Source organism: Myzus persicae, unplaced genomic scaffold (assembly GCF_001856785.1).
Source record: "Myzus persicae strain clone G006 unplaced genomic scaffold, MPER_G0061.0, whole genome shotgun sequence".
NCBI classification, from domain to species: Eukaryota; Metazoa; Arthropoda; class Insecta; order Hemiptera; family Aphididae; genus Myzus; species Myzus persicae.
The window spans coordinates 6471-120788 of NW_019103936.1; the positions used below are offsets into that span (position 1 = coordinate 6471).

General features: G+C 30.2%; 5 protein-coding genes across 10 annotated transcripts; 1 reads left to right on the forward strand and 4 right to left on the reverse strand.

The window, feature by feature from the left end:
• Positions 1 to 3073: 3073 nt before the first annotated feature.
• On the reverse strand, positions 3074 to 3838 carry LOC111036636 (cytochrome b-c1 complex subunit 6, mitochondrial-like). Its single transcript, XM_022318739.1, has 3 exons — positions 3702 to 3838; positions 3458 to 3563; positions 3074 to 3397 (listed from the first exon to the last, which is right to left on the reverse strand). The coding sequence occupies exons 2-3, from the start codon at positions 3560 to 3562 to the stop codon at positions 3224 to 3226; spliced, it is 279 nt and encodes a 92-aa protein (XP_022174431.1). The 5' UTR covers position 3563; positions 3702 to 3838; the 3' UTR covers positions 3074 to 3223.
• A 411-nt stretch (positions 3839 to 4249) lies between these two features.
• On the forward strand, positions 4250 to 9224 carry LOC111036635 (synaptic vesicle 2-related protein). Its single transcript, XM_022318738.1, has 12 exons — positions 4250 to 4373; positions 4524 to 4708; positions 4964 to 5035; positions 5419 to 5543; positions 5635 to 5698; positions 6009 to 6134; positions 6636 to 6847; positions 6914 to 7113; positions 7178 to 7289; positions 7364 to 7448; positions 7512 to 7601; positions 7692 to 9224. Exons 1-12 carry the CDS (start codon positions 4250 to 4252, stop codon positions 7827 to 7829), a joined length of 1533 nt encoding a protein of 510 aa, XP_022174430.1. The 3' UTR covers positions 7830 to 9224.
• Positions 8933 to 19007, reverse strand: LOC111036634 (transmembrane protein 131). 2 transcript variants are annotated; one of them, XM_022318737.1, is made up of 26 exons: positions 18759 to 19007; positions 18144 to 18214; positions 18042 to 18076; positions 17292 to 17387; positions 16909 to 17020; positions 16697 to 16819; positions 16447 to 16610; positions 16195 to 16372; positions 16004 to 16109; positions 15642 to 15910; positions 15361 to 15534; positions 15036 to 15275; positions 14760 to 14954; positions 14440 to 14659; positions 14219 to 14365; positions 13774 to 14023; positions 13496 to 13708; positions 13260 to 13402; positions 13031 to 13197; positions 12563 to 12975; positions 12326 to 12488; positions 12124 to 12272; positions 10285 to 11690; positions 9548 to 9643; positions 9307 to 9483; positions 8933 to 9224 (listed from the first exon to the last, which is right to left on the reverse strand). In XM_022318737.1, exons 1-25 carry the CDS (start codon positions 18889 to 18891, stop codon positions 9311 to 9313), a joined length of 5436 nt encoding a protein of 1811 aa, XP_022174429.1. In that variant the 5' UTR covers positions 18892 to 19007; the 3' UTR covers positions 8933 to 9224; positions 9307 to 9310. The 2 variants fall into 2 exon arrangements, with proteins under 2 accessions (XP_022174429.1, XP_022174427.1); XM_022318735.1 differs by having other exon boundaries at positions 9548 to 9655.
• Positions 19008 to 28155: 9148 nt separating this feature from the next.
• On the reverse strand, positions 28156 to 55593 carry LOC111036628. Its single transcript, XM_022318728.1, is given in 26 exon segments — positions 28156 to 28211; positions 28339 to 28450; positions 28511 to 28648; positions 28718 to 28838; positions 29164 to 29537; positions 29715 to 29941; positions 30024 to 30280; positions 30366 to 30562; positions 31374 to 31694; positions 31811 to 32358; positions 32436 to 33015; positions 33097 to 33246; positions 33552 to 33706; positions 40802 to 40937; positions 41007 to 41179; positions 41254 to 41644; positions 41721 to 41806; positions 42951 to 43040; positions 46414 to 46524; positions 46594 to 46962; positions 47031 to 49391; positions 49394 to 52011; positions 52131 to 52198; positions 52445 to 52523; positions 54069 to 54219; positions 54302 to 55593. Coding segments are annotated over 25 exon segments (9879 nt in total). The 5' UTR covers positions 54372 to 55593; the 3' UTR covers positions 28156 to 28211; positions 28339 to 28342.
• Positions 55594 to 74948: 19355 nt separating this feature from the next.
• Positions 74949 to 90188, reverse strand: LOC111036627 (tetratricopeptide repeat protein 28). 5 transcript variants are annotated; one of them, XM_022318724.1, is made up of 30 exons: positions 89966 to 90188; positions 88143 to 88213; positions 87663 to 88053; positions 87350 to 87591; positions 87067 to 87271; positions 86628 to 86836; positions 86367 to 86552; positions 86062 to 86301; positions 85713 to 85991; positions 85427 to 85655; positions 85133 to 85365; positions 84886 to 85069; positions 84709 to 84815; positions 83748 to 84641; positions 83316 to 83547; positions 83152 to 83260; positions 82938 to 83081; positions 82717 to 82871; positions 82457 to 82646; positions 82032 to 82209; positions 81856 to 81963; positions 81528 to 81788; positions 81249 to 81458; positions 81099 to 81176; positions 80487 to 80640; positions 78784 to 78984; positions 78605 to 78712; positions 78289 to 78515; positions 77961 to 78186; positions 75220 to 76025 (listed from the first exon to the last, which is right to left on the reverse strand). In XM_022318724.1, the coding sequence occupies exons 2-30, from the start codon at positions 88164 to 88166 to the stop codon at positions 75220 to 75222; spliced, it is 6810 nt and encodes a 2269-aa protein (XP_022174416.1). In that variant the 5' UTR covers positions 88167 to 88213; positions 89966 to 90188. The 5 variants fall into 5 exon arrangements, with proteins under 5 accessions (XP_022174419.1, XP_022174416.1, XP_022174418.1 ...); XM_022318726.1 differs by having other exon boundaries at positions 89960 to 90188; XM_022318725.1 differs by having other exon boundaries at positions 89949 to 90188.
• Between the last annotated feature and the right edge of the window lie 24130 nt (positions 90189 to 114318).

The following is a 114318-nucleotide window of genomic DNA, read 5'->3' on the forward strand; positions in this document are numbered from 1 at the left end:
ATGAGTGGCGGCGACAGGGTAATGTCTTAACACCATAGCATTGATATGGAAAAGGTCTTAGCCAAATAGTTGGAAGACGCTTATAGAAACAGGGCAACGCGATCGACACAGCGACCAGCGACAGTCACAAACACGCGGTCGGCCGCATGAACATTGAACACATAAAACGTATATAATAATAAGACGTGAGCTTCGGCACAAAAACCACAAAATAGTTTAAATGTACAACAGTACCCAAAGGGTTCGTAATTCGGTGTACTCACACAATCATAAATTACACGATGTCGGCGGACATGGTTAGCGCGACTCGAATAGGTCGCATGGACGCCGGACGCATGACGGATAGCAATAACGGCACGTTACTCGACACTCGCAGTCGCAGAATCATAAGGTGTCTGGTGTGCAATGCGGATAAGGTCGGCGTCAACGTAAAAGGCGTTTGTAACGATATCGTTACGTACGGGATTTCTTTCAACCGTACGAGCTTTCAGAACTGAACAACCCTCCGGTTACTACTATAAAGCACACACTCCACAGGGTAAAAAGTAACGACAACGATTCTTACGCGTTGTTGGAGATTTGACAATGAGACAACTGTTGTATTTTTCACGACAACTCTACATTTGACAATAAAATCGACAGATCGCGCAAGACGCAACAACAGACAACGGTGAACGAGAGGAACAAACGCTGAAGTCGTCAAGTCGATACCCGACGCTCGAGGTACAGTCGTACAGACTACAGACGCGGCCACGCGGGTAGCGGCGACCAAATACGAAGTCTGGCTCCACTAGTCGCGCTACGATCTGTTGAGTTGTGCTGGGCGCAGGGCGCGGGGCGTGCCACCGGTTTGAAATATAACTTTTGTGAACTTTGAGAACAGGTAAGATGTGCTGAAGGTTTCTACCCTAGATTTTAATTTGTTGAAAGCTTAAATTCCTTAACATAGGCGGAGATGGGGGGGGGCTTACGGGGACTTAGCCCCCCAAAATAAATAATTTGAAGTTAAAGCCCCCCTAAATATTTAAGAAACAATATATACTCTTATACAGATTACAGAATGTTTTAGGGATAATTTATTATTATTAATATTAAATAAATACCTAGACTGTAAAAAATAAGAATTTTACATCAAATTTATATGTAAATTTGTTTTTGTTTAGATCCAAAAACTATATTTAATAATTAATAAGGACTAGTATTTCTTACTGTTGTTATTTCACGAGAAACGATAATAACTAGGCTGATGCCTGATATCATAGTGAGCTATTCCGGCTATTATATACATTGAAACAGATAAAACTAAATCGTTACTAAATGACACTATTTTAAATATATTTGAAAAAAAGTGTAATAGGTTAATACAATTAAGTTAAAAATGGCAATTGTATTTTATTCATTTTTCCTTTTTTTGTGACTTGTGAGTATTCTAATTAGTAGGTATAATAATGAGAATTTTTAATTATTTTAATGAGTTATTAAATATAAAAAAAAGTGTTGGGGGTGTGGGGGCAAAGCACCCACGGGTTTGTTTGCTACCAACTATTTTAGCCCCCTTCAATATTTCTAAGGATCTCCGCCTATGTTCCTTAAACTTCTTCAAAGAATATTTTACAAGATTAATTGCTGGACCTAGCTTGCAAAGGTTAGCAGAATTAGCAAATGCCTATTTAAAACAATCTAATAGTTTAAGAACTTGTTGCTTTTTCCAAAATATTCAAAAATGTAGTTGGAAATATTTGTAATAAAACAGCAAATAGGAATTTATTACTATAGGATTGATGTATATATATTGAATCATAATATGAACTTCATTAAAAAAATCTACCTTGACAAATGACAATATTTATCTGAATGATGACATAAATTTATGTTTACATAATGTAATGTAAGTAATGTAAATAGACATTTTTGGTAGTAATTATATTTATAAAACTGGATAGCTAAGTATTTTATATTATAAGAATCTATAGGCAAATTAATTTTTTTTAATTCTTCTGTATCTGAAGAACTTCTAGTTTTATCAAGATTATATAATATATATATTATATCACTCAAGAATGAAAAAAAACATAATTACACATGTATCCGAAGAAACCCTTACCCAGACTGAAATCAAACCTGATATTTAGATGATCAATGTTATAAAATTCAAAATACAGACAGCAAGTAAAGTAACATTGTATATTGCCTATTGTATTAAAATTTATATTCTTGTACTTAAGTATTTTACATTTCTCACAGTTATAATCATTTTTTTTTTATTTTTTTTGGAAAAAAGTATTAACTATTCAAAACAACAAGATTTGGAATGAAGTGTCATCTGTGTTGAGTCTAAAACTTGTTTTTGTAATTTATCTATCGTTTTAGATTAATATTTTTAAATCATTTTCATCATAAAAATTGTGTAAAAGAAGTATTTTATTCTTCATTCTAACAATTCTTTCTCCCATAAATTGGTCAAATTAGTTGTAAAGAATTTTTTTTATTTATTTAAGGTCTATAATTTTGGGATAAAGGAAAAGAATAAAAAAAATCTAAGTTCTAAATAAGAAGTAATAACAAATGTTTGAAAGATGAAAACATAATTGTTGTAATATATAATATGTAACTTAAAATTGTCACAAATTTGAGATATGCTAATGTGGTTTTTTAAGGAATTTTTTGAAATAATAATAATTTTTTTAAGGAAGGATGTATAACATGGAATTTAAAGGTCATCCCCAGAGACAAAAAAGTACCCATTTTAGACGGATAAAAGTACAAAATTAAATTGATGTTTTTTTTCAATTAATTAATTTAAGAAACAACATTTCAATAAAAACAAAAAAAAATCTTAGTTAAATAAATTTGTGTAACTGTCAAAATGAATATCTGTTATTATTTAATTTAATAGTTGATGGTGTAACCCATTTTTGATCATAATTCATAAAATTAGTACAATCTCTACAATGTCATAAAAATATATTTTTAATATATTAGGTGTTGACAGTTAAGATAAGGAAGACATATGATGAGTGACATTATTTCCAACCATTACCCATTTTTTCAATGTGTATCAGTAAAATAAAACTAGTTTGAATCAACTCAAATTTTATTGGAAAATCGAAAAAACAATAAATAATGGTAGTATCATATTTTTGTTTACAGAATGGATTATACCACACATAAAATACCTAAGGCTAAATGGCTGTCAAACTGCAACACCATATTCATACATTATTCACTTGAGATGATCAAACAGGTCTTTTGCAACACATTTATCAACGACTTCTAGAAAATCCCATAATTCTTCAACGCAGGTTTCGGCAGTTGCTTTTTTAGAATTTACCCGTGTGTTACACTGTTGCAGCTTGGCAAACCGTTCTTGCGCTTCTTTTTGTTCTTCGCACTTAGCCTAAAAATGCATAGAACATTGACATTACTGTCATCGGAGTGTAATATCACTAAAACTTACCCTCAAAACCTTGGCTGGATCAACCAGTTCTTCTTCGGCTCTGACTATGCCGAAAGGAGACTGCACAAGCTTGGAGAGCGTTTCTCTTATACTGGCGAACATCATTCTGTAACAAATAAAGTGTCTGTTGTCAACGACAGTGGTTCCTCGAGTTGACCTTTAAGTACGAAGTCCCTTCACAACGGAAAGGCATCAGTCACGTGTATCGTTAAACGGAAAACCGGTTTAAAAGAAAAGTACTCACTTATTTCTGCTAATTCTTGCGCGGAAAGGATATTATAAGAAGTAGGTAGGTATTTAAGTAATCGCGTAAGAACGAGGTCGGAAAAATAAATGCTCCGCGGAGTCGATCTTTCGGCTTTGAAAAGAAATCTCTGCAATCAATTTTTTAAACAGCTGAGGCCGCCCGTATTATCGGGCCCGCCGGACTCGTGGAGGAATAAACGTCAATATCATTGGCTCACTGCCCGAGCCCATAGAAGAAAATCGTAATAAACATGATAAATTTGCCGCACCGATAACAATGTTGACACGGTAACGAATGATAAGAAATAATAGCCTGACGCCGAAACGCCGTCATCATAATTCATAATATGAATATTGAATATCCCCGATCCCATATTATTCCAAAATTCGAAACAATTAATTACGAATTCGAACCATTTAAATAACATTACTGACATCTATTCTTGAGTCTTCATCCCAGTGTTTGTTTCCAATTTCCCACTAGTCGTCGACTTTCCGTAGCTGCGCGATGTGACATTGTCTTCGGTTTGAATTCTCGACGAAACTATGGAGTCCTGCACGTCGGGTTACCAAAACCTAAATGAATCTGACCGCAGGATCAGCAATGCCTTCACTGCTAAGAAACAGGCACAAGACTTCGAAATGAGCAACGTGACTGTCGTGCCCGATGGTAAGTACAGTGTTGACGGTCTTTGCATGAACCAATAAAGTCACCCGCCAACAAAACCTGAAAATACCGTTTGGTTGTGCCTACCAGTGGATTGGGTGAAACCTGTGGCTTCCATACAGTTTTTACGTTTTTGTACTTTGCTCTTGACAGAAACGTACACAGTTGCTCAAGCTGTAGACGCTTTTGGATTTGGCAGATTTCAAGTGAAGTTGTCGCTGTTCACCGGACTTTGTTGGATGGCTGATAGCATGGAAACAACTATTTTGAGTATTTTGTCACCCACTTTGCAATATGAATGGCAGATAACACTTTTTCAACAAGCTCTAGCAACAACAGTGAGTGTTCAATTAATTTTTTACTTAAGATTTTTATGAGTTAAGTTACATACTTACAGTAGAACCTTGATGAACTTTCGTACTCAGTTAACCATCAGGATCCCAACTTGCTTTTCAACAATTGCGGATTACTCACACATTGTAGTAACATTTTGTGTTCCGGGAAATCCTGGCCATGTATTATAATTTATAATGTACATTCTTTTTATTCTGTTTTTATACTTAAATTATTTGTTCCCCTTCAATTGTTTTTAGGTTGTTTTTATGGGCATGATGTTGAGCTTACCATTTTGGGGATCATTCAGCGACAAGTTTGGCCGAAAAACGGTATGCCTGTTGATTACTCTACAAAATCAAAGAAGGATTAAATGACGATTTGGTAGTATATTTAGCTGAACCATTTACACTAAAAACGTGTCGGTTTTTCTACTTGAATCTATTCAATAACGATTAATGATTATTTAATACTTTGTTATGAGTTCTCCTTGGTCCTCATACGAGTATTTAATTCATACTGTTATTGTAATGAGATGAACAAAATAAAGATAAAGTGATAAATTTGTGTAAAAATTAAATTTAAACCTAAATTAAAAATACTACAAATGTCACTTAGTCCCTTTTGATTCACAATCAAAAATAAATAAACAACATTTATTGTTCATTCCATATTAATTCTTTTGAAACTTGTAATCATTTTCTATATTTTACAGGCTTTGACTCTATGTTCAGTGTTATTGTTTTATTTTGGCATTCTTAGCTCAATGTCACCAAATTATACGTGGTTGTTGGTTTTACGAGGATTAGTTGGATTTGCTATTGGTTGTTCTCCACAGTCGTATGTTAAAATATTATACTCCTTAACAATTACTGTTTCATTTAGTATTATCTTGACATATTTTGTTTGTGATGTATTGTGTATTTGCTAGTGTTACGTTATATGCAGAATTTTTACCTTGTAAACAACGAGCCAAATGTGTAGTGCTACTCGATGTAAGTTTGGGCATTAGAAATATATTGAAATAGATAATAATATGTTAGTAGTCATAACATATTATGATTATATGAATAATAAATAGAGGCGATACGAGACAACATATTTTTATGACATTTATTATATTTATAATAAAATTCATAATTTTATTTTATATTATTTTCATATTTGCTACACATTATTTATGCTATTGATATTAATTTAATTATGTATTCTCAACAACTATAATAAAAATGTATCTCAAATCGCCTCATAAAAATTATAAATACCTGATAAATAATTAATAATTTTGTTTCAATTTTTATTTAGTGTTTTTGGGCACTCGGAGCATGCTTCGAAGTTCTTTTAGCCCTAATAGTGATGCCCACATTAGGCTGGAAATGGCTTTTAGTACTGTCCACAGCACCATTGCTTGGTTTCGCATGTGTGTGTCCGGTAATGAAACACCTCATAAACGCTTTTTGCATGTTATATATCATAGATTATATCACACAGATCTAACATACATTATAATATACAATATTCAATTTAAATTGGTTATATCTTTATGATAAAGATAATGTATTCAAATTTAAGTTTAAAAAATATGAGTAACTAATACCATATTAAATATTATGCTATTTTATTACTACATCATATACCATAATGACATTTTTAAACAGTATCAGAGTGAAATAGTTTTAGATTTTTAATAATGATGTTGCACGTGTGCTTAACTGTGCACAAACAAAACAAAAAAATACCCCATTCTATTGATGGTAATTTTTATTATTTGTAATGGCTAAGCTGAAACCTTTAGCTCTTAGTTCTAATTGCAATGACAAATATTCCATATTACTTTTCCTAGGTTAGAACATATTATTTTATTTTATGTATTAAACAATAATTATGTTAGTCAATAATTATCAAACACATATTTGTCCTTACAATTTTTAGTGGTTACCAGAATCAGCCAAGTATTTAGTGACCAATGGTCAAACAGACAAGGCGATTGACACATTAAAAAAAGTTGCACACGATAATGGAAAACCAATGCTCTTAGGTAGATTGGTCGTTGATGATGTAGTTCTAGAAGAAAAACATGGTCGTTTTTCTGATCTTTTGCTGCCACAACTCAGAGTCTCATCTATTTTACTCTGGTTCATTTGGTGATTCATTCAAACAAAACACAAATTTACTAATTTTATTTTAATACTTAAACATATTAACTATAGGTTGGTGTGTGCATTTTGCTACTATGGAATTGTGTTGATGTCTACTGGCCTGTTTGAGAGCAGTAACAATATTAGGACATGTTCATCAAATTTGGACAGTGGCATTTTCAAGACTGTGCAGTCTTGTACTGCCGAATCTCATTATTTGACAACTCGGGACTACATTGATCTTCTGTGGACAACACTTGCAGAATTCCCTGGTAATAACAGTAGTCTTAATAGTATGTGAACTTTCATTTTAAACAAAAACATACATTTTGTCAGGGATATTTGCCACCATTTTTGTGATTGATAGATTTGGCCGAAAGATAACATTGGTTTTTCAATTCACATTATTTGCTATTACTCTATTTTTACTACTTCAGTATGCAAAAAAGTAAGAATTCAATTTTGAAATTGTATTTGTGAAGCATTTATATTTTGTTTTACTTTAATTTGGATTTGTTTTAGTCGTGTATTGTTAACAATCACATTGTTTTTGGCAAGAGGTATCATTGCAGGAGTGTTTCAGGCTGTATATGTTTATACTCCAGAGGTGATTTACAGCAATTATGATATATTTCCATTTTATTGTTTTTTTTTTGCATGATTGTTATAGGTTTATCCAACGCCTTTAAGATCCATAGGAGTCGGAACTTGCAGTGCTATGGCCCGCCTAGGTGCTATGGTTACGCCATATGTTGCACAGGTAAGTCTGATAGCCAGAATACAATAAATTTAATCAGATTTTCAAGTACACCATCAAATAGAAAATAATTAATAATTTTTTATATTGTAGGTATTGCTCAAGTCATCATTTAATACTTCAATAATCATTTACATTACAGCAGCTCTAATGGCCGCTTTAGCAAGTTCATTATTGCCAATAGAAACTAAAGGAAGGGATATGAAAGAAGAATATGTGGAAAAAGATTAGTTTTTTAAAATTGTAATTATTTAATATGTATTATTTCTTTTATCAGAAGTGTAGTTTACCATTCACCTAGGGATTTTAATTATTATTACAACTTAAGTTTTGATATTCTTCATTGTAAGTAGTTGTGGTTTTAGTAACACTTACACAATTAGTACATTGATATAAAAGTGTTAGAAATGTTTTATTTCCACAAATACTTGTATTTATACTGTTAAAAAAAATAACTCAAATTATAGAATATTGTTTATTATAACTATATAGAAGCAAGTATCTATGGATTCAAACCATTTTAACTCCATCTTATAAACATACTAAATGTAGCAGTTATATTATATTCCAAAAAAAGTTTGAAATAGCCTGGAACGTGTTTCGTATTGATTTTTTCCAAACTTATTTGGAAAATAGTATACAATTTAGTTATCAAAAGGACTTTGGAACCCTGTAAAATATGACTATTTAAATTGCTGTATTCGTCTATACTCAATTCACGTTTAAAAGGTTCCTTGGCTACAGACTACAAATAGGTGTTCTCTGACTGCCATCCGATGGAAAATGGTTCCTTTTTAATATGAAAGGAGTATATTTTGATCATATACTTGTGACTATGATGTTCCACAATATTACTCATTGACTTCCTACCTGAAAAATAATATTGTCCCAAGGACCTCAATTTGTGCCAACCCTCAGTATTTATTAAATAATAACACAATTATTTGATGTAAGTTAAAAAAAATCCTTGTGGTTAAAAATATGTTAACTGTGAATTCTCAGCCCTAGCATGAAATTCGGATTGAGCCATAATTTTTTACTTGAATTACACAAATTCAAAACTGGAAGTGGCTTGGTAAACTACACTTGATCCATATTTTAGTTTATTAAATTGTTAATACTACTATGATTTTTTTGGTTTGTTAGGAAAATGTGTTAAATTAATATTGACTTAATAAGAAATTAGTTATACTTACTTGTATAAAAACAGAACCAAGTGTTCTATAGGCTCATATCTATTTATTGTTGATTGTAAGTATATTTTTTTACTGCCACAGTACTTTTATGGATGTTTATGTATTTAATAATGACAAAAAATAAATAAACGTATTTCGTATTTTCAAAATGTCTTGTGTCTTTATTTTACTGAATTAAGACAGATATTAAAAGAAGGGGGAAAATCAACAACAAAGAAGAAACAAAACATCGAGATACCTAAAAAATCGTGCTCATTAGTTAGACTCGAAAGATCAAAAATGTTCACAAACATAATATGTCTATCAAAAACAAGTCCATTATTGCCTATAAACAAAAGAAACTTACAATTGTCCAAAAGAAAGTCTACATTTTAAGGTCTTCAAAAAGGACTTGCATAACTACATGGGCAGTAGCCTTCAGTATATGTATCTAAAACAAAAATAAATGTTAATTTAAAACAACATTTAACAATTTAAACATTATAGTCGCAATAATATTATTTGATACTCACGAGATTATTTCTGTAGACTAGAATTATTTGTAGATTGCCCATACACTGGCCCCCAAATATACGAAGTCCATAAATTGTATCCAGGGTCATTGCTTGAAAATGGTATGATGTCAGTAGAACTGTCGTAGTTTGATGTACTTGTAGCCGCCATAGTATCAATTATTGAAAGATTTGATTCTAAGAAAATTAACATAAGCCATAGTAACATTAAATGTTTTTAAATAATTTAAAAAAAACAAACCTGACTCTTTTTTTAAAGTTTCGAGTAAAACTAAATCGGAATCTGACTTGGTTACTTTTTCCTCATTTTTACGATCTCTTCCTGAACCCACAGGTCCTAAAATGAAAACTAATACCATACAAATTAAAAAAAAGAAAACATTTGTATTAAAGTAAAAAACAATTTAATTTCTATACTTCCAGATTTTAATTTAAAATTAATGTAATAAATGTTAAAATTTAAGTTTCTTAAGATCCTAAATAAATATGATGTTTTATACATTTATGAACTTTTCAGTTATCATACTCTAGACCAATAATTGGCTTGCATGCAGAATGTGTTTTAATTCCGTTTTTGGGCTAAGTATTTACTTCAGTTTTATATTTCTTATCAGGGTAAATATAGGTATATGGTTATTATAATTTATAATAAATAAATAACATTTTTTTTAAATTATGAAGTAATTTAAAAAAATTATAGGTCAGAGGGCTAGTAATATTTGTTTAATATCAAATTATTAAACACAATTTAATTTCATATCATTTTTTTTGTGGTGGAATACTTATATTTTAAATGAATAAAATGTACAGAAAAAATAAATAGTCAACTAGTTTTTAAAAACTATTAATGTTATTTGCTTTTTTTATTATTATTAACACTAGCTTTAATGTCCAAATAAATATTGAATACTAATTCAATAATTTTGCATAGTACTACGATATTTAATACAAATATTTAATAATCAAATAAAATATTACCATGCTTATTAGTTATTGTTGGTGAAAGATCAACATGTTTTTCATCAGAGCCTCTTTTCAATACAGTAATTTTTCTTTTGACCTCTAGCTGTTGATCTGTCTGGGGCTTATAGAGTGGTACAAAATCTTTTTTTTCTTTGTCTGTAATGGCGGGCACAATACCTTCATTCACATTATGTTTCATTACTTCTGGAGAATTACATCTTTCCAATGTTTGAACTTTTGGTTTTATCAATTCTGAAGGTGTGAATTTTTCCATGGTCTGAACTTTTGGTTTCATTGATTCTGGTGAATTAAACATTTCTGCAGTTTGTACCTTTATTTTAGTGGCTTCTGGCGAAGTGCACCTCTCTGCAGATTGAATTTTTGGTCTTATCACTTCTGATGGATTTAAGTTTTCAACACTTTGACCCTTTGGTTTGGTTACTTCTAATGAATTGCAAGTTTCCACAGTTTGAACTTTTGGTTTTATAACTTCTGGCGAACTGAACTTTTCTGATGATTGTACCTTTGATTTCATAATCTCTGGTAAATTGAATTTTTCCATAGCCTGAACATTTGGTTTTACTTCTGTCCCGTTGAATCTTTCTACAGTTTGAACTTTTGGTTTTGTAACTTCTGATGAAATAAATCTTTCGACCGTTTGAACTTTTGGTTTCACTATATCTGGCATATTTAATCTTTCCGTACATTGAACCTTTGGTTTAACAACTATAGGTGGTGCTATCAATGGTGAAACTGGTGATGCTACTGGTGGAGTAGGAGGAGGTAATGAAGCCTTTCTCTCCGTCTTATTTTTCTTCTTCATACACTTATATTCTGCCAAAAGTCCATCATCATCAATAATTGATTTCTTCGATATTGCTGACCGCATTGTTGCTGGTTCTTTATCAATTTTATTCTGAACGCCTTGTATTGGTTTGGATTTTGAAGTATTAAACTTTTCGATTAAACGTTCTGGCTGTACGATTGTCACAATTGGCTGTTTAGGAAGAACAATTTGGTATGGTGCAACAGAAGCAATAGGCTTCTTAACGACTTCAAGTGATGGGGAATTCAACACTGCTATTTGAGATTCTGGGCTATTAATCGGCTTTATTACTGGAAGACTTATAGTAGAAACTTTTTTATTGCTTTTCACAGTTTTTACAATTTTAAGATCTGGTTTAGTTTCTACTGGGACTTTTGGTTCTGGACTTGGACTAATTTTCTCTGTCACTGGAAGTTCCTCATAATATTTGGCTGCATTAAGGGCTTTCTTGTGCTTTCTCCAACTGTCAACTGGTTTTAATCCATACTGTTTTTTTAATAATTTTTCAGCACGTCTACGATTTTCCATTTCAAACTTTCCCTCTTCAGCTTTAGAATTCTTGTTTAGTTGAGAATCTATTACAAGCCCAGGAGATCTATTATGAAATCAATAAGAAATCAAAATTATGGAATGATTTAAAATTGATTTGCCATTAAACAGAGTTATTTCAATTTTTATAATATTGCATAGTTTTCTAAGATTGTTTGATTCTAACTTATCCATTATAAAAATTAATGATTTTACTATAGTATTATTAACAGTTACAAAATTTTATTTTTATATGAGTTAAATTTGCTATGTCAATTTCTTAAAAATCAATCTGACACATTTTCTTTTTTATTAGATAGGTATCTAGTTTTTATAATGAAATAAATAGTTTTATATAATATTTTGAGTTAATAATTTCAATTTAATGCATAAGTTTGGTAAAATGAAAATTATGAAAACTGATGGACGTGTAAAAATAATTAATATGAATGATTTTTCTATAAAAAATACAAAATAGAAGAGTAACATAAAAACCATACCTATTTCTTGCAATTTGCCATGAAGACACATTGTACTTTTGACTAGAATCAGTTTCTGAGATCACTGTTTGGCTTAAATAACGTCTCTTTGTTTTTTCTTTCGGATGATTATCAAGTAAATGAGATCTACTACGATCTTTTTCAGATTTCTAAAAAGTTTAATTAATATAATAAAGTCAAAATAAGAATGGAAAAAAATTACTTGTTCTGGTTCTGGTTCTGTATTGCGCAGCATAAAACTCCAAATGGGTGTAGAGTCTGAAGGCTTAACATAACTGTTTTCACTCTGTGATATACCCAAAGACGTAGGATCGGGTATAACCTCATTACGCTTTTCATCATTGCCTTCTTTATGCTTGGAATTCCTGTTGATTTGTTAATGCAATATTACTACCAGTCACACTGCCTAAAGTATAATGAAGTATTTGGTATCACATACTTGAATTCACTTTTCTTAGCATTTCCTGATTGTGCTAGAACAGACTGAAATGATCGTTTTCCATGAGCTCCAACACAAGGAGGACCAAGGTTTTTTGATAAAAAATCCTTATCAATGGTATGTACAGCAGCAATTGATACAATCCAAGCAACTACCATGAGTATTCCAGCAGCCAAGAGCATAATTTGACCTATTGAAGACTCCCACTCTGGTCGAATCCAACTATCACCTCGACGGAACTCTTGCCATGTATATTTTTCTTGGCATAATTCCCATTCTGGAGGTACAATACCCCACAGCTGATAGATGAAAATACGACTGGTGGTTTCTGATCCAATTGTTTCTTCAGTATTTATTTCTAACTGACGAATAACAGATCTTAACGTGAAATCAGCAGTAAACTCAACTGATACCTAAAAAAAATGTTCCATTACTTCTATTATTACATTAAAATATAAGCAAATATACCTCTCTGGATTGATTAGGTAAGAGAGAAAATTTTCTGCAATCTAAAATTCTAAAGCCATAGCCACTGCAAAGTACACTGTTTATAGTCATAGATGTAATCCTAACTGTATGTTTGCCAGGATTCTTTATTAAAAATATTCTGGTCTCCGACGGCAATAAAGTTTTATCTGAAATATATTTTAAACTTTGATACTTTGTGGGAATAACTTATAAGTTTTAAATCACTCACTTTTACTACACATAAGATCAATCATAGGACTAGATTCTAAATCAAAAATTAATGGAGGCAGTTTTCTTTTAGAACCAAATGATAATACAGGATAGGCTCCCATTCCTTTTAGTAATATACTTTCTAGAATAGATACGTCATTTCTGAAAACCAAATATTCAATTCCAAATAATATTCATAAATTGCACAAAAAAAAAAAATAAGATTAATTTTGAGGTTAAGCAGAAGTAAATTACCTGATAAAGAGTATTGATGTACTGACACCCGGTTTTTTTGGCTGAAATCTTACTAACACTTCAAGTTCCTTTTGGGGGGGCAAAACGAATATCATGGTTTTCTTATGAGGAACGTAGACAGAGTTCTTGACATTTAACACTTTCCTTCGATAAGGACTAGAATTATTCAATACTAATTCCCAATCATCTCTTGATATTAACAAAGAATTAACCCTAAATAAAATTCAAAAATATTACTTAATTATTTGAAGATTTTATTGATTGGAGCTTATTCATACTCGTGTTCAAATAGATCTATGAACTCTGTGATATTACACCAGTATGGATGGGGATACATAGCCAAATGCAACGTTATATTTTGTGTATGAAATGTATTTTTCACCAGGATCTTTTGATAATACGGTTTTCCTTTCACCTCCATGGTTGGCAATTCGAATGTAGTTTGCTGTCGATTTTCACCAGGTTCTTGTATAAACTTTGGCCATTTTAAATGAAGATGCACACTAAACTGACAAGTTTCAGCACCACCTGAATGAAATAATCACAATTTATTCAACTATAAAATAATTTTAAACAAAATTAAGATATTTGTTGACTAGTATAAAATGTAGCCCAACTAGCCTTAAATGCTCCCCCCCCCCCCAAAAAAAAAAAAAAACTAACTAATAGCTTTCTTCATCTATTTAAGTTTAAAAAATAATAATTTATCTTTAAAATACAAACCAGTCTCTAATGTAAACTGATGTCTTAGAGTGCGATTGTCTTCTTCGGCATAATATTTCCCCATTCGACGATAAAACCAAGAAAAATCCATATAGCTTGTCTCAGAAGAATTTGTTAAATGAAAACTTGACAACCACATTGCTCTTTCTACATGTATCAATAGATATATACATTTTATGGTAGAAAAAGGTTTTAATTTTTATTCCAAATATACCACGTACCAGCTTTACTGAACAAACCTATCCAACCCGAAGAGTTTTTATGATGGGCAGGAATCCATTCTATATGTCCAACTAAGGATACCATTTGAGGCTGAATAAGAGATGGTCTTGTGGGAACAAATCGGACATTTTCACTAACAAATTCACTCGTCACAGACGTTAGTGCTAATGTTCTGTCCAACCAAGACATAACATTTACTTCAGCAGTGCATACAGCGCCCTAAAAATTAAAAATATTTCATTAAATTCAAGATTGATAAATATTATAGGTATTATTAGAAAAGTGAAATTATTGCATAAATTGATAACTACACACTTACTGGGTGACAGTTTTCAAATGCTAATGGTTCAGCTATTACTTGTAAATTCTTATCAAACACAGATACTTTCAATGGTATACTGTAATGCTGATGTTGAGTTTGAATCCATATTTTAACGGTTAAATTTTGATCAGGATTTGGTGTAGACACCAACAATTGGAATATAGCGTAGTGTTTAACTGGTAAAGCCACAGGCTATTAAAACAATATAAAAATACATTCTTAAGCATAATACTATGATAACATCATTAAAATAAATATAAAGGAAATACTTACAGCTGGTATTTGATCATCACGTATCATTGGCCGAGACCAACTGTCTGCACTATTGCGACGCATCGAAGAGTTAAATTTTCCTATTTCCACTAAGTTTAATGAGACGTGTGGAGTGTATGTTGTACCCCAATCTTTAACCATTATAGCAACAGGATTTTCGTTAGCAACTACAATATAAGTATGACGGGGTGAACTAATTCTTATTGGTGGTAACGTGATGATATTGGTAGCTGGTAAAACCTAAATTATAAATCCAGAATATCGATATTAACACATCTATTATAAATTTATAAAATTAGTGTCTTGTACACAAGTTTTTGCATACCTGTGAGAGTTGTCCATCATACACCATTAATGGAATTGTAAAATCTGAAGCATTGGTTTTAAATTCTAAGTATGATATAATATCCATTTTGGAATTATTTGGGTTAACATATCCAACACGAAATAATGTTTTATTTTGACCTGGTTTTAAAACTACAGGGTTAAAATCTCTTATCTAAAAAACAAAACAAAAAACATAAAATGTATAGTCTTAAATTATGTAATTAAAATTGTTGAGATAATTCTAATAAAAATAAAATGATAATTGACTAATATATTTACCTTAAAATACTGTGTGGCATTTTTTGGAATCCCTATTTGAGAAATAGCAACTGGAGTGGATGAAAAATTATTCAGCAATGAGAAAGTTTTAATAATACTCGTTGAACGAATTGCTTTTGACATCACAAAATGCAATGATTGTTCTTCATACACCAAATCACCTTCCAGTGTTCTTCCATGGTATGGTATATTTAACTCATTACCTTTGTTACTCTTCACAGTTAACTGTCCATAATGAGTTTCACCATATGAATAACCAACATAATCCCCTAAAAAAAAATGATAAAACAGTTCCAATCAATACATTAGTAAATTATGAAGGACAGTCAATAATGGTGGTTAACATAATTCACAGCCCTTACAGTGATAACTAATATGAGCAACTTGGCCTGCTGTACATGACTGTGGAGGTACTTCTACTTCATGAGGAAAATCCACAGTCACAAAGTGAGAATCAGATGTTACATTCTTAAAAGAAATATTATAAAAAAAAGATGATTGATGTACATGTCTTGAAAATATGTTGTACTGTTGTCTATCTTCTATAACATACCTGAACAATAATACTAGATTTTGCTGAGTTACACAAGTTTAGTGCTTTTGATGTAACTAAACCATTTCTACTGGCAACACCAAAATCGATGATGTGTTCAGAACTATAAAGACCTGGCTTTGATACCATCACAATGTTTATAGGTACATTTATGTATTCGTGATTACTCAAAAACAGCCTGTTTGCAATAAAAAAACACAAGCTTCAAGTATATATTTGTTTATAAAAACAATTACAACAATTAGTACAAACCCTATTTTTGTGGAGTGGTTTTTCTTAGACCGTTCTGCAAATGTAAATCTAATCAATGGTTTTGTTTGGTATGGCATGATATCCCAAACATTTCTTTGGTCTTCCATTTGGCCAGATGGTAGACTTAAGTGAAATCCAGGTCCGCCACCAAATACTTTTACAACCTAAAATTATGATTTGCAACAAACTCATTAATATGAATCAATTAACCTATCAAATTAATTATTTTGATGTTAGATGTCAAACAAACTTGTAAAACTTCTGAGTATGGGTTAAATATTGAGATCGCTGCTGAAAATGTTGCTCTCAGTGGTAACACGAGATTATTTAAATAAGGAACCTTGTAAAAGTCTAAACGATTTCTATGTTTTTCCTAAGAATATTAAATAATTTAGTTAGTAAGCAAATTATGTAAGAATTATATGCTAAAACAATTCTTGATTTTATAATTTTTTTCATTACCGGTGCAGTGTTAAGGAAATCTTCAAAAATTGTTACATCTAAGCGCTGACCCACAATTGAACTTTTATTATTCTGTGGATTTTTAGGAGCAAAATAATACATTTCATCTGGGCTATAACAAAATCAAATCAAACTATCTTCAACTAAATATATAACAAACATCACTATTCACTAATATCTTTTTTAACTATTACTCAAATATTAATTTTAATGTATGATTTCATATCATATAAAATTGGTCTTTTGGAAATAAAAATATTTGAGATTATTCAACTATTAAATAGTAATAAAAACCCATAATTAATCAATTCTACAATTTTACTTGGTTTAGTTGTATGTTATGAAGTTAAATTTATCTTTAATTTTAATATAAAAGAATTTACCCAATAGCTGTATCCGGTTGAAGTTCATCAAGTCCAGGTGGATGAGGACCTGTGTTGATGTTTATGAGTATCATATCAGGATCTTTAGCCTCATTTCTAAAAATAATAAAATATTTTTTGTCAATAATAATGTGTATATGTTGTATACCTTACTGGACCAAAAATCATATGCAGATGCATATAGGTATATAAATATATTAGTATACTAATGAAGAGATATTTTATTATCCAGTAATCAATCAATATGAAAATATTTTATCCTTTTTTCTTTTATACCTATATACTTCATTAAAACACCTGTTTTTGTTGAAATAATTTCATAATAATCAAAATTAACTTCATGTGCAATTTTAGTTAAACTTAAAATTATAATATTAATCTTAATACATAAATAGTAACTGATTGCCACATGTAATCTAGATACATACTTTAACTAAATAACTTAGTTATTATAAATTAGTAAAAACAAATTTGTTTAGTTGCTTTAATTTATAAACTATAGATTTATGGATTGATAAACACATTACCATGCAAACAAATATTTATAATCCCTTGATTAAATCACATTTAATTAATTCATCCAAACACTATGCAACTTCCCAAAAATATAGGTCAATTGAATGAAAAATTTAAAAAAAATACTTTGACATATTTGTCAATACATTACAAAGATACATATCTACAATTTTGTTTCCATACAAACATAACAATTTAAAAGAAGAATATGAAATTCATTAAATATTTACTTACTGAGGAGGATTTGATCGATCATGAGATACTTGTTCCTGAAAGATTTTAATAAATGTTTTAGTAAATACTGCTATTTAAAATTTTGTTATACAATAGACTTACTTTATTTGAATGCTGAGAAATATCTTCAACAACATAAGATCCATATGGAGCATTCTGAGGTTGAATATAAACTATAATATAACAAAATTAGTAATTACCAAATCAAGATTTAAAACCTAAATAATTTTTTAATATTTTTTTGCTTATTGTAGATGCCTACTTATAAGTTATAACCAACTGATGTAAAGTACCTGATTGGATGAGTTACAATTGTATTGTCATTTTAAATTAATTTATAATCAATGTAGGAAATGTTAGAATATATTTTTAATTTAAATACCTAAATATGTTCTATTTTTATTGCAGGAATAAGTTTATATTACTCATTCCTATTAATTATTATGTATATAATTATGAAGTTAACTATCAATCAAATTATCAATGCACCAGAATGAAATAACACGAAGCAATCGAAATGGAATCCGAATAGATAACCATTGAAATTGGAACAGTTAACAGTTGCAAACACAGACCAGTGTGCCCAAAAGGGTTCTTGTGCTGTGGTTGAGTAAGTAGGTAGATAGTATGCAAATATAAACACTAGGTAGGTGGGTAGGTAGGTATCTACAATATATTGGACATACAGATAAGTAAGAAGTATCAGAGAGGACTTACCAGAATCATGGTGATACGAAACCGAAGGCGACTGACAGGATGACAGAGGCAGTTGGACTGCGATACTTATGCATACTGCTAAAACGGTGAGGACGAGGCGAACACAGGGCGTTAATAATAATACGGAGATCATGGTTTACGGTGTGTAAAAATGAGAGTTTTAAATTATAATAATAATAGTAATAATAAAAATAAGAGGTACAAACAGTAATAGCAGTAATCGTAAAAAAAATTAACAATGTAATAATAATAGTAATAATAATAATAACGGTGACGATATTGTAACAATAATGATTACGATTTAAACAGAGGCGGATAGCGCGATAGAAGAGAAAAATATATTATAAAACGACGGAACTCAGCGGCGGCTGTGGCGACGACGGCGGCGGCAACGGCGGCGGCGCACACACACCACTTGTCTCCTCTATTGTGTAAATTACGGCACGTTACAATGTATAGCACATTCTGTACCTGCGACGGCGGCGGAGTCTTTCTGGTTTCTGCGCGCGCGACGTGACAGACAAACGCACACTCGGAGGGTGATACAAGTACGCGATCTTTGTTGCGGGGGTTGGGGTGCGTGCGATGATGATACACGATGATGCACAGAGTAGAGGTCGCACGTAGGCACCTCTGTTCGTATTGTTATAATTTTTCCCGGCGATTATGGCGATGTGGACAAGTAGACAGGAGGAGTTGGTGGCGGTGGTGGGAAGAGGGTCGGTTTCGGGAGTATTATAATAATTCTCTTGACTTTCTTCCGCTCGACTCTGCGCCGACGACGATGAAGAAAATATCGTACGAAATTTCTCCGGGCCGCGAGAAAAGCGTCGACCACAGCAGGATGATGTTTTTTGGAAATGTTATCGACGTTATCGTATCGTGTAGTATAATTTTTTTTTGTTTCTATTCCGTCCGTTTAGAGATAAGTTAGATGTAAGAAAGGAACATAAATTTTTATGCTCGTCCGTCTCCCCCGTCGTTTTCGTTTTTCGTCCCCGGAACGCGACGACGACGACGACCGCGGCGACGAACACGACGAGCCAACAGCAGCAACACACGGCGCGCCGCCAGCAGGACCACAGCTGGGATGTTTGCAGAAATTATTGATCTGATCGGGCGAGCGCGTGTGTGTACGACTCGTGTCAGTGCGCGTGCGCGGCGCGTCGTCGTCGTACCGTCCCACCTCCCACCACCCGCTGAGCGAGTGTGAAGTGTAACGATAACGGCGGCGCTTAAACGCCAAGCGGTCCGTCGACCGTCCACCACCGTCGCCGACTCGTCGGGAAATGAAATTGGCGGGCGCTGCCCGTGGCCCGTCAGGCACTCAGGCGTCAAGCATTCGCGTCGCCATGGTTGTTCGCGGTAAATGATCGGCACTCGGGTAAATAGTACATACCAGCACCGGTACGTCTCTCTGCCAGTTCTCTCAGCTCGTGTCTCCAAAGTCCGCTCTGATCAGCTGACAACTGGTGCTCAGTATCCGCGCGCTTTTTGCCGTGGTATGGATATCGTCACATCTTTACGTCTCTCGCACCGACCGTTTACCGTAAATCGTTTGTTTATATCGTTTGTTGTGTTCGTGATACTACAACAGCCGTAGACAAATAGGCATTATTATTATTATTGAAAAGAATGCTGTAGGCTATAAATTATAATAATTTTAGAAACCATGAGAGTTAAATATATTATAGGTTGTAATGAATGTTTATCGCAGTGTTTCACTATTTCTTTTCACACTTTATTCACAGAAATATTTTATAAGGGCATTTTGTGGAGTAACCGTTAAAAAAATATTAAACAGTTATGTTCAAAAAATGTTTACATATAGGTATATGTATGGTTCATTATCAGCATATAATATGTATAATGTATATGTTATTTCTCAACATAATCACCATTCACCGTTCACTTGAACGCATTATTCATGAATCATGAGTCATGACTTGAGCTTATTACCAACTTCCCTACCAACTTCATAGAAGCTTGCTGTCAGCTGCTTTTTCAGGTATTGGGTGATTTTGTTCTTCAGTTTTTCATCTGTCTCCATCCTTTTTATTTTCTTATGCTTATTTTAAGACAAGTATTAGTTGGGCAAGGTCTAGGCTGTAAGGAGTAAAGAAGATCGCAACCAAATGATCCAAGAAGGTTTTTACATCAAGTGCAACATTGTCAGGAGGAGACATGCTCTTTTCGTCTTCGATTTTGGATGGCCCTATGAAGGTTTGAAGATTTTCCAATGCCTCAAAATCATGGGCGCCGCGAAGGGGGTGCAAGGGGGTGAACTTGCACTCCCCTGGTTTTTCAAAAAAGAAAAAATTTAAAAAATTGAATGGCATTGAAACTGTATATTTTGCATAATTATCTACATTATTTCTATTATTTATTATTATACTTATTTTACATAATTGTCTATAAATATTATTTATATTATGTATTATGTAATACTTATTTTTTAAATAATAAAGGTAAACGCCTAGGTTTTTTCCAAATTCTTCAATTGAATTTCGGATTTTCTAATCGTTGCCACTAGCCCGAGTTACATTGTAGCCGTTGAAAAAAAAACTATAGTAACTTTGTATCGTTATACAATTTGAAAAAAATTGTACGTATTCAACTATTATTATTATTACCAATTATTAGTATTGTTATTTGTTATTATTATTATTATTATTATTATTATTATTATTATTATTATTATAGTATTATACTATTAAGTATACACTATACAAGCATTATTAAGAAATCAACATGTACTTGCACGATGTACCCCCCTGATAAAATTCCTGGAGGAACCTATGCTCACAATAAAAGACTGTATTGATGGTTGACTCAAAAACGAATCGAAGATGATTTATGCGGTTTCTAGATTCTGAGTGGAGCGAGCGATGAATATGTATTGGATTTACAATGATGTGATTTTTTTGTGTGTGTTTGTCTGCTGTCATCACCTTTTGAGACAGTAAAAATGCGTTGATTTTCTTCAACATCATCTTTTTTGACAGGAAAGTAAATGTAGTTGGTACCTCAGGGTGTTTAAAGACCCAAAAGATAAACGTCGGAAACAGCGAACAAAAAAATAAGGAAAAACAGAAAGTTTTAGGTACTCAAAATTGGTTTCTAAAAAATCGATTTTAATTTTTTGTGTAACTCCAAAAAAAATTACAGTAGATACGTGCAATTTTCATTAAATGTTTGGAATTGTATTTTCTATACACCTTACAATTTTCAAAATATTTTGACTCGTATTGAACTATTTATAGACATCAGATGAAATGTTCACTCATTATTGGTTATTTTTCAAATTAATGTCGATAAAAATTTTTTAAATACTTTGAAATTTGATACAAAGTTCCTCGCAAGTTTTTGTAAGTGGAAATAAAAAAAAAGTTGAGCTTAATTGGCCATAATTTTTTATGAGCGTTTGAATTTTAAATGTTGACAAAACTCATCAAAATTACGAAAATTGGCTACCTAATTCATAGAAAATGTTCTTTTTACATCTGAAGTTCAAAAATCTAATACAAAGTTCCTCTTAAGTTTTTCTAAATTTACCCAATAATAAAAGTTTAAAAATAAATTTTTTACGAGCGTTTGAAGTTAGGCATTGGATATTCACCCGTAATAATTAACAAGGCCTCATACAACGATATTCTTATTTTGTTGCTATTCAAAAAATAATAATGGAATTAAGGTACTTGAAATTTTCATCAAATGTTTATTTTATCATTTCCTTTACAATAATATCATAAAAACAAGTATCCCTTTAAATAGTTATAACTGTTACCAATCTAAGAAATATATAAAAACAGTTGTTTTTTACAGACATTTGAAGTTCAAATTTGAACGATATTACATGTTAAAACCAAGAATAACAATTTTAGTTATTTTGTTATAATTTAAAAATATTATTCGTGGTTACTGAGACCTTTAGTGTACATTATTATATTCATATATTGTATACAGTACCTTTAAACATAATGACATTTTCAAATGCAATTTTTTTGGCAAAAATGAATTTAACCTTTTATTGCTGTAGTACTAATGCCTAATAGACAATATAGTAAATTAAATTACTTTAACTGAATTTAAGTATTTAACCACAATAATAACATACAATTTACTTAGATAGAAATATTATAGGCTAACAGACGACAGACTGTCTTCGCTGAGAACCATTTTTCGTATACGATGGTGAATGAATATTGCGAATTCAAATTTAACACATCCGTTACGGTGACTCCCTAATCATAACTAAGTTTTAAGTAAAATTTAAAACTCACTTCCAAATTTTAGGTTTTATAAATTTATTTTTATTTGTTGCTTTGAAATGTATATTCAATTAACACATTTACCTGGAATATTTAAGTTATTTGAAAAGGGATTATACTTATTTATTATTTATTTAATATTTGTATGCATATAATTGCAGTTTTTTTTATTTTATTTTAGTTTTCAATGACTGCTTTTATTTTCACAATTAAAGATGATTCTAAATTCTAATCGAATACAAAAACAATATATTTATAAAGTACATAAAAATAAAAGTAAGTTCAGCTAAAGTAAAAAAAGTACTAAAAATAAGATAAGAAAATCTATAAATAAAAAAGAGATTTTTACCTACTCGATAAAAAATGTAGGAAAAAATCTAGTTTAGCTCTAATTTTTCAATTTTTTTCTTCGGAAACCTCTGTATTTTAACGGGCTTAGAAAGATGGTGCAAAAATTAATAGGCGGAAACCATTAGTTTTTAAGTTATAGGATTACGAAGTTCACAATTTTCAGTGTTTTTTTGCATGTGTATGCATCTATTTTACCGTGCTTATAACGAATTTTTCAATTATTTATTTTGAAAACTTTGAAAATCAACGTTTTAAAGACGATAGTCCGAAAATAAATTATTGAAAATCAATAGTTCTTAGGATTAGATCACTGGGTAAATACAATTTCACTATTAATATATAATATTTAAATATAATATTGTATAGTGGTTTCTTACGTCTAACGGCTTCGGTCGCCTAACTTGAGGTTTTCTGGACCTCGAGTTAGATAGGGGCTCGTCCCCTGAACCCCCGGGGCTAAAATAGCCAACCTGCAGGGGGAGTAGGTGTGAGTTCGACACCTCCGGAGTCGTGAGTGGAGGAGGAAGAGCATACCTGCTCTTCGGGCAGACGGATAATCTAACACGTAAACTTAACCTTGTTCATTTAAGTAACACAAGTATAGAGTGGCTTATGGGACCACCTTCTGCCTGCCAGCTCCGGTCGCCAGCCTCTAGATCCGGTAGATCCTTCGCGCCATAGTATAAAAAAAAAGAAGTATGATTAACACGAATACCGTAGCGTATACGTGGGGCTGAAAAAGAGACCTAAGAATAAATGTTTATGTGTGACGACGCTTTGTGTTTATTGTTGGTTGTCTATAAAAATTATACATTGCCCCTTATAAAAATATGCAGTCTTATCATTGAGCATTGACTTCGTTTTCCTTAAATTATGCTGCACTCGACATTAAAGTAGTATAAACGCGTAGGTAACATCTCAAACTTTGGAAGACTACGCGTATAACTTCCAAAGTAATGGTTTCCGCCAATTAATTTTTGAGCCATAGTTCTCAACTCGTTGTAATTTACATAGGTTTCCGAAAAAAAATTGAAAAATTGAAGTGGGCCCTAAACTAAATTTATAAAAAAATATACTATTATACTATATTACATATTTATATATAAAGCACAAAACAGGGTAGCGGAACTATGTTTATTCCATCTTTAAAATGTCTGCAAGTGGGTAGGTACTGCAGTGCCCCAGTGCGTACTTCCTTCCCTTCCCAGATTACGTCCGTGTCAACTATTGAATATAATATAAAAAAAGCTATGTCAATAAAAGTATTAATCTCATGACTCATTTTAACGTAAAATTGTATATAAAGCCATCTAAACTCTTCTAGTCTTCTCTGTTTTTCCACCACTTTATAGAGAAACATCCAGAATTCTGAAAACCACGTGTTTTTATCTTTTTAAATACAATCTTTGAATTAATTAACTTTTAATACTCTTTTAAACCGTTATCGTCACTGTTTTTTTGTATTGTTACCTACCACTGGCAATGACCGGACTTCAGGTCATGACCCACCTCCAACCCCTACAGGGCTACAGGTTACGATGTCCACCTGGCACCAGTGGCACCAATGCAGCAACTGTTTACCTACCAACCAACTAACAGTTTCCCAGAATACCGCTCTTATTTAATATGTAATAAAATACGTGTGTTAAAAAAAAACTAATAAACGTATTATTATAATGATAAGGTTTGATTTTGCTAATATTATGTCATCACCTACTTTTATATTATTTTCAGTTATGAAAGTTTGAAATGTATCAGAGCAATCATAATTTTTTTTTCAATTTTTTTTTTTGCAATAAAATTAACTTTTCACAAAACCTTTAATTTTGACATGAACCGCAAATATATCAGCACCATGTGAATATAATCTTAGTTGGGAGGCCTTCAAAACATTAAATGTCAAACAATTGAACATCAAAATATTGAACGATAAAATCTTGAACATAAATTCATGTCAACATCTTAAACATTCAAAAACTTGATCACCAAAATCTTGAACAAATAAATAGTTTCCGTCAAAACTTTGAACTTTTTATTTTGTTATTATTAAGATTATCGGCGAGGTTAGGTTAGGTTTGGTGAATAAATTATTTCCCCCCCCTCCCTCCTAGATTTTTATCCAGTTAAGCCGCCGTGCATAATTGTACTAAAAAACAATCTTATGATTATTTTGATTTTAAGGGGCAAAAATGGGCAATAAGGGGTGCATCGTTAATGTATTCAGTACTAGCCGACCCGTTGCGTCTTTGCCTAGATTGGCTGTTTATTTTGCCTTAGGACGATGATATGTATAATTTTTTTATTCAAATATTAACGTTTAAAGTGATCGGCAAGTAATATAAAAACGGTCGATAAAAACATATTGAAATGTTTCTAGCGGTTTCTAATGATAAATATATTTTTATTAAAAATGAATACATATACAAAAGAAATGCTTATTAATCTGTTGTTGAGTCTATATTATTATTAAGATAAGTGATCGGTGTTTTCCATACAACTCTTATAATATTAAAACTATTAGATTAATTTGTAGGTTATAATTTCGGCGAGTATTTATTTACGATGCGTAAGCCATTGTAACTGTAGTAACTAGTAACTGATTGCTACTATAACTGTATAAAATTAAATTGTGGATAATAGACCACTCGTAGGAGTATTTGGACATTTAGTATAACTTTATACTTATTTTTTATTAACAAACGTGGTAATAAAACCTTCAGCAGACTGTCAAGTGTATCAGTAAAACATTTCGGCTAAATAGGTTCAGTGTTTTCTCCGTTAGCGCGTTCGTAGAAAACCCCCTACAACTTTATATAGTAGTAGAGATAATTTAACTTCATTAAAAATATAAAAATGATTATATCCTCAAATAATAGTATATTGCTTAATATACTGGGATTTGGTAGTTGTATATTATTTAAAAATAGAATAATAGGTACACATGAGTTGTAAACAGTGATATTGTCGAGTGACACATATTAATTTTAATTGTGCAATTTAAGTTACTAAATGGTTCAACAAACTGAAAAAATATCTCGATATAGGAGATTAACGTCATTAATATATATGTATTTATAGTTTATACCAAAAATAGTTTTAGTTTTTGAAGTTGGTTCCTGCATTTTTCGTTCGCATATTCAATACCCAAGAATTATTTCAGGAAATACAAGTCACAATTGTTACGGTTATAGCAGAAAATTGGAGTTCGATATTGCTGAGACATCGTATAATTTGAATGGCGACAACTTTTCAACAAGACCTATGTAAATATCTCACCATTCATTCTATACTTCTATGGTGGTTATTGTGAAATGGCTGATGTAGGTAAGATTTCCTTCTTAGTTCTGTATTTCAAGTTTCTTAAAATAATAATCTCAATGCGAAATTACCAACAGGTGTGTTCCCAGTAAAATTATTGTGCCTAGCTGTAACTATTCAAAGACTAGCAAGTGACCTGTCTTTTGCTCAAAAAAATTAGACTACTGAATGGTGGTACTGTCATACTGAAAGCGTATTTTGAGCAAAAGATCATCTTTTCATGTTTTAACAGCACAGCGCAGACAAAGCAGTCTTTCCTATTGCCGAAGTCCCTAGAGCATCTTAAAATGTATAGGGGCACAATGCACAATAATCCAAGAGTTCGAATTAACATTTGTATTCATCCATGGTAAAGTAAAATACTCTCTGGCCTGACATATGATCCTAATATATTTGGATATCTTATAAACATTAGATAGGTATTATGAGTGAAAATGTCGATTTTGCTAGATCTGAAATGGAAAGGCAAGACATCTGGCATAATATACTATAAATTCTGGTAAATCACAGATCACAATTTTTGCAACGTCAGCACAGTATAATATATACTTATTGGTGATCACCCAGAGCATGTTCACTTAATGAATCACATTAGACGATAACAGACTCATATTATAAATGGTAATCAATTCATATTAAATTATTATTAAATATTAATAGTTAAGATTCGTCAAGACATCACACCCACATGTATTATCTCCGTCTTACATATGAAACAACAAATGTAGGTTCACCAGTTTCAATAGTGCTGTTAGTTTTGATACTAGAGTGAATTTACCTATTATAAAATTTAAAGGTAAGATTATTATCGAGGGCCCATCGAAGACTTTTACTGATATTATTATTTTTAAGTAAGTTATGACTTTATTTAAACTCAGTTTACATTTAAAAATAATCATAACTTGTTATATAGATCTATAATATTGTATTTAAACAATTTAAAATTGTACAAAAATTTTAAGCTAAAGGTAAAAAAAAATGAAGACAAATTATTAAAAATAATAGAAAATAAATACTTTTTATTCTATACAAAAAATATTAAAATAGTAGTAAACCTATCTTTCAATTGTAAACATAAAATATTGTATAGGTACTATAATGAACCTGATAAAATAAAAAAGGTTCAAGTATTATGCTTTTACTCAATACTCTACATACAAATAATATTAATATATATACAAAATATACTGAAAACTTAAGTTAAAACTAGTCACTTATCATAATAATAAATATTATCTAATACTACAAAATAAACGAATAAACCCTTTCATACAATAAATACATGGGTGTAATAATCAAAAATGATTAATGTAACAGTCTTCCATAAATATATTTATACATTATCATATTATTATAATTTTGAGATATTAACACATATTAAATATAAACATAAACATTAATATTGAAATAATAATTTCTAAAATAATCTCCATATCGGAATGATAGTAATTTTTTTATTTAATTAATTAACAGCCAATTTGTCAGTCTTAGATACATAACAATTATGTATTGCCTGTAAAAAAACCATTTAAAATCAATATTATTAAACTAAAGTTTTAGTATTTTAAGATTATGTAATACAGTTACTACATTAAAAAATTAGCATTTAGCAAAAAAAAGGTAAATAATATAAGTTATACCAAATTATTCACTATCGGAGTCATCTACCAGATTAATGATATCGTCATTTGATACAGGATCAGGGGTAGGTTGAGAGACTAATACTTTTTTCACACGTGCAATATTTTTTTTCTAAAAAAAAATATATATTAATTACTTCAAAAATATTGAACAAATATTTTTAATACATACTTTAGTTGGAGAATAAGCTGTCCTTTTATTATTAACAATTACAGTTTTACTTGACTCAACACTTTTTACATGTTTTGCTTTACTATTTTCATTTAATTCAGCTAATAACATATGTTGATGTTCAACAACTCGATCGACCTAAACAAATAAATATAAATAAGGGTTTAATAATACTCAAATAAAAGTACAAAAGCAAATATTGTTTACCCATTTCAATTTTTCAGCATCTTCAATTTTTTCATATTTGCTTCCAATTCCATGTTTTTTAACATGCCATGCCATTTTCTTAGGAGAATCGGATATTTCAAAACATATCAAGCATTTCCATCTACAGAACACAAAATTTTTAATAAAATTATATACCAGAGGCGGCGAACCTTTTTGGAGTCAAGTGCTAAAACTTAAAATCCAGTATTTTGAAATATGCTCGAGTGCCAAAAAAAAATGAATTTTACTAGGTAAGATGAAAATAAAAAGCATGCAATAATTACACATATTTTATTAGGTACACATTTATTTGTAAACTTTCATTTCATAAATTAATGTGATGCGTGCCACTGAAATTTGGTCAACGTGCCACTTCTGGCACGCGTGCCATAGGTTTGCCACCCCTGTTATATACTAAAAAAAAATTAAGAAAAAAGAATTCTTACGTTTTATAGTTGACCTCTTTGTATAAGTGTTCACGGAAAAGTTCTATATTGATAGTTTCAAATACATGGCACTTAGGGCAAACAAAGTGACCATTTGAAGATATTGCTCCTAATTTATCATTCTTATTGAAAACGTCTATTAACGTTTTCTGTTTATGAGATTGAATTGGAGAGCTTTTAGTTGTTGATTTTGGACTTTTTGACACACCACGAGATTTATTGTATGTTTTCAATGGTGTTGATTCAATAGGAATTCCTCGGCAAGTAGGAGGCACGAGTGTAGGTTCAATACTTTCTAAAGCTTGCTGTTCCAGCATATTTTCAGTACCACCTAAATGATTGGACTGTTTGGGCAACACTTCTTTATCAGTAATCTAAACACACAATACACATAACTTTAGAAATTTAACTGTACATTATAGATTGAAATGTATTATAAGTTTAAATCGAGGAATCCCTTAAATTTAGGTACACCTTGAATTTAAAAATATCTGATCTAGTTGATTTCAAGCATTATGTACTAAAAAAAACAATCAAAAATCTACACTAACCTTTTCAAACACTCTTAAGCACTTAACTGCTACCGACGGATGTTGCAACTTATAATGTTCTTCAAATATATTAGGGTTATCATCCTTGTGTTCAAATTGACACATAGGACATTTAAACATATTTGATACTTTATGAGCCATAAAAATATGTGATGTTATCTCATTTTCTGTATATCTTAAGCCAGTAGAACATATATTGCATATCCATTGAGACACATTAGATGGAGCTGTAATGTAAAATCAAATAATTGATAAATTGATTTTTTTTCTGAATTAATAAGTTAATTTCAAATAAGTTATAATAGTTACCTTTGCTTCTACCTCTGTCAATAGTATCATCTTCCAACATTGTTTGTCTGATTACAATAATATTGGATTGTACTGAACTAGTTATTTCTGATAGATGGGTATTTCTCATGTGTGTTCTCATTTCAACTCGATTAAAGTCAATATAATCACAGTATTGGCAGCGATATAAATTTTCACCATGATGCATTAAATGAAATTCTATTTGATTTCGTTCGACAATTTTAGATATAATGCAGGTAGGTAAACAATGTGGACATCTATGAAAATAAATTGATGTACAATAAACAGTTACTTTTATCAAAAAAAAATCATAATTTCAAAAAAATTTTATAATTAACTCACATGTAACACTGATAGGTAGGATGAAGGATTGATATATGAGTCTTTAGCATATCGTCCGTCATACCTGTGTAAGTACAAAGAGGTATTGAACATTTATACCGCACATTTTTTGAAATGAACTGTGGAAATATAGAGATATTTAAATTGCCATCTGGGGCTACTTCAACAATTTTCTTATCAAGTTCATCTCTTTTCATCTGTAAAATAATATAATTAAATATTGTTTGCTTATTAAAAATGTAGGTAAATCACAATCCATGTAAAAATGTTAATTCTTATTTTAAATTCTGAGAAGGAAATTTTAGTTAAATGTAACATAGTTTGAGATAATACAAAGAGGAAGTGTCCAAAATGTACAATATATTATTTCTTATACATTGGAAGTTTAATTTAGTTTTTAGTATTAGTAACTACTACCTAGTAAACATCACTGAAACAAAAAAATAAATAGATTATTTAAATCAAATTACACTCTTATTTCATACATTTTTAAGTTCTATCAAGATTTAAGAATTTAAAATTCATTTAAAACCATTCTCAACCAAATATCTATCAATCAACCACTAGGAAATTATTAAAACACTATTAATTCAGCTTAAAACTTTAGACATGTATAAATTAAATTTTTTTAAACTCTAGTCCAGACGAGAACCACATTTTGGGGTCAACTTGTAAGCGGGATGTGGCATTATTATACAGTAAATACAGAAGGTTGATTTGGTTGGGATCACAAACGGGTGATAACTAACAGCCACCCAGGTGACTGACAAAAATTAAGCACTGCTGAGTACAGTACTGAACTAAATAGAATATAGAATATAATAGAATATACTTATCATTAAAATCAGTTTAACAATAATTTAAATATTGTAATTCTATAATTCACGATTAACAGGTATTATTTTTTAAGTTTAAATCAATATTTCATTAATTAGAACAACCAACTATAAACAAGAAAAATATGCACAAAAAAAATCAACTATACAAATAATAATGAAAAACGCTCACCTTTTCAGTATTCATAGCATCAAATGAACTCGCAGAGAGATTGATCATCTTATCAAACATAAGTTCAGACTTGCCAATAGAAGGTACAGGATTAACAATTTCCTTGGTAGTATTATCTTGTCCTTTTGTATGTCCATTCAAATGTATAATAAGATTGGACCTCACTTTTGTATTGTACGCACATAATAAACAACTAATCGGATCTGAGAATATATGAGACTTTGGAATACTGTCCATAGTATCAGGAGAAAAAAACAAATTTTTTGATTTGTTTTTAACAATGGGTTTTGCCTTTAGTGATCCTTTCTGGTTGCCAAAATTCTAATACATAAGAAACATAAAAAAACATACAGACAAAATCCTAAAAAGCTTAGTATTGGTAATTGATTAATTTTAAAAACTAAGCAATTAAGCAGTAAAATAAAATAATAACTCACAGTAGAACGTTTTCTTTTCAAGGTTGTATTTTGTTGAGGCATTAATGAATTGACAGAGTTATTCATATAATTTGGTTGTTCTTGCGTTATCTTATATACATTGTCTCCACAATCCACATCTTGCTCAGCATTATGAACTGCCTTCATATGAGAAATAATAATTTTACGAGTTTTGCCCTTAAATGAACACTTGTTACAAGTTAACATATTTATTTTTAGTTTCTTCTTCTGAACTGTCTTATCTTCAAATACAATAAAATCATCTTTATTAAAATCGGATAAATTAGGACGCTGAGGTACAAAATCTATATGTATAACTTTGTGACTATTTCTCATATGATGTGTAATAGCTCGATGGGATGGTAGTTTTAAATTGCATAAGTAACACTTAAAACGATCAGGTCCATGAAGTTTGATATGTTCAGTCATGTTTAATGCAGTTTTGAATACTTTAACACAATACGGACATTGCTGACCAGCCACACTATCCCAAAAGGGACATACGTTTAAGTGGGCAAAATACTTATCCCCATCTGAGAAAACTTCTTCTACAAGACAAACATTTTAAGTAAGTAACAAAATTATTTTTCATTAACAATTAAAAATAATTTGACTGAATACTTACCACATTCATTACAAACAAACAATTTATCCAATTCAATAACTGGAAATGCCAATCGTTTGGCCTTCTTTGATCCATTAATTGATTCTTCGACCTCTAAACATATTCTTTTTGTAGGACCCTCATTAAGTTCTTTCTCGGACAAATCAACGTCGTCTTCATCATCAATAACAATAATATCATTATTTGATGACACATTAGGCTCTTTTTCCTTGTTATTAGATTCAGACCAAATGCGATTTATTTTAAGTGTTTCATGCATATCATTTTGGTTCACATCATCAATCATAATAAATTCATTATCAATAGCTAACGGCATCGAAGTACTACTTTCTGCCATTTGCGCACTATCAGGAACTGTAATAACTATTGTATCTGATGGTTGAGATCCTTCATCAATGCGAGCAGACTTCATAGCTACTGATAGAACATCAGGACACTCAATAGATCTTTTTTTAGACCGCTGTGGCACAACTTCAGGTACAGAGATTGTTTCTGCAGGTAAATTTACTGTCTCTACTATCCCATTGTCAATAACTTTTTTCAATCTTAAAATTTTTAAATTTCTAATATTTTTAGATTCCTGTAATAGTAAGCATTTAAATGATTAAAGACATTTCACTGATGTTATTATTTATTCATTATTTTGATTAAATATTCGTACACAATTATCAGATACCGTAGAACGCTCCAAGCATAAAGGCTCATATTCAAAATGTTCAAACGCTAAATGCTTTATCATTGAATCAATAATTTCACTACCAAACAAGCAGAAAATACATTGATATTTGTTTAAGTTATGAAGCTTAAAATGCTGTAAAAAAAAAGAATTAATTATCGAACATTTTATTTTCATTGTGAAGTATAATTTTTATTATTCTATCTCATAATTACATGATTTACAAATTATTTTGATCTCATAAGTTAGTATTATGCATATGTGTACAACTGATGAAAAGTAAAAACCTCACAATTAAAATCTGAAGGTGAAAACTGTAAAACCTGATAAACTTTAACAAATAACTAAACGATGGGAAATAATTTTAAAATAAGCCATGTAAATATTGATAGTTAAGAGATTGAAGATTTCATTCTTTGTCAAATCTGACATATGCTTACTGTAATCATTAAACTTGGATGGAGTGCAAAAAATCCTTCACCGCCGTCATCTTTAGTAGCACAAATGTAACAACAGAATTTATCACACTGTTGATGCTCTTGATTCAAATGCTCTACAAACTCGTTATGCAGATAGCAAGAAAAACCACAGCAACCTTAACAAATCCGAATTAAAACAAAGTTTGTTAATGAAGATGTTAAGAACTAAAAATGAACTATTTCTATATTTGTTGTTATCAAAAATAAAATAAGTATTAATGTTCACTCATCGACAACAAAACGAGTATACGATATCATTGAAGTTTAGCGGCCATACATGGATAATGTATATTATAATATGTTATTATCCATGCGGCCACATTATGCCTAGTGCCTACAGGCTACAAGGGTAATGTTTACAAAATAAACAATATTTATTATAACTGATAACAGATTTAATTCTAAGTTTTCCATCTGAGTACACTGGACCACAGACTAGAGCACCCGGTAGGCGTTTGCATGATGTAATTATTATCACCAGTGTAGTAGATAAAGCAAATTTCATATTATGACCATACTGTGTAAGATATTTTTATCTACCCAAGTGCAAAAAAATGGTACAACTTATTTTGACAGTATGGTATCGCAAATTATTTTATATTGATAACATTCTATTCCACTTACACCAGTGTAGCGTAGTTACCAAGTAGTAAGTGAACCCTGGGGTGTGGTGTCAGCTTATATCATACACAAATTAACTTTAATAAACTTTAATATTAGAAATATTGTTACATCTGTGACCGCGTATACCGCAAATTAATTTAACAATTGGAAAATGCTACTTAATATAAATTATGATATTATATTATAGATAACCGGACCAGTCGCACCACTATAGATAAATAATGGCCCAAGTGCGTTACGAATAACCGGAAAAACGATCTTTGTTAAACCAACGTCAAATAAATATGTTCTTATCAAAATATACAAAAACGTACTCCAGCTAGCGCTTCCAGCGGAAATTGTGGTGTACATACCATAAACCTATAAAGAAATGGACTGATAACAGAGTGGTCCCGGGCCAACATTGTCAGAAAAATAAAGCATTAAACATAAGTACCATATTATTACCATGTATACACATATAGTGAGAGAGCAACAAAGATAATAACATTTTTTTTAAAAAGATGGCATACACCTTAGTAGTTATATCACATTACATTACACAGGTATTAACTATGCCTTTCTAACAATGTCGGCTCTTGGATTTTTTTCCGCGGTTCAACTACCAAATTATTTTAGGAGAGCAAGTGCTCCCCTGCTATATGAATTTGTCTATGGGTATGTACCATGGACTTAATTAATACATGGATTACACGTCCCCCATACCCTGGCTACTATAGGTTTCCAACAGGGTTGGACTAGCCCATCGGGGACCGGGAATTTTCCAGGTGGGCCGCAGCAATAAGGAAATCTTACCACTGCAGCTAAATCGGACAGCGAGTCTGAGGTGATGAATGATCTTAATAAAAGAACCGGCAAAAAAATAGAATTTCCCGATACACATTTTGGGGCTAGTCCATCCCTAGTTCCAAGTGCCAACATTGTTAGAAAGACATAGTCAATAACTGTGTAATAAAATGGGACCTAACTACCTAAGGCGTGAATCGCAGAAAAAGCCTACGAAAATAAGCCCAGAAAAAACCCAACCGAAAAAAATCTACCGAAAAAATGTAAATACTAATACAAACACATTATACATAATATATTGTGTTATACGTTATAATGTATACTTAAAAAATTGTTTTATAAATTGAGTCATTATTTAGTTAATAATATATAGAACCTACAGTCAAACAAAAAACAACAGTCTTAGCATTGATTATAAATAAATATATTATTATTTATAACAATGGTCTTATTGGCATATACTATACTTAAACAAAACTTACACAACTATAATAATAATAATAATAACAATAATACAAGTCAATACAAAACAGGTGGTAGTACGTATAGTATTAGTTCGTTGCTCAAGTTTAATACAAAGGGAATGGATACGCACAACCTACAATTTTTTTTTGTATTAATTTTAGTAAAATCGGCTTCTAGACCATTAGTTTTAATAATTTTACATTTATGATTATTATCTGTTACCATCTACTATTACTTATGCTTTAATTAAGTTTATCACCGGAGAAGGTTTTAAGCCTATCTCAACCCATATGGCAGCAAAACGGTAGATCACACATGCATTTTTTACAGGTCACAAAAAAAACCATACTCTTTATATTTATTTAAAGATGATAACATATAACCATTGATTATAAATACTAGTATTTATAATCAATGATATTACATTACCTACAATTATATTATAAAATATTATAATTAGTATAAATATAACCATTCACATTTTTGTTTTAAACGAATATTTGGCAAGGACAACGTCGAGCAGAACAGGTAGTATACTATACCTAAGACTCATATATTTTAATTAGACACATTAAATTAGTATGAAGTTTTTCCTACACTTAAAACAAAATAAAAAAAAGCTGGTAAGTCGGTAAAGTTCTGTTGTACAGTAGGTTACAAGTCCTTTATCTTGGGAAACCACACCACCGCAGTGGCGATAAATTGAGTTCAGACTTATTTTATCGCCACCGCAGTCAGGGCCGTATTAGCCAATAGGCACTATAGGCACTGTGCCTAGGGCCTACGAACATTTTAGGGCCTACGAAAATGAAAACCTTGACGGAAAAAAAGCTTATTTAAAATTAGACGAAAGATTTAATTTTTTAACTAACGAGAGTTTAAAAGATGAAGAAATAAAAATAAAGGCAAATAATTTAGTTGAAGCCTATAAAACCGATTTAGAATCTTCATTTGTTAATGAGTTTTTGATTTTTAAGAGCTTTCGAGAAACTGGGATGTCTGTTAATGAAATGCTAATTAAACAAATAAATAAAAAAATGGTAACAAGTTTTCCAAATGTAAACATTGCTTTTAGAATATATTTATCAATTTTTGGAACTTCGTGCGAAGGTGAAAGATCATTTTCAATTCTAAAGAGGGTTAAGAACTATCAGCGGTCAACTATTAGACAAGATAAATTATCATCATTATCGATACTTGCAATTGAACACGAATTAATCCAAGACATCGATACCGAAAAAGTTATAGAATCATTTGCAAACAAAAAATATCGTGAAAAAACATTTGTAACTATAAATTTATATTAAGAGATATTCTACATAATACTGTTATTTTTAATTTGTTACAATAAATTATCTTTTGTTTTATATTTAAATACAAAGAACAAAATGAAAAATGGTATAAAATAAGTTGTTTTGTATGGTTCCTGCAGTTTCATTTTAAATAATATATTTTGAGTAAAATAAAATGTATTTTTAGATGTGTTAAAATTGTCATTAGATAAAGTTATGATTATAAAGATTATATTTGATTTTCAGGTTGTAAATATTTTTGATTTTAAAGGCTTAAAACACTGCGAAAAACACTACCTCTCCCAAAAATTAGGTTTCTTAATCATTTAAATACTGAACACTACAGAACCGTATTAGTACATGATGGGTAATAAAGAACTGTGCCTAGGGCCTACGATAGTGTTAATCCGGGTCTGACCGCAGTGTGTGGGGAGGAGGACCTTAAATAACTACTTATTCTGAAAACTTCATCATGTACGAACAAAAACAGTACAGGCAGTAATATCAAAAAAATTCCAAATCCCTAAAATTGTTTTTTGAATAACCACAAAACTAAAATCTTAAATTTCCATTTAAATATCTAATTTCATCAAAATATGTCTATAAATATCTAAAAAAAAAATGTTGTACCTTTTTTTCGATAATTTTAAAATACTGTAAGATCAACTCATGACAAACCTTGCATTACATTCCCAAACGTCAGTTACTAGAATTGACTATTATACAAACGATTAATCAAAAAATAATAAATACATTTTAGTGATTTCGACGAAATTTGTTAAAAATTGAAATTTTCGTGCTATATATAATTTACGCATCTAAGTATAATCTTATAATTAAATATTTATTTGCTTTGAACAAATTTAAAAATAAATGTATATTAAACGATATAGATTCGTTGAATATAAAGCGCGGCGCAGGTGCTTGATGTTCAAAGTACATCCGGTATTGCCAATACCAATATGAGTAATGCGTATTATTTATTAATTCATATTTTTACTTTTTAGTAAACGTTACATTAATCATTTTACAATTTAAATAGAATTAAAAAAATATTAACGCAAATATAGTTGCATCCCACAGATAACCACGAAAAAAGTATAATTCTAATTACAACCCAGGTTTTGGTACGTTATTTCAGCCTTTTTTACAGTACCTATACTAACTTCAAATTGTGGCTCGATTTAAGTTAACTATTTTAAAATTTGTCTATTAAATATCTATTAGTAGATTATAGGTTCATACATATAATATTATAGTTTCGGTATAGGGTTAATAGCAACAATCGGTAATCATAATTCATAATATTACAGAGTCTACAACAATTTTACTGTTCATCATTTCATTACATTCAAAACACTCCTATCATATTGTATTATAGATTACTGTTAAGAGGACGTGATACCTGCATGTTTTGTCTCAATCTTACAAGTGCGTAACATGGCAAATTTTACGCTCAGCAGAACACGTGTAGCTCCGTTAGTTTAAAAATTAGTGCGAATTGACCTCTTATAAAATCTAAAGGTAAGATTATTATCTAGGGCCTAGGCAAACCTCGTAGGTTTTTTATTATATTTTAATTTTAACGCGAGTTATGAGTATTTTAAAATTGTAAATTTGTATACATCTTAAAATACATATAACTCGCGTTAAAATAAAAATATAATAAAAAGCCTATGAGGTTGCCTAGATAATAATCTTACCTTTAGATTTTATAAGAGGTCAATTCACTTCAATTTTTAAATTAACGGAGCTACACGTGTTCTGCTGAGTGAACAATTTGCTATGTTACGCACTTGTAAGACGGAGACAACACATGCGGGTATCACGTCCTCTTAGGAGGATAAACACCTGTACATACACAATTTTACATTCACAATAATACATTTTACTAAGTAAATTCTAAAAATAAAGTGAAATGACTTTTCATAAAATTTAAAGGTAAGATTATTACCTAGGGCATGCATCTCATAGGATTTTATATTTTAATTATAAAACTGTTATGAACTATATTTACTTTATTTATATATGTATATATATTACGCATATGTGTTTACAACATTAATATTTTCTCTATTGTGGTATACGTATACGTATGAATTAAATTAATGCACATAACATTACATCCACGACGCGGTTATAAAACCAACGAATAACGATCGATCAACAGTCTCTTTACTTACGAGTATATTATAGAAGGTAAATAAAAGTTAGGGGGAAATTACAGCGATAATAGTTATTAGTTGATTAGACTATTAGAGTATTAAAGTTTGTGAGACAATATTATTATAGTATACTTAACTAAGTGTCTAGAAGTAAGCCAGTAGTCTTCGACACCAAGCGGCACGTTATTCCGTATTTGTTGTGTAATATTGTATAATATAAGAAACTATGAAATATATCAATACTTTTTTCAGTAGTTTATATTAATAACTAAATGAAGTTGGATAATAATAATCTAACAAAAATATAATCAATTATATTCGGAATTATTTAGAGAAGTTAATCAAATGCCGCCATTGAATAAATACTAATATTTCAGGTAAAAATGTATATAAATAATCAATAGTTACAAAGTCAAGTCTCCACGTAAATTTTATTCTTGGTTCCTACGTAAGCGTATAGCCGATTGCGCTACTCGGTCTTATTCCCTCCTCTTACGTGATCGGGTAAATCGACCGAGTCATGCACTCGAGCTGTTGGTGCCCCGAAGTGGCAGTTAATAGGGACAAGCATCGGCTGTACTCTTCAGCAATGTTCAATCCAGGCATACTTCAGGGCGGGCATTGCCACTTCCGAAATTCCCCCCCCCCCACGAAGACAAATACAACTTCTAACAAATTGTACAATACTTGTGACGATAACCTCACCTAATAGTGTTCTGTAAAATATGATTTATTTTTTATCAGTTATCGCGACTACTCAGCGAGATGTATTGAATGGTGATTATTATTAGCATTGGTGTGGGGATTTCTTTTAGATAAGTAACATGAGTAACATTGACGCTTTTTTTCAAGAGCATGGTGTTTTACCTATAAGACGACTATATGGGTGTGATCACGAAGCTTAACTGTACTCGGAAAACAAATATTTTGATTTTTGGAAAAGTAATATTAAATTGTGCCCTAAGAAAGTAAACATGGGAGTCGGTAATAGTGTTGGCAGTCACATTTCACTTTACACATTGTCGGGCTGAAGAAATGACTTCTTTAAAATGATGTCAAACACAGTTAAATATGTGTGCCGATACTACTGTATACTGGAATGATTCCATGCGAGAAACATGTGTTTCAAGCCTGAAAAGTCGTAACGTAAAAATTGGTGGTCCTGGAAAAATAGCAGTAATTGACGTGTCTTTTTACAAGACGTAAAAATAATGCTAGTAATTACACCTCAACAATGGATTTTGGGAGACATTTTTCGGGAAACGATGGAATGTTTTTTAGTCGAAGTTAAAGATCGGTCTGCTTCTACACTTATACAAGCAATAAAAGATAATGTGTAATTATAAACCATAGCACAACTATTTATTCTGATTGTTGGCGTGGTTATAAAATAGATGAACTACAGAACGCTGGATTTCAGGCATTTAACCGTTAACCATACTTACAATTTTGTCCATCTTCAAACTGGTGCTCACACACAGAATGTCAAAGGGTTAAAATTAAAATTATAAGATATTAATTTTAATCAATTAGCCTAGTTGTTCGTACATGCATGTAGTTTCGTAACATAAATGCCAAAAGAAACATAACATTTTTTTTTTCACAAAATAAAAAACTTCAGAGCCTCAAAATTCTTATTATGACACAGACTTAAATGAATAGCCAACGCCTATCTTTACAAACAAAGGTAATGAAAAAAGATTTTATAATAAAAATCATTTTTAGAACAAGTAATAAAAGAGATGGATCGTCGATTTAATGATACTGCAATTACTCTCTTAGAAGGGCTGCTACTTCTTTGTGTACTGGAGAGCTACATTTCAAAATATGACTTCCACTAATAACTAACTAAAAATTGAAAATAGAAAAAAAAACTTACCAACGTTGCATTTATAAGGCAATACAAACTCTTTAAAGTCTACCACCAATAACATTTCTTTTGGGTATTTACATGCACCATCATCATATTCAAGTTTTATTATACAATGTTTGGATATGTTGGTATGAACTACAGACTGAAAATATACAAATATTTTTATACACAGGAATTATTAATTCTAAAATTATAGATAAAATAATATTACCTGATGAACCAAAACATGAGAGGCAGTATAAGCGCGATAAAAACAATGAGGGCAAAAATATTCACAAAATGAGTATTTTTCAGCAATGTGATCAGCCAAAGATTCTTCATTGTCAAATGCTTTAAAGCAATAGGCACACATTTTAAACTGTTCAACATTGTACATTTGGTTTTCTGTAACACACACAGATTAATAAGAAAAAATAATATTACTTTGTTCGAATAAAAATAGAAATAAAACTTTTTACTTTTTTTTTTTTCTGCATTTGAAAAATGTAATTTCATATGTAATTTAAATAAATCTTTAGAGTTGAAAATTTTTGTGCAGGATCTGTCCATACATTTAAAAAGACCCAATAGTCTTGGTAGAGCAGACATTTCATTCAAAGCTATTCGTGTTTTCATCACATTCATCGGCAAATCTCGTACTTTTCTAATATAATCTTTTGTATATGCTGTGTCTATTAAGCAAATTGTACCACCTACGGGCACACCATTATTAACAATTTGTTGACCTTCTTCAAGAAATATTTCGGAATTCGGAAGAACAACTTCACAATTTGTTTTTGCTTTCATCCACATATTAAGATCATTGTTATCAGAAGCACTTGAGTTTATATTAGAAGTCTTTACTTTTCCCTAAACATGATGAGTAAAATCAAACATTAGGTCTACAAAAATGTATATTTCTTATTTTAATAAAAAAATTATGTACCTTTTTTAAACTCTTAATATCCGAAATTCGTGAACTCAATAATGGAAACCTTTCATCATTAGAACCATGATTAATGTTTGGATTCACTATAATATCATACATACAAAAAATAAAACAGCATTAATAAATAATTTTCTGTTAGACTATTGTACTTAAATAATAACTGATGTGCAGCGTCTAGTTTAATTGTGGCAGCAACTTGTAACATAATATTAAAAATAAAATAAATTTTTGTTTTTAGGAATTATAGGACAATCAAGAATTTATTATTGTTTGGAATTTTATTAAAACTTAAAACTTATACAAAATATCTGCTATTTAACTTACTACTTCTATTTATTTTTAGATAATTTCGAAATATATTTTTTTTAGTTCCATTTACTTACAGAACTAAGTCTGACATAAATATAATTTATTTTAGGTAAGGTAGTTTTAAATAACTAATAAAAAAGGCAATTTGTAGCTGAAGGCTGAGGATTATTTTTTATTTATAAATACTTGATTAAAAAAGTTTATGTACTGTTCTTATCTTTATACAAAAAACCTTAAAATAATGTAAGTCTTAATCAGCTCAATGGTATTTTGCCACATTATACTCAATCAAATTAATTTGTCAGACAGCCAATACTATAGTACTCATTATAAAATAAGTCGTAAAATGGCATAACTGTTAGAGCAGTTGCGTTTCTTATGGCTTCACCACATAAGAAATTATCTCATTTCATATGATTTGGGCGAAAAAAAAATCAAATGTTCTAAAAAATCTCTAAAAACTCTATAGATATGCAATTACAGCGACTTCAAAATTATAGGCAAGTGAATAATTTCTTTAGCGGCCATGTCCGTCAAAGTGTTAAGAGTATACTTAGCAGCAATAAAGTTTTGATCGGTAAAGCAAGTTGGGCAACACTTGTTAGTACGCTTACTGTGATAATATTACACACATGCGCACATTTTGGGTCAACAAGTAAGATCCTTAAATCAAATAGAGTAAAGAATGCCAAAAACTCAAAACCCTCATTTCTCCCAGAATTTAAGAACCCGATCTATAATCAGAACACTTTTAAAATTTTTTAATTATGGTTTGTATCAAGAATTTAAATTGGAAATAGACATTAAAACAACTAAGATTCATACTAAAATTAATTTAAAATCCTATCTAGTTTTTATTAAGTATAATAGTTAATAATATGTTTTATAAATAAATAATATAATGTAAGTATTTATTACCGTTTTTCATTATGGAATTGTTATCATCATTTACTGATTTATTAACAGCCACATCACAAATATTGGTAATACTTGAACTGCTAGATTTACCTGTAAAAAAACCAAAACATAGATACATAAATATTATTTATTTATTAAAAAACACTTTTAATTATACATATTTCTTCAAATAATGTTATAAAAATATGGAGTAAGCTTTCCATCAGTGAATTTACAAGTATAGTATGAGGTCTATCACAAATAAAAATATTTAAAAAAAAATAAATATCATAACTAGTAAAATAAATTACTTATTGGTTATAACTTGTAAATTCTAATGTATATCAATTGTCTCTAATATGTGGAATATTGTTAAATAAAAATATTTTGCCAACATATTGAATGTATGCCAGCCAGTGTATAACGTCGCGACACAATAAGTAATGCACTGACTACTGAGCGTCTGAGTAAATAATTTTAAGAAATGATGAAGCATTACTATCAAAAGTCATAAAGTATAAGGCCATAAAGATAAAGTCCAGTGTCGGCCATGGCCACCCCATTTTTTGGAAGTAGACCACATACTATATGACAACCAAAACATAAAAGCATTAGATAAATATAATGCATGCTAGGTAATTATTAATATAATAATAAAAAAAGTATAATACAAACAACATACAATCATATAATAGATGTTTTAGTTTTATCAATTGGTCAAAATGCAAATGCTAATAAGTGAGAATATATGATGTAATACAAGTTTTACAAAAGGTTAACATTGTACCATACCACATCTGTGGTGTTTGTCAAAGGAATGCAAATCTATAACAATATGGGTCTTGTTAAATGTATAAAAAACAAAACCATGGTTAGATATTATTCAAATAAATAGAATTTTAGTTAGTTCTTCTATATCTATGTAAGCAACAACACTTGTTAACATTCTTATTTTATAAATAATTTTTTATAAAAGGTGAATATTATGTTTCCAATTTCTATATATTTTAGAAATAAATTAGTTGATTATCTACACAACTTATTTAGCTATATATTATTGGTATTTTTTTTTTTTATTTGTACAAATTATATTGTTTATTTAGAAATTATTTACATTGAAAATATAATAACGGTGATTAAAAAATGTATAAATAATCAGAAAAAAAAAGGACAGTCTGTCAGCGTAATATTATATAATAGTATTTATAAACACAGAAAAAAAAATAAAATTGTTATTTTCTGTTTAAATATTTAATTTTGTCCAAATTTGAAATCAAACATCTATAAAAATGACAGTTTACATAATTTTTGGATTTTTTGTGTACTGTATAAAATACAAACATTATTTTTATAGAATTTTTTTATGAATTTCCAACTCAAACAATTTGAGAATTTTTGTAATTTTCACTAGTTTGGTAAAAATTCTTACTTAAGATGCTTTTAACCAAATTTTGCGAAAATTGGATGAGACAAGATAAAAACGTACAAAAATCCTGGCCATTTATTTTCATTTCCTTTCAACGATAAGAACATTATTTAATACAATTTTTAAAAAAACCTATGGAGGGATCTGACCCCCATTTCTCCCTTATATATGCCTTTGCATTTAAGAGGTCAAATCTAATTAAAATTCCTAGTAGTTTTCAAAAGTTCTTGGAAAACATAAAAATGAGAAATTTTACCCAAAATCTCTTTTGTTTTGTGCTGTTACTCAAAAACAAATAGATACTTGATATTTTTTGCAAATATTTCTATTAGAATTTTCAAAATATTTGAAGTTTTTGACCATCAAATAGTTTATAAATATGGTACAAGGTTCATCATAAACTGTTATAACACTTGAAAATCATGAAGGATATATCAGCAAGATTTGTTTTGTAAGCATATATAATATATATATATATATCCTACCTTAACCCCAAAAAAAAATTAACCGGGAACTAAAATTAATTTTTGATATGTGTTAGGAGTTAAAATTTTTTTGACATTGGATATTCAGTCATAAATTAATGAATTCTAATCGAAAGATTTTCCTGTTGTTATGAAAAAAAATTACAGTAGATACTTGAAATTTTGACCAAAAATTCATTTTATTATTTTATCATCAGAATATTTTGACTCGTTTAAGCCTTGAGGTAATTATTGATATTTTCAATATTCAATTTTTTTTTTAGCTGTTCTATGAATGATAGTAATTTTTTTCTATTAATATCTAAGATTTGAAAATTGAAAACAAGATCCCTCTTAAGTTGTCATAATAGCAGTTGAAAACTATTAAAAATCCCTGAGCATGATTTTTTTTTTAAGCATTTAAAGTTCAAATATTGACAATATTTATTAAAATCTTTAAAATGTGCAAATTATTTAGTGGTTGTGCATGAAGACAGAAAATTTAAAACAAGGTTTCTCACTAAACCAAGAAATCTAAAAATATATAAACACAGTTTTATTTTATAGATATTTTAAGTTAAAATTTGGATGAATTATTTGAACATAGAAGAAAGATAGTAATTTAAAAATATTATTCAAGGGTTCTTAAAACTTTTATGGCATATTTTAATATTGAATACAAATGTAATTCATTGTCAAAAATTAATTTAACTTTACTATATTACTAATGTCCAATAGTAAAATAAATTACTTTAGTAACAATATGATAAAATATACTTTGTAATATAATAGGCAGTTCAGAGTCATTTTTTATATACTACATCATTTTATATAAATATACATAATATACAATATCATTAAATTCAAATTTAACCCATCCATTACAGCAAACCTACTGTACAGCAGAGCTACTATCCTGGTTTTTTTAAAATTGTTATTGCGTTAGTTTATTATTTTCATAAATGACCAAATTGCACCCATTCAAAATTTAAAACGGTACAAATAGGATCAACAATAAAACAAAAGAAATTTTTTGTTCTATTAAATGTATTGCGTAATATTGAAGAAGTTTCTAGGTCTAAACGCATAATCACATAAACCCTGTCCAAAATGAGATCGGACCTCAGCGGCCGAGTTTTGTGCATGGGCGTGGCTTTGATCAGTGGCAGTGTCTGCTGCTGTAGTGGGGGACAGTGTCAGACCATCGTGGAACGAAAACTAGTCGCCACCGAGACCCGAACTCATCTTGAACAGACTATAGTAATAATATTACTATATGGCAATGGTTTCAAACCAGTGTTTCACAGAACATGGGTACTCTGTGAATTTAGGGAAAGTATTTCATCTAAATTCGAAAATCAGTGAAAAAATGAAAACATTTATAAAAAAGAAGAATTTTTAGTTTCATTATCTTAACAATTACTTTATTTTCTATTGAGTAATAAACTGATATGTAAACTGTTATTTTATATTATATAAGTACTGTTTTTTTTTAAGGCTGTGATCAGCAAAAGTTATATAAAATTATAAGTGTTCCATGGTTCTGAAAACGTTAAGAACCACTGCTATAAAGAATAAGAAAATGTTAACTTACGAATGGATAATGTATCACCAGGCAAATTACGAACTCTCACTAGAACTGGAGTATTTTTGACAGTATCATGACAAGAGGATGAACTTTCAATCTTTGAATCTCCAAGATTTGCTGAGCGATATAATTTTATTATATTAAAAAATGTACAAAATATTGATAACACAATTAAGTTTTACATACCTAAAGTAGTATCCGGATGTTGTTCACTATTCTTTAGGACCAAATGATGAGCAATTAAATGTTCTAACGCATTTCTTACATAATATTGTTCAGAAGCTGTCTGGGGCTTTTCATGGCACGCTTCGCAATTCCCATCCCATTTTACAAATGAATGATTCTTATTTATATGCTTGGAAAAATCAATCAAAACTACAGTTGAAAATTGATTTTCTAGGCAATTTGATACTGAGCATTTAAACAATAACATTGAATTTATCAATTCACAACTTAACCCAGATAATACACATTTTTCAGATTTATCTTTTAATGTGTATTCAGAATATTCAATCACGGGCTGTTCTGTGCTGATTCTTATTTCTTTTGTAAGAGCTAATAAAAAAAAAATCAGTTTTTAATAAATACCGATAATCCTTAATTGTATACTTATGTATACTTACATTTATTGGCTTGTTCTGTTAAAAATTGGAGAATATTAGACTCTGGCAGAATAGTATCATATACTGATACTGAAGGATTCTTATGAATAACTGGCAGATTTTCATCAATATTTGACTCTGGAGGATTTTCATTAATAGTTAACTCTGGAAAGTTTGTATTAATTGTTAAATCTGCTGGATTTTCATAAATAGATAACTCTGCTGGACTCTCATCAATAATTAACTTGTGTGGAATTTCGTCAATATTTTGATCGTTGCACTCTTTTTTAATAGAAAAAAATGAATTTTGTTGTTCTTGCTCATTTGATAGTACATTTAAATCTGTTACAGTTAATTGTTGGTTTTGGTCTTCATTATCACTACTTTTAGATATAACTTGATCAAACTGAATAGGAGGTAAACATCCTACCAAATTCACAAAATCAATTGAAGAATCTGTATATCCTATATCTGTCTCAGACATACTAATACGTATAACTGTCCAATGACCATTCAATTTTTTATCTTCATCAAAATGTTTTGATGCCATATGCTTGACTATGTTGTTGTAATAAAGTTGAATATAATAACAAAAGGAACATAAATATCCAAAAACGTATTCACCCCGAATTGGATTTGGAAATATCAAATGTGAAACTCCATCAGTTTTATCATACTCTGGGTGTTCTAAAATATGTTTATCCAAATCATCTTCATTTGAATAAATTTGTTCGCACATCTTACATTTGTACCTGTATTCTCCAGTGTGATCAGTTAAATGATCATAGAACTTAAAATAATCATGGAATATAACTTGACAAAAAACACAGGTAAAGTTAACATTCAAGTTAACATTCACAGATTGAACACAAAAAGGTTTTGAATCTTGGCTATTTAAATATCCGAAATTTTCTTTCAGAGATTGTTGTATTAAAGATTCAGTACAATTCTTGGGTAATCTGGATGGTAAAACTTCTTCCCCGCAATGTTTATCTTTATAATGACGAACAATATTCAATCCTGTACCCTTGTAATTACAAAATTTACATTCCAAAGAATTATCAGCAGTTTGAAAATAAAATGTATTTTCTGTGCCAATTTTAGATGTTATTTCGGTAGATGTTTTATTTTCCAACACATTATTCAACTTAAATTCATCACACAGTACCACCTTCGAATTCCTTCGATTAAACTTCTTAAATTTCTTGTTTCCTTTCTTCTTTTTTTTTTTTAAATTATCCTGTTGCTTATTGGATGTTTTGTTTAAAACTGCAGTTTTTACAACTACTGGTGGTAAAGTTTTGTTTGCCATTGACTTTTTAACTGTATTTTTCTTTGTATTTAATTTAATTGTTGATTTTTTAACTTTCTTTTTTGTGCTTTTTGTTTTTTCTACATTAAGGTTTAACTCGTTTTGATCATCATTTGAATCCAATTCTTCGATATTTGAAGTTTTCTTTTTTTTTGACGTAACTACATTCGTATTTACATAGTCAATTTGTTTATTGGTTCTACATTGTCGTATAATTGGAGCATTTAACACAGCTTTACAATCAAACATTTCACTAATATCAGCATGCAGTTTATCTAATTCTGACGGTCTAGCCTTTTTAAATTCTGGTTTGTTAACATTAAAAGTTGATATATTAGAATTCTGCTCAACTGACTTATTGGAGTTGATTTCATCGACAAATGATTTAGGAATTTCAAGAGGACAAATTAAAACAGTTGGTTGATCTACCATTAAACTAGTAACAGTTTCAGGATTTAATTTTCCTTTTTCATCAAATATATTAACAGATTTTGATCCCTTTCTAACTTTTTTAGTTTCAGATTCAAGTTTGTTTTTAATGTCCAGTTCATTTTGGGAATTACTACGTTCCATTTCCAATTTTTGTCTTGCTAATTTAACACTTAATGGACCCAAAAAAGGTTTCTTAGGTTTTATTTCTTCAGGTACTTCAACATTTATTGATTGACTATTGGTTTGTTTATCATTGCTTGTACTTGAAATATCCGAATTAAAGTTTTCACTTCTTTTAACATTTTTATCAAATTTAGCAATAACAATTTTTAAGTCTTTTAATTCTGGTTTGCATTTATCTTTGCGAATTTCAAAATTGCCATAACTTTCTTTAGATTTTTTACGTTTGATAAATTTTGATTTATGTTGATCAGTTAATGAATTGCAATAAATATTTTCAGAACTAGTATTTCCTTCATTTATTTGGCTATTTTTCTTTTTAGTTCTTACTATATTTTCTACTTGACTAAAATTAGTATCGACTGAAATGTTATCTTTACTTACTTTACCAATATTTTTCTTCATTTTTCTCAGTTTCCTTTTTTCTTTTTTCATTTTTCTTTTGATCTTTTTTTTTCGTCAAGTTGTTCTTTATTTAATACATCTTTTTTTTTTAATTTATCACTATTGGTATTGACATCAGGACTTTCTAACAATTTGGTAAGTTTTTCCAATTTATCATTATCTTGAAATATACTTATCACAGACATAAACTTCGGATTTTTCAATATGTCAATTAAAGCTTTCTGATCAATTGTAGATTTATTATCCGCTGTAGAATTAATTTCATTAGAAGAAACAATATTTTCTTCTTGATTTATACACATGATTTCAGTTGTTGTAGAATTTATAACGCCTGATTGTTCCTTTGATGTAGATGATATAATATTATGTCCAATTTCTTTCTGTACACTAATATCTTCCAAGTTTGGAATTGATTCATTATCAAGGTTCTTACTACATTCACCAGATTCCAATTTTTTATAATTTTTTGCTGTAATGTCTTTTTCTAATTTTGGCTTTGAGTTGCTTACTTTTAAAGTTTTTAAGATTTCTTGTTTTTTCACCACACAACTTCTTGTTCTTGGACCCCATACATCACCATTTAAACTCTTGGCATCTCTTACAATTTTTTCAAATTCTTTTTCTTTGGAATATTTTTTTTGTTTCTTAGGCTTATTTTCTTCTTTACGGTCTATTAAAATGCTATTTTGTTCAGATTTAGAATCAAGTTCATCCTTATTTACCTGACTTGGAATGTTGGTAGTAATTTCTGGACTGCTATCATCTTTTGCTGATTCGGCATTCATTAACATTGTTTTAATTTTTAGATCTTTTTCTGTATTACTATTTTTAGTTATTCCAAGTAGTAAGTCTTTATCCGTGTTACAGTCATTTATTTTAGGGTCTTTTTTGGAATTTTTGCTTTTTTTTATTTCAGTGTTCTGACTATCTACTAAATTGTCTTCTCTGATTGTATCAGCTTTCAAGTGTATTTTGGTATTTTTCTCAGTTTTTAAGACATCTGTGTTATTTTTATTAACTTCAAATGTTTTAGGTTTTGAGTCTTTCTCTGTACTATTGTCATTAAGTTCTTCGTTATGTTTTATTTTGGGTATCTTGAAACTTTTAATATTAGCTGTTTCATTTACAGGTCCAAAAGTATTGTAAGAAGAATCAATGATGTTATTTTTTTCTATTTTATCATGCATTAAGTTACGATGTTGATCATGGTCCTGGTTCATTTGGTTTTTATTCTTTGGCAATCCTTTATTTTGTTCCCTGTACTTGGCTTCTCTATACTCTTTATAATTAGAATGCTGAATTCTGCCAACTGCAGAGTGCGACACCTGAGTCTTGACACTTTTCAATATTCTTGGATCTCTCTTGGATACATCATGACTGTGAGATTTGTATGGCACTGGATCACAATACTTTGTCAATGGCTCAGTATGGGATGGACTAACATGCATTATGGTAGAATTACTGAATTGACCAAAATCATTTCTTTTATCATCATTACGATTATGTTTTTGATATTGTGACAATGGTCTGTTTTTAAATTGAATAGAGCTACCATTATGCTCTGAAGAAAATAGTGGATTTAAGGGTTGAATATATGTATGGCTTGACGAACTTTGACCACCATATACAGATATTTCCTGTGCTCTTGTCTCAAATAATTTGGCATTTGAATTGTCTCTATTTGAAGCATAAGGAGTTGGAAAAGTATATTGCCCATTTGATAATAATGATGCAGGTGGATTAAATGGACTAACATTGTTTTCAGAACTTAATAAAGGTTTGTGCCTTATTCTTGGATCACGAGGGACACTTATGTCAGCCACAGGGGTTTTAATATCAGTGTTTTTCTCATTCGATTTGATAATTGGTCTAAGAGACTCTATATGCAATGATGCACTAACTACTTTTGAATTTTCAAGATCAATTAATGTGCCTGGTTTTAAAGCAGATATAAACTTTGGTTGAATTTGGTTTGACAACCCAGTCTTATGCAATTTATTTATTTCAGTGTTCAATTGTGGACGAATAATGGTAGAAGATTTATTTAATAAAACATTATCATGAGTCCTTTCACTGATATTTGGTTCTATAGTTGATATTAAACTTATGGTTGATGCTCCTAAATCCATAAGATCCGAAGGGGGTAATGGTGGTGGCTGAACAGGTTCCACGAAACTAGCTCTTTGTATACCGTCGATTACTTTTTTCACATAGTTAACATCAATATCATCCATGTTGATATCTTTTAACATATCTTTATAAATAACTGGATCATTATTTTGTTTGATTATTTCATCAAAAATTTGTGTAGTAAGTTCAGTATGAGGGGTAGATGCATCAGACTTATTAAGTTTTTCAATAGAAAGATTGGCTACAAAACCAATCATCTTATTTAGCCTTAGACGACTGTCTGAGAATTCAGGTAGATCATTCTTTGAAAGCACAGGATCAACGATTGAATTTTTGCTACAAGATGACTCACCAATTTTAACAGTTTTAATGTTTTTATTACTAGTAATCTCATTATTTGGTGTCAAATCTTCTAGACAATCCATTTGATTGTTTGCTATTTTTTCATAACTAGTACTTGCTACTGGTATTTTACTAGAAAGTTCAGACTCACTATTTTGGTTTTGATTACTTTCGTTAGATGTATATCTTACTTCTGAGGATCTGCAAAGAAAATACCTTAATCAAAATAAATAATAAATAATATTTTATTTATATGAACAAATTTTGAAATGTATTTACATACAGACAAACAAATAATATATAAAGTATATACGACTTACACATTCTTTTCTTCATCATTTAACTTTGTTTCTTGCATCCAACTAGTTTTAAAATCTGCAGGTAAATACTGTGAAAGTTCAGATGAATAAGTTAAAATATAAACATTATAACTTATATATGTTAAATATAACATAATAATTTTTTAAAGTACATATTATATAAAACAATATTTTATTTAAAAATAAACAAATAAAATGTAATAATGAAAATCTACTGTTTTAAAGCATCATTTAGACTTTATTCAAACAAATAAATAATTATATATTATAACAAAAAACGATGATACTAAATTAAGACTAATAATTACACTTACGTAGTTTAACGGATTACTGTAGTTATCGTATAAATCATAAAATACTTTTTTACAAGTTTTTAGACGATCTGGTGACAACCTAAGAAAAAAAAAATTTATATAAATACAAACAAAATTTCATGTTGGGAAAATAAGGTTAATAATATTATAATATAATATTGTAATAACTAATTGTAATATTAAATTAATTGTTTTAACTCTAAACTCTAAATGATTTATTGATAAATAATTACAATACAAATACAGGTAAACAACAAACAAACAACAATATATTAATGGTTGATAAAAATATTAATATATTTTATTTGTACAACAATAATGAAACATTTTAACACAATGCTTTAGTTTTCGTGTATTTTTTTTTTTTTTTTTGACGTACATAAAAATAATTTCTGGGCATTATATTGAACTATTTTAACAGTAAATAATTCCACTATTATTCTGAAAAAAAGTTTAAAATAATTAAATATAACAACTTCTTAATTTGTTGGAAATAAAAAATAAAAACTGTGTAAACACAACACAGTATTATGTTTTTCCATGCATAAAACTTAAGTCTTTGTTTATTTTGCATAATAATGTCTTAATAATACTCTCATTGTAAGACATAAATGCAGGGCACAGGTACATCAATAATTTAGAATCAAAATACAATAAATATTATATAAATGAGTATTTCAAAGATGTATTATTAAAAAACATGTTTTAGGTTAACTGCATATTCTATAGGTATTAAATAATGGTAATATTGGACCATCTTCTTCAAATGAAATAATACGCTGAATAATATTAAAACCAGTATACATCGAGGTACTTAATACTTCTCTAACATAAAAAATTATTTATTTGTACCAACAAGAAAATAATTACATTAATAAATAAGAGCCAACCCAATGAATTAGTACAAAATACAGTGGTATTTCAGAAAAAAATGTGCAAATATTAGATAGGTGATGTATGAAATTAGCTTCAAATAGTGACTATTAAAGATGCAATTCAAAAATAGTATTTACCATAAATCACAAGATAAATCCAAACCCATTAATAATCTGAAACACCATAATACATTTTTATCTAGGAAACACAAAACTAAAGTCTAAGGTATGTTGCAAAAAATATTAAAATGTTAGCTAATTTAGCAAGTAGATACCTACAAGTATAATGTATAAATTACTGATCATTAATTAGAATTTTTTTGTAATAATTTTAAACAAAGTGATCTGTACCTAATAGCATACATTTAAAAGATAAACTTCAACAAGTGAATAAACCTAATATTTATTAGAGGTTGTTATATTTCAAAATTAAAATTGTACTAAAATACTATACACCACGTATGTTAGCATACAAGAGTATTGTAGGAACAATGGAAACCACTATAAACAAAAATGCCAAATTAAAATCAATTTTGTAAATTAGTTGATTTTTTTTAAGACATTCTAAGTCTCCTTGTCTATTTTTAAATATGTGTTTGTGCCTAACCTAAACCAAAGAAACGAGTCATAATACACCATATTTCAATGCTTAAATTTAGAACCAACCACCCACACATGGATGAGCACTATTCTACAACATGTAACAATATAAAAACAATTGGCATGATATAGGGTTAAGACTCGCAAACCTTTTGGCGTCCACCAGCTCGTACAAATACCGCAACTTGGACACGCGATCGGGTAGAATTTCCAACAGTTGGCTATTGTCGATCACTTGGGTAAGAAACGGCAAGAACGTCTGAAGGTGTGTCAACAGTTTGGCGAAGTAATGTTCGTCTTCTGCGGGCATAATATAAAATGAGAGGTTATACCACCGTTACGGTTAGGTTAGGTTAGAAACACAAAAAACACAGCGAATTACCTTTGAGATCAAGTTCGTCGTTTCGAGGGAGTTGGTTTGAATCCCGGGATGGGTCGTCGGCGTCTCCCATTATTTCGAAAAAAAACGTGCGCAAGTACTAGCACAACCACGGTTCGGTAGCAAATGAACCGGTAATCGACAAACAAAAATGGCGACTGTACTAGTAGGATGTGGGGGGGGGTGACGCAGTTGCGGCGGCGCCAGGTGGATCACCGAAATATCTGGTTCGGACGGTACGACGACAGTACCAGTACCACCATAACATCACGTGGTAACTAATGTTGTCGGAGCCGGAGGAAAACGCTCTAACGATCACATAATACTGTATTCACATTGTAATCGACGACAACACGCGTGGGCTGAGTTCAGATCGTCGGAATGAGACGAAATCGAACGGTTTACGCGAAACAAAAACCGGCGCAACGCTGAGGGGCTCTGCAGTTGAGAGCGGATACATGTACCGAGCGTAGCAAGGAGGCGACGTGACGACGGTCAGGCACAGAACGAACGTACGGCAAAACACTTGAACAACAGACGAAATTCAATGAAAGACTATTCACCGTGGTGGCGTGGTTTGTCGTGTACCCGTGCGTAACACTGTGGTGTAGCCGTGTAGGTTCGTGCTGCGTACCGCGAACGTCGAGCGGAGACTACGGTCTACGATTGACCCGACGATGGTGCACGGGGTGCGGTGTGGTGTCTGTCGCCGCGCGCCGTCCGAACGTTATAAGCGCTATAGTACGGTTTTTGCCACAGTACTGCGGTGATTGTGGGGAGGAGGGGATTGGCGCGTCCGCCCTCCGCACCATCAATGTCCGACGTTACTACGTTAGTCAGCAGTCTTCCGAATTCGTTCGGCTCGTCGCCACGTTGTTGTGAATCGTTGTTCTATATACTACTATATATGTATCAATGACAAAAAATCGGTTTCGACGAAGTTTCTCAGGTTGGTTTTGACAGTCGTCCGACCGCGTTGGGCGCCTTTGTCATCATCGTTTCCCGCGTCTTTTCTACAGTGCTGTCCGCGACGCGATAACACTGCGGCGGCTCAAAGATCCATTAAAGCGCTGCAGCTGCCTGCGAACATCATTGATTCTTGTTTACGGGATCGTTATTAGCTTCGTCACGTTACCAATCGGTTTCCGGTATTTTCTCTGTTTGCGATAACACTGACTGACTAATGACGACGGCGATTAACTATTTCGTGTCTACACTCTACAGTTCTACACACATTGTGCAATAAATGAATAAACGTTACCAATGTTATTGTATACAATATTTTGCGTCGTTTTTTATTATTATTATTATTATTATTGTTATTATATTTTAATCACTATGCACGAATTCACTGTTTTTTTTTTTTTTGAACAACAGATGAACAGACGAATAATATCGTTTATTTATGAAAAAAATGTACACGAATACGGTGGATGGCGGGTAGGTTGCTACGCGTTTGTAGTTGTTTGTACGTGCCGCTACGACCTGCGATAACTATAATTACTCGGGCAAATGTAAACAACGGATTGGCGAGTTGTACGTCGTAGAAAAGCTCTCCGGGCAGAAGCGAATAGTTTTTCCTTTTTCAATAATTCGACAACGAACGGCGTCGACGCGATTCGATTTCGTTTGAGGACGTGGCGGCTCTGCCGTGAGAGTTCTCAACGCGTAAGGACCTACGTCCGTTGTGACGACTAGCAATGTTCCTTTCTACGACGACCTCCGATCGTTATGTTCCGTCGGGACGTGTAATTCGCGACCACGAAACACTAAAAACAACTTATTGCGAGAATTACCGAAAGCAACATCAAATAACACTTAATCTGAGAACTCGGTAGATCAATTCGTCGATCATACTGCTACCTGTTAATAATTATCACCACCGACATACGGGCCCGTGATACAATATCGTTTGGTTTGAACAAAAATTTAAAATGTTTAACTTCGTCAAAACTAGTGTAATGAGTCGATTAAATGCAGCAACCGTAGAATAGGAACATGACAGGAGCAACTTACTACCGTACCGATAATATTATATTATACCAATGTGACAGTGACCACTCACGTTGTTCGAGATTTTCAAGGAAGAAATTGGAGTGTAGTATCACTGGTAGGATTTTATTGTAGGTAGGTTTCGAAGTATTCTAAGTACCTAATTCAAGATCAAGACCTAGGCACTAAAACTAATGCGTGGAACACAGAGATCGCGATAACTGTACGTTACTATAAGTGCGTTTCATATAGTTTTCACTTTTCCTACCTTTTCTACGGACAAAGAGGACATGTTTTTATTTTATGTTCGACACATTATTAGAAACACCGTGGTTACTCGTGTTTCGTACCTATTATAGTTAAATTCCATGCAGAGCTTAGCGTTGTTTATTTCTCAGTAGAAATTGCAAAATCATTTTGTACACAACGGTCGTCAATGTATTATCATTTATAATACACTAACACCTATTGTGTGTTCAACGATAAAGGTAACAAAAAAATTTTTCGAGCGCATAACCCTGAATTTTGTTCGTGTGTTTTACTACATAAAGGGCTTAATATTAAACTTATTTTTGAGGAATTTCTCAAATTTCATTTGAGCCGTCTATCATTTGATAACACATTCCACTCAATATCTCATCTTGTGACTTACGTCGTTTCTCAAATAGATAGTTCAAATGTAAACATAGAAAAAATTGTTTTGAACGGAAAAGTACCGAGAAGGTTATGACTTATAACCAAGAAACGAAATTTTCACTACTCAAAAAAGAAAACTGGCTGTGAAATATCGTTTTCATTTTTTCGATATCGGAATTACAAAAAAAGTTATCCATGTTTGAAAAACACAAAAATAATGGATCTTGAAACAATAACAACATTTTCGTATAAGTGATATCAAAAAAGTAAGAATGATAGTTAACAAATAATATTCTCGACTGTATTGTATACAAATTTGGAGTCTTAAGAGGACGCTACACTGACATTTGTATTTTGTTGACTCCGTCGTACAAGCTCAAATTTTACACTCGGCAGAGCACGTTTAGCTTCGTAAGTTCAAAAAATGAGTAAGTGGATGTCACTCTGCTGTACAGTAGATTACGAGTGGGTCGCTGTAGCAAATGGTGCTAAATTTGAAATCAATTATATTTAAATTACGACAAAGTAACTTAAATCATTACTCTTGGTTATTTAATATGTAATTTCGTCAACATTTGAACACAGAACAACTATAAAAACAAATTGTGCCCATGTATTTTGAATACTTTTCAAATGCTGTTGTTACAATATACCAGGAACCTTGTATTACATTTTCAAGCTTTTTGACCCTACGAAAAAAATGTTATTGACGTTTACAGAATAAAAACCGAAAATGTCAGTAAACAGCTCAAGATGAGTCAAAATATTTTTCAAGTATAGGAAATGATAAAACAAATATTTTGTGTACATTTCATGGATCTACGATTATTCGTTATTCAATTACAACAAAATAAAAAAAATTGTTCCATAAGAAATCGAGTGAATATCCAAAGTTGTAAAAATTTCAAGGTTAGGTTAGGTTAGATTAAAATAATATTAAATACTGAATTTGACTTTCTAGTAGACCTGTTTTTTGATTAAGACAGACAAACTTATGAGGAATTTTCAATTAAATTTTTAAATCTTAAATATAAAAAGAAAAATATATGTGAATTTCTAACTTAAAATAATTTGCAAATTTTGGTGATTTTTACATATTTTGTCAAAATTTAAAATTCAAACCTCATAAAAAAATAATGCGAATTTACGAAAACAACTAACGAGGGATCTTAAATAACATTTTCAAATTTTTTGACAGGGTCAATGTTCTTATCGACATTAATTTTAAAAAAACTAACAATAATCGAAAATATCTTATACCTATATTAATAGCTGAACATAATTCAAATTATTTTGAAATTGTTGATGGTGTAAAGAAAATACTAATATATACATTCAGTGAGAGTTTTATGTATAAACGGCCATTTGCTTTAGAATTACTCTAAAAATCAAAATCGATTTTGCGTAAAAATTCCAGTTTTTTTAAAAAAAATTGTTTGTTTTTCCTGGCGCTTATGAAAAATATTGGAGATTATTACATTTTGAACTCCCGGTTGTACCACTTAGATTTACTTTCCCACCGGAAAAGGTAATGAAGTTGAAAATCGAAGCATTATTTCGATAACTTATCACGTACGCAGACATGAAATCAATATATTATTCATCGCTTCGCTCAGAATGTAAAATTTGAGTAAATTGACCTCTTATAAAATGTAACGATTAGATTATTATCTAGGGCATCTCTTAGGCTTTTTATTATATTTTAATTTTAAAGCGAGTTATGAATATTTTAAAATTATAAATTGTTTGTACATCTTAAATTACTAGTTCCTAATTCGCTTTAAAATTGAAATATAATAAAAACCCTATGCGATGCCCTAGTTAATAATGTTACTTTAAAATTTTATAACTGGTCAATTCAATCTAATTTTTTAACCAACGGAGCTAAACGTAATCTGCAGAGCATACAATTTGGCATGTTACGCGCTTGCAAGACGCAGATAACAAGTGTCAGTGTAGCGTTCTCTTAACTATCACTGCAGCCAGAGTGGTTCTATCCTGCACAAAATAGTTTTTGCTATTTTGTACACATTTTGTTTGTTTTTTTTTTTTTTTAGCCTTCAGTCAAATACTATTATGGCTCAACAATTACAATATCATATGGTATATAAATTAATGAAGTTATAGTTAGACAAAAATTAAAGTATACAATGGATAGATAACAAATTATATAGGTATATAATAAATACTAAGTATTATAGATAATTAAAATGTAGATAAAATAGTTTAATATACAATGAAAAGATAATTAGGAGAAATATAAAAACAAGACCCAATCACTACGGACAGATACGCTTGTTAACGAATACACATTTTGTTACACGGAGACAACGCATGCGGGTGTACTGTTCTCTTAATAATGATATTTTGAATTATCAGTGAAACATTAGAAAAAAATAGTTTAGTGTAGAAAACCGATACTTCAAAGCCTCTAAAATATCATTCTTTATGATTTTTGCAATAGATGGTTTTACTCTAGGATTACTCAAAAAACGATAATGAACATACCTGTAATGTGTGGGTCTGTAGAGAAATCAATTATTGAGCTGATATCCTTTGTTTAACTCCGTTCCTTATAAAATTTTCCGGAGATGCTGTTAAATATGAATGTACCTATGTGGCTTACAGATTTTAATAAAAAAATGTATAATGACCCCGTCCCTCCTAAAAAAATCCTAATTCGCCACGGACACTCAAGCGGATGTTATTACCAAAAGCAGTGCTACCCTTCATCATAAACCATGGAGTATATATGTAGTGTTTTGCGTACACTGAACAGTGTTATTTATGTAAAATATCTTTCCCACCAAGATCACATTTCACGAATCACGGTTACACGACATGATTAATACCTAAGCATTCCCAGAATTAGTTATCAGGTATGAGTTCGGTGTTATCAGTATTCGTATACAACCAGCCACCAGCTGATTCTGAGCACGCACATTAGTGACGCGTATCGTGAAATGTTGAAAGTAGTGGGGATAATGTCGGGCATTTTAATAATTAATATTATTCTGTTATTAGGCACGATCACAATCAAAAGTAAATCCATGGATATGGGTAATTCACGCGATGTAGAGAAGATCAGCCATGAAGTGTGACAACAACCCACAAAAAACTGGAGGTCATTTTCACAACAGCCCTTCAGCTGGAATAAATGCCACCGGGAGTACCACAGTACTCGAAGTCATACTATTTAGTTTTTATACAAAAGCAGTACAATATAATACACCTTTAGACGTAATAAAATCCTTTAAAGCAGGGGTGTCCAACCTTTTGTGTAGACTGGGCCACATCATATAGGTAGAAGTTATACATTCAAATTTAATGATTAAATTATATTCTATAATACAACAATACAACAATACATATTTTTATAATTTTACAATAGCGAATAATAAGCAGAAATATTTTTTCTAGTATTAATATTTAATTATAAGTACACAGAAAAAAAATATTTATTTATAATGAAAAAAAAGTTTTAGTTTAAAAAAGTTAAAAGTCATTAGTTTTATTTAATGTGAACTTTGAAAATGCTTTTTTCGTGAAAGTAATGAATCGAATCAATATCTGGATCGATTGAAGTTGTGGCAACGGTAAAAACACGGATGTGTGCATCGGCCTTTACAGTTTATTTGATGTTTTATATTCTTAAAATAAATTTATTCTCGTAATATTAATATATTATATACAATTAATTCATGGTTTTTAAATTGAAGTGAGGGCCGCATCAAAATATACCGCGGGCCGCGGGTTGGACACCCCTGCTTTAAAGTATTTGAAGCACGGACTAAGATATAATGGACTGGCATCGAGTGCAATATCTGTGAGCCGAAAATGTTACGCGAGCGAGGAGTGAAGGAGGTTAAAAAAATCCGAATGATATTAGCGCTCTCTATATAATTTATATACTTTTATATACTAAAATAATATACAAAAAAAAATGCAGATGGCGTTGGAATCATTGGGATTTTATTTTTCATAACATTTGATGCTCGATCCCTCCTACTCCCCCCAGCCTATTCGATGCCAGTCCATTATATCTTAGTCCGTGATTTGAAGGAATGCACAATTAAAATGATGTATTTCATTTTGATCAACTTGATTTTAAATATGAATAAATGTATAAAAAAAATAACTTATTTATTGTGCTTGCGTAAATAATTAATAACCATTAAATAGACACAAAAGCATTTTTTTTTTTTTGGGGGGGGGGGTTGCTAAAACCCCATTATAATACTAGTTACTAGTTTATTAGTAATATATTATTGTATAATCCATTAAATGTTTGCCATTATTGTTATCCATGGTCATAACGACTTCGCGATTTATGAATTTACTATTATTATTATTTAATAAGTAATAGCAAGTCTATTATTTGTGTCAAATACGTTCAAAACAATCTAAATAAAATACTTAATATTATGTTTCCGAGAAATGTTTCTTCGGTCTGACGGGCTTTAGAATGACGAAAATTGACCGTCTAAAAATAATAATTTTACGATAATCCAATAACATGCTCGGCGATATCAAGTTGGCAACTCGTAGTTCTTTTTCATAATCCATATTATTATTTATTATCTTACAAAACATTAACAAACAAAATCTCGATTACATAATATTTTAGAAATTTTATTGGCGCTGCCTAGTGATAAATCCCCTGATACAATATTTCAAATGTATTCCACAATATTATTCCGACAGTTAGACAACGATTGCGAACACTTATATTGTAATGTGATTAAATCTCCTGAAGAGAATGCACCATTTGCACCCTATATTTTGTTTTCTCTCTCTGACCCACCCGCAACATGGCAAATTTGCGTTCAACAGAAGCAACCTTGTGATGTTTGCATCAATTAAAAGTGAAATACCTAATAGTATTTATAATCAATGATTGTTCATTATGTAACATATTGTATAATAATATAGAACCTACCTTTAACTTAATAAATGCCGCTTGTACATACATTTAGGCGTGTTCGTACGTTATACATTATCCATAATATCATGTTAATATTTAAAATTACTAATGGTGCAAATAAGAGGGGCTTTAGGGGTTAAGCCCCCCCAAATATTTCCTAAATTTTGTTTAGAGCTTATTTATTACAGTGGATAAATCTCAAACGCTATTTGCGCCTATACAGAATACTAATCACAAATCACGTACATATGGAATGTTCATAATTACAAATATACATCACGCATTTCATCAAGACAATAAATATGAATACAAATTGAAGAATTATGTATTTATGTGCATGTACATAAATAGTGATAAATAGTGAACTATTGGAATTTGGAATTGTAATTCTAACATTGCAAGTCGTAAGACACTAAAAAATAAGAATAAACAATTTATTATTTTGAACTTGTTATACTGTAAATATTATTGGTTTTAAATTTATAGTATACGTTGCTTTATGCCAGTTTCCAATGTTGAAACTAGTTAGTATTAACTAAGTAGTGGTTATTAAACTTCAGTTTATGTGCAATAGACAATAGAATATAAATACAAAACTTTCCTGTAGATCCTAAAATATTAAGTATAACCTGTTGTTGAAACGACAGGATCATAAATATATAGGTACTAGCTATTAAAATGGATGTAAACTTTTGTTTTTTATTTTGAATATTTTATTATAATAATAGACTTTTCAAACTCTGAACAGTATACCCTGAAGTTTGAAAAATAATACATCAGTCATCACTCAAAGTGTAGACTTTTCGATTTTGATTAACTGTAAACAGGGCCGGAATAAAGATCAGAGTAGTTTTGCGGTAATATAATATACTGGGTTTGGGTACCTATCTCTTATCAAGCAGCCGTTAAAACAACATAGATTTCATTTATAATACTTTATGAACATGTGAAAGAAGGAGTAAAAGCTACTTTTGCATCAATGTTAATCCGGCCCTGATTGTAAATTAATACATAATGAGTTTCAATAGAAACCACATATTAATAATTATGTGCTCACTAATAAAATAAGCAAAAGCAGCTGAAAATCGATAATAATAAGCAAAATGTTTAAAAATATAACTGTGTTACAATTAAATAATATCACAATAACTTATGAAGTATTAATTTTTTTACAAACTAAGGTGTTTATAGGCAATTATGTCATTATTTATTTTTCTGCATTTACAATTTGAGCAAGTATAACTGTTGTACACTTGTACATATATTCAACAAAAATATGATGTAGCTGATAATGAAATATTAAGCCTACGTATTGTAGCTAGGTTAGTGAATAATGTACAAAAGAGTAGGTAAGCAATAGTATGCAGCGATTTGACAAGGAAAAGAATGATATATATACGACCTAAGTAAACTAATATTATATAAGATATCAAATTTACTTATTGTATTAAGTTGTATACAGATTGTAAATGTTTCTCTTTTCCAATAAAAAAAGAAGGAAGAAAGAAAAAGTACCAATTAGTAATTATTATTAAGACAAATATGATTGATTCATTTTATAGAAAAAAAATACGAAGCTGATCAATTTTTGTTTATGCAGACACAATTTATTAATTGAAAACTATCTTTTAGGTAATATGTATATAATATGATAGCAATTATATTATAGCTAAGTACAGGAAGCGGAATTTACAAATGCACCTAAAAGGCTAGAAAAACTAAGGATTTTAACTCAAAGAATTTGATTAATGTTCTTGTCGTTCTGCAATAAAAATAATCAGAGCTTTGCCAAGGGGGAGGCAAACATTTAAATATGTATGTAAGTTCAATATAGGGGTGCCAAATATTATTGCCCTGGGGCTCCAATGAAAGTTAGCAAGGCACTGAAAATAATATTAATAATAGACATAGTTATTAATTCAAACTTAAATGATTTATGTTTAAAAAACGTGTGATACTGGTTTTATATCAGATAGGAGGTAGCCGTAGCTACTAGTACGAGGTACCTATATAAATGCCCAAACGATTAACCATTTGTATTATTTATTAACGTAGTTATAGTAGGTATAATATTATATTCTTTGAATGTTTGCGTATATAAAACAATGCACATGACACTTAATTTTCGTTTATACCTATATTAATAATTGTACAAATACATACTTTTAAGTACAGATTATTATTAGTGTCTATTATATTATATTGTACTGTTTTGCCTTGTTGGTTTTTCAAATATTTATTCAACACTAGTGTCTAGTACAAACAAATGACGATAAGTGCTGCAGTATGTATTATTATTACGGTCTGTGAACTTTTACCCGAGTATAATACCTTCTATATTATTATGAATACAAGTATATAACTATAACTGTGAGCATACGATATTATATACATATATAAGGTTTAGACGTGTATCGTATATTAAGTATGTCAATTTTAAATCTACATATTACATAATAAGTATACAGTATACTTATCTATTAAGTATTTAAAATTCGTCAATTCGTTATTTGCACACGACGTATAACCAAATAACCAATATATAAACGTGTTATATAGCAGCCGGTAGGTATTTTATTTATATGTCATACAAACAACTATATGTTCATTAAACTAAAAAAAATATCGTAAACATTTATTTTATTTCTGGTTGTTGATTAAAAAATTTTAATTTCAGACAAACATTTTATTCGGATTACATATCCACATTGGAAGATTTCTGATTAATTAAATTGAATAAAGCCACACAAAAAATTTCAAAATACTAAACATGATCTCTACAAAAAGAACAAACCCATATACACAATATTACATCAATACTGTATACTTATTACTCATTAGTCATACACACTAACTGCAACAGTTTTATGTGTTATGGCGCAATAGTATCTACAATTTGAAATGTTCATTAAATACGGCTGGTTACTCGATTGTTGTGGCAATAATAGGTTTTTGATATGGACATGGGCCTTTGTCACTGTCGTCGTTCTCGTTCACATTATACCAAATACCTAATCAGACGTTAAAAAAACAAGCCAATTAGCCAACATAAGAAATGTACGCCTTTCTGGTGTACCCTCATACGACAACTATTGAACTGTGTATACAAATAAGTGCCTACTCAAAATTTAAATATAAAATACGTGCGTTATGCGTATGATTGTAATGAGAGAGAAAAGAGAAAAGAGAAAATAAACAATACCCAACTACGATAATTGTGAAAACGTATAACAATTTTTTTGAACCGTTATAATAATAAAATAATAGCATATTGACAGATAAAAAATGTTAAAGAACCAACGCCCAAGCGTTTGTTTAATTACGAGTTTAACAGCTGTAAAAATAATATTGTTATACCTACGACCTTATAACACGTAAAAAATATATAAAAAACTTATGGTATATTATTATATACGTACATATAAGCTGAATATACAGGTGAAGTATAGGTAAAACAGTAAGCACTATGGCACCTATACCATAATTTTTATTTACAGGTTATTTTTTCAAATGAATAATACTCTTAATAATACTGTAGATTGTCCAATAGTACAAGTGAATAGGTGAGTTATAACTTATAGGTACCTACAACAAATTGATATAGAAAAAAGATTTTAGAAATAGATAAAAAAAAACATAAATTATAAGCTAGAATATAAACTAAAACGATTGTAAAAGTAAAATATTACATATTATTGTTAGTTAAGCATATTTTAAGAATTGAGACTAACGGAGTAAAGAAACAGTCAACAGGTGCAAGTTCATTGCACAAATCCATGGCTCTAGGAATAGGAGTTTTTTCAGTAATTTATGCTGCGTGATGGTAAGTAGAAGTGGGAGTGGTTTGATTAATACAATATGCTGAGATGTTGAATGGAATGTCTTCCAATAGATAACATAGGCGCATCGATATTCGATATGGTTATTGATTAGTTAATATAAACAAATATATCAGCTAAATCTTGTCTGGAGACTAGAGAAGGAAGGTTTAGAAGTGATCTTATAGGCGTATTATAGTCATGCTGGTTAATAGTTAAGTTGTATTTGATAACTGTAATTTTAGTTAATACTGAATTTCGGTTTTGACACTTGGTTAGAAATAAAATAAAAAAAGGATTTCACAGAATAATTTACCAAGCACGCTCACCCCCTATTTCTTAATAATGCAGTTATTTAAAATTTGATTTTTAATTTTGGAAATTATACTACTTAAAAATGTCCTGTACAGATGTAAACTGTTGTTTTTTGAATGAAAACCCCCATTTTCTACTGTAAACTATTTAGTGAATAATTGTTCGGAAAATGTTGCCGTATCAGATTCAAAATGTGGACAGTAATTTTTAGTTCTTTGATTTTGTGGACTAAGGAATCACAAATCGCAATAGTGGGTTTGTAAGATATAGTGCTATGATGATTTGAACATTTCTGAGATTAATGTTATTTATCAACATTAATAATTTGTAAACATGGCCCAAGTACATATTATAATAAATGCTGGATTCAATATAACATTTATATAATTGTTTTGTAAAATCATTTTTAAGGACTATTATTCATAGTACAAACATTTTAATAACTGAGAAATTAGGTAGGTACTCATTCTAATTTTGAAATAGGTGCGTCAAGTTTTCAAAAATATTATTCACTTTACACAATGGTTTCTATGGTGACAAATAATAATCTTTGTATAGTAATAATAATAATAAATTAGTTTCAATTGACAATTTTATATTTTTAGTTTTTCAATACCAAACCTAATATTCGACCTCGATGCCAATGCCGACAGTGACAAGCGATAATCTTTTTTTTTCATACCTTCTGTAGAGAAGTTTCACTTAATCCTTAAGTACACGCGTACTTCCGGAAACACGGACATTTTTTATTTTTGTCACGCCATCTAGTGATCTTATTTATTTATTTATTTATTTATTTATTTGACGTAATGATTTTATTATTTAGATTATTTTCTGTATTTTTTTTTTTTTTTTTTTTTTATTTTAACATATATTTACAATCTATTTTACAATAATCAGTAAGTATGATGACAAAGTTTATGTGACATTATGAAATATTCGAATAGGAAGACCCTCAGTAGTGTCACCTGACCAGAGATTAAATTTTCTGTATTTATATTTTATATTACCTAATTCTTGTTTAGGCAATCGCTATTTTTATTATTATATTCTGTACATTGCAGTATTGATAATAGTCTCATTAATAATTAATCATATTATATCATTTCGTATTCCGTCAATATTTCCATCTCGGTGTTTTTATATTTTTCTTTAGAATTTATAACTAATATTGATTTCAGAATACCACAAATATGGCTTAATAACTATATATTTATCCTTACCTAACTTTAAACTATTTATTTAGTCATGATCACAAATAACTAAATGCCTTGCCTGCCGTGCTGTGGGTTCGTACCTTGTATTTTTCTAAGGTTTTACCGGTAATTATTTCACTCATTATTTTTTTTTTATGCAGGCATAAATTAATTGTGTGTCGCAGTTACCAATTTAGACACTTGAATGAATTTCTTATTTCGTTGTAATTCAAAAACGAATAACCTACGTAGATACCTTCTTGACATTTTTTCCAAACATTTAATTTATTATTTTCTACCCAACTTAAAAAATATTTGACCCTTTTTGGTCAATGGTCAGTTTATATCGATAAAAAAAATATTCTCTCCGTCATAATGAATTGTTTATATCTATACATTTTTTCATATGAGGCAGAACCTACACTTCTTTCTGATTATAATATGTATATAGATACTATTTGTTAAGGCTTATAATAAATTGTAGTTTCAATATGAAAACAAATTGGGTACTATAGATAATTATTAGGTACTTTTTCAACGGGTTATATTATTTATTACTATTGGTTTTGCTATAGATTATTATTATATAATCAATGATATTACCGGACCGACCGCAGTGGTTCAGTAACAACTGTATATAGGTGTAATAGCAATATCGCCAATATCAATTTATGAAACATTAACAAACATTTAAACGTGCCAATTTTTAAATAGAATTCAGAAATTGAAAAATCAGCATTTATTTCACTAAAAATACAAAATAACGTTTTTATCTATACGTAAAAAGCATTTTAGGTAAAATAAAGTATGAATATTATAATGTTATATATCTGAGTTAGCCGTTGGTAACTCAAGTTGCAACACTGATAGCAACCAACGTACTATAACCTACCTCACGTTCCAATTTTAATCATTGGCAACCTCTACAGCTCCGTCGGTCTACCTCGTTTTTTAGACTAGACGTTTTTTTTAACTCAGTTTATTTTCTTAGTAATAAGTATATATATATAGTATATACCTACTTTTATTTAGGTACTAATAATCATCTTCTCTGTTCCGCATGCATATTAGTAAGTTGGATCTGTTACAACTATAATCTCGTAAGTTCATAATTATTATTATATTAATAGATAATATTATTACATCGACATTCGGCGCATCACTGACAATAATGTTTATGTTAGTATTATACAATGGTTTATAAAAAATTATGAAAATTTGGCTGTCATATAGTAGTATGTGCTGTACTTGCAAAAAAATTATTTTAAAAGAAATAAAAAATTCCTTTTTATCTGGCTTGATCTACATTTTCAAATTACATCATACAATTTTAAAGTTTATCGTCTATACTCTATAGCAGATGTTCTCAAATTATGGTACCCGTACCACTAGTGGTACGCGGAAGACAATACTACATATTGGTACGCCAAAGACCACATATTGATAGAACAGAGAGTAAATAAATGAATATTTTAAATTGTGTTTGAATATGGTCACATGGAAATAGATATAAGCGGTAAGCTACGTAGATTAATATAATACCCATAAGTGGTACGTGAAAAAAAAAGTTTGAGGACCACTGCTCTATAGTCTATTTAACATCAATTAAAATGTCAATTTTTATGACCTATTTTGCTTTCTATTCTCTAGCCCGCTAGATTTTAATTTTCTACAAATTGGCCCTCGAGTAACCTTGAGTTGCCCATCCCTGGTATATACTATACCGCATGTACAAACAGGGCTGTCCCGAACAACCTTCGTGGTGGGGGGGGGGGAAGAGGGGTTACACCGATCAATTGGCCGACTCATTATTTTTTACATTAAGTACATTGTATTAGTAACAGTTTTCGATTTATACATTTACAAACGTAGCGCCATGTAGCTGCATATTATTTTTTACATATTTTTTGAGTTGCTCATGTGAAGATAAAAATATTGGAAATTTATCATAGTTTAACAGCACCCAAATTCACTACCCAAATTAAAAAATCTTACTTCAAATGCTCATAAAAATTAGATAGGAACATTAAAAAACCTTAACTTTTAAATCAAAAATTTCCCAACTTTTTACAAACACTTTAAAAAGTATATTATATAAACACTTTTTTTTAAAAAAAAGTTAGCCCCGTAAAGAAGTTGTATACCAACAATTATTGTGGATTTACACTAAACTTCTTTTTAAATTTCCACTAACAACAACTTATGAGGATCTTCCTCTTCAATTTTCAAGTTTTTAAAAATTTGTCATCCTTAATAATTAAAAAAAACTAATGAAATTCAAAATGTTCTCATTCCCATAAATTTTTAGTTAACAAAATCGATTTTGTCATAAACTGGTTTTAATTATTTTTTATTTGTTTCAACACTTAACAATGTCGGATACTTTACCGAGTTAATAAAAAACTAACTTAGACGTCACAAAAAGTTATGAAGTAATAAAGAAAACTGTGGAGAATACCAAGTTGGCCAAGGGTCTTTTCAGTTTTCACACGGGAATAATGTCAACATTGAGTCAACACTAAACACACGAAAATATAAATAATTTTTGTTTTTAGCTATAAATAGTAACAACTGTCGATTACACCGACTGCAGTCTACCTGCAGTTGTCAGCTGCGCGCTGCGTAATTTAACCATATACATAACAATACATAAATATTATAATAAAATCGTCATATTTCCGTAGTAGTGCATACGGAAATGCAAAATATAGTAAAGTCTAATAAGTATACTAAATGGAGGCAAGTGTCATAAAATATAATGACTATTTTTAGTTTTTATAAATGGTATATTATAATATAGGTACCTATTGCAAAAAATAAATTTAAAACTTTATAATTATTTGAAAAAATGCCTATAATTTTTAACTGTCATGAAATTGAAATGGGAATTAATGGTACATTAGTAGGATATTATGATTTATCCGACTGTAATTTAAACAGCAAAAATCCGGTTTGGTGGGACCCTCCCCCCTTTAGAACAGTTCTATGTACAAATTCATCTCACTTCCACACTTGTAAAATGTCTCACTTGGAATTTTTATTGTTTGCCAAAACATTTTTACTAATTAAAAAATAAGTCGTTGATTCATCATAATTTTTGATCCAATAAAAATCTTTCGCCAACATATTATAAATCGAGTGTGTGACTCCACGTGTGCGTGAGTGAAAAAAAAAATATTACAATGTATTAAGTAGAGTAAATTGGAGTATCGCGCAATGAGTGGCGGGCTGAGTCCGATCTTACAGGAAGTGTCTAAACACTGTTATCGAAAGTCATAAAGATAATGTGTTAACCAAAGAAAAGAGATTAAACCGCATCTATCAACAATACTGGCTGGCTGGAGGTAACCGCATAACACATCTTATTGCAGAAAATTTAATAGAGTTATACACAAGTTGTTATTAGTTGATTAAAAAAAAAACAATTTGAGAGTAAATTCACAAAAGTTAAAAGTTATTTATGCGCGTCTGAGATAAGAATTTTGATTAAATTCATCAAAACTATGAATATTTTCAAATTAATAAAAATTGTTCTTTTCTATTTAAAATTCGAAAACATATAAAAGACTCCTTATTACGTTGTACTGATTAAAAAAATTAAGTTTAATGGAAAGTTAAATTCCTTTTTAGTTTTTATACGAGCGTTTTAGTTCAGATTTGTACGACATTATAGATATTATTTACCCTGTAAATTAGCAATTTTTCTTCAAACGATTTTCTTATTTTGCTGTATAGTTAGAAAACGAATAACCGTGGATATTCATTATTTTTTTCGTACAAAGCACGATACAGTAATCCGTAGTATATGATCTAAGCGTATACCTAACATAATAATATATTGTACAGAGCACCAGTTCCCAACCTGTGGTAATCGGAAAGCTCGGAGGTGGTACTCATTGACATTTTTTGATTAGCAAAAAAAAAGATTGTAATAAAAATGTAGCTGAATATAAATTGATCTATGTAAGGGTCATTTATTGTAACGACTTTACGTTACCGCCAAAACATCAGTTTTTAAATCAACTGAGCCTTACTACACGGTATTACCACAGATTATATTAAACAATAATATAATATAATATAAATATATAAATATAATAAAAATAATATAATATAAATATATAAATATAATAAAAATAATATAATATAATTTAAAGTAATCTGTGGTATTACGAAAATACCGCAGTGTGGTCGGGCCCTAAGTCCTATAACCGTAGCAATTTAGATAATGATAATCTCTATATTACTATGATATAATATTAGGTATTTAACGTTACGTTATGCACTTCTGTGCATTAAATGCTTACGTAACTACGTGAAATAACTAATTATCATAAAAAAGGCTTCACACACGTGAAATGCTGTCATTTTATTTGTTGATAAGAAAAAAACGCTTGCCAAGTCAGAGATCAGCATGTGAACTTTCTTGATTTTTAATTTTTAGAAATGTATCAACTTGTATGTCTGTACGTAATATGTATGTATTTTATTAAAATATGATTAAACCAAAATTGTACTCATTATAACGAAAATTATTAATTGCAAATTAATTTATTGAGAAGATATTAAATTATAGTAGAATATATAGTATACTATATACCTATAGGTTAACTGGTATGAATTAAAAGGTATTAAAGTCAATTTGCATGTTTTATTTATTAAATTACCTATTTATTAAACTTGAAAATATAATAATAGTGTACCTAATATGAATATTTTCCGATATCACACCTAAGCAGTATAACAATTTGAATCCAGAAAAACGTTGGTGTGAAATGTCCCACAAAAAAAAAACATTTTCATTTTCTGAGATAGATTTCCGAAAGCGGGGAGTGAATTTTGTTGTTTTTATCTTTTTAGATTCACATTGGCTAAGAAAAATGCAGGGAAGATTTTCAGAACTTTATATTTAATAGTTAATTTATTTTTGAGCTTTAAAATAATTTAAATCACATTTTATTGGGCGTTGTAATAACTTACAAAATCGGTACATAATAAAGATGTGAGATTTGTTTTTACTTTAAATACATATCATGTATATATGATCTAATCATATATAATATATTAATACCAATTTTTTACGTAATTACCTTCCTCCTGATCGTCGGAGGATCTACATTCTACGTTATTGCATATTGCATGCAACCTATATGTCTAGTTTATAATATTATTATAATACCATTTATTGTTAACATGCACCTTACTTGGAATGTATGTATAAATGTATATTATATGTGCTGTGATGGTGTAATGAGACGACGCAGGTAAAATAAGATTACCGGATGTGTACATCCGAATAAAAAACAAGATAGACTTTTGACGCAGAAAAAGAACGGGTTTAGTTTTTAGTTGTCGCAATAAGGAAACGGTCTCGAAAGAAGTTAAGAAGCCGGGTGCACATGCACTGGCCGTGGGGACGACTTGGTCACGCCAGCCAGAGGCGTAGGCGGCCTCCATAAAAGGTATTTGCGTTTCCAAAGATCTGGATTTGTCCGTGGTTGCAGAGACCCTCGCTGGACCATCCCTTGTCTCTGTCGGCCTATGAGAAAAGTCATACGTCCTGCGCCTTGTTGTTATAGACACGTATGACGTTTCTGTGTGACCTCGTAATATAAATCGTCCCCTTCATCGCTGTTAAAGGTTTTTTTATTGAAGTATACCGTTATCCGTAAATAACTCGACCGTTACTAATTTATTATTATATTTAACTCTTTATGAAAAAAATGCATTTATGATATAAGCATATAATTTCAGCGTTTATTAAAAATCAAGAAAGTAAAAAAGGTGGTACGTGAAAATTGTTCAAAATATGTAAGCGTTACTATAAAAATGTTGGGAACCGCTGGTAATTGGTATAGAGTCTATACTCTAGAGTAGTATAGACTATATAGGTACCTTTTTAAAATTAATTTCCTAGACATATCATTATGTTAATATTTTAAATTATATAATTAAATTATCTGTCAAGAATTTTGAAACACGCGAGATTCCACTTATCGACAGTTTTCAATTAATGATAATTTTATTTAACTCATACATGAGAAATATCATAATAATTATACAGAACAAACTGCAGTTGCTTACGCACTACTCGTTGTTTTCTGTTTAACCGTTTAGGCGTGAATATCATTTCTTACCAGAACGAGTGTCTGCAGCTTGTAATTGACTTATGTGCTGTACATACGCGACATGTGTACTAAATACCAACAGAAACGTTGTTTGACTATTGGAGTTGGGCACTCGTCAGAATGAAGAATGATATACAGACCAAACTCGTCACTGTTACCTACTTTCTAGATCTCCGATGTTTTCATAATAAGAGAGCACAAATTTCCACCCGTTGCAACTGGGCAAGATCAAAATGGGTTATGCCCAGGGCGGAGTTGCCCGATTGCGGCCCGAAAACAGGTAGTCGTATTTTATCCCAAAAGTATCCCGATCGCAGCCCGTCCAAACACACATTGGCTCACAAAATAACTTATAATTAATAAAATTAAACATTTTGTCTGTTTAAGTCTTGCAAGACTGCAAATAGTATATATTTAGTCTTACATTTTATCTATTTTTTTTTTATCTTTAATGGGCTGGAAATTACCACACCGAATATTGGTGATCGTGGGAATCGTGAATTCGATAGTTATATATTTATTTCAAAATACGTATCGGACGTAATCGGGATATTTATTTAGTTTTGATAACCACAGTATAGGTACTGTCCTACCTAATGTGTACGGGCCGCAATTGGAATAGGTGAAAACGTAAAAAAGTTACTTTGGGCCGCAATCGGGCGACATTCGCCCAGGGCCGGTGCTCGAGGGTTTGCAGGGTTCGAAATAAATAATGTTGATATGTTGTGAAATTCGTCGTTTAAATCATATTATTATATAATAAGAAATTCGAATTTATTTATCAATATTATTTCGTAAATGATAATTGATATAATACGTTATACGCATATTATGAGCAACGAACACTGTGCATCTAAGGTCACGAGATTATTGTTGAATATTATCTGTGAAAGTGCACAACACAAAATAAGAAGTTTCTTTACTCAATGCCATTAAATTGTTTTCATGCAATCTGAAAATATTCTTTCCATTAATGTAAATTATAATCGCTTAACAATGATAACCCTGATTAGTTGGGCCGTCGAGCTAAATTAAATTATTCTTTAAGGGCCATTTATCATTTTAAACTATATTTGTACATTGCCTAGCGATAAAGATTCAATAATTACAACGCCATGGCGTACAGGAGAAAACAACAAATAATTTTACAAATTTTCTTATTTTTAATAATTTATGGGTATATATACTTGTATGTTATAACTTATAAATAAAGCTAATACAATTCAATGAAAATCTCTTAATATTTCCCAGGTATTTAAGTTATTATTACCCCAGTTTAAAACTATTTTTTATTATTGTCATTAGAACTCAACGAAGTTTCCAATCTATTATTATTTTAAATGGTCGCCGGTGACCAATTTGGCATCATAGTTACAAAGCATAATTACCGTGCCAGTCGACTATTTTAATATTCAATTTCGTACTATGCAGGACTTTCCGATAAAGATAAATATCCTCAAAATTACAATTGGACTAAATAGTAAATAGAAAATGTTACAGAAAATTAATTTTAAAATAAAATAATAAAATACATTTCAAGGACGTCATTTAATGGAATTATGGAAAAAATAAGGAGAGTATCTGAGTATATCATTAGATATTAAGATTAGTTTATCGTAGTAGAACAAAAAAAAACGAAAATAGTTTGTAACTTTTTTGTATTCAATAGGTAAAACAAACTTAATACATAGTAAGAACTATAAGGGGAAAAACATTTATATTCCCAAATAACATACACAAAATAACTTTAATAATAATTATATACACCAGTAGTAAGTTTTTACATAAAAAATAATGTACAAACGATTAAAAAAAAACGAAAAATAAATGTAAATAAACGACTCGTATCGTATAGTATTTGCGATTAATCCACATCGTCCGTTACTCATTACAGCACGCGACGAGTGACGCGTTACGAGTCGGTCATAGAAGCAGGTTTGATAACAGAAGAAGAAGACGAAGACGACGATGTGCCCGGTGGCGGAGGGGGCGCGTAAGACGATTTTTTCTTGATTCTGATTTTCGGTTCTTTGGACGCGCCACCGTTCTCCTCCTCGACGAGGCTCTCGAAATTGCGTATCCCAGCGGCGGCGGAGGCGGCGTTCGGGTGGTCGGCCCGCTTCTTGTAGCTGCCGGTACTCGACTGAGACTCAGCAACGGACCGGCCGTCACCCTCGTCTCTCTTGTTCAGCTCGCCGTAAGCCGTTTCCTGCGAGCTGTCCCCGCCACCGAACCTCTTCAGCATGGACGGCGACAGCCAGCTGGACCGGCTGTCTTTGCCGGCGTGCTGCTGCTGCTGCTGCTGTTGATGATGGCCGTGATGATAGAGATTCTGCTGTTTGTCGAGTGACAGCAGCTTGAGCAGGGACGGCGCCAGACCAAGTCCGATTTTCCGCTCGTGGTAGACGTCCGATATCGTCGGTTTCGGTTCGTAGTTGAGCTTCCGCAGCTGCGACGTCCTGATGTGGTCCTGCAGCCCGCTGTTCACCACGTCCACGTTAGGCTGAACCTTGGACGGCGGCTGTTCTTTCTCCGATATGTCCAGTACCTGGGCCAGGTACAGCGACATCTTGTCCGCGTCGTCCGGCTGGTGATTCGGTTCGGGGTCCACCACCACGATCTTGTCCAGGATGTCGTTGGCCTTGTGTAGTTTCTTGATCGGTGGTATGGGGGGTAGCGAGTGAGTTCCACGGCGGAGTATGGTCGAGTGCCCGTTTCCTGTGAAATCGAAAAAAAAACATACATCAGAAATCGATACAATGTAAGTGGCCAAAGAGACATGCCCTCCTAAAAAATAATATGTTACGCTCTGAATCCGTACACGCATTTCATATTTAATACCATACTTGATACCATAGACTTTCTCGCTTAACGCGGTGTTCTACGTAAACGCGACGACGCGGCAGAAAACAACTTGTGTTTCGTGGCTCATTTGCTCGAGGAACAGCATGAACATTGGACAAAATAGAATTCACCCGCGTTTACGTAGGACACCGTGTAATACCAATCACTTAATCAGCGAACCAACCATTTTATGTTCGTATAAAATAATAGATTTTATAATCTAGTTTCATTTGCCCCCCCTTCTACGGGCGCCCATTAAGTGGAGTACGACTGAACGAGTGCCCCCCCAATAGATACATTTTTGTGCCATCCGCTATCACCGAACACAGTCTAACAATATTATCGAATGCGTTTCTAATTAATATGCACGGGAATAATGCGTCAAAAATAGTAGATTGTCTGGAAATCATCGCAGACTTTCAATACGAAATTGGTACCTTGTTATTCTAACGTATCAATCCCAAACTAAGTGTCACGACTCTCACGAAATAGGCTAAGATGGCTTTATAAGCCATTACCATGATAATGTTAATATTCCCTACATCGGCTACATCATATGTATAGGTACTTATTGTATATAGTATATACCATATGTATAATATTGCAATTTCTTAATAAAATAATAATAAAAAACAAATAATCAAAAATATTTAGTTATGCTCATTTTGAGATTTAGGTAATACTACTACTAAGAGTTGGCTGTTAAATGATTGTAATTTGCCTGCATTTCCTAAAAAACTCCGAATATCCCAAATAGACATCTATTTTTAAACATCCATTAAGCTGCGTCCACTCGACCACACCTAAACGCATACAAACTTAAAGATTGTGATCGTTATGAATTTTCAGTACACTATCTGACTATCAGCTACGCGACTTATATATTACTATAGCAATAGCGTCGACAATAGTTTTATAATTTGTACTAATTAAAACAATAATATAATATAATATAATATTATAAATTATAATAGCCTAATCATCCATTTACGAAGAAAATGTGAGACACATTAAGTTGGTTTTAAACTTTTATGCTATAATGTAGATATATACATTTAATACTAATTAATAGGGTATGTGTACACATTTAATGATTTATAATTTATATAGGTATTTTTTAATGACTTCGATTCACCTTCAATATTTAAATATTATACATAGGTATTTTATAGTAATATACTATAACATGTTTACCCGACTTAACTACTATAGGTACTCTGTTCAGGGTTGGACTAATTTGGGAATTTTCCCAGTGGGTTGTACCGCCGGAGCTATATCGGACAGTGAGTCCGAGGCGATGATCTTGATAAAAGAAAAAATATTTCAATTGTTTTTTTATGGAATTTATAACAATTAAAATTGATAGAAAAAACAGAAAATATAATAAGTAATGGCTGGTCCAAAAAAAAAGGGATTGGCAAAAAATAAAATTTCCGGTACACATTTTGGGGCTAGTCCAACCCTTACCGCGTTTCACGAGAGAACATGCTAATCGACAACGAGAGGGCTCAGCTCTGCGCACTGTCACCAAATTCTCGATGGGTGGCGTACGATCGTAGTCAGTGTCAACGGCAACATTTGTCCGTATGGAGAAAATTCGACGGCCTAGCCGGCAGACAGACCTCATTCTACATGTGTAATGCGCAGAACTGCCATAATCTCTCGTGGAACAGAGTTTGAATACATAATTTATATCGATATATATATCATACATAGTAAATATCGTCGAAGGTTGGTAAAAATCAACGGCAAAAGCAACTACGTATTTTATAGAAGCTATTTTAAGTTTAAAATTTTTTAAACACTAACCTTCCCAATCCGTGGCGGAGCTAGCCGAACTTGACGAATCTGGTCTGACGGGTGTAGAGTATAAATTTCTGATTTTAGTTTGGTGTGCTAGAGTTTTGCTTAATGCATCCCCTAATCCAGGAACTGGTGGCGATGGTGTAAATGCAGCGTCACTTTCTCCGCCACCATTAGTACCACCTGATCTTCGACTCAATATCGTAGGCATAACCAAGACTCCAGTAGAATTCTGATGAAGAAAAAATATAACAACACGGAAAATAAATACAATAATTTGAGCATTATATATTTATTTAAAATATTAAAAGAAAATTTATTCGATCCAGCTTACCTTAGTGATTTGAGTGGACGCATCTGAGGCAGTTCTACCATCGGGTTCTCCTCTTTTCCTAACATAACTGGTAAACGCTCCGGATCCATTACTTCCAGACACTCGCAATGCGTTGGTTGAACTAGGTTTTAACGGAGAATCCTTTTGCCTGTCGTCTTCAACAGTCACTACACTTTCGAGTGAACTTGATGAACACAAGGAAAGGCTTTTAGGGGCTTCTTGTGTGTCTGTACGATGTAAAAACGATAATTATCAGTTGAATACAATGTAAAATTGACAAAAATAATAAAATGTAATAAATGCAATGAAAATTTACCAAATAAGGCTAACAGAGCTTGAAGAACAAATTGAATACTACGTTTATTGGCTTGTTTGCCAGTACGCAGTGTAACTTCGTCCATTCCAACTTCAATTAAATCGAAACCTGGGCAAAGAGATTTGATTAGTTAATAGTTTTAGCAGTAAAAATAAATAACTATGCACAACAGTGTTTACCTAGAGATGCTAAAAGCTCGTGACACCCAGGAGTATGCCATAGTTTTACGTTGACTGGCATCTCAACAGACTGTTCATTTTCAGATAAAAGTCTATTATTTAATTGCTCGACTACATGCCGTATGACAGAAATAACATCGTCCGTAACATCAGATGTCAATATCAGTTTCGAAATAGCGCTTAATGTTGTACTATTCAGACCTAATAACATACAATGGTATTGAAAATTATTCTGATTTGTGGCATTGTATGTAATATTATTTTAACATTGTATTATTCATATTCACATAATCACATTCATACACATATATTATTGTAATATATTGACTTGTTCCTGCGACTGCGTATGACTATCACACTAACAACAATTTATTAATTATTATTATTTATTATACAGACATTACATAGCCGAAGGTTACACACGCGTGCCCTTTAAATATTACTTATAGGCTATAATGAACTCTTTAAATATATTCAAACAATACCAGTAAGGCGGCTTTTAGTGGCTATGGTATAAGGGGCAAAATATAGACTATTTCCAATCTAGCCATCAAAGTCCGTGATCTTTGTTGGTCGTAAATAGCCAATTGGTATAAAGTAATAAAATATGGGTTTCATTAGTTTTATATTTACTAAAATAAAACGTCTGTTTAAAAGTAACAAAGCATCCTTTATAAAATAAAAAAATGTAGATCTATATACTTAATATTTGGGTTATAAAATAAAAACATAATTAGATTTTTTTAGTATTTACATAATGATGATATGTTTAACTATGCTGGTAAGAGTATGAAAAAAAGGAATAATAGGACATATTTAAAAAACGGGAAAGTTAAAGGTCCCGAAAGTTATAGTCGGGGCACACCGGGACAGAGTTTTAAAATCCATACTTAACTTTCCCGCATAAAAGTTAAGAACACTAGTCATACATTATTAGTGTGAGTTTGGTAATGTGTGGGCGGATATGACGACTATGTAGTATGTTCTATAACACACGCGCACATGCAGTCGAAAATATTTTTTTACCTACGCAACAATGAATAATGCCAATAAGCTGCCATATTAATTCACTTATTTTCTTAAAATAAACATGCACATTAAAGAGCCAAAGAAATAAAAAAATGAAAAAGTTTTCCTACAAAACATAAAAAAGGAGCAAACGAATTCTAATTATTTTTCAAAATTAAAATGGTATTACTAAAAGATTTTATTTTTTGCCCGCTTATTGGTCTAAATGCATGAAAAATCCAATAGCTTGGGACCCCTTAATTATTACAATTATTATTACATTATCACACAAATTATGTATAGACTGTTTAACAGTAAAATCGTACATTGAAATAAAGTCTATGCTGAAACGTGTTGGGTAGATATGTAGTTATGCAGAGTTAACAATTTAAGCTTGATAAATGTTTTAAACTATAAATTATAATAATGTACCTACTACATGTTTACCTACTTAAGCTTATCAGACTTAATTATTGTGCTATTCAGAGCTATCTGTTGACACATTATGCTCTATTTAATGAGTTTTCATATTATTTAATGCAGTGGAATGTGCATTAGTTTTGTTTTATTTAATATTTTAATCAATTAATGATATTAAGTAAATTAATTACAAATTAAACACACCAGTTTAAAAATCTAATGGCTATTTTAAACGAAGAATACCTTATTTTTTTAAATTATATAAAAAAACATACCAAGCAACGCTTGTAGACTAGCACTGCATTGAGTAAGCCTGTCTTCAGGATCACTCTGAGGGAAGAATACCGAAGAAGGTATACCATTAGCAGCAGGTTCAAAACGAAATCCAACAGATTGTAAGAGCTCTTTCCATCCAGTAACATCACCAACCTTCAAAGGAGAATTAAATTAAAAATATTTCTTCAGTTCTACGGTAGTAATATTATGCTACAATTGTATACTCGTATTTGTTAATTTTGCAATTCTAGTGTTAAAAATAAAATGTTTAGACAATGTCAGCACACTGTTTTCTCTCACTGGCCCACATGTAACATAGACAAAATACATTCACAGAACATAATTTTTTTTTATCTTGCATAAAGTTGCCTGATACAAGAATTATTGGGAATATAAAACCAAAATCACAAGTTAAACCATTAAAAATATTATCTTCTATAATATATGGTAATACATAATTTCAATCTCAGTTTACACAAAAATTATAAAAAAAAACAATTTTAAGTGAATGCGTATTAACTATGTTGTGTGTGGGTCTGAAAGAGAAAACAAATATTCTTAATCCATTAATAAACGTTGTAGCTTATCCTTAAATAATTTTTTCTATATACTTTATTTTCAATGCTCTTTTGAGTAGTGTACATTGCGTTTTTCTGTCCTCGATGGATACGTTGCAAAGATTTTTCAACCTGAACATATTAAAATTAAAATAAACTTAAAATATTCTTAATGAATATTTTAGCAGTATTAAATATAAATACCAAGTGGAGAGTAACTCTTAAAGCGTCTCTACATCGGTCAGGTGTTTTTAACAGTTCACATAAAGCTTGCCCCATTAAAGCTACTTTACTAGATAAACGCACGTCTGAACCAATTAAAAAATATCCAGCCCAGTTTGATGGATGAGAAAAATGTTTTGTGTGTTGGACTGTTTGCATTGCATCACATAGAGCACGGCATACTCTTGATCCCTGATTACAGATTAATGATTTATATATTATAACAATTATGTATTGAAACAAATTCAACCAAATAATTACCTGTAATAAAGCAGAGTAAAAAGCTCTTAATAAAATCTTAGCAGCAGTACTTGGTACTGGCCATAAAGATACAAGTATGCATTGAGCTCCAGCCATGAGTAAACCATTTGTAAGGTCATATAGTCCTTTTGATGTAGCCCAATCGTCTCTTGCATGTGACCAACTTAATACTACCAGTCTTGCATTTAACTTCAGAGACAATAAATCTTCTGTAGTTAATAATACTTCAGATATATTCATATCAGATTGTGAAGTTGTTTCCTATAAATCCATAATTACTGATTAGATAAACCATTAAAAATAGGACATCAAATTAAATTATTATTACACTTTCATCTGGTGATAATATGATGGCCGATAATTCCCAACTAACATGGGTAGCTAAATGAATGCACTCTGCTTTAACAAGTTGTTCTAAAATGTTATGTTTATTCGCCTAAAAAGAATGAAAAATAATTTATTATTATTTATAATATCAGTAACAAATATTTAAATTGTACTTACTTGAGCTTTAATTAAAGGTTTTGTTTGTAGCATTTCAGCCACCATACTAGCTTCCTGTTCTGTGTGTGGTAGTTCATTTAGACTAAGTTGTTCATTAACACAATTTGGAAGTAATGGGTTACCAACCACAAGTGTAGTCATATTTGAAGATTCATTAACTCCAGCTTTCTTTTGTGCTCTAAAAATAAATTTAAATGTTTTAAAGTTGATTTTAAAATAACTAAAGGCTGGTTAATGGTTTTAAAATGAACATTTATCCTCTTGATCTATTTGCTGTAAAAGTTTTGAACTTTTGTTTTATAATAGAATATTATTTCATGCATAAAATGTTCCTGCGGTTAGTTTAATACTTCATAGTGTGTAAATTCACAAAGAAATTAGTTCTATTTCCAAAATATTGCATTAGATATAATTATAATACCAACCTTTGATTTTCCTTGAATTTCATTAAGGAAGGTGTAACAAGTAAGCTGAATTTTTCACTTAGGTATTCTCCTGATAAATGACTATCATCATCTATTTTTGGGTGTAACATTGAAAAGGGCACCAACAATAAGTCTTGTTCGAGAACTAATAATAATTCCTTTCTACCTGAACAACCTTTACTATGAGAAGCTATATCAAAAAAATAATATTCAAATTGTAATTTATGTGTTAATAATTGTCTTCAGTTTTTAATAATTACCACATGGTGCAAAAAGGAAATCTTCAAAAGGAGCTATCAGTAATTCGTACAGTTTGTTTAGACTATCGGGAATTAGCCATGCTTTTGTTTTCTTAGCTCTTACACTACCAGGTCGACTAGCAGATCCAACTGTACTTCCCCCTAAACTTCCAACACTATAATATAAAATAATTGTTATTGGTTGTTTTTCATACACTAAAATTGTTACAACAAAAAAGCACCTGAACAAACTACTCAAACTGTAGTTACTTGAGTTATATAAATGGTTTCGATTGACCATTCTTAAATAACTACGTTCATTTTCTTGAGCTAGCCTATCTCCTAGTTCGTCTAAGTGACAAGCTTCATTCAAATCCGAATCAACTCTGGAATGCAAAAAATTAACAATAATGCATATTTGTTTAAATGTGAGCTCATCACTTTGGTAAGACTTACATTGGTTGTTGAACATTGAGTGTACTTTTCACATCTTTGAGATACTGCGTCAATAGATTATCCATGCCATTTTCAGTTTGAATTAAAGTTTCATGGAATTTAACAACACCTAAATGACAAATACTTATAAATATTTTGATACAATAAAAGTTGACTTGACTTACCTTTGTTTGGAATAATGAGCCAAGAAAACAGATAACCAGATGCTATACTGAAGTAAAGAACTGATGCTTTTTGTTTATTCACAATATCAAGTATACTTTCTACAGAATTTATTTTATGGTAATCTGGAGAAGATTTTATCCTCAAATTGTGACTAGCAGGTTTTGCTCTAATACGATATTTTTCCGTGACTAAAAGAGCTTCCTCACATCTATTTAGTTGTACTAACACAGTCTAAAAGTAAAACAAAAATATTTTTATTTATTCAGTAATAATACAGTATTAAAACACTAAATAATAAAACAATTTGTTGTTTTATAAAATTACTTTAAATTATGTTAAAACATTTTTTCTTCAACATTAATAATTTTTGAGATGATGAGTAAAGATTTAGTATAAACTATAGATAACCAGTATAGGTCTAATACACTTACTTGTAAAGCTTGGTAACATTCTAATCTTAGTTGAGTAATTGAATGTGAATGTTCTAAGGTAATAGTGTTAAGAGCATTGTCTAATAATTCAGACGCTTGTTCTAAATGACCTCTAGCTGCATCAGACTGCCCATCAGCTAATAATGCCATTCCAAGCTTATATCTTATACGTCCTTCCTCGTCTGGTTTTCCTGTCATATCAATACTTTGTAGGGCTTGTGTAAGATATATAACTGCTTGACTGGTATGTCCTAATGTATGATGCAATGATCCTAAACTTCCATATGCAGCAGCCTTTGCTGTCTTCTCATCAATTTGGCTAGCAATTGACAAATGTTCTTCCTGGTATTTAATAGCTTCATTTAAGTTTCCTAAAACTTCTTCTACATTTCCAATGTTTCCATTTGCTCTGCATTGCAACAGCGGTTGATTAAGTTCTTTGCCAATTTCTAAATCTAATTTATGGTAGTGAAGGGCCACACTATTCTGACCCATTAACTGATGTGCATATCCAAGAGCAGATGCTGCGTTTGCTTCAACATTTCTATCACCTAATTCTCTAGCTATTGATATTTGATTTTGCAGACAGGACACTGCTTGTTGGTAATTACCCATCATAACATGATTGGAACCCAATTCACCATACGCAGAAGCTTTCATCTCTGAGTTGTTAAGTTCATGAGCAATGACTAGTATTTTTTCAAAACAAACAAGACTTTGATCAAGATGTCCGATTCGTCTGTATGATTGACCAAGACAACAATAGGCTTTTTCAAGGTCTCGAAGGTTTTGAAGTTGTACGGCAATGGTTAAAAATTGTTCATGGCATTTAACAGCTTCATCGAAATCCCCTAATGCATCATAACAGTCACCAAGATTTCCAAACGCTCGACCCTGTTAATTCAAATAATAATTAAAAATAATCAATACTGATTGCTTTTAATTTATTAATTATATTTACTTTATCTATTAAAGATGTATGAGATGACAACTGTTCCAGAGTAGCTAATTGTTGTTCAAAATATCCAATTGCTCCTTCATAAATTCCCATATTCATTCTTGCTATACCTTTTATTACAGAAATAATCAAATAATTTTCAAATATACAATAACACATTTTAAATTTTCTAAATAATACCTAAATTTCCAAAAGCTTCAGCCTCAATTGCATTATCTCTCAGTTCTTTTGCTCTTTCAAGCTGTAATTGGTAACATTTTATTGCATTGGTATAATTTCTAAGAGACATATACACTGCTCCAATATGTCCATGAGCACAACATTCACCTTTTAAGTCATTTACTTCTTGTCTTAGAGCTAATTCCTGGAAACATAAACCATTAAAATAAATAGTACTCAACACAGTATTATATTATATAGATCATACTTGGCAATGGTAAGATAGAGCTTTGTCATAACATTTGATATATCTGTTAGCTAGTCCTAAGGAACTACATGCTGCTGCTTCCATGTTTGTATCTCTAATTTGTCTGGCGAGTGTGAACTGTCGATGATACATTTTGAGAGCCTCCTCTGTGTCGTTCATTTTAATAAGTATATCCCCAATATTGCCTAAAGCACGAAGTTTTGCTTGAAGACTTTTTGTCATATGTGATATAGCTAAAAACAAAATTCATAATATCATAATAATGGTATAATTTTTTGGTTTTAAAAATGTTACCTAAAAAGTACTTTTGGCATTCTAATGATGTTTCTAGATTGCCTAATGCTAAATGAGCAAGACCTAAATTACAATAAGCTCGGCCCATATTCATTTTATCTTGGAGATCTTTGGCTAGAGATAAATCTTGGTCATAATATCTCACAGCTTCACGGTAATTACCCAAACAGTAATGAGCATAACCCAGAAAATGACATGCTTTTGCTTCCCCTTCAATGTCATGTAATTCCTTCAAAATCAATAGTAAATAAGTATTTTATATCTTTCATTACTAAAAATAGCTTACTTGAGATAACATTAAATAGTTTTCATAGTAAGGGATGGCTTGCAAAAAGTCACTTCGTGTGCTTAAGCAATTAGCTAGGTTTAATAAAGCACAAGCTTCTCCAGCTGTATCTTTCAACTCTCTAGCAATGTTTAGGTGAGCTCTATAATGTAAAAGAGCCATTTCAAATGCCCCTAAAGACTGATAGGCTACTGCTAAATTTCCATGAGTAGATGCTTCAGAGTTTCGGTCCTTGACTTCTTTTGATATTGTTAATTCTTGTTTATGATATTTAATTGCCTGATAAATTAATTATTCCAAATATTATTTTAACTTAGTTAGAATATTATATCATCATTTAAATTTTTACCTGTTCATAGAAACCCATAGCACTGTAAGCATTTCCTATGTTTCCAAATGCTCTTCCCATAGCAGCTCGGTCATGTAAAGACTTAGCAATATTTAAATGAGCATGGTGAAGTTTTAATGCAGACTCGTGAGCTCCAAGTAACTGATATACAATACCCAAATTTGAACACGCTCTTCCTTCTCCTACTTTGTCATGTGTATTTAATGCCATATCTAATTGTTTTTCATGCCAATGTTTAGCCTGAAAAATTGAGTAAAGTTTGGTTAGTTGATTCCTAATAAGTTTTGTTATATTAAATATCCTACTTGAGAATAGTTTCCAGCACATCTTGCTGCATGACCAAGCCCAGCATATGCTCTGGCTTCAATCACTTTATCCCCAAGTTCTTGTGCGAGTCTTAACACATTTTCATGATAATTAATAGCTTGAGTAAAATTACGTCTATAGTGATATGATGAACCTAAGTTGCTAAATGCACGTGCTTCTTCAACCTTATCAAACAAAATACCAAATTTACATTATATATTATCATGAAATTAAAATCAAACAATAAGACTAAATCTTACTTTATTTCCTAATTTTTTTGATAACTTTAAATGCTGCATATGACAGTCCAATGCACTTTCAAATTCACCCATAGCTAAATAAACAGCACCAACATTTCCAATCTCTCTAGCTTCTTGAAGAACTTCTCCAATTTGTTTAACTAACTGTACACATTGTTTGTGGGATGCTAAAGCATTTGGATAATCACCAATTGCAGTATACACATGACCTAATTAACAAATTATATAAAGCTATGAATAATTTTTATTTTAAACCAAAACATTGGTTTGGTAACATCTCATAATACAATGATTATAAATAGTTTTTTTTCTAATTAGTTATAATTAAGTATGACTATACGATTTTGTAAGAACTGTTGTAATTATGTAAGCTTAATTTAAGAGTGAAATATAATTTTTATTACTTAGATAATAAATTAAAAAATAATTAACAACTTACCCAGACTAGTGAGAGCAGATGCAGCAGCTTTCATTTCTCTGGCTTTCATTGCAAAAACTAATTGGTATCTATGTGCTGTTAGCGCTTCTTTATAGCTTCCTTTACTAAAATAAGCTGATCCTAAATTACCATGAGCTCGACTCTCTCCAGCTATATCTTTTAAAGACTTAGCTACTAATAAATCTTGTTGCATGTATCCAATTGCCTATGTTAAAGTACATTGATCATTAGATCATTACAGATGAATTTATTGAGATTTAAATTAATTTGTATATATACATACTTTATCTAAAGAATTCAGTGCCCAATAAGCTGAAGATAATGCAGAAAACACAGAACCTCTTAACTTAGCACTACAGGTTCCTATTCTAAGGGCCGATTCTAAGACAACTACAGCCACTGAGTACTGTCCAGCTGCTAATAATTCTTGACCTATCACAGACATGACGAGAAATGGAGATTTGTCCAATGTTATTCCATTATGATTTATGCTTTGTAATTGTTCAAATGTAGGCTCCAACACACCTTTTAAACATAGAAAGTAATAAGTAAAAATACATATTAAATAAAAATAAATGACATATTCCTATGCTTACCTCTAAGAGGGGACTTAATAGAAGCCTCAATAAGACCAGCTAACAGCTGAGTAGATTTTGGCTCAATGGAGAGCCCAGTGCTAAATACAGCAAGAGCATCTCCATGCCTCCCCAAACATTGTAGAGCAACACCCTCTCGGTAGTGTGCCTTTGGCCAACTAGGATTGACCTGGCGGGCACATGTGGCATCGTGCAATGCTTCTGTAAACCTGCCCAACTTGAGCAGTGCTGCAGACCGATTGGAATATAGAATGTGGTTATCAGGATAGTGACGCAGAGCTTCACTATACAATTGTATAGCTCGGGCATAGTCACCAGATTCACATGCAGCGTTTGATTCACGCACTTTTTCCATAAAACCTTCTTCACCACACCCATTTTCCGGCTCCACCTGAACAAAAATAAAAATGCAATGAATTACAATATCTTCCATTTATATTGGTAGAAAATGTAGGTAATTTTTTAATTTAAAATATTTACCTCGGATAGGTCTCTTTGTGGCATGATTTTGAAAACATTTCTATATTCACATATCTGTAGATATTTTTACTCTAAAAACATTTATTAAAAATTCAATTTATTAGTAAATGAACTCAATTAAGTTCAAGCTGAAAATTAAACTAAAGCAGCGGTTCTCAACCTAAGCTCTATAAGGGTAAATATGTGAACATTTCTGAATTCAACTAAAATAATAATTGGTTTATCATGTTTAATTTATTAATAATAACCCGCATATTATGTTTCGTAGTAGAAATCAATATTAGATACAAGTCAGTTGAATATAATATTGTTTGAATTATTTATGTTGTTTATGATTAGATTATAAAAAAAACAAATTAAGAAGAAAATCGTTTACGCGTTATGTATATTTTATGAGCATTCCTAATTTTTGGCACTCCCTAGATTTCTTTTAGCAACATAAAGATTAAAGGCGCCACAAACAAAAAAGTTCAAGGACCGCTTAACTATAGAAATCATTCAGATAAGTAAAGGAAAATTAGGGGAGGACATTTTATTTTGGGTTTTAAATGTAGTTAGGTATATTGAAATAGGCCATAGGTACCTACCTAAAAGTCTTTATATCAGGTTAATGGGTTGTAAGACAGAAAAGTAGCTAAAATGTAACGAACCAATTAGAAATATTGACTTGAAATCACTTCAATAATTAAGCTAGTAACCTACTACAAGACTTAAGGCTAGGTATATTCAAGATGTCTAAAAAATAATAGTTTAGTATGACATTATGGTACCATACATGAATAGATGTATTATGTTTTTGTGTAGTTACTAGATACCTGATACCTCCTAACAGTACTAACTGTTTAATAACATATATATAAAATTCAAATCTTTTCCAATTTCTAACCAATGTCTATTACTTATAAATTATTTTTAAAACATAAATATTTATATAGACTTTTTGAATTTAAAACACGTACATACATTTTTGTCTAATAAGTTACAGTTAAATGTTGGTTGTCATTCAAAAAAAAGTAGAAATCAATCATGTGATATTTAAAACGAGTTGTATGATACTACGATATACTATGGTATTTTAAAATTTGAAATTGATTGATTGATAGTATTACTATTTACCCGAGTCAGAAATTCAGTGAAAGTATATCAATTACCCAAGCTGGAATATTCAAATTTAATCAGGTAAGTACCAACGTTATCACATATAAATGATAGTTTCTAAAAAATTCCCGTCAAACATTTCGGTAAACTGATAAGTGTGAGGAATGGGGTTCAATATAAATTGAAATAAAGGTGTCATTCACTCATTAAAAATTAAAACAATTTAAAACGTTATAACCGACATAGCTAAATAATGTGTACAGTGAAAATCAACCACAGACCACCAAGCATTCAGCGCGAAGGTTGAAGAATTCAAAAACGATTTTCATTGTTATAAAGGCAGTAACCATAAAACCCAAAAAATTATTATAAACCCATCGGTTTCGGAGAGCTATTTACGGCGGTCGTAAACGGATAGACCAGGAAACCTGGGATCGAGGAGCTTGAGGGTGTAGAATATAATATCAAAATGAAGGGGTTGTACCAGGCTGGTGCGAAAAATTAGGTACCATAAGATCGTCAACTTACGCAGTATTCCGGGATGTAACAATATTTATCTTTACATATTTATCTTAATCTATATTCTATTATGCATGTCGTGAACTCGAGAATATTGCGATCATCTACATCACGGTATAAATATGATAATAGTATTGTATAGCGGTGGAGACTTTAACAGCACGCCGCATTCATAATATTATTATTTACTTTATTATTACTATTACTATTTAGCGTTATCGTAAGACCCCATCGACATTACGAGGGCTGCGCGTGATCCGCCGTCGCCGTCAGAGCGCTCAACGCACGCAAACACACACACACGCACCGTCACACGGACACAAACACACGCGCTCGAGACGCAATCGGAAGCCTCGGAGGAACGTAGACCGCGGACTGCGGTAGGATTGTTTTTTCTCTCACTGCCGGTCCTCTCCCGACGACGACGGTCGTCTCCTCTTCGCCGGCCGGGTGACGGTCTCTCGCGGAACGGCCGTTACCGCGGTTGCGGCGGTGGCGGCCGTGATACCGGGCGGTGGAGGAGGTAACGCGATCCGGTCGCAACAGGTGATGTGATAGTGGGGACGACGAGCGGCAGTCGTCGTGATACTCTCCTGCCGTTGCGGGGGGAGGGTACGGGTGAAAAAAAAAACGTTGTGTGTGCCGGGCACGAAAACGCGTCGCATTCCGATGTCGGCCATATTGGAATGCGGTCGACTGACCCCGCAAACGGATCCTCCCTTTAACCTTGATTCGCCCGGGCGGCAGCGTAAAGCCGACGAATTTTATACACACACACACAGAACTCGCGCGTACACGCATTGTGCGCGGTGAACAGAACGCGCGCGCGCTTGATCATTAATTTAAATATCTTATTAAGATCGTCGGGACAGATATCATTGAGGGTCGCCCGTCGTCGCGGGAACGCCGCCGCGCCGGCAGACGACGCGCGCGCGCAGGACGTACCTACGATCTTTGCTTGCCTTTTCGGTTTGTTTTCTCCGTTTTTCGCTTTTCGTGTTCCTCCGCGATTTCGGTGTTCGAGTCTGCGACTGTACCTATAGAGGCTAGAATCACTATTAAGACCAAACTGCATATCCGCAGGATCATTGCAAAAATGATATACATCACGGCCACCCGCACAACGCCCAAGTCCGATACTTCGATATATATATATCCGATGTAATATCCTCATTACTCTCCAAAATCCCTAGAAAATAAAATGGAAAAATAAATAATACTTTTTTAATGTTACGCTAGTTATAATACCTACCTACGTGTTGGAACTAAAAATGATTTTTGCAAAAACAAATAAATTATAAGAAATTAACATATTATTAATAAAATCATCAAATTAGGCCAAATGCCCGGCTGAGGTTGGATGTATTATTTTACTATAAATACTATCATATACATAGCTTCCGGAAAAATATCCAGTACAGCTAGACAGGAAGATTAGCAATCACACACATTTTTAAGAAAAACATTTTTTATATACAGTGTTTACAACTATATTTCAAAAAAATAACAAACAATTCAGGAACACCTAATAGATAAAGATGATACAGATTCTCAAATTATGCCTAAGATTTTTGTAGGTACATCCAGCATGCCACCATTGCCACCTATAGATTATTTTAATAATTTAATATCCCGTTGAGTGCCAATAAATTATAAAACGCAACAATGTAGGAGCGTATCCAGAATTGTTTTTTAAATTTAAGTATAGGTATAGGATAACTTGCGGGTGCTTTTCACACACTGTGACCTCCGTTGAAGTCATAAGTGTTTCACTTGATAAATAATATTATCAATAAATATGAAATATAATTATTAATCATATGATAACATATTTTTTGCATAAATACGGCCGAAGAGAGGATGAGAGGTGTTACTACTTACTACACCAAAACACCCCATTTGTAAAGGATCGAAAAATGTGTACAAATGTCATGTCATCAGGCGTCACATGTACATTTTGGTATAGGTATATTATATTCGACGAACGACGTTATACTTATAGAATTAAGTCCAACTGAGACTGAGGTCTATGGTTCGGAAATTCTGTACCTCAGTTTATACGGCTGTAGTAATTCAACTTGAATTCATAATATCACGACGTATATTTATTGTAGATGTCACTACACAGTACCTATAGGTTATGTTAGTACACACAGGTGTCACTATATCAGTTATACTACCGGCACTCAGTGCAGCTTTTCTCCGGTACCTATCTGAAAATGGTGTAAATGTGTATAGTTATAGTATACCTATATAGTAGTATATACGTATATTACTGATCACCGAATACGCATGATGGTACTGTTTATTATGAGTACACGTATAATGTATACATGATATAGATTATAGACTATGATGGAGGTATATACTTTTATGACGTACACAAGTAATATAGTCGGTCAAACGAGAACGGCTAGAGACACGATTTCGACGGTTCCAAACACCCTATAAATATAATAATAGTTTATAAAAATTACGTTTTATATCTAGACGTCTCGTTTAGGTTCCTATACAATGTGAACCCATCCGACCGCGTATGCACACAAAACGTTTAAAAATATAATTAAAAAACGAACTATGTATTTTTTTTTATTTTGTTAATTAATTTCCCTTACACAAAATATGTAATATCCGCGCCGTGTGGCTTTAATTAACTAAAGATAGTCTTTGAAGATCGTTACAACAACTATATATTATTATAACACCATTATATATATGATATAATATATTACCTCAATACCTACCTTATATAGATAATCGTATTACAAGTTTTGTATTTTCATCGTATCTGCAGGTTATCGTTGATAAAATTACCAAAATTAAGTTAGCATGAGCTAAATAGATGATAAAAGCTATTGAAAAAATAAGTTAGCATGTAGGTACCTAATCATCGTTAGCACTTCGATAGATATTTTACAAATAATTACGATACATTTAAAAAATCAATTTGTCATTTTTTATAATTTTTTTAACGGCTTTTAGAGAAACACAATTTTAATACCCAGTGTAATAACTAATAATTTATAAATATAACATGTTGTTTATTGTAAGTTGTAACAAACTCAACAGAAGTACCTATAGGCTATAATATTATCTATATACATAGTTACAAATGTTACTATGCTAAATCTATTTAGTTCTTTACACTCCAAATACAAGAAATATTTATTTAAATTCGCTGTAAGTTATTTATTATCTTTGATAGTTCTTAAATCTAAACTAAAATTAAATTCAATAAGTGTATAGGTAGGTGTTGTAAAATTATTGTTATTTATTCAATATAAGCGCATAAATAATAATATTGGTACCTACCTACTTGTACGTACAACATACCTATATATTATATACATTAAGATTATTTATAATACAATATTTATACAAATTGAAATAGGTATATTTTAATATTTACCATTTATAATGCTTCTACTCTCTAGTAATATAATTGACAAATATTATTTCAACATTTTTAAAATATCATTATATTTTCTATTATTTACATTTTATAAACAGCAAAACAGTTAAATAATAGGCTGTTGTAATGGCAGCATGCTCGAACAGTTCGAAAATATAAATATCAATATATACATTGAATTGACACTAATGTTACTACATGTAAGTTATCCTAAGAAGGAATTCTGCATTATGGTCGCTATAGACAATAATAATGAATTACTATTTTTGTTTGCATATTAATTTATTACCATTTTGTTAGGCGTTTAAATTATATTTCAAAAAACCGGTCATAAATATATCTATTTATTAAAAGTTTTCGATTTTATGTTGTTTTTCTAATAAATTATTCAGATATTCCTCATGTGCTGCAGTTACTAGGTATATCATCTGCAGGCTGCAGCATGCCAGCACATATGTTGAAATGATCAAACGAATAAAATGTCTATAGAATATGTGAATATGTGATTAGTATCATATACTTGTATATTTATCATACATAAATAAAAAATGTATCGGAACTAAATGACTAAAAGATTAGTCTATTCATACTAATATAAGAATGTAACATTAAATTCCAACGGAGGAATTAAAAATTGATAATGAGTTCGTCAAAATATAGTTATATCTAATTCCTATCGGTATACAAGTATATTATACCATAACATCGTACACATAGGCTTAGGAATAAAAATAAAATTCAGTGTACGTATCAACTAGTCGCGACAGTTTAAAATCTATGTTTATGAGAAATTTAATTTTTGAATGGCTTTTACATTTTGAAAATATTAATTAATATTTTATTTTAAACTTATTTGATTATGTTTTAAAAGGTACAAAATAATAAATATATACCTTCCTATCTGGGTAATATGTTTCAGTGTAAATATAGGTAGCATAGATAAGTACTAATGTCGGTATTAACTATAGGTAAGTGTATAGTATATGTTTAATTTAAATTTTTACTTACAGTCACATACCACAGTTGTAGATATTATATGGTTGTCCATGTTTTTGTCACTGTCTTGATATGACGCATAATGATAATGTTATAGTAGGCACAATTACTGAACTATTGTTACTTTTTATCGTTGTTTTGTTTTCAAAAACAAAACTTAACTTTTGTATCTAATAAGTTAAAAGTATCCAGGAAAGTCATAAAAAATATGAATTTATGTATTATCATGATTTATTGCACATTTGTTAGTAAAATACGTTACATGTAGGTATACTATATAGTGCAGGGTAGATATATATGGTTAACACAGAAAAACCACAAAAAAAAAACAGAGGCTCACCCTGTACTCTGTATAGTCTGTAGTCTGTACACAATATATAATAGTGCTATACTATTATTTACAGTTAAATGTTGTCGTTATTAAATTTAATTATAACTTATGTGTATATCATATTACTCTGACAGATATATTAAGTTTTAACCATACTGTACGTACTTACACTTAAATATTCATCATTAGACATTAACAATAAATATATAATGAATAATATAATGAAATGTTACTATGCATTATATATGCATGAAATATATTGAATAAGCTGAATATATGGATAAAAAAAAATTTACCCATCACGAAAATACGGTTGGTTATACGTCTGAGTATATATAAATATAAATATATAGTAACTGCGTCAGTAAATACCTAATAATAAGTACTATACTACTACTACTATTACTACTACTATAATAAGTATAAGAAGAAAATGGATGATTGAATACACCTATACATGCAATATGATGGCCAATATGCATTTGTAAATAATATAACTAAAATACGAGTTTCGTTGACGGTGGTATATGAAAAAAATACGATTACCTGCAGATTTGCATGTAAAAAAATACCTAAACGTTACAGGAAGGTACATCATGACATATTCCCACGGTACATTTTACTTTGCACGAACATTGACGTGTACATATGAATTTAATTTTAAGTATATTTGGTATGTAATATTAAATACATGAGAAAATGAGATGATCCTGATTTTATTTAGTATTCTGTAACTGATAGTATTATAGGTACCTAAATATATTGTGGATGTGCTGTATAGATAAAGTACGAATTGATCTTAATATAATGATAAAAAATTCTGATTTCAGGTCTCGGTCTTGTTTTATTGAACCGCTGCAGTTACGAGTTGCCAATCTACAAGTTATATCAGTCGGCAAACAAGTGTTATACAAGACTCGTAAATTGTTGCTTTTGTAAGAAATAGTGCTGCTATTATTCCGATGTTTTTATATAATAAGTCAATAAAAGATATACAATATATTATATACATATAAATTATAAAGTAAGTTTACCGTTTGAAAACTAAAGACATGCTATCAATGGTTAATTTTAGTGAAACCGTTTTTGTACATGTAATCTGTAGACATCTATACTTATTTTTCAGATCTGTTTATCAATATTATTTGTTATTTGTATATTGTATAACTATACCAATGCAGTTTAAATAATTTATTAATTGCATCGGTATATCTATGTATTTTCATTTTCATTCATTGTTTGTTCTGATTACAAACCATTTTCTTCACTTACATGAATTATGATGTATTGTATACTAAATTACATTATAGTGTTAGGATACTTTAAGGTTTCACTTAAACCAATATATAAAAATGTGTTTACAATTTTACAAGTATACAACAGTTGTGCTACAACTACATTGCACATAATATATTTTTTACATTACGTATAATATTGTATAGTATATTATAATTTATAGGATTATATTATACAGCCATACAGGCATCTAAATATATTCAGTAAGAATTTTATATTTAAGATGCGCTGTATGAAGTATATAAAGGTATGAAAATTGCATAATATTTATAATTATAATCAAAGCAAATTAATATGTATACGTTGTAAGACCTGCACGTACGTAACATAGTACGTGGGAGTCGTTAAAATTAAATTAAAGTAATATTACAGTAATATTATACTCTAACATTAATTATAAATAATAATTACAAAAACATAAGGGTTAGTTTATTAAAATACGACGAAGATGCAGTACATAGTAAATGGACTATAAAGTTACAACTAATACAATTTAAACACCCACCCTCTTCTTTTAGTTAATATGCCCTATAATAATGAAAATTATTAATATTTTTTTTATGAATATTAGGTTAGTGGTTTAAATAGCTTAAAATTAGTCTAAATATTCATTACATTTATTTGTGTATTGAAATAATTTGCAAACTATTTTGTAATTAAAAATGTATTCAATTTTCAATTTTTATAGCTAATAGGCATGACAATTTAATACTTAAAGGTTCTTCATAGTTCATATTAAGGGTGGTTCATACCGAAATCTAAAAAAATATATGAGTTATATAAGCATAATTATTTTTTATAGACATTTGAAGTTCAAATAAGGACAAAATTAGATACTTAAACAAATAGTAACGAGTTTTTTGTAATTTATAAATATTATTAATGGGGATTTGCAACTTTAATTACCTATAATATTTTGTATTTTACTTTATATAATAATAAAATATTAATAATATAATAAATGCAATGCTTTCGTCAACAATTAAATCAACCTACCAGCTATCGTAATACCACCTAATATTAAAATAAATTACTTATATTTAACAATAATAAAAAACGTTTCATGCAATATACTTAGTGATAAATGATAATATATATTATATAGCAGTTGACGACCGTCTCCGCTTAGAATCGTTTTTCGTAAGCAATGATACGAGTACGTACATCAGTATATCACACATTCATTACAGAGACCCACTCGACACCTACTGTACAAGTTGTACCCACTTGCCCACCTTTTTTAATTACAGCTGTATAAGAAAAACTTATGAGGAACCTTTAAAATGTATAATACACATTATAACATTAATAGGTAATTTAAATGAACATATAATACATCATTTTAAAATATAAAATAATATGCACGTTTTGCCAAAATTTTAACTTTACACACTGAAAAAAAAAATCGGAACCATATATTTAAAAAAAATTATTGACTGAACAATGAGTTTATAAAAAAAATTGTGACGAAAATTGTACCTACCTATTTTTGAGGTGATATTTTAATTTGCAGATGTTGAGTTGCAAGAACAGCGTGAAGCGCAATACCTTGTATTTAATTGAAAATCTTATTTGACCGAATAACAAATATTTTATATTAATATGAATTGAATATAACTAAAAGGCATAGTGATAGTTCAATACCTTTTATCCGTAAATAGCTGAAAATTATCAAACTATAAATTATAATATGTCTAGAAAATGATTTGTCTAATTATTTAGAAAAAGTTTCATATTTCTACGATTATTTCTTTCTGAATTACAAAAAAAGAATTAAATCAATTTAGTAGAAAACTGGTGTTGGTCTTAATATTTTCCCGCTGTTTTTTAATAGTTGTCTCAAATTATCAAGTACTTGGGATTTTCCTAGTTTTGAATTCCAAATGTACCTACCAACTTTATATATTAATTATATAGATATTGTTCTATCGACAGAAACTATCTCAATATTGAATCATTTTTTTTGCTCTAAATGTAATGATGGACTCACCTAAAAAAACACCGGGCTTCATTGTAAACTTTGAATCCAAAAACTGCACACTTTTAGTAGATTAAGACAGCACATATTTTGTAAGTATCTATAGGTTAAAAGTTAAAACTACAAACTTTTTAAAGTTATTTTTGTAAACAAAAACCACAAATTTTTAATGAATTTATAACACATAAATATAAAAAAATTATACTGCCAGCTAATAAGTACTCACCTACAGGACATTTCAATATTTTTTTATACAGGGCCTTGGAAATTTCACCCTTTTATTCTAAATATGAGTCACGAGTGCCATGTTTCTGGTCAGTTGTTAAAAGTATAGGATTCTCATCTAAAAAAGTATACAAGTTGTACATAATTTTGTACAGCTATAATATGTGCAGAACTGCAGGAAAAGGTCATAAAATATAACTTAATATTGAAGTAGGCACGACCACGTACACAGAAAACGTTTTTCTTGGGGGGACGGGGGTAGTTTATAGTAATTCATACCTAATATAAATTACAAATTAAAAGTTATATTTCATCAGTAAAGAAGGTTCCATAAAATATAGTAGTGGGGAGAGTTTGAACCACCTCTGTAGTTTGCAGCAGTGTCTGACTAGAAGAAGCACGTCATTGTAAACCGTTTAGTAATTATTTTTATGAAAGATTACATATCATATGATTTTAGATTTACGAGTATAATATATTATCATTATAGAATAATTTGTAATTAACTGTTCTGCTGAATGTTTTATGTTTTTAAAGTTAATCTGAACAATTATTATGGAGAAAAAAAATGTATAATATAATATAATGTTATTTTAAACTCTTGTATGATCGCAACTAATTCTAATATAAAGAAACCGTATTGTGTGTACTGCTACTGCATCTATACATATTTGATAAAATAAAGTATGTTAGTATATACATAAGTTTATACTAATGGCATTGGTATAATACCATAACGGTTTTAGTGATTTATATTCATTATTATATCTATGAAGCCACATTTGATTGAATAAATAAATCCGGGTGTGATCAAATTTGTAACAAAATAATAATAAATTATTAAAATCGCGGTTGTTCAATTTTCGGCTATAATAAATAATATGTAAAAAAACTTGTCAATTAGATGAATTTGCTTCCGTGCGTGTTATTATCCCATTAACCATTATCTTTTTTTTATATAATATTATATAAAAATGTATGGAACGTAAATTCCGCATATAATAATCACATGTATAAATCAAATTGTAATTTATTAATTCAGACGTTAAATAAATAATTTTTAGTTGTTATTCTATAAATAATATATTGTCAACACGTTTTATAATATAGTGTTCAAATAAATACTTCGACTGCAGGGTACCTTAATACCTACGCATTTTCCCCTTATGTATGAAATAGTTATTTATCGTTTATATTTTTAAACGTTAAGTTAACATTTTTATCATTGAATTACAGAAATGTTAGAAAATGACTGCCATATTTATAATAATATATACAATTATATATAACTATAAATGCACTGCACACTAGTATTAATCCGAATAAGAGAAGAAATAATTAGGTACTATAACATTACTGCAACAAAATAAAATATTATAATCAAATGTAAAAGCAGCTTTAGTACCAGCTATTATATTTTAAGAAAATTCAATTTAATATTTCACAAGATAATATTTATCTTATGAATTTTTATTTTAAGCCAAAATTTAATTTTTTTAAAGTTACAAATTGTACCAAGTATTTGGAAGCAGGTAGGTACTATAATTTAAAAAAAACCTCACTGTTCTACTGGCAATACTTTCTTGCGACTAATACTTATCAATATTTGTGTTGAACCTCTTTTTAAAATTTTGTTCCTGGGTCAGTATTAAGCAGGATTGTAATTCGTGATTTAATATAATAAAAGTGTGTCTAAAAACTGTATAATCTCAGTTCCCTTTATAAGCTTCGAAAATGTTACCTACTAAAAGTAAGCAGGGTTATTTGAATATATACAGTAACAAGTAAAATACCTCACTCAAAATATATTACTTCATACGAGTTATGTAATAAACAACAATAATTCATGCGAAAATGTAGTTCTAATATTTTAGTGTCGTTATTAATTTATGATCATACTTGTTTTGTTTTGCAATATGAATTCCTAGGTTATAAAACGCCTGAAGTCAATATTTAAAATACAACAAACCTATTACAATGGGGAAATTTTTTTTTAAAGACGGGGGTTAAAGTGGTGGGGACGCAGTGGAACTCAGTCCCCCTACCTCTGACAGAGGTTAATAAACGTCCCCTTTAACAAATTAGGCTTAACAATTAACATTATTTAGGGTTAAAGTGAGATGATTATATGCTTACAGTAAAAGCGAGGTTATAACCAAGTTAAAATGTTAAAGTTAAATTAATTTTAATTTTTTATAATTTAACTTTTTTAGTTTTAATTTTCAATAACTTAGTTTTTAACTTAACTGATTTTTATTGATATAAATTTAATAAATAACGAGTTACTTTTAATCAAACTCAAGTTACGTTAATATATAAATAATTTAATAATACATTTAATAAAATGATTATTGATTGCATAAACATTTACTTTTTAGTATTTTAAACCACATTATTGACTATACTAACCTTAAAAAAAATAAAAATAACTAAACTAAATTATAACATTTAACTTAACTGAGTTTAAAAAAAAATAGGATAACTATTATTTTTAAACTTTTTAAAATATTTTCTATTAAATTTACTTAACTTAATCAAAAATTATCATTAACTCGAAAAGGTTTGGCTTACACAGTCACTGTTTATACATTACATATCATTGCATATACGTTATCCATAAAATGATATATGGAACGCTTAAAACCGTATAGAGATATTAGTCGCTGCTGGAATTTTTTTCGACTTTAAGCCCTGTCCAAAGGAATTAATTGTTTCTCATAACCCAGTCCATTTTTCCAATCAATAATCTTATGTTGGATGACCTAGCCGCGGTGCTGCTTATCTAGTAGATTAAAAAAAAAAATCACCAACCTTATTATAATAATACGGTTGTATATATTATATATATATAATACAGAAAATATACATCATAGAATTATTTGGTTTGACGTATAATAACCAAGCATAGGTACGTCCTTTATGATTGTGCATGTATATTTTATATTTATGTAAAAAAAAAATATATAATCACCATCCAGGCAGGCGGGTTAGGCCATTAATTATAAAACGATGATAGGTATCACGTATTCAATACTTGTTTACTTACAAAGTTACACATACGATACACACGTAGAATTGTTTAATACATTTTATGGGCACTAAATATTGGTACATATTTAGCTACCAATTCGTAAATATTGACAGCAAATATTGATTTGCTCAAATATCGTTTTTCATATTTTATAGATCCATTGGTGTAGTCTGGTATAGACGTATATATTTTGTGGTATGATATTGTGTCAACGCTTGATCCATAGGTATTTAGGTATTTTGCAAATAATCATTGTAAGATTGGTACAAGGACTCATCTTCACTCTTCAGGCTGCAGCGCATCATTTAAACATAAATTACATGTACAAGTATGTAGTATCAGAGTAGGGTATTATTCGAATTATATTCAGTTATTTTATTTGATTAAGCATTAAACACAATATGCTATTATAAGAAAAATATTTCGAATGCTTAATTAATAATTATTAGTAATTATGTTTGAAAATTATTAAAATAGTAATCGTGCTCGAATTATTGTAACAATTCCATTCAAATAATTAAATACATAATATCATACATTCCGATATTCAAATAATTCTAGACAAATATTATAAACCGTTAAAAAAATAAATGAATATTTTCACTCTCTCAGCTCTGAAATGAATCTTGGGGAAAAGGGCAACTGAAAAAGCAATACAGGTATAGTTAATCAAAAATCAGATAGATCATATTTATTGTTGGTAAAATAATTATATACAATTTATAATAAGTGAAGACTTAATAAATCACACATCTGAACTTTTAATTAAACTGTAAGTATAGGTACTACCTTAACTCAAAGACACAATTATGTAGAGCTTAAGAAACACTTTTTCACTTCTGTCATTGAAATAATTTTTCATATAAGATAACATTATAACATATTAAGTAATGGGGAAAAAAATCTTTTAACTGGGAAGAGTGCTAAGTAAAAAAATAACCAAGTATATTTTCGTTGATAGAGAAGAATATTATTTTCCATGGTATTTAATTGAATTTTGACTTCTTCAAAGTTGTTGGAAAAAAAAAACAATTGCGTTCTTAGCCTTTTTATTTTATTACCCTTTGACGATATCACAATTCATAGCTCATAGGTACACATTATACATAATAACAATAGTTAATCGGCGTGTACACTGTACACGTACGGATATTATTGTCAATGTTTTTCTTACCTGAAATATACAATTTTTTAATTGTCTGCGGATAGAAATTAAAAAGCTATCAGAGCTTTGACGCTGATCGTATTTAAGACGCGCGACGGTTATTGACTTGTTATTATTGGTTGTTACTGTAGACGGCGGCACAAGGACTAAATCGGAAATAGTTCTGATTATACCTATTATAACGGGCGGTGTGTAACCTTCAAGGTTATTTCTCATATTTTGATGAGTGTTATTCCATACGGCGACGTTGATGGTTAATGACCATGGCTAATGAGTCACGATTTATCCGTCGTCCATATAGCCGGGCTATCCTGATTATCGATGCAATAAATTAAAATAAAATCATTTAAAAAAACTACTTAGCATTTCACTTGTCTATTCCATATATTTTCAATAAATATATAAATTAGTGTTAAATAGATGAGATATTATGCACAATACACCGCTGCGGTGCGTGCATTAATGATATTGATTATTAACTTTATTATGTATTTTATATTACATAGGTATAACAACATTTACAACATATTATTATAATTTATAATATTATATTTTATTGTGATTCGCGTGTTGTGGTTGTACAGAGGAAAAAAACATCGCTTTATCGACGAAATAATATACATATATTATTATAGGCATGTACCAGACATTATACTGCGGATACGATTCAAATAATATTATAATATACATGTATTCGGTATTTTTAAAATTACTCCGCGTCTTTGTTTTAATCGGTTGTATTTCGGCGGTATAAATCAGGTGATGGATCGTAAAAACTGTTTAAATCGATTAATTCCCAACGATACCTCATTTCATTACATTCAAAGCTGTATAGGTATTAAGGTATATATATAGCTATTATAAATATCTATCTCTAGATATATATGACGCGCGCAGTGCAATTCAGAAAGCATGTGCTATAGAGGTTATTATTTTTATTTAATAACCTGTTTGGCGTTTTCTCTCTCTCTCGCTCTAGTCTTTGGAAATCTCATATAGTTAACGGCATTTGAACGAATGGGCGTAAACATTAAATTACACAATGTCGTCGAAGAGCTGCATGTCTTCGGTTTTCTACACTTCTGTCTATGATATTAACTAGCACATTTAACATACCTGTATATTATAATGCATAGGTACCACGAAACAATAGACATAATAATACAATACGATAAGAATATTAGTGGGGTGATTAGGAATTTGCTTTGGGACTTTGGGTGGGAGAGAGGATAAAATACATGTTTGGTAAGAACTCAAAATAATATGTTAACCTCATATTATTATCTCCTTAAACTCCAAGGATCACAATTATAAATTAAAATTTATTAATTAGTTCAGTAGTTTATGGTAGTACATAAAAGATACAGGTTAATATTACATTTTGTAGTATAGGTACAGTTTAAAAAACTAGATTTAATTTCCAGCAAGGTATTTTGGAAATATCAATAATAAAGCCAAAATATTTAACCCATACAACCTTTCTTTTGGACTCTATAGAAGATTTTAAGTTTGAATTGTCATTTTAATATCTAATAGATCGATACAAATTTCAACAGAAAAAAGGGTTGTGAGAGGATTTACGCATTATAATAATTACGCCCATGTACAATATTGTTATTGTTATTAATAATTCGCGTATACCATTCCACCTCTAGCAATGATAAAAAATAGTATAAAATATGATTCATATATAGGAATTTGTAACAATTCGGGATACTGGGCACCTAGGTACTCTGCACCCACAATAGTGTCTTCGTCTTGTAACTATAACTGATGAAACATTGTACCAGAGCATTTACATGTTTTACTATTGAAAATAAATATCACAAGCACGATTACTATTTTCCGTGGCAAAATATTCCCTAGGACGTACCTAAGTAGTCGCATCATCGAAGAATTAAATATAAACACGAGTACACCTATATCATTATTATTTCGGATCATCAGAACGGGTTTTAGTTTAATACTTTAATATTCATACCAAATACACACTGCATCAATCTGTGTTCACAATTTTTAAGAATTTAAAGAGATCCCGGGTTTTATTGGCGAACCAGGTTTTACTTTAATTCCCTAAGGTCTTAATAGTACCTACCCATCTATGTACAGTTCATAGTTATTATTTTAAAGTATTAATGTGAATTAAAACGGAGTTATACACAAGCCAACATTCAAATGTGCGTAAATACCGGAATAAAATATTTAAATGGAAAATATTTTTATTATGAAACTATCAATTACCCGAATTAAGAATATCAAATCACTAGCGGACAAGTATTATTAAGACGTCGAATGCTATTATTAGTACTCCACATTCTTTTAAAATAAAAGTTAAAGCGTTATGAAAATTTAACCTCTGTCAAAATATATAGTTATATACCTACAGAATTATTATAATATGTATAAATATATATAAATGTAGGTACATAAAAAGGAGGTAGGTGGTAAAAGTGGTCAAACGTATGTTAATATTTTTTTTAGTTTTCTTTTATACGCTGCAGTTCTTTATAAATTATACTGCCGGATTAATAAATGTATGTTACATTATATTATTATGTATAAAAGGACTTTGAAGTTGTCGATGCTTTAGTAACTATTGAAAACTAAAACACTTATTAATGACACGGTCATCAATAGTTTGAAACTGTTAAGTGTACACTAGCAATTAAAAGTAATAACTAAATTAACTTCCATATAAAGAAAGTTAAACATCGAATAAAGTGAATACTGAATGGTGATAATGATAATACTACGCAGTAATTAGTATATATATACCTACTAAGGACCTTTTTTCGGACCACCAAAAAAAAAAAAAATTCATGGGTCAGTAAGAAATTTATATATGACAGCAAATCATTTGTTCATCACTAATGAATCATTTCCGCCTTTTTTGCAAGGCAGTTGATAATCACTGTTTGCATATTACGTCAAATTATCGTTTATCGTTTGCTCATCAGCATACTTGACAATAGGATTTGAAATATTTTAAAAATAATATAAATTTTATGATTTAAAACCATAACCATGAGACATTTTTCGAACTTTGTAATTTTGACGATAAAAAATTAAAAACTTTTCACTCAGTAAAAAAGCTTAGTAATTATATGCAAGCTTTCTCAAAAGTTTCTTCAATAGGTAATATAGTAGTTCAAAAATATTTAAGATACATACGCACTATTAGTTTTTGTACATGCATTTAAAATTAAAATTTTTACAAAATTCTTCAGAATCCCGGAAATTTGCAAATTATTTTTCAGTTAGTTATTTGTAAAAGTAATGATTTCTATAGTTAATATTAGGAATTTTAATATAAGATTCCTCGCACATTTTTATACCTTTAACAAAAAAAACGTTTACCGGAAATTTATTATATATATAGCCATAAGATATTTTTGAATTATTAAATTTGATTATTTTTACAAGGATTGTTAATTATAAGAGGACTCAACGTCCTCTCGTTCGCTGTATGCAATGATTTATCATTGAATTTAAATATAGACATGAGATATCTATCACAATGCCATACTCGACAACTACCTACTGATCAGCAGCCAGGTACCCACTTGTTTACATTTTTAATTTTATATAAACTTGTTAGTTCACGATATACATAATATAGGTAATATATATTATATGAACTATAAACATATTGTAGCATTTTCAAGATCAATCAGAATTAAATTTTATGTATTAAAAGTTATTTTAACAACCTTCTATATTGTTCGATAAATTTATGCGCAACTACCTATAGTTTCATCTATATAAATAATGCGTAGGAATTTCTTTGTTTTAATTTGAACGCATTCGTCGTCAAAAATAAATTTTCACAATCGTTTTTTTACTCGAATATTGTCATATTGAGTACTTAATACCTATACTATAAAACAGATTTATTATACTTGGTTAATAAATTATTAATTATTAGAGTACCTATTAGTATTTAAATAAAACTCAACCTTTTAGGGCGGGTCATGGCCCAGATGCGGAGTTCCCTTGTATATATAATATAATATGTATAGTATATAGCACTTGCTACTTTGTCCCTTATTATATTAGTGGGTACTTACCATTTACGTTTATATACCAATAATTCCATACCCCATGCAGTATTAACTATACTGGAATGGTGGAGACACTTGTTCTGCAGTTTTCGAATCGAATGGTCTAACATTAAGTTATTTGTTGTAAATAATCACAAATAGGTAGGTAATAGGCATCTACCAAAGTAGTAACATAGTGTAATCAGTGAAAAAAATTATAAAAAATAAAATTTTTATTTTAAAAATCGATGTAGACTATGATGGTTTATCCAGTATAATATAATACTCATAATGTTTCAAAAACTTATTTTCTAACAGATTCGTTGTTTGAGTTATCCAATCGTAAATATTATATTAAAAATGCAAAAGTGGTATGGTAGGCATGAGGTTATCATTTGGCATCTGAGATCGATTTTCGTACAAACGATCTAGATTTGAACTCAGGTCCTAGTGCAGAATGCGGTAAACCGATAATTTTAACTGAACAAAAAATGCCTGGGCTTGAATAATAAATATATGTTAAGACGTTATAATATATACATATATAATTGATATATGTATTATATTATGCTACTAAGCTACTAGTTATGTTCATATTATCGTTATCTCCAAGTTGTCAAGTCTAATCTTCAGAACTTGAATATTAACGTAATTATCTTCACTACCTAATTTATACCTAATAAGTTAATCAGTTTCCATAAATTGTTACCTTCTTTAATCATAACAAGCTTTAAAATTCAATTGCTTTTTTATAATATACAGAATGTAGATACATATGTATCTGCAATATTTATGTAAATTTACAATTTACATGTAATTTTTAAATGGTTCAAAAAAAAAAAAAAAATACATATGTACAATAATAGTTTATTATAATGAATATCAAATACATTTAAAAAAATAAAAATCGAAATTGTTAGAAAAAAATATACACTCTATAGTTAAGTACTTTAATAGAAACATTCTATACATTATATTATCCACAGGGTGTTTAAAAAATAAATTGTCCGGTTTTAGTGAACAGTCAGTCGCCAAAACTTGATGACAGATCTTTAAATCTGAATTCATGATTATTAATAATATTATAATACACTTAATATTATTGTTAGATATAAATGCATTTTTAATTATTCAGGTTTTTTCTTGTACGGCCAAAACGGTTAAAAACTGTAGGAACATGAAAATACATAATATACCTACTCGTAATGATGAATAGCACAAAACATGGGTTTATGGAACGCGAATAACCTATGAGCATTATTATAACAAGTTTTAACATTCCCAAGTTCGTTTTGTTGGAACGCGCATTTTATGTACATCACGAAGCAGCCATTAACAACAAATTATCGCAGAAAAGTAATCCACACGCGTATGTATGTATATAATATAGGTACTGTAATTTTTTTTTAAACGGTTTTCGACATTTTTGTAAAACCACTTTATACCTATACATATAAGATTCTTTATATTATAACCCTTGACATCATATCAAATGGTCTATCGAATCCTTTCTCCGCATAAACCTAGTCCTTACACAGGTCTAATACTGCTGACTTTATAAAATATTTTAAATACCAGCGAGTAAAATCAAATCACGCATAACTTCTACATACTTATACATATACATTACTATAAGCATTTATATTATTATACATGTTATAAATGAAACGAACGTGTATAGAAAGAGGTAGGTATATCGTATATATTTTTCCATCATTATTATTATTTTTTTAGAAAAATACTTGTATTTAAGTCCTGACGGATGGAACCGCCTTTATGATGAGTTTTAACTTTTAATTAAAATTAAACGCATAGTATCACACAAATATGCAGAGCGCTGCTCACAACCTGAAATCGCGGGACTGGTTCCACTATAATAGTAATAATAATCATAATAAATAATAATAGGTAATAATAATTTTTTCTTTCAAAATTGAATTACGCTATTACGCACACTCCACGGATCACGTTGCGATGTTATCATTGGATTTTCACGGTTGTTATAGGTATATAACCAGCGTGTAAGTAGGTATACAACACGGTTACAGTTAGACCGTATATTATAACTTATAAGCATCACGACCGACGCACATTGCGCTCGGTCTGCAGATTAATCGTTCCGAATTATATGTCCGACAACGACAACGGTCGCTAAAATATAACATAATATTTTCTATACTGAACCTTCCGCACTGAAACATACCGTGGGCCGGTAAACGTCACAAACCATAATACTTTAAGCAGTATTAACTCGAAGATTATAAAAGGACCAGTGCAGTTTCTTGTGGCAAGTGCGCAACTAGTTAAATTTTTTTGAGGGGGACTGGGATAAACATTGAGGCCACATACTTTTGTTTACAACGTATAGGCACCTAACAGACATTTTTTTGAAAATCTTTATTGGTGTATAATGTACATAACAAATGATTGTAACAATTATTAGTACATACTCGAACAGTGACGCAAATAGACGAATTGGGGCTCCAGTGTTACTTTAAAAAGACCCTTATTAAAGTTTTTTTATGATTGTCCAAAATTTGGGGTCGATAAATAGAATTGTAACATTTTTCATGAAATGAATACATCCAGGACAATGTGATCTTGGATTTACTCAGGGGCCAGGGCCGTATTTAGGAGGAGCAACGGGGTGTTGTTGACCCGAGCTTCTGATTATGAGATGACGACAATTTTCAAGTTTTTAAATTGTATTAAATGTGTATTTGGTATAAGGCGTTTTTTTTGTTGCCCCAGGATGGTAAATTTCTGAATGCGGCCCTGCATTTGCCATACAGTATTAATATGTATACTATATAAATGTATATTGTATATCTAATATATATTATTATGCCCTACACTAAATCTTAATCAACATATTGAAAAGAAACGTGTTGTAAAGCTTCAAAAAAATAAGGTTTCCTAAAACGTGTTACGTACAAATACAAGTTATATTAGCCGACTTCAGACTTTCTGCAGAAATTTCTCTCCAACAAAATTGATTACCCGTTAATACTTTCCAAACTTAATTCTAATATTCCATCTATTGAATTATTCGTTCGGCCGTTCAATTAACATATGTTTACTTCCTTTTCGCTCTTCTAATCACCAAATTAATGAACGCCTCACCAGGCCTATTGGCTATTGTTAATATCAACACAAGTACACAACCTTTTTTTTTGCTTTTAATTTTTTGTAAAATTGTTAGTTATTGAATCACATCTTATTATATCTTGGTGAAATAGATATGATATCTATTGAATTGTGGGCGGAAGCCTGTTTCTTATAATATACAACCTTCCGTAAGTTATAACCTACCTACATTTTTTTCGGCTAAAAAATAAATAAATAGTACCTACCAAAGTGATTAGTTTTAATTTTTTATGAATTAATTATGAACATATAATTGCGCATTTTATATAAGCAATTAACTATTGATTAGTACCTATTACCTAAACATATTTTTTTAAAATAATTTTTTGATTTGTATGTAATTAAATCCCATGTAATTAAAATAATGTGTTAAATACCCAATGGTGTATAATTTAAGCACCAGGAGTATAATATGTATGACTGACCAAGTAAAAAATCATACTTTTATCTTTTTATATTTTAACCAATGACCAAACCAAAGATGAGAATCCATAACTTAACTTTAAAAGGGAGAACATTTTTTTTACTTTATGATAAGGTTTTTACTATTGTCACTTTCTTGTCACTGCTACCTATATACGTGAAAAGGGCGAAGATTGCATTATATCCATGCATTTTTTCAAGCAATACATCACTGAATAGGTACGCTATTTATAGAATAAAATATTAGTTTAATAACACATTAATGCTGATCCTTTAATCCCTGATAGTACGTTATACATTCCTACTAAATAATTTCGAGCAGACGGGAATATTCCATTCTTAGTTGTCGCCACAATATAATAATACACTTGTATAATTTTTATATTATATTTTTCTACATTGTACAATTTGTGCTCTCGATAATTTTACTTTATTACTAATGTAATAACTAATAGGGTTGCATTTCGCGCAATTTTTTTCATATATTAAAATATTATTATTTTGATAATATTGTTCTGAAATATATAATAGTTTTACAATATTCAAACAAATATATAATCAAACACGGAAATAAGCTATTGCTGGTTAGGCCACCGGCCTGGGCCCCTTAAGTCAGTTAAAATTCTAGACGTCAGTGATTGACACTCCCGAAGTCCAAACCCTTCCACCCAGTAATTGCACCACAGAATACAAAATAAAAATAAGAAAAGTTCGAACTGCAAAGCAAGAAGATATATTATAATATATTAATATATTTTTACAAGATCGTATTTACTGTTTATAGTAATATAATGTTTTGAATTTATGATCTGATAGCCTAAAGTGATAAATATATTAATAAGAATAATAATATTATGTCTAATTATTCGTTTATTATTATTTTTTTTTAAATTCCAAATAGGAATATTACTTATAATATTCAATAGCAGGTTCTTACTTCTCAGAACAGTTGTAGGGGTATCGTATCAGCCATATAAAACATATTACAACACGTTCCTAATTAGAATGAACACAAGTGCACCAAGTTTTTTGATTTCTTCATAATATTAAATCAATGTGCTAAAAACAATTTGTACCCATATTGTTTTTATTAGCATTATTGCGCAATAAGTAATATAATTCGGCACATCAAACATGATATTTTTATCAGTGAAAAATCAAATACATGGTTTAATTTTGATAAAAATTAGAATGTTTTATATCCGGCATGAGGCAGGTCGGCAAACGAAAATATGTATTATTTAGACCCAAATATTTTCTTTTGGCGTCCATGACTCAAACGACAGTAAGGTATAATATAGCATGCGACAATGCCATGAATTAGGATTAATATATACATAACACTGAATACATAAATCATAAACGCGTAGCACACGTTTGAAGCTATTTCAACGATTTAGAACAACAATAACAAAATTGTAAAAAATTCTTACGCACTCGTAAGTACACATTTACTGACTGACCTACATCCGGCAATGACAAGTAGGTCGATCCCGCGGCATGCCATCGTAATATTATGCACTCGGCGTCCGGCCGCTAATTATTATTATTGTTACGAGCGCCGCCGATTCGCTTTTCAAAACTGATTCCCGGCGATGTCGCTCCTCCTCCGCCGCTGATGTTCCGTAGATTCTCTCGTCGTGTATTTATACTTTCTAGCCCCAAGATACGAATTGCGTTAATCACGTTCAATTACCAATTATTACGCTTACGCGCCGCCACTATAATACACACACGTGCCTGGATTCATTATTTACGCGTTTCCTATTATAACATAACATTATTGTGTGCGACTCCAGAGCACCTACATAATAATAATAATAATAATAATAATAATAATAATAATATGATACTAAATACACGCGGTACACACGTCGTGCAACATGCATGCGTTATTTATGTAAATATATACACTGTCAGAAAGTGTAAAAAGCGAGTGTGAGATAAATTAATGAGACTAGCGAACGTCATCGATGACGATAATGATGATACTCGGAGACATGAATAAATACATTTATTATATACATTACTTGTCTTATTATTGTGCAGATCAAAAACGACCTTGAGGTTCTTGACGTCTTGGTGACAGTTCAATAAACGTGTACGATTACTCCTAGGACTAGTCGCCAGTCCTATATATTATTATTACCTATGTATACCACTTCTATTTTGGTTGATTAATTAATATTATTTTCTGAAGTGGCAAAGTATACAAGAAAAAATGTATACATTTTAATTTTTAATACTTAAAATTGTGCACATTGCAACCATAAATCCATTTTTCTTTATGATAACATTGGTTGAGTAAATATTTTGAGGCTGCAGGCAAGGGTGGCTTGTTTTGTTTAAAACAGTTTAAATGTAATACAATAATAATTTTTAAGTCAAAGCTTTTTTTTTTAAAGTAGGCAATTCTCATATATTAACAACCAACTAACCCGAGCTTTTCTTTCATTAATAAATAATCTACACATTTTTTCTTTTCAGAAGGAATTCAATCTGTTTAATAAGCTTGGATATAGGAATATTATTTACTTTATTATCAAAATTGATTTAAATTCATTACAATCAATTTAAATTATACATGAGATCTTCATAACAAAAACAAACATATTATAAAGAAAACAATTTACAGTTCATGGTTTGATAATCCAATAAATAATTAATTATGTATATAGTTTTCGAATACAATACTTTGTATACAATATGTATGTCATACAATAGTTTACTTAAATAATACCATATAATATAATTTACTTTCAAACTGAAATAGTTATATAATTATTATATTTTCCAAGTAAAAATATGTACCAAAATCCATTTTTTAAACGAAGCAGTTGTTTATTAAACATTTTAACGGTTTAAAACATTTAAGGTATCTATAGCTATGAGGTAATTAATTATATAAATTGAGTACTAATCTAATTAAGAGGAAGTTTTGCCCCAAATTTTGTCTCCATTTTACAAATAGCAAATAAAAGCACAACAGTACCCATTTATAGCTTTGTTACGTTTTATATAAGAGTGAAGGTACTTATTGACTTACTTAACTTAAAAGTTAACCTAACAGTATATACATTTAAAGCAAGCTATGAGTATATAAGATATTGTAGTTTAAAAATGCTCAGAACTCGTTTGAAAATTAAAATATCACAAAAAACTGACATACAAACACAAAAAGTGTTCTTAATTTTGATAATGTACCAATTTGCACAAATGTTATATTATAACGTTGCTAATTTTCATAATAACTATTACAATAAAGGTAAATCTGAACTTGCTGTGTTATGCAGTTGTATGACTCAAATAACAAATGCAGGTATGTCTTCTTAAAGCATTTTCATTAAATCAAATAAAAACATAAGTTTTAAAAATATCTAATGCTGAATTACTATCAAAATAAGTTTCATTATTCTCATTGAGCAGAGTTGTTTTATTTTTTTAGTTCTGTTACTTTTACATCAATACTGTAAAATTTTCAAAATTAAGGTATATAATGGAATTGCATTTCTTTTTGAGCTTAATATGAGATAAAAAATCAATGAATAATTGTTGAACAAAAAAATTGTATTGCTTTTTTAATTTATAAAATACACACTAACTTAATGTACAGTAATAATAAGAAGTTTACATTTTATTACATATTATATTATAATGTATAATAGTAGATTACTTTATTAAACATAGTTGCTCAGTTTATTTAAATAAGATATTTTTTTCATAGATAATTAAAATGAACTAGTATGCCATAAAGATTTTAGTACATCATAACTAATTATAATTTATATATTATTTGTTAAATGTAAATTAATATTTAAAATTTACAAATCGATTCATTGATACATACTAATAATATACAATTATTAGTTAATTATCATGATAGAAAATATAGAATTTCTAAACATATATACTTCATATTAAAAGAATTAACGGAATAATGCATGTAGATTGTAGACGTATAGTTATACTGAGTAAAGCCATCCAATTATAATAATTTTTATTCTAGGTATATTAGAAAACATACCAAGAAATAATAATAAACTGTTATATCTATACAAATAGGAATCACTAATCTTTGTAAAAAAAACCTAGGCTTGGATTTAATCATAAGAATATAATATGCGCTTTATTTAATATTTTACAAGTTGTACACTTGTACCTACCGTAAAAAGAAAATACTCAAATTTATTCTTCAAAGTAAAATTTAGATGTTTATCCAAAAAAAAAAAATCAAAATTCAATTTCAACTGAATGTGCGGAATGCTGAACACAATACATAATATGTGATTAACAACTAAAATAAACTTTAACAACTTAAACAAACTTCAACTTATGATATTAATATAACATTTGTTTGGCCATGGTACAATACTTTTATTTTTAAAAATATGTATAGTTTAATAACTCAGTTGACAATATTTTTGTTAAATTAAAACTATACCATACTTTTATGATTAATTTTTCTTGTAACATTGTTTTTATTTTCATTAATGTATACTGATTAGTGATCGGATA

Excerpts from the sequence above, each read along its gene's own strand:
- LOC111036636 (XM_022318739.1), bottom strand. The coding sequence starts at position 3,562 with ATGATGTTCGCCAGTATAAGAGAAACGCTCTCCAAGCTTGTGCAGTCT. Across the intron at positions 3,398-3,457 it reads ATCCAGCCAAGGTTTTGAGG|GCTAAGTGCGAAGAACAAAA; the intron begins GTAAGTTTTAGT and ends ATGCATTTTTAG.
- LOC111036635 (XM_022318738.1), top strand. The coding sequence starts at position 4,250 with ATGGAGTCCTGCACGTCGGGTTACCAAAACCTAAATGAATCTGACCGC. Across the intron at positions 7,290-7,363 it reads CTACTTCAGTATGCAAAAAA|TCGTGTATTGTTAACAATCA; the intron begins GTAAGAATTCAA and ends GATTTGTTTTAG. Across the intron at positions 7,602-7,691 it reads TTACGCCATATGTTGCACAG|GTATTGCTCAAGTCATCATT; the intron begins GTAAGTCTGATA and ends TTTATATTGTAG.
- LOC111036634 (XM_022318735.1), bottom strand. The coding sequence starts at position 18,891 with ATGATCTCCGTATTATTATTAACGCCCTGTGTTCGCCTCGTCCTCACC. Across the intron at positions 14,366-14,439 it reads AGGTTTGTTCAGTAAAGCTG|AAAGAGCAATGTGGTTGTCA; the intron begins GTACGTGGTATA and ends TGATACATGTAG. Across the intron at positions 12,976-13,030 it reads TACCTAATCAATCCAGAGAG|GTATCAGTTGAGTTTACTGC; the intron begins GTATATTTGCTT and ends CATTTTTTTTAG.
- LOC111036627 (XM_022318727.1), bottom strand. The coding sequence starts at position 88,166 with ATGCCACAAAGAGACCTATCCGAG. Across the intron at positions 84,642-84,708 it reads ATACATCTTTAATAGATAAA|GGTCGAGCGTTTGGAAATCT; the intron begins GTAAATATAATT and ends TTGAATTAACAG. Across the intron at positions 81,459-81,527 it reads TTTACTCTGCTTTATTACAG|GGATCAAGAGTATGCCGTGC; the intron begins GTAATTATTTGG and ends ATCTGTAATCAG.